The following is a 144,179-nucleotide window of genomic DNA, read 5'->3' as shown; positions in this document are numbered from 1 at the left end:
AGAACGGCGCTAACGTCCAACGTCAACAGACAAGCTAGCTAGTGGCTGCAGGTTAGTGTGTGATACGGGCTTTCCCCTTAATAATATCCCCAGAATACAAAAATCTAAATGGAGCTTATATACTGGGTATACATTAATTACCAAAAGTTAAGACTAAATTTCAATATATACATACACTCCCCGAAAATAATAATGTGTTCCTAGTTTCCATTGTGAATTTTCTGAGTCGTCCCTTTTAAATCGCCATGGTAACGGCCCTCTCAACATCGATTGACCGGGGTTAGAGAAACAATTTATTTTTTATTATTATTATTTTTTATTAACAACAAATCAATACATAAAGCACATGTTAGAGAAACAAAAAGAGCCACAGATCTGGAGATGAACATGACGAGGGTATCAAGCTGATTTTGGATTGGTCCAAAGCGCAGAAATGCCCACTAAATGTTTACCCACCTCCTAACGCCGAAGGAAGAGACACAGCCAAGAGCAGCGCAGTCTAAACTACAAATTAACGTTCTTATTTCATCAACACGGTCAACTACAAAAGTGTGTTAAAGTTGTAATATTGTAGGGAGCAATCTAAACGATTAATTGAATGCGACTCATAATGACATAGAATAAATAATAAAATAAAAAAAACTAGGTTTAGACGTTGATTTAGTAGCACCCTCTCTTGAATTGACCCGTTCTTCACTACATTCTCGAGCAGCGAATGAACGATCTATTAACATTTCATACGAAACGGACGACGTTGTACACAAATTGTGCATCATTTTCGGGCGTCCCGATTTTGGCATCGCGAGTGCTACTTTTAAAACAAGTGGCTGAAATTATACAAAAACCTTCATGTAAAAAAACTCACATCTTTACGATTGACCTATATTGTAACGACCCTGGACTTCGGACTAGAAGGTCGAGGGGTCGAGACATGCTGCCGTCTGTTTCACTACATTATTTACAACTGAAGTTTAAATTAAAAAAAAAAGAAAAATATCAACATGTCTGTCTTGTATGACACCCACCATATAAGTGGGAATCATTACCCATAGAGCAATGCTGCCCAGCATCAGACCTGAACTGATAGGGTTGTCCGTACCTTCCTATGTGGTAACGCATCTGCCACACTGGGATAAAACATAACCAAAATTAAATACTTTGATCAAGCACCCTGGGTGGTGAATAACTCTAAACAGGAAGCCCCACTGTCCCAATAGATCATTGTTGGTGGATGGATACACATCCAGCTGGGGATTTATTACAAAATACCTTCGACAACAATTTGTTGATCCAGTGGTACATAAATGAAAAGTTAAACCAAATTGGACTACTTCTCTGTCAAGTTTTGGTAGAGTATAAAAAAATCAGAATGGATAAAGCCCATTAAAACCACTTAGAATACATTTATAGCCATCCTAACGTCCTGCACAACCGATAAAACATATTTAAAAAGTCTAGTATTCAGAAAAAAAATAAAAAAGTTATATTAAAATGATAAACATTGCGCTATTATGTTGTGGCCATGTCGCCCAAGCCTAATCATACGGATGGGCAGCTGGCGGTGGGTTCTCACCGGGTGGGAGGGGAAGTCCACGGGGGAGGAGATCTCTGGTCTGTAAAGCTTCCTCTTGGACTTCTTGGGTCTGAAGTTCATGGAGGCCCCGCCCTCCTCCGTCTCTGGGGATTTCCCACTCACCAATCCCATTATCTTTTTAGCTGCAAAGAGAAAGAGGGACGTAAGGGCTTTTAAAAAAAGCTGAGCAGCATAGGCCACTAAAAGGGTCAAGCCATTACTGTGGGCCAGAAACAATCCGCCTGGGATTCCAGTCTGTTTCCCTTCTATTGCCAGCTTATTATGGAATTGCCATGCTTGACAAGGACTATGGAGTAGGTAAAAGCACAAAGAGCTCTGGGGCCAGGCGAGGCCAGACAGACTGTAAAAGGACGGATAGAGAGAGAGACTGTGGATGGACAGACTGTGGATGGACAGATAGAGAGACTGGATGGACAGATAGAGAGACTGGATGGACAGATAGAGAGACTGTGGATGGACAGATAGAGAGACTGTGGATGGACAGATAGAGAGACTGTGGATGGACAGATAGAGAGACTGTGGATGGACAGATAGAGAGACTGTGGATGGACAAATGGAGACTGTGGATGGACAGATAGTGGTTTCTGTGGATGGACAGATGAGACTTTGTGGATGACAGATAAGAGAGACTGTGGATGGACAGATAGAGACAGACTGTGGATGGACAGATAGAGAGAGACTGTGGATGGACAGATAGAGAGACAAGACTGTGGATGGACAGATAGAGGAGACTGTGGATGGACAGATAGAGAGAGACTGTGGATGGACAGATAGAGAGAGACTGTGGATGGACAGATAGAGCTGAGACTGTGGATGGACAGATAGAGAGACTGTGGATGGACAGATCCGGAGACTGTGGATGGACAGACTGTGGATGGACAGATAGAGAGACTGGATGGACAGATAGAGAGACTGGATGGACAGATAGAGAGACTGTGGATGGACAGATAGAGAGACTGTGGATGGACAGATAGAGAGACTGTGGATGGACAGATAGAGAGACTGTGGATGGACAGATAGAGAGACTGTGGTACAAATGGTACTTTGGCTCCAGTGTGGTTTCTGTGTTTCTGCCTCTTTGGTCCGATGATGTAATCTAGCTATAGAGTATCCAGCACATTCTGTGCTACCGTTAGTGGCAACTCTTACCCTTGCTTCCGAAAAACGTTGGGGACCTCTGGAGGAAGTCGCCGATCTTCTGCATCGTCCCTTCTTTCCTGCTCCGAAGGCTGGACTGGGAGTCCTGGGGCTTAATGGAGTCCGGGTCTTTACTGCCCCTCGCCGGAGAGGTCTACGAAACCATGAATATAATTAAGTAATGAGGCCAGAGGGTGGTGTGGTATAATGGCCAATATACCACGGCTAAGGACTGTTCTTAGGCACGACACAACGCTGACGCAGCCGTTAGCCGCGGTATACTGGCCATATAAACAAACCAGAGGTGCCTTATTGTTTTTATAAAAACTGGTTACCAACGTAATTAGAGCAGTACAAATAAAATGGTTTTGTCATACCCGTGGTATACACCATGGCTTTCAGCCAATCAGCATACAGGGCTCAAACCAGACAGTTTATAATAATAATAATAATAAGTATGTGTACATCCCTTCAAAACAACCGTTGCTGAATTCGAGCACACAGCCATGCAATCTCCATAGACAAACACTGGCAGGAGAATGGCCCGTAATGAAGAGCTCAGTGACATTCAACGTGGCACGGTCATAGGATGCTACCTTTCCAACGCCAGGGTAGTGGGTTCGATTCCCGGGACCACCCATACGTAGAATGTATGCACACATGACTGTAAGTCGCTTTGGATAAAAGCGTCTGCTAAATGGCATATATTATTATTATTATTATTATTATTATTATTATAAGTCAGTTCGTAAAATGTCTGACCTGCTAGAGCTTCCCCGGTCAATTGTAAGTGCTGTTATTGTGAAGCAGAAAACTTATTTCACATGACCCATCAATTTAGACAAGTGTGTCTGGGTAAGAGTCACTGATCGTCGGGAGCTTCATGAAATTGTTTTCCATGGCCGAGCAGCCGCACACAAGCCTAAGGTCACCATGCGCAATGCCAAGCGTCGGCTGGAGTCGTGTAAAGCTCGCCACCATTGGACTCTGGAAACACGTTCTCTGGTGTGATGAATCCCACTGCACCATCTGGCAGTCCAACAGACGAATCTGGGCTTGGCGGATGCCAGGAGAACGCTACCTGACCCAATGCATAGTGCCAACTGTAAAGTTTGGTGGAGGAGGAATAACAGTCCGGCGCTGTTTTTCATGGTTTCATTGAAGAGAAATCTTAATACTGAAGCATACAATGACATTCAAGACGATTCTGTACTTCCAACTTTGTGGAAGTACAAAACAGTTTGGGGAAGGCTCTTTCCTGTTTCAGCATGACAACGCCCCCCGTGCACAAAGCGAGGTCCATACAGGAACGGTTTGTCAAGATCGATGTGGAAAAACTCGACTGGCCTGCACAGAGACCTGACCTCAACCTCATCGAACACCTTTGGGATGAAATGAAAACGCAGACTGCGAGAACAGAACAGAGCGGCACGTTTTGCTCTTCATTGTAATCAGAGGGCTGATATAAATACTATGCATGCCAGTCTCTCTTGGTTAAGAGTTGAGGAGAGATTGATGACATCACTTCTTTTTTTTTTTTACAAGAAACATGAATGTGTTGAAAATCCCAAATTGTTTGCATAGTCAACTTATTGGTGGCTCCTTTAAAAGTTGTGTCATACTGCGGTACACCCTGCATGCTGCTGCAGCATTCTGTGGCACATTATCTAATTGTCAGACATTTTTTTCTGTTACTGCATGTTATTTCTAGTTTGACCACCAGAGGGCATCTTTGAGAAGCATTTGATAGTATTCTGTATTGGCATTTACCATTAAAATCTTTTTTGTAATAACATAGTATATGGGCTTAATATTATGGTGTTTCTATTCAGAGAAAAACGGATGGAATGGAAAATATGGCGCTGTACAACGTGACAGTAGGCTACAGGATTGGAGGATTCTAAATCGTTTGTCTTCATTTGACAACTTTGTTCCAATATTTCTGTAAATCAGATATTTCTGTGCAGTCTACAATACATAGTGTAGTAAACATGTGAAAGTGCCTAATTCCTTACAGAAGGGAGAGCATATAGCCATATCTGTAATACAGAATGCGGGGGACGCAGGAGACCGGGTTTCAAATCCCCGTTGGGGAGGAAGGAGTACGCTTGTCTTTGTAAATATGCATTTCTTCTTAACTGATTCCATGTGTGTTATTTCATAGTTGTGATGTCTTCACTATTATTCTACAATGTGGAAAATTGTAAAAATCCAGAAAAATCCTGGAATGAGTAGGTGTGTCCAGACTTTTGACTGGGACGGAAAATGACGGTCGGCAGTGCAGTATTGGGCTATTTAGGACGAAGGGAGTAGGCTCTCCTTCTAAATAAGAATTTGTTCTTAACGGATTTGCCTAGTTAAATAAAAAGGTTACCCTAAGAGCATAACATTTCTACACCCTAATTGTCTATTTCTTAATTAATACCCAAATGGAGATGAACTGAATATAAAAACATCATTGATTTATCAAGACCATGTCCCCATGCTCGTCTCAGAGCAGCGCAAAACAGTGCTAAAATAGTTTTTGTTTCTAACTTTTATATGCTCTTTAAATAAATAAAGCCCCACGCCATTTTTAACAGCACGTTACTCAACACTAGTGAGACTCATTTCACCTATGGTAGGCCTACAGTATATCGAAAAATATGCATTTCCCCCCCCAATGACTTGACTCTCCGTCAATAATTACATTTAGAGGATTAGAGGACTATAGTAATATCTAAGGGGCATTTTCCATTAGATATTCTCACAGATCCTAAGGGGCTTTTAAATCTAAATGAATTAAAATCACTTTGTTTAAAAAAAAAGTACCAATATTTTGAAGATTTCGTTTTCGTTTAAACTAGGGTGAGCGAGAAAAAAAAGTTAATTCTTGAACATGGGGTGAGGCATTCTCACTATTTTTTGGGAAATAAAGCCAGTTATTTAGAATTAATTTATATCTGGAGAAACCTAACTTGATTATTTAGCAAAGATAATTTGCTTATATTCAGTCAACACATATCTTAAGAATATATTTGAACATTTTGGTGTCAGAGCAGCACGAAACGTTGCGGAAAGACGTTGCGGCATCTCATCATTAAGACCTTTAGGAAATAATGTGTGGAGGGTGAAAATCCCCAAAACATTCCCTTTAACTCAGAGTATTATTGATATCACCTCCCCTGTCTGATATCTAGACTTTCTCTATGCCACAAAATCTAAAATATTTCAAAAAAGGTAGAAATGTCATGGTTCAGGTAATTAAAATGTACTGGATAATCCCTGTTGTTTCTCCCGATTTAACTTTTGCGTTCACTAATTCTCTGTTTGAGAAAACAATAGGTTTTACCGACGTAGCAGAGCCCACATGGATAGTTAATCATGTAGATAACACGGGTGTTGGAGCACGTAATAATGTCATTTATTTGGAAGCGTTTTCCTGTATGTGGGTGGCAGAAATGTTCACACGTCATCACATTGTTGCATAGTGCACATCCTCTGCCTTTATGCTATCATTTGGAACAGGGTGTAAAAGAGCCTGGCTGATATCTTTCTGTGGCTGGCTGTTCATCTCAGGTCAGCCCCCCCCAACACCAAATGAAGAGCTTCATCCATACATTGTGGAGAATAGCCTCTTCTTAGAAACCTATTGCTGCCTTTTCTAGATACAGTAGTCCTGAAAATTATTTGTTGCACGTTGGGCAGGGGGATTCACACCTAGCTCGGCTATTAATAACAACTCTTCAGTAAATTCTTTAGTAAAGGTTGAATGATCTATTGTTCAGCAAATAGCCCATCCTGCTATGTTTGTGAAAAACTAACAATAAATACCTTTTCACTCTTTCCACATGTTAAATATTCCAATTGATAAAATTGTTTTTTTAGCCACAAAATCATCCCCAACCCCAATTAATACATTTGGACACAATCGCTAAGCATGCTGGACCTCGGGCTAGAATATTGAGGGTTTGAAACGTGCTCGTTTCATTACATTATTATGCCGGTCTCAGAGCAAATAGCCTGGATTGTTACTCTCATCTCGCTGCTCGCTCCTTTCCACACGTCATTCTCTGCCTGAGTGGCTCTCTTGTGGGCGTGCTGGCAGAATGAACTGTTATTTTTATTCTGTGTATATCTATATCTATAGATATAGATATATATCTATCTATATCTATGAATTTCAAAAATCTGCCTTTACTTAAATGATGTTTCTCGTCTATTGCATAGTTCCAATGTGTAAATCACTGATGTCCCAGGAGCAGGAGTGGTAAACACTGTTGAAGTGTATAATGAGTGCGTTTGATAAACCTGGTATTGGATGTGGCTGAAAAAAAAGCCTTGCTAAATAGGAGATTTTCGTAAAATGTACTTTATGACACACAAAAAAAAAAATATATATATATGTACAATCATTTGTCTCCACATTAACTAATATATTCCTCTCAATTATACATGTTTTTGCTTGACTCGTTATTATTTTTAAAAATGTTACCTTTATTTAACTAGGCAAGTCAGTTAAGAACAAATTCTTATTTTCAATGATGGCCTAGGATCCTAACAAAACACCAAGATACCAACAGCCAGCAGGGGATCCTAACAAAACACCAAGATACCAACAGCCAGCGGGGATACTAACAAAACACCAAGATACCAACAGCCAGCGGGGATCCTAACAAAACACCAAGATACCAACAGCCAGCAGGGGATCCTAACAAAACACCAAGATACCAACAGCCAGCAGGGGATCCTAACAAAACACCAAGATACCAACAGCCAGCGGGGATACTAACAAAACACCAAGATACCAACAGCCAGCGGGGATCCTAACAAAACACCAAGATACCAACAGCCAGCGGGGATCCTAACAAAACACCAAGATACCAACAGCCAGCAGGGGATCCTAACAAAACACCAAGATACCAACAGCCAGCGGGGATCCTAACAAAACACCAAGATACCAACAGCCAGCAGGGATCCTAACAAAACACCAAGATACCAACAGCCAGCGGGGATCCTAACAAAACACCAAGATACCAACAGCCAGCAGGGGATCCTAACAAAACACCAAGATACCAACAGCCAGCAGGGGATCCTAACAAAACACCAAGATACCAACAGCCAGCGGGGATCCTAACAAAACACCAAGATACCAACAGCCAATGGGGATCCTAATAAAACACCAACAGCCAATGGGGATCCTAATAAAACACCAACAGCCAATGGGGATCCTAATAAAACACCAACAGCCAATGGGGATCCTAATAAAACACCAAATGTGATGTATGGTTGACCCACAGGAGCCCGAACTCTCAATCTTGGCGTTGCAAGCACCATGCCGATGAATCTTTAGAGATGCCACATAGGCCGTATTTAAAACGAGTTGGGGGGGGGGGCAGTCATTTAAAAAAAAAGTGTCTCCCTCACCTCCTCTTGATGTACAGCCAGTTTAGAATGCATCCGGGTTCTGGTGTTCCTTCGGTTCTCGTTGTTCACCTCATCCTGAGAAACACCAGCACATGTCGGAGAGGGAGAGAGATGAGACAGACCAGGGAGAGAAATTTAAAATGCATATGCTGTGTTTTTTTTTTAAAGCTACCTATGTATGAGCCAAAAACAAAGTCAAATTGAATCTAACATGTAGGCAACAACAAACAGCAGAGGGAGTTTTCCCCTTTCTAATGATCGGGATTAGAGAGGACATATTCATTTCATTTCAGGAATGTATAGATTTCAAAAGATCAATTGAATAAATACAATTAAGAAATGCCAAACATTTCAAGAGTCTCATGCAATAGCAGATGAAATAGGTTAGTAGGTTTCCAATTATTGATGTAGATTAACAAATGCATGGTTCACAGCTCCAGTGAAGGCTATCCGACACAAATCTAGTCAGAATTGTTCAGAAACTCATGGCAAAAGTAAACCCGATCTAAAAAAATAAATAAATGTGTATTCCAAAATAAAAGTATGTTCAATAAGTTAATTGGTAACAACTGTCCAACATTGTATCAGTATTTACAGACGTGAAATCACTGGCCACTTTAATAAAAAAATATTAAAAAGTAAACACTAGTCACTTTAATAAAAAATAAAAAAAAGTAAACACTAGTCACTTTAATTAAAAATAAAAAACACTAGTCACTTTAATAAAAAATAAAAAAGTAAACACTAGTCACTTTAATAAAAAAAAAAAAAGTAAACACTAGTCACTTTAATTAAAAATAAAAAAAGCAAACACTAGTCACTTTAATAATGTTGACATATTTGGTATTAATCATCTCATACGTATAGACACTCTAGCCGACTGAATCTTCGTCTATACCACTCGGACATCGCTCGTCCATATATTATATATATATATTTATTTATATATTCTCAGATTGTGTGTATTGTTAGATATATTACTCCACTGATGGGAGATAGAAATACAAGCATTTTGCGTCACCTGCGATAACAGGTGCTAAATTTGATATAGGTTTCTTTTACATAAAGATATTCAAATCATTGAGTTTGTTTCAAACTATCCACAATCTCTGGAGTTTGTGTTTCTGCATTTTATAAGTTATAAGTCATCAAGAAATCAATAGGGTACGTATTATAGAAATTACCACAAAAGCAGGAAATACCCAGCGCTGAAACACTTGTCATTTTAAAACCATTCCTTCCATATCGTCTCTCAGAGAACTTACATAGTTTTGCCATTTACGCCAACCTAAACATCCCTGAACAAAGTAATACAACAAACAAAATGGAGAAGAATGACGATGGAGTAACATGCATGATCACAAAACATGGAGTGAAGAAGGGTAAAAATGGAAACCCCCCAAGATGGCTGAAATGGTACGATGGGACTGATGAGTACAGACATGGGTCTGACTGGTTTGAATACCTGAGATGAGAGCTCACGTGTTGCTCTCTGTTTAGCCCTACTGTGCCAACCTTTCTTCTTTAGAGAAAAGAGAAGAGGTGTTAGACGTGGTGGGAAACAATAAGAAACCTCTTCTGAAGTAACTGAGGAACACTTGGCAGCGAGGATGAACAACAACATTTACACAAAGACGCGTTTAGGCAGAAATCAACAAGACTTCCATCAGGAAGAAGAATAACCTGAGTCGTCTACACCGAAGGCTCGTTGTGCTTCAGATGCATTCATCCTTAATACTAAAAACCATTACCCTGTTTAGGTGTGTTTGATGTGAACAATATTAAAAACATTTTAAAACAGTCAGAGAGAAAACTGTTCGGTCAATAAAAAGTGTCTGACTAAATAGAGAATGTCGGTAAAGATACAGGTCACCTTCAACATTAAAAAGTGTCTGACTAAATAGAGAATGTCGGTAAAGATACAGGTCACCTTCAACATTAAAAAGTGTCTGACTAAATAGAGAATGTCGGTAAAGATACAGGTCACCTTCAACATTAAAAAGTGTCTGACTAAATAGAGAATGTCGGTAAAGATACAGGTCACCTTCAACATTAAAAAGTGTCTGACTAAATAGAGAATGTCGGTAAAGATACAGGTCACCTTCAACATTAAAATTAACTTAACTAAATTAAGGACACAAAAGTATATTGAAAAGCAGATGCTTCCACACAGGTTCTGGAGTTTATTAAACAATTAACATCCCATCATGCTTAGGGTCATGTTTCAAAATGCCCAGTTGTACATTATTTTGGCTCCCATGGCGAGAAGAGATCTCAGTGATTTATATATTTTAAAAAAGGGGTCTCAAGTCACCAGATCTCAACCCAACTGAGGACTGGGTTTTCTACCACCACCATCATCATCATCATCAAAACACCAAATGATGGAATTCCTCACATCCCTCCAATAGACTTCCAGACGATCTGATAAGGAACACTGAAGTTGTTCTGGCGGCTCGTGGTCGACCAACGGCCTATTAAAAGCTCTATGTTGGGGTTTCCTTTATTTTGGCAGTTATCCGGGTCTGGACTCTCACTGGTCAGGTTTGTCGGGTGCTCCCGCCCGCCCTCCTCAACATGTGTGTGATTTTATTCCCAACAATGGGGAGTCAAATGTGATAAGACAAGGAAAACAGTCTTGTTTTTGTGTCCCCACAAAAAAGGTGAATGAGTCATATAACAGAGGGGCTGAATAACAGAAAACAGGACTAGGAACCTCAGAGTTCCCAGGCGCTCCCCCGCTGGGCTGTGTGAGCTTTAGTTACAATAGTTCCCCTGTTGGTAAGTACAGTCTAAAAAGGCCTACTCAGTGTCATACCAGACTGGGGAAAAATAAAATGGGACTGCTTGGCACTCAGCATTAAGGAGATAGATTGAAGGTAAGACCCTGCAATAGACTAGTGTCCTGTCCAGGGGGTGTACTGAGGAGATATTCTAATGTCCTGTCCAGGGGGTGTACAGAGGAGCTAGACTAGTGTCCTGTCCAGGGGGTGTACTGAGGAGCTAGACTAGTGTCCTGTCCAGGGGGTGTACTGAGGAGCTAGACTAGTGTCCTGTCCAGGGGGTGTACTGAGGAGCTAGACTAGTGTCCTGTCCAGGGGGTGTACTGAGGAGCTAGACTAGTGTCCTGTCCAGGGGGTGTACTGAGGAGCTAGACTAGTGTCCTGTCCAGGGGGTGTACAGAGGAGACAGACTAGTGTCCTGTCCAGGAGGTGTCTTGATACGTCAAGCTGCCTCACTACAGAAACAGGTGATGGGCTCCTGTTCTATGAGCTGTTCTGGATCAAGGCTACAGGTGTAAAGGTAATCTGTCTGTCGACCAAAAGCCTCTGCAGAGGCTGTCATCACTCACTTTCCCCAAGTCCTCAGTTGAATCTCTCCTCGTTTCCTCTCCCAGTTTCATTCTCAAAGCACATTGGAGTAGAAGATAGGAGGTTCCTCCCCTCGAACTTCCTTCACCAAAGCATTTTGAGAGGGAGGTAAGGATGCGAGGAATCAAAGAAATACAATTTATATTCACCCCGAGTCTCACTCTCCTCCCCTCTCAATCATACAACTGGAACAGTCAGCAGGGAAGTCATTAGTGAATTTCTCGAGTCTCTAACTGCAGAGGTTTAAACACCAGAAATACTCCTCCTATATGGAGGCCATACTGCCCCATAGCCTTCACTCACTCCTACGTCACTGCCCCACAGCCTTCACTCACTCCTACATCACAGCCCCATAGCCTTCACTCACTCCTACATCACTGCAGTAGAGACCCATACTGCCCCACAGCCTTCACTCACTCCTACATCACAGCCCCATAGCCTTCACTCACTCCTACATCACTGCAGTAGAGACCCATACTGCCCCACAGCCTTCACTCACTCCTACATCACAGCCCCATAGCCTTCACTCACTCCTACATCACTGCAGTAGAGACCCATACTGCCCCACAGCCTTCACTCACTCCTACATCACTGCCCCATAGCCTTCACTCACTCCTACGTAACTGCAGTAGTGACCCATACTGCCCCACAGCCTTCACTCAATCCTACATCACTGCAGCAGAGACCCATACTGCCCCATAGCCTTCACTCACTCCTAATAATAATAATAATAATAATAAATGCCATTTAGCAGACGCATCACTGCCCCATAGCCTTCACTCACTCCTACATCACTGCCCCATAGCCTTCACTCACTCCTACATCACTGCCCCATAGCCTTCACGCACTCCTACATCACTGCCCCACAGCCTTCACTCACTTCTACATCACTGCCCCATAGCCTTCACTCACTTCTACATCACTGCCCCATAGCCTTCACTCACTCCTACGTCACTGCAGTAGAGACCCATACTGCCCCACAGCCTTCACTCACTCCTACATCACTGCCCCACAGCCTTCACTCACTCCTACGTCACTGCCCCATAGCCTTCACTCACTCCTACATCACTGCCCCACAGCCTTCACTCACTCCTACGTCACTGCAGTAGAGACCCATACTGCCCCACAGCCTTCACTCACTCCTACATCACTGCCCCATAGCCTTCACTCACTCCTACATCACTGCCCCACAGCCTTCACTCACTCCTACATGACTGCCCCACAGCCTTCACTCACTCCTACATCACTGCCCCACAGCCTTCACTGGGTCCTACATCACTGCCCCACAGCCTTCACTCATTCCACGTCACTGCCCCACAGCCTTCACTCACTCCTACATCACTGCCCCACAGCCTTCACTCACTCCTACATCACTGCCCCACAGCCTTCACTCACTCCTACATCACTGCCCCACAGCCTTCACTCACTCCTACATCACTGCCCCATAGCCTTCACTCACTCCTACGTCACTGCCCCACAGCCTTCACTCACTCCTACGTCACTGCCCCATAGCCTTCACTCACTCCTACATCACTGCCCCATAGCCTTCACTCACTCCTACGTCACTGCCCCATAGCCTTCACTCACTCCTACATCACTGCCCCATAGCCTTCACTCACTCCTACATCACTGCCCCACAGCCTTCACTCACTCCTACGTCACTGCAGTAGAGACCCATACTGCCCACAGCCTTCACTCACTCCTACATCACTGCCCCACAGCCTTCACTCACTCCTACATCACTGCCCCATAGCCTTCACTCACTCCTACGTCACTGCCCCACAGCCTTCACTCACTCCTACGTCACTGCCCCACAGCCTTCACTCACTCCTACATGACTGCCCCACAGCCTTCACTCACTCCTACATCACTGCCCCACAGCCTTCACTCACTCCTACATCACTGCCCCACAGCCTTCACTCATTCCTACGTCACTGCCCCACAGCCTTCACTCACTCCTACATCACTGCCCCACAGCCTTCACTCACTCCTACATCACTGCCCCACAGCCTTCACTCACTCCTACATCACTGCCCCATAGCCTTCACTCACTCCTACATCACTGCCCCACAGCCTTCACTCACCTCCTACGTCACTGCCCCATAGCCTTCACTCACTCTACATCACTGCCCCATAGCCTTCACTCACTCCTACGTCACTGCCCCATAGCCTTCACTCACTCCTACATCACTGCCCCATAGCCTTCACTCACTCCTACATCACTGCCCCACAGCCTTCACTCACTCCTACGTCACTGCAGTAGAGACCCATACTGCCCCACAGCCTTCACTCACTCCTACATCACTGCCCCACAGCCTTCACTCACTCCTACGTCACTGCAGTAGAGACCCATACTGCCCCACAGCCTTCACTCACTCCTACATCACTGCCCCACAGCCTTCACTCACTCCTACATCACTGCCCCACAGCCTTCACTCACTCCTACATCACTGCCCCACAGCCTTCACTCACTCCTACATCACTGCCCCACAGCCTTCACTCACTCCTACATCACTGCCCCACAGCCTTCACTCACTCCTACATCACTGCCCCACAGCCTTCACTCACTCCTACGTCACTGCCCCATAGCCTTCACTCACTCCTACGTCACTGCCCCATAGCCTTCACTCACTCCTACGTCACTGCCCCATAGCCTTCACTCACTCCTACATCACTGCCCCATAGCCTTCACTCACTCCTACATCACTGCCCCACAGCCTTCACTCACTCCTACGTCACTGCAGTAGAGACCCATACTGCCCCACAGCCTTCACTCACTCCTACATCACTGCCCCACAGCCTTCACTCACTCCTACGTCACTGCAGTAGAGACCCACTGCCCCACAGCCTTCACTCACTGCTACATCACTGCCCCACAGCCTTCACTCACTCCTACATCACTGCCCCACAGCCTTCACTCACTCCTACATCACTGCCCCACAGCCTTCACTCACTCCTACATCACTGCCCCACAGCCTTCACTCACTCCTACGTCACTGCCCCACAGCCTTCACTCACTCCTACATCACTGCCCCACAGCCTTCACTCACTCCTACATCACTGCCCCACAGCCTTCACTCACTCCTACGTCACTGCCCCATAGCCTTCACTCACTCCTACATCACTGCCCCATAGCCTTCACTCACTCCTACATCACTGCCCCACAGCCTTCACTCACTCCTACATCACTGCCCCATAGCCTTCACTCACTCCTACGTCACTGCAGTAGAGACCCATACTGCCCCATAGCCTTCACTCACTCCTACATCACTGCCCCATAGCCTTCACTCACTCCTACATCACTGCCCCACAGCCTTCACTCACTCCTACATCACTGCCCCACAGCCTTCACTCACTCCTACATCACTGCCCCACAGCCTTCACTCACTCCTACATCACTGCCCCACAGCCTTCACTCACTCCTACGTCACTGCAGTAGAGACCCATACTGCCCCACAGCCTTCACTCGCTCCTACGTCATGGAAACACAAGCTTTTTCCATTTTCAACGCATAACGTAAGACAGGGGCAATAAACTAGTAATTATGTTGAACGACTTTCTCTTAAGTAGAACCTAATTATTAAAAACACTTCATAAAACGGTTCATATGCATATATGAACTACACATTGACACATCCAGCCCAAATGGAGGTTTAAAAAAACAAAACACTTAGTAGTCGCCATAAGTTCCGGAGCATGTCTTTAAGATGACTGACAGGAGAGAGACACGCCCACCACCTGAATGGTAAGATGGACAGGGTCCCACCATGCTACAGGCGTGCTGTGCTGTGGCAGGAGGACCACAGTTGTACCCCAGACTGAACATCCAAGCCCTCGCTGAAAGTTTTTATTTAATTTTTTTAAAAACAGGACAGTTCACCTAAATGACATTGGTTTGCTTACCCTGTAAGCAGTGTATGGACAAGGTGTGGCAGCAACCCATGTTTTGGTTCAGTTACACTGGCACGGTTTGCAAATGCTAACGTTTTAGCATTTGTGGCACAATTCAAGTCATGGGAGCATTAGCATGCTCAAATCCAAACAGCTCTTACTGGGTAAAGGAAACTAAAAATGTCATTCGGTAATTTGGGGGGGGGGGGACTATCCCTTTAACACGGTCTACCTTGTCGATCTCAGAGCTCTTCCTCTTGCGGGTGATTTTGACGTTGATCACGTCCTCTCCCTGGCGTTTCAGGGCCATCCTGTTGGGCTGCAGCGGGCTAAAGGAGATCTCGAGCTCAGGCTTGGGGAAGCGTCTGGTCCTGCCTCCCTCCGTTATGATCTCTGAGGAGTCTAGCACCGACGGGTAGCCCCCAGACCCCTAAAGACAAGGGTACACAGTATGACAGTGAGGGTTGGTTAACCTTCAGGAGCACCTAGTCAGTCGGGTTGACCCTTCAGGAGCGTCTAGTCAGTCGGGTTGACCCTTCAGGAGCGTCTAGTCAGTCGGGTTAACTCTTCAGGAGCGTCTAGTCAGTCGGGTTGACCCTTCAGGAGCGTCTAGTCAGTCGGGTTGACCCTTCAGGAGCGTCTAGTCAGTCGGGTTGACCCTTCAGGAGCGTCTAGTCAGTCGGGTTGACCCTTCAGGAGCGTCTAGTCAGTCGGGTTGACCCTTCAGGAGCGTCTAGTCAGTCGGGTTGACCCTTCAGGAGCGTCTAGTCAGTCGGGTTGACCCTTCAGGAGCGTCTAGTCAGTCGGGTTGACCCTTCACCCTAGTCAGTCGGGTTAACCCTTCAGGAGCGTCTAGTCAGTCGGGTTGACCCTTCAGGAGCGTCTAGTCAGTCGGGTTGACCCTTCAGGAGCGTCTAGTCAGTCGGGTTGACCCTTCAGGAGCGTCTAGTCAGTCGGGTTAACCCTTCAGGAGCGTCTAGTCAGTCGGGTTGACCCTTCAGGAGCGTCTAGTCAGTCGGGTTGACCCTTCAGGAGCGTCTAGTCAGTCGGGTTGACCCTTCAGGAGCGTCTAGTCAGTCGGGTTAACCCTTCAGGAGCGTCTAGTCAGTCGGGTTGACCCTTCAGGAGCGTCTAGTCAGTCGGGTTGACCCTTCAGGAGCGTCTAGTCAGTCGGGTTGACCCTTCAGGAGCGTCTAGTCAGTCGGGGACCCTTGACCCGGGTTGACCCTTCAGGAGCGTCTAGTCAGTCGGGTTGACCCTTCAGGAGCGTCTAGTCAGTCGGGTTGACCCTTCAGGAGCGTCTGACCCTTCAGTCAGTCAGTCGGGTTGACCCTTCAGGAGCGTCTAGTCAGTCGGGTTGACCCTTCAGGAGCGTCTAGTCAGTCGGGTTGACCCTTCAGGAGCGTCTAGTCAGTCGGGTTGACCCTTCAGGAGCGTCTAGTCAGTCGGGTTGACCCTTCAGGAGCGTCTAGTCAGTCGGGTTAACCCTTCAGGAGCGTCTAGTCAGTCGGGTTGACCCTTCAGGAGCGTCTAGTCAGTCGGGTTGACCCTTCAGGAGCGTCTAGTCAGTCGGGTTAACCCTTCAGGAGCGTCTAGTCAGTCGGGTTGACCCTTCAGGAGCGTCTAGTCGTCCGGTTGACCCTTCAGGAGCGTCTAGTCAGTCGGGTTGACCCTTCAGGAGCGTCTAGTCAGTCGGGTTAACCCTTCAGGAGCGTCTAGTCAGTCGGGTTAACATTCAGCATGTTCTGATTCTAAAGCGACACGCGTTGCCAGAAGCCATCTCTACTACAAAAGCATGGAATCATTAAAAAAAATATTTTTTTTAACACTGCTCAAAAAAATAAAGGGAACACTTAAACAACACAATGTAACTCCAAGTCAATCACACTTCTGTGAAATCAAACTGTCCACTTAGGAAGCAACACTGATTGACAATACATTTCACATGCTGTTGTGCAAATTGAATAGACAACAGGTGGAAATTATAGGCAATTAGCAAGACATCCCCAATAAAGGAGTGGTTTTGCAGGTGGGGACCACAGACCACTTCTCAGTTCCCATGCTTCCTGGCTGATGTTTTGGTCACTTTTGAATATTGGCGGTGCTTTCTCTCTAGTGGTAGCATGAGACGGAGTCTACAACCCACACAAGTGGCTCAGGTAGTGCAGCTCATCCAGGATGGCACATCAATGTGAGCTGTGGCAAGAAGGTTTGCTGTGTCTGTCAGCGTAGTGTCCAGAGCATGGAGGCGCTACCAGGAGACAGGCCAGTAGATCAGGAGATGTGGAGGAGGCCGTAGGAGGGCAACAACCCAGCAGCAGGACCGTTACCTCCGCCTTTGTGCAAGGAGGAGCAGGAGGAGCACTGCCAGAGCCCTGCAAAATGACCTCCAGCAGGCCACAAATGTGCATGTGTCTGCTCAAACGGTCAGAAACAGACTCCATGAGGGTGGTAATGAGGGCCCGACGTCCACAGGTGGGGGTTGTGCTTACAGCCCAACACCGTGCAGGACGTTTGGCATTTGCGAGAGAACACCAAGAATGGCAAATTCGCCACTGGCGCCTTGTGCTCTTCACAGATGAAAGCAGGTTCACACTGAGCACATGTGACAGACGTGACAGTCTGGAGAAGCCGAGATGAGATCCTCAGACCCCTTGTCAGACCATATGCTGGTGCGGTTGGCCCTGGGTTCCTTCTAATGCAAGACAATGCTAGACCTCATGTGGCTGGAGTGTGTCAGCAGTTCCTGCAAGAGGAAGGCATTTATGCTATGGACTGGCTCGCCCATTCCCCAGACCTGAATCCAATTGAGAACATCATGTCTCGCTCCATCCACCAACGCCACGTTGCACCACAGACTGTCCAGGAGTTGGCGGATGCTTTAGTCCAGGTCTGGGAGGAGATCCCTCAGGAGACCATCCGCCACCTCACAGGAGCATGCCCAGGCGTTGTAGGGAGGTCATACAGGCAGGCGGAGGCCACACACACTACTGAGCCTTATTTTGACTTGTTTTAAGGACATTACATCAAAGTTGGATCAGCCTGTAGTGTGGTTTTCCACTTTAATTTTGAGTGTGACTCCAAATCCAGACCTCCATGGGTTGATACATTTGATTTCCATTGATCATGTTTGTGAGGTTGTCGTCAACACATTCAACTATGTAAAGAAAAACGTATTTAATAAGAATATTTCATTCATTCAGATCTAGGATGTGTTATTTTAGTGTTCCCTTTATTTCTTTGAGCAGTGTACATTTTTCTCCATCGGAGTGAAAATAGTTCTTAAAAAAAAAAAAAATCACTGCACTCTCCCATGACTAAAAGTAGCTGTGGAACGAGCGATGGACACGCCAAGGCTTTTTTTGGCGAGCCAGATCATTTGGCTCCGGTCACCTAAAAAGAGACGTTAATTTGGCTCCCAAACAGCTCTTCGTTCAGAAGAGTTTATAATTGACACATGAAAAATAGTAGAAATCGCACTTCAAATAATGAGCGTGAATGAGGCCAATATCTTTTAGAACTGAAAAGTCTTTACTCGGAGTGTCTCCTGGCGCGCGGAAGGATTTTAATTTTACCTTTATTTAACTTGGCAAGTCAGTTAAGAACAAATTCTTATTTTCAATGACGGCCTGGGAACAGTGGGTTAACTGCCTGTTCAGGGGGCAGAACGACAGATTTGTACCTTGTCAGCTCGGGGGTTTGAACTTGCAACCTTCCGGTTACTAGTCCAACGCTCTAACCACTAGGCTACCCTGCCGCCCCAGCTACCCTGACGCGCAGAAGGATACCTACATATTGGATTGATTCAATAACTCACATAACCTTGTGTCCATTCGTTAACCTTCACCCCAGCACCATGTCTGGCTGTCTGCTCTGTCTGATACAATGTCCACGATTACCTCCGGAAACCTGACCCAAGGCAACTGCAGCTACTCCCAACCAATCACAAGGCAGACATGACAAAACGTAGCGAGTCGGGGAAAAAAAACCTAAAGGTTTGCAGGCTAAACCTTCGCAGTGGTTTTTAGTGAAGATAATTGATGCAAACTAGACTAAACTTCAGAAATGCACTCCTCAGTGATCTCTTCATCTTGATAACTACCATTCTGGGGGCAACAGGTCGGATAAGGCGATAACAGACTTCCTCTTTGCCAAACTGATGTTCTGTTACGTACAGACAGACGCGTTAAGGCACGGGGAACATTGTTGGGAGGAAACCCACATGTCTAGAGAGACAACGGATTACCTGACTGGTCCTCTGCTCAGTCTTCACTCCATGTACTAATTCACTGTTGTCGTCGTGGAGAGTTCTCTCACTGACTTGGGGAGGGCACTCCTCTGCTTTAGTCTGTGAGAGAGACAGAGTGAGAGGCAGAGAGAGTGAGAGGCAGAGAGAGTGAGAGGCAGAGAGAGTGAGAGGCAGAGTGAGTGAGATCATCCTTTGTATCAACAAGACCAACTTACAAAATATAGGTGGGAGATTAGCATAAATATAACTTTATTCAATGTGTACTGTAGAGAGCTCGCAAGTAAAGTATTTTACACTCTATCCTGTACACGTGACCCATACACTTGTATTTGTCATAAAGGAGACGGCTCTCTCACCAGAGTGCCGGTCTCTCTGGGCTTATGGGAAGGCGAGGATGAGACGTTGCCACTCACCAGAGTGCCGGTCTCTCTGGGCTTATGGGAAGGCGCGGATGAGACGTTGCCACTCACCAGAGTGCCGGTCTCTCTGGGCTTATGGGAAGGCGCGGATGAGACGTTTCCACTTGCCTTGGCTGCAGCCTTCAGTTGTTCCTTCAGCTTCAGGATCTCAGCGTCTCTCTCAGACAGAAGGCTCTGCAGCTCCTCAACCTCCACCTGGCCATGGTGCCTCTGAGGAAGGACGAACACCACCAACACAACCACCCATTAGGATATAATGGACCAATTAACTCGCATCCAGCCTCACGGTACAAAGTTGTGTTCATTTTCGGTACCACAAAACGTAATGGGATGTGAACCGTGCCCCATCCAGAGTTTGAAACAATTCCATTTCAAAATGATAGATAATAAATTAACCTACAGTAACAATACCTTTGTAGAGAGCATTCTCATTGTGCATAAAATCAGTGCCAACTATTTAAAAATAAAAGTAAAGGGTTTTCTAAACAGTGCAAACTCCAAATCACTTCTTCTGTATGCAAAGTTCAAATGGAAAATGAGCAACAACCCTGCAGCCAACCTTAATCGTGCTAATATGTACCATCCCAAATGAGAACATTCTCCGACAGCCCCAACTAACCTAACAGTCCCATCATGTGTGTGCTTGAACTGACCTCTGCTGGCTGAGAGGAGGCGTTGCTGCGGAGACTGGCTATCTGTTCATCCTTGTCTGCGATGTTGGAGAGGAGTTTGGTTAGCTGGACCTCCAGAGCTGTCACCAGGGAGTCCCTCTCTTTCCTCCACTTCACTAGGTCCTGCTCCTTCTCACCGAGCTGGGCCACGAGATCTTCCTACAGGGTCACAGACAGACAAGAGGGGGTTCCTTAGCAGGCGCCGTCTGTTTTGCGGCTGAACTCTTAAGGGCAGGGGTTTTTAAAAACCTCTCCTCGGGGACCCCTAGACGTTTCACCATTTTGTTGTAGCCCACTTGATTCAGATATTTAAGTGATTGATGATTAGTTGACAAGTTGAAATCAGGTGTAAATGAGATGGTTGTGGAATAGTTCAAATACACAGAACGGCTGGGGGGTGGGGGGTCGTCCCCAGAGGAGAGGTTCTAAGGGGTCATTTCTACAGGAAGTTCTATTACCACTTGGGTTTGCTGTTTGGCGTGTCGCTCACGGCCGTCTGCGAACTTCCTCATCTCCTGGTTCCGCTTGTCCTCGGCCTCCTTGGCCTGCCGGATCAGAACCATCTTCTCCTCAAGCCACTTCCTCCTGTCAGCCTGGTGCTTCTCAGTGCACAGCTAGAAACACACACACACACACACACACACACACACACACACACAAATATGCAATAATGATTGATTTCTAACAATGTGCCCCTCAATGACTTTTTACATGACCCTTAAAAACTCCTACTTCTAGTTTGAACGTTGCAGCTAACAATTACCAATTTTTTATTAATGACCAATCTATCTACCAACCAGCCACACTAGCAGACTTATTTCACGTCAAACATCACATTTAGAAGGCTGTAGACTATTTATCCTAATTATCGAGATCAGTAAAGACGTCCTCGATAAGAGGTCTGTTCAGTCGTCACGGTCCTTTTTTTGGTTGTATAATCCCAGACGCTAACACATATGATTACTTGGGGGAAAAACATGTACAAACACGGATTAATCCAATCTAAAAAAAAAAAACAGAAATATGCATTTATCAACTAAATAGTTAGACGTCTACCTTCAAGGTCACTTGAGCCTGAACGGCTTCCTGTTTGGCTAATTTGGCTTCGTCCGATTGGCCGTCTCTCAGGGCCGCAGTGTCTTTTCTATTGTCCTGGTAGCGTAACAGCCCTTTCACTTTCTCCACCTCTGAAAATGATAACAACAAACACTTGAGTACGGTCTGTCACCAAATACTCATTACATTTGTTATTAACGTGGCAATGCTTTCACTGATTACACATAGACTATATCTTGTTTCATTTGTCATCCTGTGAACCCCGTTCATTGCTGCTTGTGTTTGCGGCTATATTTAAATATTATATTGTTATTATTCATTTTTAATATATATATATATATATATATATATATATTTGTTTTGTTAAGTGTATTGACAAGTGTTTAAATGCACTTTAAATAGTGATTTGATAATCCCACCTTCTGTGAGGGCGTCGATCTCTTCCAGTTTAGCCTCCAGCACCTGCTCCTGTTGGGTCTGGGTGTCCTCCTGCTCAGTCAGAGCCAGACGCATGTCCTCGATCAAACGCTCCTTAGCCTGAAGGTCTGAGGAAGCACAATGAACCCCATTAAACCAAGACAGAGACACACAGAGAAGAGCATATGGGAATAGACTACCGTATGTACTGTCAAAACACTACGGCTATGTCACAATACCTGAACTACCGTGTGCAGTCAACACTATGACCGTGTTCTAATACTTGTACTCGTATTCTAAATAGTGGCCATTTTGGTTATGTGGAAATAGGACGTTCTCTAGTATGTGCAATTTTGAAACTTAAAAGTAAATGCTTTAAAAATGCCAGGATGTCAAACTCATTTTTGACTTTCATCTACAGTAATATAATTATCTGGATGCTAATGGAGGAAGAGCACCTTTTCAGATCTACAGTAATATAATTCTCTGGATGCTAATGGATGCTAATGGAGGAAGAGCACCTTTTCAGATCTACAGTAATATAATTCTCTGGATGCTAATGGAGGAAGAGCACCTTTTCAAATCTACAGTAATATAATTCTCTGAATGCTAATGGAGGAAGAGCACCTTTTCAAATCTACAGTAATATAATTCTCTGGATGCTAATGGAGGAAGAGCACCTTTTCAGATCTACAGTAATATAATTCTCTGCTGGATGCTAATTCTCTGGATGCTAATGGAGGAAGAGCACCTAATTTTCAGGTCCACAGTAATATAATTCTCTGAATGCTAATGGAGGAAGAGCACCTTTTCAGATCTACAGTAATATAATTCTCTGGATGCTAATGGAGGAAGAGCACCTTTTCAAATCTACAGTAATATAATTCTCTGAATGCTAATGGAGGAAGAGCACCTTTTCAAATCTACAGTAATATAATTCTCTGAATGCTAATGGAGGAAGAGCACCTTTTCAGATCTACAGTAATATAATTCTCTGGATGCTAATGAGGAAGAGCACCTTTTCAGATCCACGTGTGTCTAATAATCAGAAAAGGGGTGTCTGTACCAAAAACAAACGACAGGAAAACATGCAATTGCGCATTAAATCAGTGTTTCAGATCCCAACTCCAGTAGTCCACAGTAATATAATTCTCAGTACACATTTTATTGTAACCCCAGATACTAATCATCATCAAGCCCTCTGGATGCTAATGGAGGAAGAGTTGAATCAGGCGAGTTTATCCTAATGGAGGAAGAGAGCTACAGTAAAATGTGTGCTGTCTAATAATCAGAAAAGGGGGTCTGTACCAAAAACAAACGACACACTGCATTAAACGCTGAATTCTCAGTACGCGCGAGTAACGCTGAATTCTCAGTATGCGCGAGTAACGCCGAATTCTCAGTATGCGCGAGTAACGCCGAATTCTCAGTATGCGCGAGTAACGCCGAATTCTCAGTATGCGCGAGTAACGCCGAATTCTCAGTATGCGCGAGTAACGCCGAATTCTCAGTATGCGCGAGTAACGCTGAATTCTCAGTATGCGCGAGTAACGCTGAATTCTCAGTATGCGCGAGTAACGCTGAATTCTCAGTATGCGCGAGTAACGCTGAATTCTCAGTATGCGCGAGTAACGCTGAATTCTCAGTATGCGCGAGTAACGCTGAATTCTCAGTATGTGCGAGTAACGCTGAATTCTCAGTATGTACGAGTCTCATATGTTGATATTTGTTGTTAAACGGAATACATTTTTTTAGAACAGTGTGTTCTATAGTGTCTAAAGTGTTCTATAGTGTCTAAAGTGTTCTATAGTGTCTAAAGTGTTCTATAGTGTCTAAAGTGTTCTAGTGTCTAAAGTGTTCTATAGTGTCTAAAGTGTTCTATAGTGTGATTAATACACAGTTTTACTAAGTAGTCGGGGAAGACAGAGTTCAACACACAGACTGATGTATGGAAGACAGACACACAGGGTAGAACAGTACGGAACAATGGGTACCGTTGCAGGCGTTCTGATACAGCTTTAGGTTCTCCTCAGACTTCGAGTCAGCAGAACGTTCCTGGATAGAGGAAGAGCTGGTCAACAACAAGGGTATATATATATATATAATATACATTCTCAGACCTATCTATACATACATACATACATACACACATACATACTCACATACATACATACACACATACATACATACATACATACATACATACATACATACATACATACATACATACATACATACATACATACATACATACATACATACATACATACATACATACATACATACATACATACATACATACATACATACATACATACATACATACATACATACATACATACATACATACATACATACATACATACATACATACATACATACATACATACATACATACATACATACATACATACATACATATACATATATACATATCATATATACATATATATATACATATATATACATATATATATATATATATATATACAGGTCTCTTTGTTAGAATGAAAATTCCCCAGAGAGTACACAACATACAGATTTCAGTTGTTGTATGGTCCGGTCTTTGTTGGCCAAGTCTGCCTGCTGCTGTTTCCTCACTTTCTCCAAGTCCAGCAGTTTCAGTTTGAGAGATTTCTCCAAGACGATCTTGAGTAGGGATAACAAAAAGGGGCACACATGTTATCAAGTCTTCAATAAGTGTTTAATGTGTTATTCACATTGTATTACTAGTGTTTAATATGTTATTGAAATAGTGTAGAATTATTCACCAACTACATTACAAAAGTATGTGGACACTCGTTCAAATGAGTGGATTTTTGCCATTTCAGCCACACTCATTGCTGACAAGTCTATAATTTTTTTTTTTTAATCAAGCACAGACATGCAATCTCCATTGACAAACATTGACAGTAGAATGGCCCCGTACTGAAGAGCTCAGTGACTTTCAACATAGCACCTGTCATAGGACGCCACCTTGCCAACAAGTCAGGTTGTCAAATTTCTGCCCTGCTAGAGCTGCCCCACGGTCAACTGTGTAGGGTTCTGAGAAAAAGGAAATGTACTTATTCATGTCACTGAGGGAGGGGGCTGAGGTTTAGAGGGTCTACACCAGAATGGTTATAGTGTGTGCAATTAAACTTGGAATGTGTTGAGTGCAGTGGATTGATTACATGTGTCAGGCATTGATGAGGGGAGAGAGCCATGTATTAGTGATGGAGGGGGGTAGGTCAGGTCATCTTATCTTAAGGGAGAAATAAAAGTTTATGGCCCGTATCACTTAGTGTCCTGCCTAGCAATAAAGAATGATGTTTGTACAGATGTGAAGGAGGAGACTCAGCCTATGAGGAAGGGTTAAATATCAGTGTGAAAATGTTCTTGTCAATTTGTAAGAACAAATTCTTATTTTCAATGATGGCCTAGGAACAGTGGGTTAACTGCCTTGTTCAGGGGCAAAATGACAGATTTTGTACCTTGTCACCGCTAGGCTACCCTGCTGCCACCTATACGCTCTAACCGCTAGGCTACCCTGCTGCCACCTCTACGCTCTAACCGCTAGGCTACCCTGCTGCCACCTCTACGCTCTAACCGCTAGGCTACCCTGCTGCCACCTCTACGCTCTAACCGCTAGGCTACCCTGCTGCCACCTCTACGCTCTAACCGCTAGGCTACCCTGCTGCCACCTCTACGCTCTAACCGCTAGGCTACCCTGCTGCCACCTCTACGCTCTAACCGCTAGGCTACCCTGCTGCCACCTCTACGCTCTAACCGCTAGGCTACCCTGCTGCCACCTCTACGCTCTAACCGCTAGGCTACCCTGCTGCCACCTCTACGCTCTAACCGCTAGGCTACCCTGTTGCCACAATGAAATATATAAATCTTTTCAGCCTTTACCTCCTTTTGAACTTGCTGGATCTGTTTTTTAGAGTCGGACAGCTTCTCTTTGAGATCAGAAACGTCATCGTCTTTCCTCTCAAGGTCCAGGCTCAAACTCTTCACTTTGTCTGAGTCAAGTTTAATGGTCTCCTTCAATCTGTGGTCACAAACACATGAGATTAATTTAAAAACACCGCTATATTAGAGAGAGGTTTAGCAGTCGGGATGAGCAGGGAAAATAAAGAAATCAAAACAACCCCTAAACCCGGTGCCCTGTACACTTGTAGAGATCTGAGAAGTCATGTGTAATCAATCTTGTACTAGCTGCACCTTGTCCTCTGATAGGCAGTACGGTGACAGTTCCACCTAGCCTACACCAATCATATCCTCTCAGATCTCCACACGTGCATAGGGTTTTTAGAGGATGATTTGGGATTGGCCCTTGGGCCTCCCCACTAGTCAGAGTGAACGATGCCAGCCAGCCCACTAACCTGGTGATGTCCTGGGCTCTCTTCATCAGCTCAGCGTCCTTCTGAGCGATGGCCTCTTCAGCCACGGCCAGCAGCTCCCTCCTCCTCTCCACCTCCCTCCTACGAGCCTCCTGCACCGCAGCGGCCTCCTCATCCTCCCACCTCTCCTGCGCCTCCCTCAGGCTCCTCTGCAGGCCCGACACCTCCGCCTCCTTGTCGATCAGTATCTTCTCCAACTCTGTCACTCTCTCCGTTTGGGACACGGTTACAGCCACCTCCCTCTCTGTTTGGCGGGTGCGCTCCTCTTCCTCCAGATAGGCCATCTTTCCCTTCAAGGTCACAACCTCAACCTCCAGATCAGAGTTTAGTTTCCTCAGCCCCTCAGCAGTCTCTCTCTCAGCTACAGAGTTTTTGCTGTCAACGTGGGCCTCTTCTTTAGCCTCCATTTCCGCCTTAAGCTGCTCCAAGGTCAGTTCCTGTTGGGCCAGTTTCTCTTTAAGCTCATCCAACTCCTGTTCTGAGATCTGCTGTTGGGCCAGTTTCTCTTTAAGCTCATCCAACTCCTGTTCTGAGATCTGCTGTTGGGCCAGTTTCTCTTTCTGCTGTTGGGCCAGTTTCTCTTTCAGCTCCTCCAACTCCTCTTCTGAGATCTGCTGTTGGGCCAGTTTCTCTTTCAGCTCCTCCAACTCCTGTTCTGAGATCTGTTGTTGGGCCAGTTTCTCTTTCAGCTCCCCCAACTCCTGTTCTGAGATCTGCTGTTGGGCCAGTTTCTCTTTCAGCTCCTCCAACTCCTGTTCTGAGATCTGCTGTTGGGCCAGTTTCTCTTTCTGCTGTTGGGCCAGTTTCTCTTTCAGCTCCTCCAACTCCTCTTCTGAGATCTGCTGTTGGGCCAGTTTCTCTTTCAGCTCCTTCAACTCCTGTTCTGAGATCTGCTGTTGGGCCAGTTTCTCTTTCTGCTGTTGGGACAGTTTCTCTTTCAGCTCCTTCAACTCCTGTTCTGAGATCTGCTGTTGGGCCAGTTTCTCTTTCTGCTGTTGGGCCAGTTTCTCTTTCAGCAGGAGCCTCTCCTCCAGGGCCTCTGAGCATTCCCTCTTCAGTTCCGCCATCTTGTCTCTGAGAAGCCTGCTGTCCCTTTGTACTCCCGACGCAGCTTGAGAGGCCACGACTTCCTGCCCTAGGCGTGCTACTTCCTGTTTCAGGGAGTCAATGAGGGCAGCTTTCTCTCTGAGCTCGTGGTCATGCGTGGCCTGTCGGTCCTCGGCAGCTTTTTCTGCTCTGGCTGTCTGCAGACTGACCTCCCTCTCCATTGCCTGCAGCTTCCCAGTTAGATCCTGGGATTCCCCTCGGAGTATGCTCATCTCCCGCTGCAAGTCTCCCTGTTCCTGGAGTAGCCTGGCATTCTCCCTCCACGCCTCCTCCTCCTCCACCACCACCACCGCGGACAGGGCCTCCTCGCCAGCACGCGTCTGCGCCTCCAGCTCAGCTTTCAGCTCATGTTCCTCCATACAGGAGATATTCTTCTCCTGCACTTTCCAGTCACCCTCTCCGTGTGCTAACCGATCAAGCTGCAGAGTCTCTACTAGTTGCGCCACTTCTGAGGATTTCACTTCCTGCTCCCAGCGCAATCTGTCCATCTTCTCCTCTTCCTCTCCACTACCCTCCCCATGGAATCCTAACAAAGAACAGGATATGTGATGAGTCATCTCTAAAAATATATATATAAACAAAAAGGCATTGCAAACAAAGTATATTATAATAGAATCGTCAGCAGTATGGTGGGATGTTAGTTTAATGGGATGCTTAACAGTATATAACTGAATGAATCTGGTGTTGTCATTAAGCTTTAGCCAGTGGAATGGGATTAGGGCTAGAGGTTTGCTAAACAAGCAAACAACTGGACACATTGCAATTTTGGTCAGCAATTGATAAGGAAAAATAAACATTTCTAAGCCCATCTTGGTGAAGATCATTTCTCAGAACATGGGGTCTCTAATGATGCGACACCTCAATAATACCTTCCACAGCTGTTTTTTTTTTAAATGTCCGAGTACAGAAAACCAAATAAAATCATGAATACGACAACCACTTTAAAAAAAACACACAAATGCCAAATAGAAGCATTTATACATAAGGAAGTCTGAGGCAGCATTATTTCTTGAGCGCAGACAGCCGCCTTTTCGAGCGGATGTTTTTCCGACCTCCAGCATTACTCCCCCCACACACACACACAAACGGTGGGAGGGACATCCCGGCAGTGCTCGGAGCCGAACCAATACCTTTCTTTCTAGGGGGCTGTTCCTCCAGGTCCGGCTGGAGGTCCACCAGCCGTTTGCGGCTCTCTGTGCGAGAGCTGCGCTTCTCCCCGCCGGAGCAAGTGCAACTGCTCTTCAGACGCCGGAGCTCATCCTTGATGCTGTCGAATGTCGTCTTCTGACAAGGGAAACCCACAACAACAACAAGTGTTAAAACATCTAGCATGGCCTACTCAAGCTGGAATAAAAATTGGTCACGTTCTGGATATGAGCATTCATTAAAAATAAAAAAAAGTGACATTTGGATGGGAAATTGGCACCAGTGAGCTATTAAATAAAAATGGAAGAGGTATTGTCAAATACAGAGTGTGACAGGGGTACTCAAAATGGGGTCGGCTACGTACCGCAGGTGGTCAGATGTCAAAATAGAATACATCGTTAATGAATACTACTAAGAGATTAAACACAGTTTTGGAAAACATCCGTGAGCTTGCCCAGGCCTGTGTCAACTCTGAGTGACAGGCCTGGGCAGCTCACAGGGATATTGGTATCCACAGTACATTTAAAAAATAAAAAAAAAATAAAAAAAACTCTGCCCCATGACAAAATGTGTCGTATTGCTATATTCTCTCAGATGCCAAGGACATGGGCTTTTAAAATGTTGCTTCCCAGGGTCAGACTTGGTTCGTCCAGCCATGATGCACTGCAAAAAGTCAGAGCAGAACTCATTTGCAATTATGTTCATCACTAACACAAAGAGGCTGCTGCCTACATATAAACTTGAAATCATTGGCCACTTCAATAAATGGATCACGAGTCACTTTAATGTTTACATATCTTGCATTACTCATCTCACATGTAGAGTTAAAGTTGGAAGTTTACATACACTTAGGTTGGAGTCATTAACAGATTTCTTGTTAACAAGCTATAGCTTTGGCAAGTCAGTTAGGACATCTACTCTGTGCATGACACGTAATTTTTCCAACAAATGTTTACACACTATAGATTATTTCACTGTATCACAATTCCAGTAGGTCAGAAGTTTACAAACACTAAGATGACTGTACCATTAACCAGCTTGGAAAATTCCAGAAAATGTCATGGCTTCAGAAGCTTCTGATAAATAATGTCAATTAGCTTGAGTTAATTAGAGGTGTACCTGTGGATGTATTTCAAGGCCAACCTTCAAACTCAGTGCCTCTTTGCTTGACATCATGAGAAAATCAAAAGAAATCAGCCAAGACCCCAGAAAAACATTGTAGACCTCCACAAGTCTGGTTCATCCTTGGGAGCAATTTCAAAATGCCTGAATGTACCACATTCATCTGTACAAACAATAGTACGCAAGTATAAACACCATGGGACCACGCAGCCGTCATACCGCTCAGGAAGGAGACGCATTCTGTCTCCTAGAGATGAACGGACTTTTGTGCGAAAAGTGCAAATCAATCCCAGAACAGAAAAGGACCTTGTGAAGATGCTGGAGGAAACCGGTACAAAAGTATCTATATCCACAGTAAAACGAGTCCCATATCGACATAACCTGAAAGGACGCTCAGCAAGGAAGAAGCCACTGCCCCAAAACCACCTTAAAAAGCCAGACTACGGTTTGCAACTACACATGGGGACAAATATCCTCTGGTCTGATGAAGCAAAAATAGAACTGTTTTCCATAATGACCATCGTTATGTTTGGAGGAAAAAGGGGGAGGCTTGCAAGCCGAAGAACACCATACCAACCGTGAAGCACGGGGGTTGGCAGCATCATGTTGTGGGGGTGCTTTGCTGCAGGAGGACTGGTGCACTTCACAAAATAGATGGCATCATGAGGAAGGGAAATTATGTGGCTATATTAAAGCAACATCTCAAGACATCAGTCAGGAAGTTAAAGCTTGGTCGCAAATGGGTCTTCCAAATGGACAATGACCCCAAGCATACTTCCAAAGTTGTGGCAAAATGGCTTAAGGACAACAAAGTCAAGGTGTTGGAGTGGCCATCACAAAACCCTGACCTCAATCCCATAGATGTGTGGGCAGAACTGAAAGATCATGTGCGAGCAAGGAGGCCTACAAACCTGACTCAGTTACACCAGCTCTGTCAGGAGGAATGGGCCAAAATTCACCCAACTTATTGTGGGAAGCTTGTGGAAGGCTACCTGAAACGTTTGACCCAAGTTAAACAATTTAAAGGCATTGCTACCAAATACTAATTGAGTGTATGTAAACTTCTGACCCACTGGAAATGTGATGAAAGAAATCATTCTCTCTACTATTATTCTAACATTTCACATTCTTAAAATAAAGTGGTGATCCTAACTGACCGAAGACAGGGAGTTTTACTAGGATTAAATGTCAGGAATTGTGAAAAACAGAGTTTAAATGTATTTGGCTACGGTGTATGTAAAACTTCCAACTTCAACTGTACATTACATACCATCTATTGCATCTTGCCTCTGTCGCTCTGCATTGCTCATCCATACATTTATATATTCTTATTCCTTTACTTAGATGTGTGTATTAGGTAGTTGTGGTGGAATTGTTAGATATTACTGCACTGTCGAAACTAGAAGCACAAGAATTGCGCTACACTCGCAATAACATCTGCTAACCACGTGCATGTGACCATTAACATCTGCTAACCATGTGCGTGTGACCATTAACATCTGCTAACCATGTGCATGTGACCATTAACATCTGCTAACCATGTGCATGTGACCAATAACATCTGCTAACCACGTGCATGTGACCAATAACATCTGCAAACCACGTGCATGTGACCAATAACATCTGCTAACCACGTGCATGTGACCAATAACATCTGCTAACCACGTGCATGTGACCATTAACATCTGCTAACCACGTGACCAAGTGACCATTAACATCTGCTAACCACGTGCATGTGACCATTAACATCTGCTAACCACGTGCATGTGACCAATAACATCTGCTAACCACGTGCATGTGACCAATAACATCTGCTAACCATGTGCATGTGACCATTAACATCTGCTAACCACGTGCATGTGACCAATAACATCTGCTAACCATGTGCATGTGACCAATAACATCTGCTAACCACGTGCATGTGACCAATAACATCTGCAAACCACGTGCATGTGACCAATAACATCTGCTAACCACGTGCATGTGACCAATAACATCTGCTAACCACGTGCATGTGACCAATAACATTTGATGTGTTGTGATGAGGGTCGTCCCTGATGAATTTGCTATCACAAAAGCTAACCCCATGTGACCAAAAAAAAGATTTGAGAATCACTAAACTATGGAACAGGCTGATAGCTTGTCATTTAAAATGAACTTACATCCTTGATAGTGTCTTTGACCTGCTGGTCCACGGTGTTCTGAAGCGAGGAAATCATCTCATCCTTCTCATGACACAACTCCACGAGGTCGGAGAACTTCAGCTCCTGAGACTCCAGAGTCTACAAGACAAAACACAAAAAAAGGGTTTGTCATTTAAAATGAACTTACATCCTTGATAGTGTCTTTGACCTCCCAGTGCGAAATCACATCCCAGTGCGGAGAACTTCAGCCCAGTGCAGACTACAAGACCCAGTGCGACTCCCAGTGCGACTCCCAGTGCGACTCCCAGTTAACACAGAACTAAAATGCAGCATCATGTGGTATACGTAGTCTGTCCACGATTGACTAGTTAGAACCAAAAATAAGTCACATTGCTGCAAAATACCCCCATCCAAAATTAAAAAAAATACATTTGCCAGTACCTTTCTAGCCTCGTCAAGATGTTCGTTTGATTGCGGTGCTCGTCTGCAATAATTTTCCAGTTCTGAAAATCAACGGAAGACAACGGACTAATCAACCAGAAGGAAACCCAGCATGTTCCATCACAGACACGGAAAACAATTAAATTAAATCAGGTTAACCGGTCTGCTTCGGTCATTGATGGATAGTGAAAACTGCTGATTAACAGGTTATTGCTGACAGAGTTCTACTGAAAGGTGAATGTGACAGAGTGCTCCAATGTTTCATAATCCCAAAAAAGGGGGTGCGACATCTTGGTTTTTTAACATTACACACCCCATTCAAAATCATCATCATCATCAAGCCTTCGCTTAGTGGACTCCATTGTGTCGTGCTAAAATGAAGCGACCGGCCAGTTGGTTACCATTGGTTTTGACAGGCAGCTGCCCTGAGAGGTTGGAGACGGTGTCACTACTTGGGTGGGCGACCACCAGAAATGTCTTGGCCGTCTCAGCCGCCATCTTTATGCCTGCCAGGTCACTGCACATGGAGTCAAACATGCCTCCCAACGACGAGCTGTCCTTCTACACGAGACAATACACATTTTTTAGTAATCCAGAGCGATTTACAGTACGTACATTCATCTTAAGATAGCTAGGTGAGACCACATGTCATAGTGGGTACGTGATTCCTCAATAGAGTAGTTATCAGTAAAGTCAGTGTCGGGTGGAGGAAGAGACAAGGCTATATACGATGGAGGTTGACACTGCTCGACGGCCAACGTGTCTAGTTTGGCCGTATTACCGTGGCTCGCTCTGCTCTGTCCAGTTCTCCATCGGTTCTTTCCAGCTCCTCTTGACTGGTGTTCTTGTTCACTAGATTCTTCAGGATCTCTAGACGCCTCTCCGCTCTCTCCTCGACAATCTCCTTCTCTTTGGCCAGACGTTCCCTTTAAAAAGACAAAGAAATCAAGTTATTATAGCGACAGCTTGTTCAGTTTTATGCATTTAAAAACATTTACCTTTAAATCCCCCTTACTAAAGCTTTGAGTACCTCAGTTTATAGAAAAGCAATATATAAATCCAAATCTATTATTATTTTAAAAAGCAGCCTTAAAAAAAGTATTAGTTAAAAACTAAACAGGCAGAGAAGAGCTCACTTGTAGTCGGTCTGCATTTCAGAGAAGAGCTCCGAGAACTCCTTGGTGACCTCGTCCCGGATCCGGGATTCCAGAGCCAGGTTTTCAGACCTCTCTTTCTGGAGCTGTTCCCGGAGTTGGAGGAGTTGGCTCTGAAAGGGTTAATTAACAGCCATTAAAATACTTACTTCAAATTTCTCTCTTGTGGACAGACATATATATATATATTTTTTTTTTAAACATTTTATTTTAAATAAAGCATCTGACCAAATTACACAAGACTTTGGTTCTGGGTGAACTTTACATTCATAAAAAAGGGACCAGAGTTTTGACAATGTAACCTGATCAGGCAAAACTCAGGTCTCTTTACGAGACTATTAGTAGGCCTGAATCTTCCTCCAATTTCAGAACAATCCAATCAGGGCCTGGTAATGTAGGTGACTACTAAACAGAGGTTAGTAGTGATGGGGGAACAAATCAATCTGGTTACATAATCGGGATATTATTTTTGACAATATATTGTGTCTTTTTTGACAATGTCGCTATTATTTTTGCTCTTGTTGGCCGTCCCTGCACAAAAAATATTTTTTCCTTCATGGCTTGGTTCTCCACTTTTTAAAAATAGGGAGCCAATTTGTTTTCAGCACTTATTTCCACAACGGATCAAAACTAGTTATCATGACTCTTGTCCCTCTGCAGCAGACATGTGGTGAGCAATATGTTCGGAACGCAAGAGAATAACAGTACCAAATCGCAATACATATTATAATGGCACCGCAGTATGGTGATAATATGGTACGGTGAGGCACCTCAGTATGGTGATAATATGGTATGGTGAGGTCCCTCAGTATGGTGATAATATGGTACGGTGAGGCACCTCAGTATGGTGATAATATGGTATGGTGAGGCCCCTCAGTATGGTGATAATATGGTATGGTGAGGCACCTCAGTATGGTGATAATATGGTATGGTGAGGCCCCTCAGTATGGTGATAATATGGTATGGTGAGGTCCCTCAGTATGGTGATAATATGGTACGGTGAGGCACCTCAGTATGGTGATAATATGGTATGGTGAGGTCCCTCAGTATGGTGATAATATGGTACGGTGAGGTCCCTCAGTATGGTGTTAGGAGGTGTGCTCTAATGAGGTCCCTCACTATGGTGTTATGAGTTGTGCTCTAATGAGGCCCCTCAGTCTGGTGTAATGAGGCCTGGGGTAATGAGATGCCTCAATATGGTGTAATGAGGCTTGGGGTAATGAGGCCTGGGGTAATGAGGCGCCTCAATATGGTGTAATGAGGCCTGGGGTAATGAGATGCCTCAATATGGTGTAATGAGGCCTGGTGTAATGAGGCCTCAATGAGGCCTGGGGTAATGAGGCCTCTAATGAGGTGCCTCACTATGGGGTAATGAGGTGCTCTAATGAGATGCCCCTCAGTCTGGTGTAATGAGGCCTGGGGTAATGAGATGCCTCAATATGGTGTAATGAGGCCTGGGGTAATGAGGCCTGGGGTAATGAGGCCTGGGGTAATGAGATGCCTCAATATGGTGTAATGAGATGCCCTGGGGTAATGAGGCCTGGGGTAATGAGATGCCTCAATATGGGGTAATGAGATGCCCTATGGGTAATGAGGCCTGGGTAATGAGATGCCTCAATATGGGGTAATGAGGCCTGGGGTAATGAGATGCCTCAATATGGTGTAATGAGGCCTGGGGTAATGAGGCCTGGGGTAATGAGGCCTGGTGTAATGAGGCCTGGGGTAATGAGATGCCTCAATATGGGGTAATGAGGCCTGGGGTAATGAGATGCCTCAATATGGTGTAATGAGGCCTGGGGTAATGAGGCCTGGGGTAATGAGATGCCTCAATATGGGGTAATGAGGCCTGAGGTAATGAGGCCTGGGGTAATGAGATGCCTCAATATGGTGTAATGAGGCCTGGGGTAATGAGGCCTGAGGTAATGAGGCCTGGGGTAATGAGATGCCTCAATATGGTGTAATGAGGCCTGGGGTAATGAGATGCCTCAATATGGGGTAATGAGGCCTGGGGTAATGAGATGCCTCAATATGGGGTAATGAGGCCTGGGGTAATGAGATGCCTCAATATGGTGTAATGAGGCCTGGGGTAATGAGGCCTGAGGTAATGAGGCCTGGGGTAATGAGATGCCTCAATATGGTGTAATGAGGCCTGGGGTAATGAGGCCTGGGGTAATGAGGCCTGGGGTAATGAGATGCCTCAATATGGGGTAATGAGGCCTGGGGTAATGAGGCCTGGGGTAATGAGATGCCTCAATATGGTGTAATGAGGCCTGGGGTAATGAGGCCTGGGGTGAGGTAATGAGATCCGTCAATATGGTGTAATGAGGCCCCTCAATATGGTGTAATGAGGCCTGGGGTAATGAGATGCCTCAATATGGTGTAATGAGGCCTGGGGTAATGAGGCCTGGGGTAATGAGATGCCTCAATATGGTGTAATGAGGCCTGGGGTAATGAGGCCTGGGGTAATGAGGCCTGGGGTAATGAGATGCCTCAATATGGTGTAATGAGGCCTGGGGTAATGAGGCCTGGGGTAATGAGGCCTGGGGTAATGAGGCCTCAATGATGGCCTGGGGTAATGAGGCCTGGGGTAATGAGGCCTGGGGTAATGAGGCCTGGGGTAATGAGATCCCTCAATATGGTGTAATGAGGCCTGGGGTAATGAGGCCTGGGGTAATGAGATGCCTCAATATGGTGTAATGAGGCCTGGGGTAATGAGATGCCTCAATATGGTGTAATGAGGCCTGGGGTAATGACATCCCTGGCAACACTCAGCTCTAGTAGCTCGGGGGAGAGCCTTACCTCATAAGCATCTTTATCGATGAGAAACTTGTCATCGTCCACTTCTTGCATGGTCTCCTCAATCACACTGTCCTCTGCCGTGCTCTCCTCTTCCATGTCATCAACATCCTCCTGCACATCCTCCAGACTGGTCTCCCAGCCAACCAGGGAGCTCCTTCTCCGCAGACCCAACAGGTTCTTCCTGTCTGCGTGGTCGACGATCATGGACAGTTCCCGGGCCGACGTCTTGGTGGCGAGATGGGGGACGGTCTTGGATGTCAGCACCACCACCTTCTGAGCCACGGCGGAGAACTTGAGCACGTTGATCGTCTCGTCGTACATGGAGGCACACTGGTTGATGTTGACTACCATGCAGGCTCTGCCCCACCCACAGAAGAAGCCCTGCAGGTAGTGGGTGAGCTTGCTCTCCCTGAAAGGGATGTGCTGTGGTAGCCTAGCAAACAAGAGGCAGGTCAGAAAATAAATTGTATTTATTACGTTTGGACAGGGACGATGTACAACGAAAACACAGTTCTCAGAGCACTGGGAAATGAGTTGAAGACTCAGCTCAAATATTACGTATCCCCCCCCATATTAGGAAGGCGTTCCTAATGTTTTGTAGACTCTATTACATATGTCAAAAAGCAGACAAGGCTCACTTGGATTGCTGGCTTTGGCGTAAGGCGTTGATGCACTTGCCCAGCGTCATCAGCGATGTGTTGATGTTCCCAGCCTCTTTCAAACGCTGCCCTTTATTCTGCGTTTTAGCGCACCGCTCTGACCCAGCCAGGTCACACAGGGACAGCCTGAACAGAAAGACAAAAACAGCCTTGCCTTTAGACACCCACAAGTACTGCACGGGGCTCATAAGATTTTTTACTGTGCGCAAAAAAAAAAATGAATTGAAATATGCATTTCACTTACTCGCTGACAGAGTTAACGCGAGGAATCCGAGCATCTTCAATCCGCAGGATACGAATAGAAAATATGCTGTGGCTGAGCATAGGAACGGAACAGATTTAAAAAATAACATTTTAATAAGAGCTCAGTGGTCAATCTACTCTACTGCGTGAACTTGGCTCACGCAAGTGAGTAACAGCTCAAAGAAACATTCAAATTAATAATTGAAAAAGGAAATGGATGTGATTTAAATGATCATACCTCCGGCTCGAGAGGAGGTTGAGCTTTGTGCTGGCGAAGCTCTGGTTCTTCTTTCCTAGCTTCATCACCTTGTAGGCTTCCTCCGCGTTGTTCACTTGTACCCACTTCAGATCTGAAATTACATGCAGGAACATTTGGTCCTTTGCAACTCAGTTGGTAGAGCATGGTGCTTCTCCAACAGGATTGTGGGTCCGATTCCCAGGATAGATATATAAAGAACTTGTTATACAGCAATATATATATATATAATATATTTTACACCTCCAATGCATCTGTTACCTTTTACAAAGGAGTTGCCTTTGACATCCTGTGATAGCCGCAGGGTGGATCTCTTCAGGGCCCCGATCGGTACGGGCTCCAGCAAGTCGTGAATATTCTCGTTGTAGATTTCACAGAAGGACACCCAGACGGAGAACTTGGTGTGTGCGTCAACAACCAGACTGAAAGAGTCTTCAGTCACAGTCCTTTCAATGTCACTTAGTGCGGACCCTGTCAGAGAAACACGTGGCGGGGTTAGCCTGTTTACAAACCCTCTTGTTGGATAGAGGTCTATTGTGATGACAAACGATGCACCAAACTACCAGAGAGAGAGAGACAGAGAGAGAGAGACAGAGCAACGTGACAATCATGTATAAATGCAAAACATGAACATGCATGGTGATGTAAGACTACATAAATGATGAATCTCCTTGCCTTGCAGGGTTGTCTTGCTTGTCTGGCTGGTGGAGCTTGTCTGGCTGCTGGAGCCTGTCTGGCTGCTGGAGCCTGTCTGGCTGCTGGAGCCTGTCTGGCTGCTGGAGCCTGTCTGGCTGCTGGAGCCTGTCTGGCTGGTGGAGCCTGTCTGGCTGGTGGAGCCTGTCTGGCTGGTGGAGCCTGTCTGGCTGGTGGAGCTTGTCTGGCTGGTGGAGCTTGTCTGGCTGGTGGAGGTTTTTGGGTTATCACTCTATGGGGGAAGAGCAATGATATAATATAAATGATTAAACCCAAAGAAAAACTTGTTAAGTAATGCAATGGCTTAAAACAATATATATAAATAAAAAAATGAATTTGGGTTAATAAACCAACCCTGTACCTCCTTGAGGAGCCTGAAGAAATTTCTCTTGTTAGTGGCCTCTTCACTCTGCTGGTCTTTAGTGAGCCTGATGAACTCTCTGCATCGCTGTGGCTTGATAGTCATCTGGTCGTAAACACGGCCCTCAATGCTGTTGAAGATGACATTCAAAGACCTTGGGAGGATCCCTGCGTTGGTCTCTGGACCTACAAAAAAACACAACAGGTGTTGAAGATTTGTTAAATGTGTGAATCATGTCGTCTTAGTGTGTTTTTATGAGAGTTGGCCATAAAGAGCAAGGGGTTGAAGGGTCAACATGTGATTTGACTATAAAAAGCATTGCATTTCAGTGTCATTTAAACAGTGAATCTGTACAACAGCTAACTCAGGCCAGCCCTTGTGTACAAGTAGGATGTTAGGACAAAACAGCTGCAAGGCAAGAAAAAAAAATATATATAGAAACGTTAGGTGATTCAGTGGGCCTGATAAAACTAGGTTTACTACAGTCAATTTGCCAGCTACGTTATTGTAATAACTATAAATGAACGTGACTAGCTAACTAGTAGTAGTAACGTTAGCTGAGGCAGCTTCAACATAGTCAAGGCAGCTGTTCAAATGGTGATCTGAGGCCTCTTTGAATTGCAGAGGTGCATGTAACTTTTGCTAGCTAGGTTATATTGGCTGCGTTTACACAGACAGCCCAATTCTGATATTTTGGGCAATTATGAATGTACAAGTAGGATGTTAGGACAAAACAGCTGCAAGGCAAGAAAAAAATATATATTTATAGAAAATCAAACCTAGAAATGTGAATGTCTTTCCGGCATTTGTGACTCCATATGTGAAAACAAGAGAATTTCCACCTTCCAAAACATCCTTGACCAGACTTCTCACTGTGCCATCAAACATCTCCCTCTGAGAGGTTTCTGGCCCCAAGACCTGAGGACCAAAATAAATTAACAGCGTTGTTAGAAGATCCATCTTCTGTTTCCTTAAGGATTGTGGTTATATATTTATTTTCTCGTGTGTTGTTGTTCTACCTTGTTAAAATGTGTTTTATACAGAGACACATTAAAATCAACATTACTGAAAATATGTCAGATTTAGTTGGCAGGCAATAAATAAATATATATATAGTCCCTGGATGGCACTGACAGGCCCTGCTGAATGACCTGTGAGAACTGGAACCGTTGAGCTGTCTGAGGGACTGATTTGTCACTAAGCCTTGCTGAGAGGGAAGTCCTTGGAGCCTTGAGGAGCACCTTGTCTGGGGGCTCAATGGAAACGCAGTCCTTGAATTTGTACAGCAAAGGTCAACAAGTCAATGGTCAATTTAAAAAAAAAAAAACTTTTGGTCAACAGTTATTATCCAAAGGCTCATGTTACCTGGCGTGTGTGCTTCTTGTGAAAAAAAAAAAACTATTTCAAACCAGAACAGTGTGTTCAAATTACCTGCGATTCGCCATTTTCTCTTTCAGTGGATGCGAACGGTCGAATGCGGAGGTACACCTGCAAGTGCTCGTTCTCTCCTAGGCACGACTCCTGTGAGTGAACCTCTGATAAAACATCTTTCCTCGGGTCGTCGACGTTCATTTCTCTCTCCTCTGCGTTTTCCAGTGTGCTGTGACAACCCGATTCTATCATCCTGGTGTCATATAATGTGGTTGGGGGACAAAGAAACAGGGTGTTGAGCAAAAACACTGGCTATAAAGTTAGTTAGTTAGTTAGTTACCAACGCACATTAGCAACTCGCTAGCTAACAAATCACCTTCGACATGAATAAACCGTAAGCAGATCACAACACTAAAACAGGCGGAGTAGAACATGTTTTTGTCGGCTTGAACGAAACTATTTGGTAACTACACTGACAGCTAGTTAACGTTGGCTTAACTACTATTGCCACGGCAACACAGCTAACTTGACTAGGTAGCGGTGTTAATATATCTTTTTTTTTTGTTGTAACATAATGAAGATACATGCAAACCGCTAACTTACCCAAATATATTCTAATCATTAGGGTGAGAGGGGAAATGATATTAGGGTTTTTTAATGTCTACTTACGTGACAGATCTTCTTTTTTGTTTCGCAACGAAACTCCGTCTTCTGTTGTCGTCCAAAACTGTCCCGGTCTCATTTTTAAATTCGACCAATCGGGAGACTGATCTCACTGATTTGTTTTTAACCGGAAGTGCTCATAGAAGACGCTGTCAAATATTGATTCTGTTTCAAACAAACATTTGCATCTCGTGATTTTGTGTGATAGCTATGTATTTCTGAATAATATATTATCCATACGCCCACATTCCTATGATTGACTTCAATCTCTGCATCAACACGATATTTTTTTAATATATTTTTTTATTTTTAAGTCAATCTTGAATTGAGATCTAGGAAAGGGAAGGAGAAGAGAAAATACAGTTAGGGAAGGGAGAAAGTGAAGAAGGAAAGGAAACTAGAATAGGAGGAAAGGAAAGGGTGTTGGAACATTTTTGAGCTCGGAGCAAAGGGTAGGGGGGGGGGATAAAAGAAAGGAGGCTAGAAATTAAGATAAGAACACGAGCTAGGAAGGCCAAGTGTTTACGGATGTGAAACGGCTAGCTAGTTAGCGGTGGTGCGCGCTAAATAGCGTTTCAATCGGTTACGTCACTTGCTCTGAGACCTTGAAGTAGTAGTTCCCTTTGCTCTGCAAGAGCCGTGGCTTTTGTGGAGCGATGGGTAACGATGCTTTGTGGGTGACTGCTGGTTTGCGCCCGGGTATGGGCGAGGGACGGTCTAAAGTTATACTGTTACACAAGGATATGAGGAAATGGTTCTAGGAAAGCTAAGGAGAGGAGGAAAGGGAGCTAGGATTATGCAAAGAGAGATTACATGTATGTGGTTCACCAAAGTTAGTGCTTTATGGAATCCTTGGGACGTCGCTAACTAACCCCTAAACCAGCTGGGCTCCAACCCTGTTCTTTGAAACCTACAGGACGGTGGCTCTTCACTCCAACACTCTACTACACCTGATTTTAATAATTAGCTGGTTGATAAGCTGAATCAGGTTAGTTACAACTTTGGAGTGAAAACATGCACGGTAGCTCTCCAGGAACAGGGTTGGAGAGCCCTACCCTAGAGCAGGGGAATTCAACTCTTACCCTACGAGGCCCGGAGCCTGCTGGTTTTCTGTTTTACCTGATAATTCATTGCACCAACCATGTCAAAATCAGTCCCTGATTACTGGGGGGAAAGGAACAAACATAGTGGATCGAGCTCTGAGGTCCAGAGTTAAGTTTGAGCGACTGCCCCTAAAAAGTGACTTTTCATTTAGAAACATTTATTTTAGTGTTAAAATGGGCTTTATGGAATCAATATGGGCGAGAAACATTTATTTTGGTGTTAAAATGGGCTTTATGGAATCAATATGAGCGAGAAACATTTATTTTAGTGTTAAAATGGGCTATATGGAATCAATATGAGCGAGAAACATTTATTTTAGTGTTAAAATGGGCTTTATGGAATCAATATGAGCGAGAAACATTTATTTTAGTGTTAAAATGGGCTATATGGAATCAATATGAACGAGAAACATTTATTTTAGTGTTAAAATGGGCTTTATGGAATCAATATGAGCGAGAAACATTTATTTTAGTGTTAAAATGGGCTTTATGGAATCAATATGAGCGAGAAACATTTATTTTAGTGTTAAAATGGGCTATATGGAATCAATATGAGCGAGAAACATTTATTTTAGTGTTAAAATGGGCTATATGGAATCAATATGAGCGAGAAACATATATTTTAGTGTTAAAATGGGCTTTATGGAATCAATATGAGCGAGAAACATTTATTTTAGTGTTAAAATTGACTATAAAGTGTAAGCATTGTAATTTGTCAAATCAGTCTCATCCTAAACAGACATTGGTGAGATGATAGGAAAAAATTATACATCACAGAATGAAGGGTACCATACACTAACTGTTTACCTTGGGTTTAATCCTGACCACAGAATGAAGGGTACCAGACACTAACTGTTTACCTTGGGTTTAATCCTGACCACAGAATGAAGGGTACCATACACTAACTGTTTACCTTGGGTTTAATCCTGACCACAGAATGAAGGGTACCATACACTAACTGTTTACCTTGGGTTTAATCCTGACCACAGAATGAAGGGTACCATACACTAACTGTTTACCTTGGGTTTAATCCTGACCACAGAATGAAGGGTACCATACACTAACTGTTTACCTTGGGTTTAATCCTGACCACAGAATGAAGGGTACCATACACTAACTGTTTACCCTGGGTTTAATCCTGACCACAGAATGAAGGGTACCATACACTAACTGTTTACCCTGGGTTTAATCCTGACCACAGAATGAAGGGTACCATACACTAACTGTTTACCTTGGGTTTAATCCTGACCACAGAATGAAGGGTACCATACACTAACTGTTTTGGGTTTAATCCTGACCACAGAATGAAGGGTACCATACACTAACTGTTTACCCTGGGTTTAATCCTGACCACAGAATGAAGGGTACCATACACTAACTGTTTACCTTGGGTTTAATCCTGACCACAGAATGAAGGGTACCATACACTAACTGTTTACCCTGGGTTTAATCCTGACCACAGAATGAAGGGTACCATACACTAACTGTTTACCCTGGGTTTAACCTGACCACAGAATGAAGGGTTTAACTGTTTACCTTGGGTTTAATCCTGACCACAGAATGAAGGGTACCAGACACTAACTGTTTACCTTGGGTTTAATCCTGACCACAGAATGAAGGGTACCATACACTAACTGTTTACCCTGGGTTTAATCCTGACCACAGAATGAAGGGTACCATACACGAACTGTTTACCTTGGGTTTAATCCTGACCACAGAATGAAGGGTACCATACACTAACTGTTTACCTTGGGTTTAATCCTGACCACAGAATGAAGGTACCATTAACTGTTTACCTTGGGTTTAATCCTGACCACAGAATGAAGGGTACCATACACTAACTGTTTACCTTGGGTTTAATCCTGACCACAGAATGAAGGGTACCATACACTAACTGTTTACCTTGGGTTTAATCCTGACCACAGAATGAAGGGTACCATACACTAACTGTTTACCTTGGGTTTAATCCTGACCACAGAATGAAGGGTACCATACACTAACTGTTTACCTTGGGTTTAATCCTGACCACAGAATGAAGAGTACCATACACTAACTGTTTACCTTGGGTTTAATCCTGACCACAGAATGAAGGGTACCATACACTAACTGTTTACCTTGGGTTTAATCCTGACCACAGAATGAAGGGTACCATACACTAACTGTTTACCTTGGGTTTAATCCTGACCACAGAATGAAGGGGTTTACCCTGGGTTTAATCCTGACCACAGAATGAAGGGTACCATACACTAACTGTTTACCTTGGGTTTAATCCTGACCACAGAATGAAGGGTACCATACACTAACTGTTTACCCTGGGTTTAACCTGACCACAGAATGAAGGGTTTAACTGTTTACCCTGGGTTTAATCCTGACCACAGAATGAAGGGTACCATACACTAACTGTTTACCCTGGGTTTAATCCTGACCACAGAATGAAGGGTACCATACACTAACTGTTTACCCTGGGTTTAATCCTGACCACAGAATGAAGGGTACCATACACTAACTGTTTACCCTGGGTTTAATCCTGACCACAGAATGAAGGGTACCATACACTAACTGTTTACCCTGGGTTTAATAATAATAATAATATATGCCATTTAGCAGACGCTTTTATCCAAAGCGACTTACAGTCATGTGTGCATACATTCTACGGTTTAATCCTGACCACAGAATGAAGGGTACCATACACTAACTGTTTACCTTGGGTTTAATCCTGACCACAGAATGAAGGGTACCATACACTAACTGTTTACCCTGGGTTTAATCCTGACCACAGAATGAAGAGTACCATACACTAACTGTTTACCTTGGGTTTAATCCTGACCACAGAATGAAGAGTACCATACACTAACTGTTTACCTTGGGTTTAATCCTGACCACAGAATGAAGGGTACCATACACTAACTGTTTACCCTGGGTTTAATCCTGACCACAGAATGAAGGGTACCATACACTAACTGTTTACCTTGGGTTTAATCCTGACCACAGAATGAAGGGTACCATACACTAACTGTTTACCCTGGGTTTAATCCTGACCACAGAATGAAGAGTACCATACACTAACTGTTTACCTTGGGTTTAATCCTGACCACAGAATGAAGGGTACCATACACTAACTGTTTACCCTGGGTTTAATCCTGACCACAGAATGAAGGGTACCATACACTAACTGTTTACCTTGGGTTTAATCCTGACCACAGAATGAAGGGTACCATACATAACTGTTTACCCTGGGTTTAATCCTGACCACAGAATGAAGGGTACCATACACTAACTGTTTACCCTGGGTTTAATCCTGACCACAGAATGAAGGGTACCATACACTAACTGTTTACCTTGGGTTTAATCCTGACCACAGAATGAAGGGTACCATACACTAACTGTTTACCCTGGGTTTAATCCTGACCACAGAATGAAGGGTACCATACACTAACTGTTTACCCTGGGTTTAATCCTGACCACAGAATGAAGGGTACCATACACTAACTGTTTACCTTGGGTTTAATCCTGACCACAGAATGAAGGGTACCATACACTAACTGTTTACCCTGGGTTTAATCCTGACCACAGAATGAAGGGTACCATACACTAACTGTTTACCCTGGGTTTAATCCTGACCACAGAATGAAGGGTACCATACACTAACTGTTTACCCTGGGTTTAATCCTGACCACAGAATGAAGGGTACCATACACTAACTGTTTACCCTGGGTTTAATCCTGACCACAGAATGAAGGGTACCATACACTAACTGTTTACCCTGGGTTTAATCCTGACCACAGAATGAAGGGTACCATACACTAACTGTTTACCTTGGGTTTAATCCTGACCACAGAATGAAGGGTACCATACACTAACTGTTTACCTTGGGTTTAATCCTGACCACAGAATGAAGGGTACCATACACTAACTGTTTACCCTGGGTTTAATCCTGACCACAGAATGAAGGGTACCATACACTAACTGTTTACCTTGGGTTTAATCCTGACCACAGAATGAAGGGTACCATACACTAACTGTTTACCTTGGGTTTAATCCTGACCACAGAATGAAGGGTACCATACACTAACTGTTTACCCTGGGTTTAATCCTGACCACATGGCCACAGCTGGCAGAACCCAAGAAATCATAAATTCAGTGCACAGCTGCATGCAACCAGATCATAATGCCCATCGGACAAACACCAAAGCTCTCAGTATAGTGCTGCAGACCTTTAGATGTTGTACACACCAATTGTCTCATTCAAAACTTTATCTGCAATGTTATATTCCCCTTTGCGCGACTCAAGCGGTTTCCCCTATACAGCTGTTCCATTCTCTGTGTAGCCTGCTGCTACAGGTAACAGCCAAAATAAAGGAAACACCAAGTGAAAGTGTCTTAGAGAGGAGGTTAGAGACCTGGCCGTGTGGTGCTGAAAAGACTGAAAAGATTTGGCATGGGTGCTCAGATCCTCAAAAGGTTCTACAGCTGCACCATCGAGAGCACTGGTTGTATCACTGCCTGGTATGGCAACTGCTCGGCCTCTGACCACAAGGCACTACAGAGGATAGTACGAACGACCCAGTACATCACTGGGGCCAGGCTTCCTGCCATCCAGGACCTCTATACCAGGCGGTGTCAGAGGAAGGCCCTAAAAATGATCAAGACTCAATCCACCCTAGTCATAGACTGTTCTCTCTGCAACCGCACGGCAAGCGGTACCGGAACGCCAAGTCTAGGTCCAAGAGGCTCCTGAAGAGCTTCTACCCCCAAGCCATAAGACTCCTGAACACCTAATCAAATGGCAACCCAGACAACACCGCTGCTACTCTCTGTTGTTATCATCATAGTCACTTTAATAAGTCTACCTGCATGTACATATTACCTCAAATAACCGGTGCACCTGCACATTGACTCTGTACCGGTACACCCCTTGTATATAGTCTCGCTATTGTTATTTTTACTGCTCTTTAATTACTTGTTTAACTTTTATTTCTTATTTTTACCATAATTGTTTTTTTAAACTGCATTGTTGGTTAAGTGTTTGTAAGTAAGCATTTCACTGTGAGGTCTACACCTGTTGTATTCGGCGCATGTGACCAATACAATTTGATTGGATCTTAATTGAGAAAAGTTTCAATACGCTTTAGCATAGATCAGGGGTGTCAAAGTCAAATGGACGGAGGGCCAAATAAAAAATTTAGCTACAAGCCGAGGGCCGGACTGTTCGAATGTTCATTGAAACATTTTTAAATGACGCATATAGTCTAGTGAACCTAATTGAACCTACTGAAAACCTAACAAATATATTCCAATATGATCAGATAAATAAAGCAATATTTTCTTATGGCTCTGTCAGTAATCTTTAATTTTCAACAGACACAAAAGACAAATTTCCTTTATATAAAAATCCCCATAACATGAACATTAAATGAAAGAAACCGGTATTCAAGGCACCATCAGTAGCCTATATTTTCTATTTTAGCAAAAGTGGGCTAAATTTACTTCAAAGAAAAAAACAATAATAGCAATTTTCTATCATCCACTCAACTGAAATATTTTTAAAATATAATTGGATTGAAATACAATAAAATAAAGTGCAAAAATCTATTAATCAAAAACAACACTTTGTTTAAGGAGAAGTAACATGCAGTGAAAACAAATATTAAACTTTAACTTTTAAACTTGAACTGAGTAAAAACTCTAAATATGTGATTGCACAGTAATGTTCACTTGTTTGAGGTTGAGGGTGATACTTGGTGGTGTCCCATCTTTTCCACAAGTTCATCAATGTTCGGGGTAAGGCTCTGAGCTGAGGAAATCCTCAGAATTGAGTGGAGGTGTTCAGCAGTAAGTCGACTTCTGTGTGATGTTTTGTTCAAGTTCACACAGGTATGTGCTGCCAAACATAGACAACGTTTGAGCAGCCTGGATGCGCAGCTGGGGCATTGTGTCGGGGAGGAAACGGGCGAACTCCGCAGCACCCACTGCCGCATATTTTGCCCTCAGTGCATCATTGCATTGGAGGTCAATCAACTCCATTTGGAGGTTTGGTGGTGAGCTTTCCACGTCAACAGCAAATGGGTTACCGAGCAGTTCCAACCTGCTTTTTGTGCTTCAAAGTCAGCAAATCGGCGTCGAAAGTCAGCGGCAAGCATACCTATTTTATCAGCCAACTGTGCGCTCAGGAACGCACTGGTAGAGAGCTTCTCTTTCATGGTCTGGCAGCTGGGAAAGTGGCTCAAATTTTCTTTCCGCATCTCGTCTCCCACAGAGTCAGTTTGGTTTTAAATGCCTTCACTGTACTGTACATATCAGAGATGACACGATCCCGACCCTGCAGCTGCAAGTTCATTGCATTCAGATGACTCGTAATGTCACACAGAAAAGCCATTTCACACAGAAACATTTCGTCTCGGAGTTGTGTTGTGTCTTTCCCTTTGCTGTCCAAGAACAGACAAATCTCCTCACGAAGCTCGAAACATCTTTGAAGCACCTTTCCCTGGCTTAGCCATCGCACCTCTGTGTGATAAGGCAAATCACCATGCTCCGTTTCTAACTCCGTCAGAAATGCCTTGAACTGGCGGTGATTCAAACCTTTGGCTCTGATAAAGTTAACTGTGCGCGTGATGATGCTCATTACATGCTCCATTTTCAAGGCTTTACCGCACAACGCTTCCTGGTGTATGATACAATGATAAGCTGTCAGCTCACCTGTCGCGTTTTCCTCTTGCATCTTTTCCCGTATCTTCGCCACCAGTCCGCTCCTGTGTCCACACATCGCAGGTGCTCCGTCGGTTGTCAAACCCACAAGTTTTTCCCAAGGCAGCTCCATCTCATTTACACATCTTGACACCTCTTCATACAAATCATGCCCCGTAGTTGTGCCATGCATAGGACGTAAAGCCAAAAACTCCTCTGTCACGCTTAGGCTGGAGTCCACTCCGCGGATGAAAATTGACAACTGGGCAATGTCAGAAATGTCGGTGCTCTCATCCACAGCCAAGGAATATGCAATGAAATCTTTTCCCTTTTCACAAGCTGCTCTTTTAGATTGATGGACAACTGGTCTACTCTCTCGGCAATGGTGTTTCTGCTCAGACTCACATTTAAAAAGAGTTGCCTTTTTTCTGGGCAAACTTCGTCACAAACTTTAATCATGCAGTTTTTGATGAAATCCCCTCCGTAAATGGCCGGGCTGATTTAGCGATCTCTTCTGCCAAAATAAAACTGGCCTTGACAGCAGCCTGGCCTTGTGATTTGGCTTTTGAACAGAGCCTGTCGAGATTTGAGGCCTCGTTTTAATTCCTCTGCCTTTTGTAGCCTTTGTTCCATGTCCATATTCTTGTTTTTGTCCGCGTGTTTCGTTTCATAATGTCGTCTCAGATTATACTCTTTCAGTACCGCCACACTTTCTCCACACAGAAGACACACAGGTTTTCCAGCTACCTCCGTGAACAAATACTCCGACTCGCACCTTGTTTGAAACCCCGGTTCTCAGTGTCCACCTTCCGTTTTGCCATTTTTGATGGGTATCTGAAAGTTAATTTTACTGTGATGCTGACAACTGCTGTGCCAATAAATATTGAAATGAAGCAGCCTACTGCTCGGTGCGTCACCGTTGCATTGTGGGAAATGTAGTATTGGTGCGTGTAAAAGATCTGCGGGCTGCCGGCTTGCTGCGGTCTGCGGGCCGGTTCTAATAATAAATCAAGATCATCCCAGGGGCCGTAAAAAACCTTCTCGCGGGCCGGATGTGGCCCGCGGGCCTTGACTCTGACATATGTGGCATAGATTCTACAAGTGTCTGCAACTTCCTGTGTAGAAGCACATCATGCTTTCAATATTGTATCCCTCAGATACCTACGTGCTCGTCATCCTGACCAGGGTCTTGACCTGACTGCAGTTCGGTGTCGTAACTGACTTCAGTGGGTAAATGCTCACCTTAGATGGCCACTGGCACGCTGGAGAAGTGTGCTCTTCTTGGATGAATCCCGGTTTTAACTGTACCGGGCAGATGGCAGACTGTGTGTATGGAGTTGTGTGGGTGAGCGGGTTTGCTGATGTCAACGTTGTGAACAGAGTGCCCCGTGGTGGGGCTAGGGTATGGGCAGGCATAAGCTACGAACAACGAACACAATTGCATTTTATAGTTGGAAATTTGAGTACACAGAGATACTGTGATGTGATCCTGAGGTCCATTGTCGTGCCATTCATCCGCCGCCATCACCTCATGTTTCAGCATGATAATGAACAGCCCCATGTCGCAAGGATCTGTACACAATTCCTGGAAGCTGAACATGTCCCAGTTCTTCCATGGCCTGCATACTCACCAGACATGTCACCCATTGGAAAAAAATATATATATTCTGGATCATCCATGTACGACATGGTGTTCCAGTTTCCCCCAAAGTCCAGCAACTTCACACAACCATTGAAAAGGAGTGGGACAACATTCCACAGTTAACAGCCTGATCAACTTTATGCAATGGAGAAGTCGCACTGCATGAGGCAGTTGACTGAGAACACATTCTCATTTACAGCAACAACCTGGGGAATAGTTACAGGGGAGAGGAGGGGGATGAATGAGCCAATTGTAAACTGGGGATTATTAGGTGACCATGATGGTTTGAGGGCCAGATTGGGAATTTAGCCAGGACACCGGGGTTAACACCCCTACTCTTACAATAAGTGCCATGGGATCTTTAATGACCTCAGAGAGTCAGGACACCCGTTTAACGTCCCATCCAAAAGACAGCACCCTGCCCAGGGTAGTGTCCCCAATCACTACCCTGGGGTATTGGTATATTTTCTAGACCAGAGGATAGAGTGCCTCCTACTGGCCCTCCAACACCACTCCCAGCAGCAGGTCTCCCATCAAGGAACTGACCAGGACCAACCCTGCTTAGCTTCAGAAGCAAGCCAGCAGTGGTATGCAGGGTGGTATGCTGCTGGCTAAATGGTGGTCACACCCGACACTGATTGGTTTTCTGACCCCACACACCTACCATTTTTTTTATGTTGGTATCTCAATCAAATCAAATGTATTTATAAAGCCCCTTTTTACATCAGCTGATGTCACAAAGTGCTGTACAGAAACCCAGCCTAAAACCCCAAACAGCAAGAAATGCAGGTGTAGAAGCATGGTGGCTAGGAAAAACTCCCTACAAAGGCCAGAACCTAGGAAGCAGTGGTGGAACTAGTTTTCTACTTCAGGGGCTCCATAGACCATGACAGAAAATGTGTGTGTAACCCTAACCTGGCATCTAAGGAGCATGAATGAATCCTTTGATTGCTGAATAGAGGTAGAAGTGATAATTCACTGAAACCCGGAGATCTTCAACGTGCCAGATAGTGAGGTCCATAAGGGTTACTTCACCAGAATTCAATGTGAGGTCCATAAGGGTTACTTCACCAGAATTCAATGTGAGGTCCATGAGGGTTACTACACTAGAATTCAATGTGAGGTCCATAAGGGTCACTACACTAGAATTCAATGTGACAGATAGTGAGGTCCATAAGGGTTACTACACTAGAATTCAATGTGAGGTCCATAAGGGTCACTACACTAGAATTCAATGTGACAGATAGTGAGGTCCATAAGGGTTACTACACTAGAATTCAATGTGAGGTCCATAAGGGTTACTACACTAGAATGCAATGTGACAGATAGTGAGGTCCATAAGGGTTACTACACTAGAATTCAATGTGAGGTCCATAAGGGTTACTACACTAGAATTCAATGTGACAGATAGTGAGGTCCATAAGGGTTACTACACTAGAATTCAATGTGAGGTCCATAAGGGTTACTACACTAGAATTCAATGTGACAGATAGTGAGGTCCATAAGGGTTACTACACTAGAATTCAATGTGAGGTCCATAAGGGTTACTACACTAGAATTCAATGTGACAGATAGTGAGGTCCATAAGGGTTACTACACTAGAATTCAATGTGAGGTCCATAAGGGTTACTACACTAGAATGCAATGTGACAGATAGTGAGGTCCATAAGGGTTACTACACTAGAATTCAATGTGACAGATAGTGAGGTCCATAAGGGTTACTACACTAGAATTCAATGTGAGGTCCATAAGGGTTACTACACTAGAATTCAATGTGACAGATAGTGAGGTCCATAAGGGTTACTACACTAGAATTCAATGTGAGGTCCATAAGGATTACTACACTAGAATGCAATGTGACAGATAGTGAGGTCCATAAGGGTTACTACACTAGAATTCAATGTGACAGATAGTGAGGTCCATAAGGGTTACTACACTAGAATTCAATGTGAGGTCCATAAGGGTGTCTCCATAAGAGGTCCAGACTCTAGATCACCTCTCTGCTCATCAGACTCTAGATCACCTCTCTGCTCATCAGACTCTAGATCATCTCTGCGCTATGTTCTGAGTGGAAGTTAATAGCAGCACATCTGCAATTGTTTTAATGTAAATACAGTTTTCCTCCACTTCCTTTTTCCGGTCCTCATTTATGACTTCTACATTGATGAGTTGTTGTCAATAGCCCTTTTATGCTGATTCCAAGCATACATCGTGTCGACAAGCTATTTTGTCAAATCAATTTGCCTAACATTTGATTGATTACGTGATTTGAATGAAACCATTCACCAATTAACTCGTTAATAACCTGGGGCACCACGGAAGAGTTAGTTTATATAGAGCGGCAATCTCCCGAATCCACTCTGTTAAAGATCTGAAGATCTTTTATATCAATAGCAGTCAATCAGTCATTCATTATTCTTTACCTAATATCAGTCTTATCTGAACGTCATAAAATTCTTGGTTATCTGCACGAACCCAGCCTTTACTATGAATCACCCATACACCAAATGGCTCAATTATTTATTTACTAACTAATTAAACAATTGCAGAATATAAAATGCATTACATTATACAATAAATACGGTCCCTAGTGGACTAAACAAAAACAGAGAGGGGGGTGGAATGGGTCTCTATCAGGCATGGGAAGCTATTCTCACATAAATACATATGCCACTAACGATCACTCGTTCTGAGAAAGGTAATGCATTGTATTTACGTGAAGCTTAGCTTCGATAGTTGCGCTGGTGGTGCGAGGCTCTGGTTTGCCCCGTCGAGGTTGCCATTGTCCTTTGTAGATTCTTCCAGGTCGTTGTGGCAGTGAGATGTGTTACATAAATATATGTAAACATTCATATACATAGTTCATATATTATACAGCGCCAAGCCAAACCGCCTGACTCAAGTCATCTACGTACCCCTGCTAAAACCGGAACTAGCTCACACAGCCTGCAATAAAACTATGCCCCTAACACTATCTCCTCAGCTTTGTTGTCTTACGACCCCAGGAAACAAAGACATTCCATCGCATGAACACATACACCCAGCCATAAAAACTGCCCCTCTACCTCACGAACCCCTGACACAAACATCTCCTAGAATAAACAGTCTTCTCCTCTTCTACTGGTCGGGTGCCCAGAACAGAAGACTGCTGTGCACCAATGGGGGCTTCTACTCTGGCTAGAGCGGGTCCGCCTCCAACCCTACGGGACCATTCAGAAGGCGTCACGACAAGACTCTACCTACCTTATTCTATGTATAAAAATGAATGTAACCTTTGTATAAGTTCTCTTTTTCACCTGACTCCTTACCGAGTTATATGAACTAGATCCGTGCACGTAAAACTGCAGGACAACATATCTTTTGACCATTAAAACTGCCTTTTGTTACAACTGAAATCCTGGCCAATGTTGAATGTTTATCATTTTAAACTTGGAAAAGAGTCCCTTAATCTTAGATTTGGGACCACACAGCCACTCAACTGAATAGCAGGCTAATGATTGCTTTGCAGTGCTTGCAGTTAGCCACGGATTCCTTTCAAACCAATCATTGTTGAATTTTTAGATTTCCAACTTGTGACAAGCTCTGTGACATCACTCGCAGATGTGTGTAGATCCATTTGTGCCATTTACCCCCCCCCCCTTTTTTTTCTCCATTGAGTTTAATAACAAAATGACATGCATCATTCAGTTGTGGCTTGTTAGCTCTGACCATGACTTACTCCATGTACGTCTAATAGACCCTTATTCCATATGACGGTGGACTCGGTACAGTATAGTACCACAGTTCAACTTCAAACCATGTTTCATAGAGTATAAAAGCTTTTAAACAACGGCAGCACAAGATAACCTAACTACTGTTAGCCTACTGGCTAACTACAGTGAGTTGGATGAAGCTGCATCTTCAGTAGTCTCTCTCCCTCTCTCTCTCTCTCTCTCTCTCTGTCTCTCTCTCAATCTGTCTCTCTCTCTCTCTCAATCGGTCTCTCTCTCTCTGTCTCTCTCTCTCCTTCCCCCTCTCTCAATCTGTCTCTCTCTCTCCTTCCCTCTCTCTCAATCTGTCTCTCTCTCTCCTTCCCCCTCTCTCAATCTCTCTCTCTCTCTCTCTCTCTCTCTCTCTCTCCTTCCCCCTCTCTCAATCTGTCTCTCTCTCTCCTTCCCCCTCTCTCAATCTGTCTCTCTCTCTCTCAATCGGTCTCTCTCTCTCTGTCTCTCTCTCCTTCCCTCTCTCTCTCTCTCTCCTTCCCCCTCTCTCTCTCTCTCCTTCCCTCTGTCTCTCTCAATCTGTCTCTCTCTCTCTCAATCTGTCTCTCTCTCTCTCAATCTGTCTCTCTCTCTCAATCTGTCTCTCTCTCTATGTCTCTCTCTCTCTCTCTCTCTCAATCTGTCTCTCTCTCAATCTGTCTCTCTCTCTGTCTCTCTCTCTCTGTCTCTCTCTGTCTCTCTCTCTGTCTCTCTCTCTCTCTATGTCTCTCTCTCTCTCTGTCTCTCGCTCTCTCTCTGTCTCTCTCTCAATCGGTCTCCCTCTCTGTCTCTCTCTCTGTCTCTGTCTCTCTCTCTCTCTCTGTCTCTCTCTCTCTGCTTTCTTTGACAGTACATTCTGTCACCACTATAGACCATATCAAGATGTATTGACAACGCATTGATATCTCTTGTAGATCCAGAATGGTGACTATCTGTTATGATTAATGAAGTGTTTCCAACGCAGGTTTACATACAGACGTCTCATTTGTCAAAGTCACTTTTTCTCCAGTTCTATAGTGTTTTCTTAATTTTGTGTCGATTTGATATCATCCAATTCTGGTGTTATATTTTACATGTAGCTTGGTAAACTGCTCAGCGTTCAAAGTTATTTTTGCAAAACAGGAGGATGTGCTGGACTTCAGGTTGATAGTATAGTGAACTGAGCACAGCAGGTAAAATGTTTCAGGCATGTGGGTTTAATGACTTCAACACTTAGTAAATGGCCCTCAAGCTGCAGGTTTAAAGACTTCAACACTTAGTAAATGGCCCTCATGCTGTTTTGTTTAATGATTTCAACACTTAGTAAATGACCCTCAAGCTGCAGGTTTAAAGACTTCAACACTTAGTAAATGGCCCTCATGCTGTTTTGTTTAATGATTTCAACACTTAGTAAATTACCCTCAAGCTGTGGGTTTAATGACTTCAACACTTTGTAAATGGCTCTCGTGCTGCTCCATATGGATAAAGCAGTGCTTCCCAAACTCGGTCCAAGGGGGTGCATGTTTTGGTGTTTGTCTTAAGTGGCGAGTTGCGCAGTGGTCTAAGGCACTGCGGCTCCAAGAGGTATCACTGCATCCCCTGGTTCGAATCCAGGCTGCATCACAGCTGGCCGTGATTGGGAGTCCCATAGGGTGGCAGACATTTGGCCCAGTGTCGTCTGGTTTTGGCAGTCATTGTAAATAAGAAGTTGTTCTTAACCGATTTGCCTAGTTAAATTACATAAAACTACACAGTTGATAAATTATCCAAGCTTGATTATTTGAATCAACTTTGTAGTGCTAGGGCAAGAAACAAAATGTGCAGCCCTTGGGGTCCAGACGACTGAGTTTGGGAAACACTGGATTAGAGGCACATGTGTGAATTCAAGGCTTTTGGATCTCAAGCCTAAACCTCCTGCACCTACTCATTGGGCTGGTGAGTGTTGAGCCAATATCTTCTCTATCTGCAGATCCAGAGGCATCTGGCAGTCGGTCCTCTTTTCTTGGTCAAATTAATTGTGTTAGAAAATTCCCATGACATTCTGATTCATAATGTAGCTTGATTGTGGCCATGGATCCTTTGGGCTGGCCAGCATAGTGCTCACCAAAATTATAATGACAAACACCAAAGCACTACTTTCAGAGGTATACATTTTTGTAACTACTATATCCTATGGGAGCAGCAAGAACATTTTGGATACTGAAGTTGGAAAGGTGTTAAAAAAATAAAAACAAATATGACCTGTTTCCATTCTCACAAGAGATTTACTACAAAATAAAAATACAAAATATACCACATTAGTACCCATTGTTGAAATTAGGAGAGGGATCGGTGTGTTTTACTGAGCCCAACCCAACTGGAAATGGGCTTTAAGCTTCAAGTTCCAAAATGAAGTAATATCAGACTTTCTCTGCATCATTGATCATCAGCTCCCCTGAAAGGTGGTAGGTATACATTAAGAAAAGCAGGCCATTTGTCATACCAATTCATGTAGTATCCTCGCCATTATGCCTTTTCTACATCTGCCTTTCAGTTAGCAGGAAAGGAGTTTTTTTGTGAATTATGCCCACACCAATAAAAAGGCAGATTTTTTTTTATTGTATTGGCTGATGTAACCGGATTAAGTTCACGATGATCTGCTCAGATGCCATACTGTGTCCTCCAGCGGGAAAATTCTGAACCCCCCAATACAGCCTTGACAAGATGAAAGGAAATTGGAATTATCAATAAGCACCTAAATGCTTCCATACACCTCTTCCTCTCTGCCTTAACCATAAATGGAAAACACTATTTTTCGTAGGAGAATTAGGAGAATTTACGCCGCAGGATAGTATAGTTAAAGTAGCAGGTTAGGAGACTGAGGTTAGGGTTAGCGAAAATTCTCTAATAACGTGCTACGAAAATTACTATTCATCGAAGTGGCGTGAAGAAGAAAAAAAATATGTCCCTGTCCCGTAACTCTTTCCCTACGGATTTAAACGTCAACGTAAACAGGCAGACGTCAGAATTGGACGTCGCAACGATGCCACTTTCACGTTTCCGATTCACCACTGCCAGTCTTGGATCAGTGTAAAATGCAGAGGCCACTTTTCGTGACAGCATATAGATAGACAATAAAACCAAGACTGGTCAGGCTCACTGCGGTAAAATAAGAACCGGTCTGTTTCGCTGGACGCGCTTCCTGTCAGGTGGTAACACATAGACACGCCCAATCGGGAAGTCTCCGGAAGTTAGTTAGCTATATCATTTAGCTCCAAACAGTATAATACACTTATACATATTTATTGTCAACGATGGACAAGCTTCGTAGTATGATAGGGGGACGAGAAGACAACGAGGAAGCAGGGCTCACGGCGCAGGTAACACAGCATGTTGTTGTACTTTACCTCGGTTTACATTAGCTTGCTAGCTAGCTAACTTGCTAAATGCGAAACATTGGCTTTGACATATGAGTCGAGCGGTGTATTTCCGTGGACGATATCAAATGCATAATTTTCCTGTTCTTAGTCGCCACGAGTATTTAAACTAACACTATGCCTTGTTATAATTGATACACATTATGTTGAGTGTATGTCGACTGTGCTGAAATAGTTTGGTGACCAGGTAGTAGGAGTAAAGCCGCGCATGCGCCGATGCTGCTCAGGTGAAAACTAGAGTTTTGACCTTGGAGATCCTAATGAATTGTGTGGCTTTGACAACTAATAATGTCTTCTCGTTAATCCTGTGTATTTGTATGCATCCCTGCTCATTTACATGCTTTCATAAGGAGATGGTGGATCAGATGAGGTAAGGTTTGTGTTGGAACACTGGTTTTCGTCCACAAGAAGACCGGCTGTATATCTAATTCATTCACTTAGTGATACACTTAGTTGAAGACGTGCAGACATTGTGTTTATTTCCCCTTACTAGTAATGCACACTTCAAAAACAGTACATTGGTTCAAAAAACAATGCTACTCCGCTGATTTACATTATAACCATGGCTTTCCTTTTTCCTGTCTTGTGTTATCCGATGTCTTGAAACAAATATTGATTAGCGCTGGTGTCATAGAAGTTAACCTACGACCCTTGTTTTTTTTTGTTTTTTTCTACTATGTTGTTTTTGTGTAACTGTGTTTGTGTAATTTTGATGTTTTTGTGTGTACAAAAAGGGGCCTTACTTTTACTAACTTTATCTCCTTTGCCACTGGTCAGCGTGGTAGAGCCATCAGTAGGAAGAGAGGTCTGTGTTTTGGGTCGTTGCCCGTCTTGTCTCGTGACATCCTGCCATTGTTCTCTCCTCAGGTTCTGGATGCCTCGACGCTCAGCTACAGCACCCGGGTGAAGTGGTTCGTCATATGCTTCGCGTCAGGCATCCTGTGCTCCATACTGGTGAGATTTCACCCTATTTCAGTGTTATTGTGAGTCTGTAACGGTGCCCGTTTCCCCTAATATAGTGCACTATTTTTGACCTGGCCTGTATAGACCTATAGATGGGTTGGTTGTTTAGCAACAAAACTGATGCGTTTGTTTAACTAAGCAAATCATTCAAATCAGTCAATGATGGCATAGGAACAGTGGGTCAACTGGTCTAGGAACAGTGGGTCAACTGGTCTAGGAACAGTGGGTCAACTGGTCTAGGAACAGTGGGTCAACTGGTCTAGGAACAGTGGGTCAACTGGTCTAGGAACAGTGGGTCAACTGGTCTAGGAACAGTGGGTCAACTGGTCTAGGAACAGTGGGTCAACTGGTCTAGGAACAGTGGGTCAACTGGTCTAGGAACAGTGGGTTAACTGGTCTAGGAACAGTGGGTTAACTGCCTTGTTCAGGGGCAGAACGACAGATCTTTAACCTTGTCAGCTCAGGGATTCGATCCATCAACCTTCCGTTTACTAGTCCAACGCTCTAACCACCACCTGCCGCCCCCAATTTAAACTATTTCATTTCTAATGTTTTTAATTGAAAACAAAGTTAGACAATGACTACTTACTTGTCTTTAACAAATACATTGTTACAGTAGTTGACTGGCTAGCTAATTTTAGCCATATTAGCTTAGACGTGACATCATTCAAAACAAGACATGGTATCAATAACAAGACGAGCTGGAAGGAGATCACTTATCATTCCCAACATGACAGCTATCTGGCCATCCGGGAACCATAACAACACACACGGCCTTCTGCCGCTTCGGCACGCATCGTTCTGGTGACGACGTCAGCTGACCAGCCAAAATGAGCACCCCCCGTCCCGTCCATATAATCGCATAAATTGTAATCTAAAAGGCCAAACTGATCAGAGATCAATACTACTCTGAGACAGTTTTACAGGACCTCCTGGCCTGTCTGTCTGAACCATGCCGGTAGTTTCATGAGTTTGTGTGTTGTTGACTTTTTTTTTTTTTTTTTTAGTAAAGCAACTTTGTTCTAGAAAATACTTAGTATTGTTTCACTCTCTGTTGTAAAGTTTGGTTGCACACCCCCCCCTTCCCTTGCAATGCCCACGGCTGTTTCTGTCCACAAAGCACTTTCTTATCAGATTTTCTTCCTCGTGCACACTACAGTATTCTCCTTCTGTCATCCACCTCAACAAACAAGTATCTGTCCACAGCATGATACCAGTGATGACTGTACTCTACAGTAAACCACATCATCATACCAGTGATGACTGTACTCTACAGTAAACCACATCATCATACCAGTGATGACTGTACTCTACAGTAAACCACATCATCATACCAGTGATGACTGTACTCTACAGTAAACCACATCATGATACCAGTGATGACTGTACTCTACAGTAAACCACAGCATGATACCAGTGATGACTGTACTCTACAGTAAACCACAGCATGATACCAGTGATGACTGTACTCTACAGTAAACCACATCATGATACCAGTGATGACTGTACTCTACAGTAAACCACAGCATGATACCAGTGATGACTGTACTCTACAGTAAACCACATCATGATACCAGTGATGACTGTACTCTACAGTAAACCACATCATGATACCAGTGATGACTGTACTCTACAGTAAACCACAGCATGATACCAGTGATGACTGTACTCTACAGTAAACCACAGCATGATACCAGTGATGACTGTACTCTACAGTAAACCACAGCATGATACCAGTGATGACTGTACAGTAAACCACATCATGATACCAGTGATGACAGCCTACAGTAAACCACATCATGATACCAGTGATGACAGTACTCCAGTCTCATCATACCAGTGATGACTGTTACAGTAAACCACAGCATGATACCAGTGATGACTGTACCTACAGTAAACCACATCATGATACCAGTGATGACAGTTACAGTAAACCACATCATGATACCAGTGATGACTGTACAGTAAACCACATCATGATACCAGTGGTGACTGTACCTACAGTAAACCACATCATGATACCAGTGATGACTGTACTCTACAGTAAACCACATCATCATACCAGTGATGACTGTACTCTACAGTAAACCACATCATCATACCAGTGATGACTGGCTCTACAGTAAACCACATCATGATACCAGTGATGACTGTACTTACAGTAAACCACAGCATGATACCAGTGATGACTGTCTACAGTAAACCACAGCATGATACCAGTGATGACTGTACTCTACAGTAAACCACATCATGATACCAGTGATGACAGCCTACAGTAAACCACATCATGATACCAGTGATGACAGTTACAGTAAACCACATCATCATACCAGTGATGACTGTTAGTAAACCACAGCATGATACCAGTGATGACTGTACTCTACAGTAAACCACATCATGATACCAGTGATGACAGTACTCTACAGTAAACCACATCATGATACCAGTGATGACTGTCTAAACCCATCATGTTGGTGACTGGTAAACCACATCATGATACCAGTGATGACTGTCTACAGTAAACCACATCATGATACCAGTGATGACTGTACCTCTGTAAACCACAGCATGATACCAGTGATGACTGTACTCTACAGTAAACCACATCATGATACCAGTGATGACTGTACTCTACAGTAAACCACATCATGATACCAGTGATGACTGTACTCTACAGTAAACCACATCATCATACCAGTGATGACTGTACTCTACAGTAAACCACATCATGATACCAGTGACTGTACTCTACAGTAAACCACAGCAGTGTCCTCTATCAAGCCATAAGGTTATGGGCTGGCTTGTCTACAGAACAGTTGTCTCCTCTGTTAGTGTGGTTATGGGCCTGTCTACAGAACAGTTGTCTCCTCTGTTAGTGTGGTTATGGGCTGGCCTGTCTACAGAACAGTTGTCTCCTCTGTTAGTGTGGTTATGGGCTGGCCTACAGAAGGAGTGTACTGATAACAACTCTGGAGACTGATTATTCACACGGTGTTAACAACACTGGTAACAGCCATTCATAACAGAGGCTATATAAATATATATATATATTTCCCTCTCGTTCATCATCGGTTCTACTAGTTCAGGAATGTGTCTAACATGAATCATGTATTTGTATTCACCATTAGTCTTTCATTAGGAGATGGATCAGATCAGGTTGGTGTTAACCACCATGGGTTAATTCCACAAGAACAGAGCCTTTATCTAATAGCCTGCAGCAGGGCTCTCTAACCCTGTTCCTGGAGAGTTACCCTCCTGGAGGTTTATATCAGGGCTCTCTAACCCTGTTCCTGTAGAGTTACCCTCCTGGAGGTTTATATCAGGGCTCTCTAACCCTGTTCCTGTAGAGTTACCCTCCTGGAGGTTTATATCAGGGCTCTCTAACCCTGTTCCTGTAGAGTTACCCTCCTGGAGGTTTATATCAGGGCTCTCTAACCCTGTTCCTGTAGAGTTACCCTCCTGGAGGTTTATATCAGGGCTCTCTAACCCTGTTCCTGGAGAGTTACCCTCCTGTAGGTTTATATCAGGGCTCTCCAACCCTGTTCCTGGAGAGTTACCCTCCTGTGGGTTTACATCAGGGCTCTCCAACCCTGTTCCTGTAGAGTTACCCTCCTGTAGGTTTATATCAGGGCTCTCCAACCCTGTTCCTGGAGAGTTACCCTCCTGGAGGTTTATATCAGGGCTCTCTAACCCTGTTCCTGTAGAGTTACCCTCCTGTAGGTTTATATCAGGGCTCTCCAACCCTGTTCCTGGAGAGTTACCCTCCTGTAGGTTTATATCAGGGCTCTCCAACCCTGTTCCTGGAGAGTTACCCTCCTGTGGGTTTACATCAGGGCTCTACAACCCTGTTCCTGGAGAGTTACCCTCCTGTGGGTTTACATCAGGGCTCTCTAACCCTGTTCCTGTAGAGGTACCCTCCTGTAGGTTTACATCAGGGCTCTCCAACCCTGTTCCTGTAGAGTTACCCTCCTGTGGGTTTACATCAGGGCTCTCTAACCCTGTTCCTGTAGAGTTACCCTCCTGTAGGTTTACATCAGGGCTCTCCAACCCTGTTACTGGAGAGTTACCCTCCTGGAGGTTTACATCAGGGCTCTCTAACCCTGTTCCTGTAGAGTTACCCTCCTGTAGGTTTACATCAGGGCTCTCCAACCCTGTTCCTGGAGAGTTACCCTCCTGTGGGTTTACATCAGGGCTCTCTAACCCTGTTCCTGTAGAGTTACCCTCCTGTAGGTTTACATCAGGGCTCTCCAACCCTGTTCCTGGAGAGTTACCCTCCTGTGGGTTTACATCAGGGCTCTCCAACCCTGTTCCTGGAGAGTTACCCTCCTGTGGGTTTACATCAGGGCTCTCTAACCCTGTTCCTGTAGAGTTACCCTCCTGTGGGTTTACATCAGGGCTCTCTAACCCTGTTCCTGGAGAGTTACCCTCCTGTGGGTTTACATCAGGGCTCTCCAACCCTGTTCCTGTAGAGTTACCCTCCTGTGGGTTTACATCAGGGCTCTCCAACCCTGTTCCTGTAGAGTTACCCTCCTGGAGGTTTATATCAGGGCTCTCTAACCCTGTTCCTGTAGAGTTACCCTCCTGTGGGTTTACATCAGGGCTCTCCAACCCTGTTCCTGTAGAGTTACCCTCCTGTGGGTTTACATCAGGGCTCTCCAACCCTGTTCCTGTAGAGTTACCCTCCTGTGGGTTTACATCAGGGCTCTCCAACCCTGTTACTGGAGAGTTACCCTCCTGTGGGTTTACATCAGGGCTCTCCAACCCTGTTCCTGTAGAGTTACCCTCCTGTGGGTTTACATCAGGGCTCTCCAACCCTGTTACTGGAGAGTTACCCTCCTGTGGGTTTACATCAGGGCTCTCTAACCCTGTTCCTGTAGAGTTACCCTCCTGTGGGTTTACATCAGGGCTCTCCAACCCTGTTACTGGAGAGTTACCCTCCTGTGGGTTTACATCAGGGCTCTCCAACCCTGTTACTGGAGAGTTACCCTCCTGTGGGTTTACATCAGGGCTCTCCAACCCTGTTCCTGGAGAGTTACCCTCCTGTGGGTTTACATCAGGGCTCTCCAACCCTGTTACTGGAGAGTTACCCTCCTGTAGGTTTACATCAGGGCTCTCCAACCCTGTTACTGGAGAGTTACCCTCCTGGGGGTTTATATCAGGGCTCTCCAACCCTGTTACTGGAGAGTTACCCTCCTGTGGGTTTACATCAGGGCTCTCCAACCCTGTTACTGGAGAGTTACCCTCCTGTGGGTTTACATCAGGGCTCTCCAACCCTGTTCCTGTAGAGTTACCCTCCTGTGGGTTTACATCAGGGCTCTCCAACCCTGTTCCTGTAGAGTTACCCTCCTGTGGGTTTACATCAGGGCTCTCCAACCCTGTTACTGGAGAGTTACCCTCCTGTGGGTTTACATCAGGGCTCTCCAACCCTGTTACTGGAGAGTTACCCTCCTGTGGGTTTACATCAGGGCTCTCCAACCCTGTTACTGGAGAGTTACCCTCCTGTGGGTTTACATCAGGGCTCTCCAACCCTGTTCCTGTAGAGTTACCCTCCTGTGGGTTTACATCAGGGCTCTCCAACCCTGTTCCTGGAGAGTTACCCTCCTGTGGGTTTACATCAGGGCTCTCTAACCCTGTTCCTGTAGAGTTACCCTCCTGTGGGTTTACATCAGGGCTCTCCAACCCTGTTCCTGGAGAGTTACCTCCTGTGGGTTTACATCAGGGCTCTCCAACCCTGTTCCTGGAGAGTTACCCTCCTGTAGGTTAACATCAGGGCTCTCCAACCCTGTTCCTGGAGAGTTACCCTCCTGTAGGTTTACATCAGGGCTCTCTAACCCTGTTCCTGTAGAGTTACCCTCCTGTAGGTTTACATCAGGGCTCTCCAACCCTGTTCCTGTAGAGTTACCCTCCTGGAGGTTTACATCAGGGCTCTCCAACCCTGTTCCTGTAGAGTTACCCTCCTGGAGGTTTACATCAGGGCTCTCCAACCCTGTTCCTGTAGAGTTACCCTCCTGTGGGTTTACATCAGGGCTCTCCAACCCTGTTCCTGTAGAGTTACCCTCCTGGAGGTTTACATCAGGGCTCTCCAACCCTGTTCCTGTAGAGTTACCCTCCTGGAGGTTTACATCAGGGCTCTCCAACCCTGTTCCTGGAGAGTTACCCTCCTGGGGGTTTACATCAGGGCTCTCCAACCCTGTTCCTGTAGAGTTACCCTCCTGTGGGTTTACATCAGGGCTCTCCAACCCTGTTCCTGTAGAGTTACCCTCCTGTGGGTTTACATCAGGGCTCTCCAACCCTGTTCCTGGAGAGTTACCCTCCTGTGGGTTTACATCAGGGCTCTCCAACCCTGTTCCTGGAGAGTTACCCTCCTGGAGGTTTACATCAGGGCTCTCCAACCCTGTTCCTGTAGAGTTACCCTCCTGTGGGTTTACATCAGGGCTCTCCAACCCTGTTCCTGGAGAGTTACCCTCCTGTGGGTTTACATCAGGGCTCTCCAACCCTGTTCCTGTAGAGTTACCCTCCTGGAGGTTTATATCAGGGCTCTCCAACCCTGTTACTGGAGAGTTACCCTCCTGTAGGTTTACATCAGGGCTCTCCAACCCTGTTCCTGTAGAGTTACCCTCCTGTGGGTTTACATCAGGGCTCTCCAACCCTGTTCCTGTAGATTTACCCTCCTGTGGGTTTACATCAGGGCTCTCCATCCCTGTTACTGGAGATTTACCCTCCTGTGGGTTTACATCAGGGCTCTCCAACCCTGTTCCTGTAGAGTTACCCTCCTGTGGGTTTACATCAGGGCTCTCCAACCCTGTTCCTGTAGAGTTACCCTCCTGTGGGTTTACATCAGGGCTCTCCAACCCTGTTCCTGTAGATTTACCCTCCTGTGGGTTTACATCAGGGCTCTCCATCCCTGTTACTGGAGATTTACCCTCCTGTGGGTTTACATCAGGGCTCTCCAACCCTGTTCCTGTAGAGTTACCCTCCTGTGGGTTTACATCAGGGCTCTCCAACCCTGTTCCTGTAGATTTACCCTCCTGTGGGTTTACATCAGGGCTCTCCATCCCTGTTACTGGAGAGTTACCCTCCTGGAGGTTTACAGCAGGGCTCTCCAACCCTGTTACTGGAGAGTTACCCTCCTGTGGGTTTACATCAGGGCTCTCCAACCCTGTTCCTGGAGAGTTACCCTCCTGTGGGTTTACATCAGGGCTCTCCAACCCTGTTCCTGGAGAGTTACCCTCCTGTGGGTTTACATCAGGGCTCTCCAACCCTGTTACTGGAGAGTTACCCTCCTGTGGGTTTACATCAGGGCTCTCCAACCCTGTTCCTGTAGAGTTACCCTCCTGTGGGTTTACATCAGGGCTCTCCAACCCTGTTCCTGGAGAGTTACCCTCCTGTGGGTTTACATCAGGGCTCTCTAACCCTGTTCCTGTAGAGTTACCCTCCTGTGGGTTTACATCAGGGCTCTCCAACCCTGTTACTGGAGAGTTACCCTCCTGTGGGTTTACATCAGGGCTCTCCATCCCTGTTACTGGAGAGTTACCCTCCTGGAGGTTTACAGCAGGGCTCTCCAACCCTGTTACTGGAGAGTTACCCTCCTGTGGGTTTACATCAGGGCTCTCCAACCCTGTTCCTGGAGAGTTACCCTCCTGTGGGTTTACATCAGGGCTCTCTAACCCTGTTCCTGTAGAGTTACCCTCCTGTAGGTTTATATCAGGGCTCTCCAACCCTGTTCCTGGAGAGTTACCCTCCTGTGGGTTTATATCAGGGCTCTCCAACCCTGTTCCTGGAGAGTTACCCTCCTGTGGGTTTACATCAGGGCTCTCCAACCCTGTTCCTGGAGAGTTACCCTCCTGTGGGTTTACATCAGGGCTCTCTAACCCTGTTCCTGTAGAGTTACCCTCCTGTGGGTTTACATCAGGGCTCTCCAACCCTGTTACTGGAGAGTTACCCTCCTGTGGGTTTACATCAGGGCTCTCCAACCCTGTTCCTGTAGAGTTACCCTCCTGTGGGTTTACATCAGGGCTCTCCAACCCTGTTACTGGAGAGTTACCCTCCTGGAGGTTTACATCAGGGCTCTCTAACCCTGTTCCTGTAGAGTTACCCTCCTGTAGGTTTACATCAGGGCTCTCCAACCCTGTTACTGGAGAGTTACCCTCCTGGAGGTTTACATCAGGGCTCTCTAACCCTGTTCCTGTAGAGTTACCCTCCTGTAGGTTTACATCAGGGCTCTCCAACCCTGTTCCTGTAGAGTTACCCTCCTGTGGGTTTACATCAGGGCTCTCCAACCCTGTTACTGGAGAGTTACCCTCCTGGAGGTTTATATCAGGGCTCTCCAACCCTGTTCCTGGAGAGTTACCCTCCTGGAGGTTTATATCAGGGCTCTCCAACCCTGTTACTGGAGAGTTACCCTCCTGGAGGTTTACATCAGGGCTCTCCAACCCTGTTACTGGAGAGTTACCCTCCTGGAGGTTTATATCAGGGCTCTCCAACCCTGTTACTGGAGAGTTACCCTCCTGTGGGTTTACATCAGGCTCTCCAACCCTGTTACTGGAGAGTTGCCCTCCTGTGGGTTTACATCAGGCTCTCCAACCCTGTTCCTGTAGAGTTACCCTCCTGTAGGTTTACATCAGGGCTCTCCAACCCTGTTCCTGGAGAGTTACCCTCCTGTGGGTTTACATCAGGGCTCTCCAACCCTGTTACTGTAGAGGAACCCTCCTGTGGGTTTACATCAGGGCTCTCCAACCCTGTTACTGGAGAGTTACCCTCCTGTGGGTTTACATCAGGGCTCTCCAACCCTGTTCCTGTAGAGTTACCCTCCTGTGGGTTTACATCAGGGCTCTCCAACCCTGTTCCTGTAGAGTTACCCTCCTGTGGGTTTACATCAGGGCTCTCCAACCCTGTTACTGGAGAGTTACCCTCCTGTGGGTTTACATCAGGGCTCTCCAACCCTGTTCCTGTAGAGTTACCCTCCTGGAGGTTTACATCAGGGCTCTCCAACCCTGTTCCTGGAGAGTTACCCTCCTGGAGGTTTATATCAGGGCTCTCCAACCCTGTTCCTGTAGAGTTACCCTCCTGGAGGTTTACATCAGGGCTCTCCAACCCTGTTACTGTAGAGTTACCCTCCTGGAGGTTTACATCAGGGCTCTCCAACCCTGTTCCTACAGGAGGGTCCCTCTCCAGGAACAGGGTTGGAGAGCCCTGGACTATATGATCAACTTAAAAAAAAAAAAAAGCTAAATGAGTCAAAGATCCTGTTTTTGTGAACCAGCATGTCCATGTGTAGAAAGTGATATGGTGTTTCACCACTAGGTGGCGATCATGTAACATTGTACGTGTAACATTTCAGGGAACCATTTTCCTTGGGCCCACAGATCGTTCTTGTTCAAAATAAACAACAAAAGCAATACAAATATTATATTTTTAAATGATTAGACTTACCCGATATTTACCAATTAGCCTAATTCCAGGTAACATTGATCTAGCGTACCTCTTCTCTTGTCTTCCAGGAGTTTTGTTAGCCGATCAGACTGCTCATTCAAACTGATGGTAGGATGATGCCTAGGTGGACATAGTAATCATTTCATTTTTGTGTGTTTTAACAAGGGCACTGCACTGCTGTTCTTACCCAACGGCACCAAGCTGTTTGCTGTGTTCTACACACTAGGTAACCTTGCTGCACTCTCCAGGTGAGTCTAGTCACTCATTTTGTTTATGGTCTGTTACCAATACCGTTGTTACTGCCAGAGCTAGCGACAAAGCTATTTCCAGTACAAGAAATTCAGGAATTAAGCTAAATGCATACTTATTTCATACTTTTTTTTACATTTTTTAAAATGACATTACACTTCAATTGTAATTTATTGTGAGGTTATTTCACTGTAAGTTCCCTCCTATCCATTTAACTGGACTTTGGATGGACTTGGACCCAGACACATGGAGTTGTTGGTGTTTTCTAACACCTGTGTGTCGATGTGAATGGTAAATACCACTCCGCAAACGTGATTGATGGGGAGCCTAACCTTTTTTCTTGTCCACACTTTACAAATGACCTACCAATTATTGATCTCCTGTCCCCGTCACTCAGCTTGGAGTGTATTCAGTAGCAGTCCGTAAAGTAGCTGCCAAAGTCTCATTTCAGTTCATGGTCGAGGGCTGATCCAAGTCACGGATTTTAGAATTAGAATTCTGTCCCTGTTCTAGAATTAGACTTCTGTCCCTGTTCTAGAATTAGACTTCTGTCCCTGTTCTAGAATTAGACTTCTGTCCCTGTTCTAGAATTAGACTTCTGTCCCTGTTCTAGAATTAGACTTCTGTCCCTGTTCTAGAATTAGACTTCTGTCCCTGTTCTAGAATTAGACTTCTGTCCCTGTTCTAGCGGTTCTATTTCTATGTTTCAGGTGTCAGTAAGACCACTTGGTTTGTCTGTCATACTATGCTATACTATACTATGTTTTAAATGTTGAGACAGAACAGACGCATGGTGGACGGGTTCCCCATTGAGCTTGGTGTAGTAGTCCTGTGTGGTTCAGTAGGTAAGACACTAACAAACACCAAGGTCATAGGTTCATTTCCCACAGGGATCACACACACACACACACACACACACCATTTTTTTTGTCCCCATGCACTCACTGTACTGTAAGTAAGTAGCTTTGTACACAATGTACAGCCGTCTAGGATTCATTGTGGTATAGGGTTTCTATGGTTCAGGACATTTTTGCACAGTTCAGTAATGTCTTTTGATTGAATTCCTGATGATGGAACAGGTCTGTTGGGTTTAGTTCTCTATCTAAGAATCAAGAGAGGGTTGAGAGCTGCCAGATAAATGTATTACACATGACTCTCTCCAAGATTCGAGTATGTATGTAATGTATGTAATGTGTGTGTGTGTGTGTGTGTGTGTGTGTGTATATATATGACTCTGAAAATGGGACCCAATGCCTTGCTTGGCACTCAGCATAAAGGAGATTGATTGGGGATAAGGCCCTACGACAGGCTAGCGTCATGTCCAGGGGGGGGTGTAATTGTACATCAGGAGATGGGCTCCTGCCCCCTATGGGCCGTTCTGGCTCAGACAAGGCTAACTTGTCAAATGCTGACTTACTATAATACTGAACAAAAATATAAACTCAACATGCAACAATTTCAAAGATTTTACTGGGTTAGTTCACTGGTAAGGAAATCAGTCCATTTTTAAATAAATTCATTAAATCAAATCCAATTTTGTCACATGCACCAAATACAGCAGTGATGTGACATGCTTACTTTCAAGCTCTTAAACCAACAATGCAGTTAAGAAAATATTTACTAAATAAAGTAAAAAATGAATGAACAGTTACCCCCTCTGGGCAGCTCCCTTGTGGCGCAGTGGTCTATGACACTGCATCTTAATGCAGTCCCTGGTTCGAATCCAGGCTGCATCACATTCGGCCGTGATTGGTAGTCCCATAGGGCGCCTGGGGCCAGCGATTGGCCCAGCGTCATCCGGGTTTGGCCGGGGTAGGCCGTCATTGTAAATAAGAATTTGTTTTTGATTGACTTGCCAAGTTGGTCCTAGACTTGGCGCTCCGGTACCACATGCCGTGTGGTAGCAGGTTGACTGGAGTCTCTGACAATTGTTTTGGGCCTTAAAGGACACCGCCTGGTCTTGGATGTCAGGAAGTTAGGCCCCAGTGATGTACAGGGCCGTAAGCAGTACACGCCTTACGGTTGGATGCCGAGCAGTTGCCATACCAGGCGGCGATGCAACCGGTCAGGATGCTCTCGATGGTGCAGCTGTAGAACTTTTTGAAGATCTGTCAGTCTCCTGGGGGGGGTGTTGTCGTGCCTTCTTCACGACTGTCTTTGTGTGTTTGGACCATTAATAGTTTGTTGGTGATGTGGACACCAAGCAACTTGAAGCTCTCAACCTGCTCTACTCAAGCCCTGTCGATTGAGAATGGGAGTGTGTTCAGTCCTCCTTTTCCTGTAGTCTGTGATCTGCTCCTTTGTCTTGCTCACGTTGAGGGGGAGGTTGTTGTCCTGGCACCACACGGCCAGGTCTCTGACCACCTCCTTATTGGCCGTCTCATCGTTGTCGGTGATCAGGCCTACCACCGTTGATGTCAGCAAACTTAATGATGGTGTTGGGAGTCATGTTTGGCCACGCAGTCGTGGGTGAACAGGGAGTACAGGAAGAGACTAAGCATGTACCCCTGAGGGGCCCCCATGTTGAGGATTAGCGTGATAGATGTGTTGTTGCCTACCCTTAACACCTGGGGGCCGGCCCATCAGGAAGTCCAGGATCCAGTTGCAGGGGGAGGTGTTTAGTCCCAGAGTCATTAGCTTAGTGATGAGCTTTGAGGGCACTATAGTGTTGATCGCTGAGCTGTAGGTAATGAACAGCTTTGAGATTTGCGTCATCTGTGGATCTGTTGGGGCGATATGCAAATTGGAGTGGGTCTAGAGTTTCCAGGATGATGCTGTTGATGTGTGCCATGACCAGCCTTTCAAAGCACTAAATGGCTACCGACGTGAGTGCTACAGGGCGGTAGTCATTTAGGCAGGTTACGTTTGCTTCCGTGGGCACAGGGACTATGGTGGTCTGCTTGAAACATGTAGGTATTACAGACTCGGTCAGGGAGAGGTTGAAAATTTCAGCGTAGCCATGGGTGGGCCTTAGATGGCATAGGACCACCCACTTGGCAGCCAGGCACACCCACTGGGGAGCCAAGCCCAGCCAATCAGAATGAAAATGTCAGCTGCATGCTTGCCTCGAAGCGAGCATAAAAAGCATTTAGCCCGTCTGGTTGGCTCTCTTCACTGGGCAGCTCGCGGCTGGGTTTCCTTTTGTAGTCCGCAATCATTTTCAAGGCCTGCCACATCCGACGAGCGTCAGAGCTGGTGTAGTAGGATTCCATCTTAGTCCTGCATTGATGATTTTCTTGTTTGATGGTTTGTCTGAGGGCGTGATTTCTTATAAGCATCCGGATTAGTGTCCCGCTCCTTAAAAGCGGCAGCTCTAGCCTTGAGCTCAGTGTTTATGTTGCCTATAATCAATGGCTTCTGGTTGGGATATGTACGTAAGGTCACTGTGGGGACAACGTCGTCAGCACACTTATTGATGAAGCCGATGACTGAGGTTGTGTACTCCTCTATGCCATTTGATGAATCCCAGAACATATTCCAGTCTGTGCTGCAAAACACTCCTGTAGTGTCTGAGTCATCTGACCACTTCCGTATTGAGCGAGACACTGGTACTTCCTGCTTTAGTTTTTGCTTGCAATCAGGAATTAGTAGGTTAGAATTATGGTCAGATTTGCCAAATGGAAGGAGAGCTTTGTTCGCGTCTCTGTGTGTGGAGTAAATGTGGTCTAGAGTTGTTTTTCCTCTGGTTGCACATTTAACATTCTGGTAGAAATTAGGTAAAACGGATTTTAAGTTTGCCTCCATTAAAGTCCCTGGCCACTAGGAGCGCCACCTCTGGATGAGCATTTTATTATTTGCTTATGGCCTTATACAGCTCATTGAGTTTGGTCTTAGTGCCAGCATGGGTTTGTGGTGGTAACTAGACCTCCACGAATAATATTGATAGTCTTGGTAGATCGTGTGGTCTACATCTTATCATGAGGTACCCTCTCTCTTTAAGTTTTAGGCCCTAATCTATGGATTTTACATGACTGGCAGGGGTGTAGCCATGGGTGGGCCTTAGATGGCATAGGACCACCCACTTGGCAGCCAGGCACACCCACTGGGGAGCCAAGCCCAGCCAATCAGAATGAGTTTTTCCTCACAAAAGGGCTCTATTACAGACAGAAATATTCGTCAGGACATTCCTGCAGTCAGCATGCCAATTGCATGCTCCCTCAACTTGAGACATCTGTGGTATTGTGTTGTTGTGACAAAACTGCACATTTTAGTGGCCTTTTTTGTGTGTCCCCAGCACAATGTGCACCTATGTAATGATAATGCTGGTTAATCAGCTTATTGATATGCCACACTTGTCAGGTGGGTGGATTGTCTTGGCAAAGGAGAAATGCTCACAAAACAGGGATGTAAACAAAGTTGTGCTCAACAGTTGAGAGAAATAAGCTTTTTGTGATTCAACTCATGAAACATGAGACCAACACTTCTCGCCTGATTCCTCCCCTCTCTCTTTATTTTTTCCCCCTCCTTATTTGGGAGTGTTTCCATGCCCGTATGTTTCTACTTGCTGAAATGAATTTGATTGGTTATCACAGACAGGTGTCGCGTCGTCACAACCTTGTGTGGCTGTCTTTTGACACGCTATCATTTTCCTACCGGACGGTGAACTGTGACATCTCTTTGTGTCGTCCCACAGCGAAAGAAAGAAACTGCTTCAGTGTGTCCTAACTCCTGGTTACTGTTCTGAACCACAAACAGTAGTGTCATGTTTACACTGGGCCTTTTCCCCCAAATGGCACCTTATTCCCTATGTAGTGCACTACTTTTGACTAGGGCCTATTGTACACTACGTAGGGAATAGTGTGCCATTTGTAATGCAGACAAGGGCTTTTGTCCACACAGTAACATGAAGTGCTCAGACCGTCATATTTCAATTTGAGGTCGTATATTCAGGTAGGCAGGTGTATAAGTAACCATGCGTTTCATGTTGCATAATCTATACCAAGGCCCACCAGCAGGTCCCTATAAAACCATTATACAAATACATGTGTCGTGTCTTTGGCATCATTAAACTGAAGACCTATTTTTCAAATAAATTCTCTGTAATTATTATTATGTGATTTAAACAAACTTAATCATGCAAACTGTAATTAACTAGGAAGTCGGGCCACCAAGGAAAATATTCAGATTACAAAGTTATAATTTTCCTAATATAACTTTCAGATATTTTAATATCTGATCAATTAGTCTTCTAATTAATGAATAATTCTTTGCCTCACGTTAGTCTCATTCCAAACGGCGTAAATTGTTGGTTTATCTGCACGAACCCAGTCTTCACTATGAGTCATCCATACATTAATTGTCTTAAACCATTTATTTACTAAGTAATTCACAAGGAAATGATAGCGGCGTTTCCCTAGTGGGCTAAACCGGTATCGCGGCTTGGTGGACAAAAGGGAAGTGGGGGTCAACTGAGATGAGACACTACAAAGATGACAACTATAGATGAGATGAGACACTACAAAGATGACAACTATAGATGAGATGAGACACTACAAAGATGACAACTATAGATGAGATGAGACACTACAAAGATGACAACTATAGATGAGATGAGACACTACAAAGATGACAACTATAGATGAGATGAGACACTACAAAGATGACAACTATAGATGAGATGAGACACTACAAAGATGACAACTATAGATGAGATGAGACACTACAAAGATGACAACTATAGATGAGATGAGACACTACAAAGATGACAACTATAGATGAGATGAGACACTACAAAGATGACAACTATAGATGAGATGAGACACTACAAAGATGACAACTATAGATGAGATGAGACACTACAAAGATGACAACTATAGATGAGATGAGACACTACAAAGATGACAACTATAGATGAGATGAGACACTACAAAGATGACAACTATAGATGAGATGAGACACTACAAAGATGACAACTATAGATGAGATGAGACACTACAAAGATGACAACTATAGATGAGATGAGACACAAAGATACAAAGATGACAACTATAGATGAGATGAGACACTACAAAGATGACAACTATAGATGAGATGAGACACTACAAAGATGACAACTATAGATGAGATGAGACACTACAAAGATGACAACTATAGATGAGATGAGACACTACAAAGATGACAACTATAGATGAGATGAGACACTACAAAGATGACAACTATAGATGAGATGAGACACTACAAAGATGACAACTATAGATGAGATGAGACACTACAAAGATGACAACTATAGATGAGATGAGACACTACAAAGATGACAACTATAGATGAGATGAGACACTACAAAGATGACAACTATAGATGAGATGAGACACTACAAAGATGACAACTATAGATGAGATGAGACACTACAAAGATGACAACTATAGATGAGATGAGACACTACAAAGATGACAACTATAGATGAGATGAGACACTACAAAGATGACAACTATAGATGAGATGAGACACTACAAAGATGACAACTATAGATGAGATGAGACACTACAAAGATGACAACTATAGATGAGATGAGACACTACAAAGATGACAACTATAGATGAGATGAGACACTACAAAGATGACAACTATAGATGAGATGAGACACTACAAAGATGACAACTATAGATGAGATGAGACACTACAAAGATGACAACTATAGATGAGATGAGACGCTACAAAGATGACAACTATAGATGAGATGAGACGCTACAAAGATGACAACTATAGATGAGATGAGACGCTACAAAGATGACAACTATAGATGAGATGAGACGCTACAAAGATGACAACTATAGATGAGATGAGACGCTACAAAGATGACAACTATAGATGAGATGAGACACTACAAAGATGACAACTATAGATGAGATGAGACACTACGAAGTTTCCTTCATTTAACAGTTTAAAATCACATTAAATAATTTTGCATAGTTTCATCTTTACTCATTCATTTTATACAACAATTAGATGCAAGCCTCACAACTGAGACTCTTGTATAAACAGGGTTATGGTAATGTGGCTGTATTGTGTCTCATGAGTTTCACAAAATTGTACCAAACGGACCAGTTCGTAGCTGGCTACTTCAACGACCTTTTATACACTCTCCAGAACATGAATATTGTTCAGTTCTCAAGTTCTGTGAGGTTCCTTCCTCTATGAAAACTCATTCTCTCTCTCTCTATACTGTCTGGCCATGAGGAAGAATCTCCTCCAGGAATGTATGACCTGCCTAACAGAGCCTGGTGTCGGGGGAAGAGGGAGATGGTGCAGAGAGAGGGGGAGGGTGCTCGCTGTACCCAAAACAGGGCAACATCATGACACATGTATACAGTTGAAGTCAGAAGTTTACATACACCTTAGCCAAATACATTTAAACTCAGTTTTTCACAATTCCTGACGTTTAATCCTAGTAAAGATTCCCTGTCTTAGGTCAGTTAGGATCACCACTTTATTTTAAGTAATTTAAATATCAGAATAATAGTAGAGAACGATTTATTTATTTCGTCACATTCCCAGTGGGTCAGACATTTCCATGCACTCAATTAGTATTTGGTAGCATTGCCTTTTAAATTGATTAACGCGGGTCAAATGTTTCAGGTAGCCTTCCACAAGCTTCCCTCAATAAGTTGGTTGAATTTTGGCCCATTCCTCCTGACAGAGCGGGTGTAACTGAGTCAGGTTTGTAGGCCTCCTTGTACTCACACGTTTTTTCAGTTCTGCCCACAAATTTTCTATGGGATTGAGGTCAGGGCTTTGTGATGGCCACTCCAATACCTTGACTTTGTTGTCCTTAAGCCATGTTGCCACAACTTTGGAAGTATGCTTGGGGTCATTGTCCATTTGGAAGAGCCATTTGCGACCAAGCTTTAACTTCCTGACTGATGTCTTGAGATGTTGCTTCAATATATCCACATAATTTTCTGCCTCATGATGCCATTTATTTTGTGAAGTGCACCAGTCCCTCCTGCAGCAAAGCACCCCCACAACATGATGCTGTCACCCCCATGCTTCACGGTTGGGATGGTGTTCTTTGGCTTGCAAGCCTCCCCCTTTTTTCTCCAAACATAACGATGGTCATTATGGCCAAACAGTTCTATTTTTGTTTCATCAGACCAGAGGACATTTCTCCAAAAATAACTATCTTTGTCCTCCTGTGCAGTTGCAAACCGTAGTCTGGCTTTTTAAGGCGGTTTTGGAGCAGCGGCTTCTTCCTTGCTGAGCGGCCTTTCAGGTTGTGTCAATATAGGACTCGTTTTACAGTCGATATAGATACTTTTGTACCTGTTTCCTCCAGCATCTTCACAAGGTATTTTACTGTTGTTCTGGGATTGATTTGCACTTTTCACACAAAAGTACGTTCAACTTATTATATAATGCCACAGAAAATCTGTTCACATTTGAAATTAGAAGGCGTTATTTGTGCTGGTCTGTTTTATCTTTGTCAAGGTCTCTCATATCAATTTTAATATCGGCAACAACCGATAACATTTTTAAATTTCCCCAGGCTCTTTTATTCGGTATATAGTCTTCTTTCCAACTTTATAAATCATAGAAATTCAAATCCATGTGACATTATTTCTACGATTTTAAAAATACATTTAAAAAACCCCGGTGTGTGTTCCCTTCGTGTGTCTACAGCACCTGTTTCCTGATGGGACCTCTGAAGCAGCTGAAGAGAATGTTTGAGCCCACCAGACTGATAGCCACCTGTGTTATGCTGGTAACTACCTACTGTACTCTAGTGTCCTAGTCAGCTGGTAACTACATACTGAACTCTAGTGTCCTAGTCAGCTGGTAACTACATACTGTACTCTAGTGTCCTAGTCAGCTGGTAACTAACTACCTACTGTACTCTAGTGTCCTAGATAATTAAATAATATTACATAACTGAACTCTAGTGTCCTAGTCAACTGGTAACTACATACTGAACTCTAGTGTCCTAGTCAGCTGGTAACTACATACAAAACTCTAGTGTCCTAGTCAACTGGTCAACTACATACTGAACTCTAGTGTCCTAGTCAGCTGGTAACTACATCACTGAATCAGTGTCCTAGTCAACTGGTAACTACATACTGTACTCTAGTGTCCTAGTGGCTGGTAACTACATACTGTACTCTAGTGTCCTAGGCTGGTAACTAACTACCTACTGTACTCTAGTGTCCTAGTCAGCTGGTAACTACATACTGAACTTAGTGTCCTGTGTCACTGGTAAACATACTGTACTCTAGTGTCCTAGTCAGCTGGTATTGCATACTGTACTCTAGTGTCCTAGTCAACTGGTAACTACATACTGAACTCTAGTGTCCTAGTCAACTGGTAACTACATACTGTACTCTAGTGTCCTAGTCAACTGGTAACTACATACTGAACTCTAGTGTCCTAGTCAGCTGGTAACTACATACTGTACTCTAGTGTCCTAGTCAGCTGGTAACTAACTACCTACTGTACTCTAGTGTCCTAGTCAGCTGGTAACTACATACTGAACTCTAGTGTCCTAGTCAACTAATGTAAATTAAACAACCAAGATAATTAAATACATTATATTAATAATAATATTATGTATCGTAAACGATTAGACTTTATTTGCCATGGTAAAAATACAAAACACAAGTGTAATGTCCTAGTCAACTAAAGTAAGTTAAACAACCACACATCATAATCATTGCAAGTATGGTATATAACTGAGGGATGTGGCTGGATCGATGTTGCTAAGCACTAGGCATTTCTTAAGTTAGTCTATATATGTCAAAAATGAATTGATAAACATTGTTGTTGTGTCATTTAAAATAATGTGTCTGTTAAATATTACATTGCATCTTTTTTTTGGGGGGGGGGGGCGTTTTCACTAAAGAGGATTCGATCTTTTTAAAGTTAATCTGTCTTTAGGGCACAAAGCTGAGTGGTAATCTGAAGTAAATCCCTCCACAGAAGATTAATCAGATAATTCATTAATTTAATCAATATTTTTAAAAGTAGTTTTAATTGATTTTCTTCTCTTTCTGCCTCCAGCTCTGTCTCATTTTGACACTTTGTGCAGTTTTCTGGGTAAGTATCTGAAAGCCTCTGAAACAGTAGCCTACATCGTGACCTTATGGCAGCGTTTCCCAAACTCATTTTTAGGGGTCCCCACTGGGGGGCAGAAATGTATGTGTGTATGTGTGTATGTGTGTATGTGTGTATGTGTGTATGTGTGTGTGTGTGTGTGTGTGTGTATATTTGTTGTTGCCGTAGCACTACACAGCTGATCCAAATCAAATTGTATTTGTTACATACACGCGGTTAACAGATGTTAATGCAGCGTAGTGTAGCGGAATGCTTGTAAATTAAAGCTTGACAATGAATTGATTTATTTAAATCCTCTGTGTAGTACTACCCCCCCCCCAAACTACCCCCTTGGGAACCCCAGAACTGAGTTGGCGGGGGACACACTGGCCTAATGCGCTATAACAAATTTACAACACCGCTGTCTGAGAATAGACTTGACGTTCTCTCTGTTCTCTGTAGTGGGGAAAGAAGGGTTTGGCCATCATCTTCTGCATTCTACAGTTCTTGGCTATGACATGGTAAGTAACACTCCACGTACAGTGCAATTTAGGCCTTGATCCAATCCGTGTATGTCGTCTCAATCGGACGTTACGAATTGCAGATGTATATCTGTTGCTCGTGTTACTATCCTTCTACCTTCCTAAAATACCTCCTATTTTGTGACGACTGATGAGTCCTCTCCTTCAGTGTCAAACTAGGCTTGAAACAGTGTTGACAGTCATTGATCTACAAGTCATTTTGCCTAACTTAACAGCCACCGGGAATATCAGTCATGTTGAATGCCTAACTAACAGCCCCAGGGAATATCAGTCATGTTGAATGCCTAACTAACAGCCCCAGGGAATATCAGTCATGTTGAATGCCTAACTAACAGCCCCAGGGAATATCAGTCATGTTGAATGCCTAACTAACAGCCCCAGGGAATATCAGTCATGTTGAATGCCTAACTAACAGCCCCAGGGAATATCAGTCATGTTGAATGCCTAACTAACAGCCCCAGGGAATATCAGTCATGTTGAATGCCTAACTAACAGCCCCAGGGAATATCAGTCATGTTGAATGCCTAACTAACAGCCCCAGGGAATATCAGTCATGTTGAATGCCTAACTAACAGCCCCAGGGAATATCAGTCATGTTGCCTGCCTAATAACAGCCCCAGGGAATATCAGTCATGTTGCCTGCCTAACTAACAGCCCCAGGGAATATCAGTCATGTTGCCTGCCTAACTAACAGCCCCAGGGAATATCAGTCATGTTGCCTGCCTAACTAGGGACAGTTCCCCATTGGGGGAATATCAGTCATTTTGAATGCCTAACTAACAGCCCCAGGGAATATCAGTCATGTTGAATGCCCTAACTAACAGCCCCAGGGAATATCAGTCATGTTGAATGCCTAACTAACAGCCCCGGGAATATCAGTCATGTTGAATGCCTAACTAACAGCCCCAGGGATTATCAGTCATGTTGCCTAACTAACAGCCCCAGGGAATATCAGTCATGTTGAATGCCTAACTAACAGCCCCAGGGATTATCAGTCATTTTGCTAACTAACAGCCCCAGGGATTATCAGTCATGTTGAATGCCTAACTAACAGCCCCAGGGAATATCAGTCATGTTGCATGAACTAACAGCCCCAGGGAATATCAGTCATGTTGAATGCCTAACTAACAGCCCCAGGGAGTATCAGTCATGTTCCTAACTAACAGCCCCAGGGAATATCAGTCATGTTGAATGCCTAACTAACAGCCCCAGGGATTATCAGTCATTTTGCCTAACTAACAGCCCCAGGGATTATCAGTCATGTTGAATGCCTAACTGGTCATCAGCCCCAGGGAATATCAGTCATGTTGTCTGCTAACTGAACAGCCCCAGGGAATATCAGTCATGTTGAATGCCTAACTAGGACAGCCCCAGGGGTATCAGTCATGTTGAATGCCTAACTAACAGACAGGGATTATCAGTCATGTTGCCTAACTAACAGCCCCAGGGAATATCAGTCATGTTGCCTAACTAACAGGTGGAGGGAATATCAGTCATGTTGAATGCCTAACTAACAGCCCCAGGGATTATCAGTCATGTTGCCTAACTATACAGCCCCAGGGAATATCAGTCATGTTGAATGACTAGTCTTGAACAGCCCCAGGGATTATCAGTCATTTTGCCTAACTAACAGCACCAGGGATTATCAGTCATGTTGAATGCCTAACTAACAGCCCCAGGGAGTATCAGTCATGTTGAATGCCTAACTAACAGCCCCAGGGATTATCAGTCATGTTGAATGCCTAACTAACAGCCCCAGGGAATATCAGTCATGTTGAATGCCTAACTAACAGCCCCAGGGAATATCAGTCATGTTGAATGCCTAACTAACAGCCCCAGGGAATATCAGTCATGTTGAATGCCTAACTAACAGCCCCAGGGAATATCAGTCATGTTGAATGCCTAACTAACAGCCCCAGGGAATATCAGTCATGTTGAATGCCTAACTAACAGCCCCAGGGAATATCAGTCATGTTGAATGCCTAACTAACAGCCCCAGGGAATATCAGTCATGTTGAATGCCTAACTAACAGCCCCAGGGAATATCAGTCATGTTGAATGCCTAACTAACAGCCCCAGGGAATATCAGTCATGTTGAATGCCTAACTAACAGCCCCAGGGAATATCAGTCATGTTGAATGCCTAACTAACAGCCCCAGGGATTATCAGGAGCCTCGTGACAGTCTGTAGATGTGCCCAGCTTTGCGCGCTGACCAACACGAGCTAGGCACCCTGATCTTCGCACTGATCTGCGCTTGACATTCAGCAGCATTCAAATTCTACAATGGCTTACGTGATATTAGGCTTTATTAGTTGGGTGACAACCTATGTAATTTGCTATGTTTAAAAAAAAAACTTTTATTTTATTTTTTATTTTTTCAAACTATGCACTGTTGAAAATAGTGTTTTACTGGAATTAAAGTAAGCAAACGGAGACTAATACTAATCTGGCTATAACCTGCCTGCTGAAAGAGGGCTTACAATATATATTTTTGTTTGTTCACCAGCATCAGCAATGGTTTTGCTTTAAAACAATCCGTGTATATGGTCATTTGAAATAAACAGGCTTTGACTCGATCACTTCATAACGAGGAAGAACTTCTGCGAGACTCACTGTATGGCCAAAGTGGGAAGCGTTTTTATGGATGTACTGACAAAGATGCTTGTCTCTACGCCCTAACAATGGCAGTCGTTGTGCACAAAGCGGCACAGAGGGCTCTCAACAATCCTTCTCTTTGGGTTGGTGGATACATCTCATTTATTTGAATATTTAAAAAAAGTAAAAAAATATTCGTTGAGGATTGTCGACATCATCAACCACCTGTATTCAATGGAGCGAGATGCTTTACCTATACCCATGAATACCTCTAACCATGAATATCTATACCCATGAATACCTCTAACCATGAATATCTATACCCATGAATACCTCTAACCATGAATATCTATACCCATGACTACCTCTACCCATGAATACCTCTACCCATGAATACCTCTACCCATGAATACCTCTAACCATGAATATCTATACCCATGAATACCTCTAACCATGAATATCTATACCCATGAATACCTCTACCCATGAATACCTCTACCCATGAATACCTCTACCCATGAATACCTCTACCCATGAATACCTCTACCCATGAATACCTCTACCCATGAATACCTCTACCCATGAATACCTCTACCCATGAATACCTCTACCCATGAATACCTCTACCCATGAATATCTATGGCCATCTCGAGACAAATCCAAAATCCAGTTTTTGTTCAAGTTGACCGGGGTGTCATGTGTCCTACTCATAATAACATAAGCATTCAGAATCTTCGATTTATAAACCTCACGTAGAAAATAAGCCACTCCTCTTTTTTCATTTTTTTTTGGGGGGACCAGATTGGACACTCATTGACCTCGTATATAAAAACTATTGGCTTGGTGAGCAAAAGAAACAACCCCACCTGCTGGGGAAGACTTCGCTACTCTTCCTCTCTGTTAAAAATGGTCAAAACCATTCGATTCTGAGATGGGGATTAATGTGCTTCATTTTAAGAAGTTATTTGGCCGGCTTTAGTTGTGATACAAACCTTATCAAAACATACAGGCATATGGACTAGGCTACATGAGGTGTGCGTCTATGATTTACCATACTGGACACAAGCTGGGCATCATTCACAGGTGATAATATTTCATTACACAAATGACAGGCTACTATTGTCACCAATCAGACTATTCTTGATTTTAATGTTGTCTTTGAATTTTTATAATTTATTATAACCAGTCCAAGGGCACAACGGCCACAAAAGGCATGGCTCTTTTGTTTTGGGGGGTTACGGCCACATAAAGGGGATGCTGCCTTAGTACATTTGCATGATATCATAACATCACCACACACCTGTATTCTACTGCCCCGGATACCACCTGGCTGCCCCGGATACCACCTGGCTGCCCCGGATACCACCTGGCTGCCCCGGATACCACCTGGCTGCCCCGGATACCACCTGACTGTTTGGAGTTGAGCTCAACCACTACAAAGTAGAACACCAGCTGTTACTATCTTATTTCTCTAACTCGGCCTACATCCTACAGTTTCATAGACGGTTTTACGTACAATTTGGTGATGGGGATAGATGGACAGAGCTCTTATACTTCATTAGATGTATGGTCTTCTCAATACTACTCTGATTAGGATGTTGTTGTGTAGTCTCTCAGCTGGACACTCACTGTGTTGTATAGTCTGTCAGCTGGACAGACACTCACTGTGTTGTATAGTCTGTCAGCTGGACAGACACTCACTGTGTTGTATAGTCTGTCAGCTGGACAGACACTCACTGTGTTGTATAGTCTGTCAGCTGGACAGACACTCACTGTGTTGTATAGTCTGTCAGCTGGACAGACACTCACTGTGTTGTATAGTCTGTCAGCTGGACAGACACTCACTGTGTTGTATAGTCTCTCAGCTGGACAGACACTCACTGTGAGACCCCTAAGACAGCGCTACAGGGAGACAGGACGGACAGCTGATCATCCTCGCAGTGGCAGACCATGTGTAACGACACCTGCACAGGATTGGTACAACCGAACATCACATCTGTGGGACAGGTACAGGATGGCAACAACAACTGCCTGAGTTACACCAGGAACGCACAATCCCTCCATCAGTGCTCAGGCTGTCTGCAATAGGCTGAGAGAGGCTGGACTGAGGGCTGGTAGACCTGTTGTAAGGCAGGTCCTCACCAGACATCACCGGCAACAACGTCGCCTATGGGCACAAACCCACCGTCGCTGGACCAGACAGGACTGGCAAAAAGTGCTCTTCACTGACGAGCCGCGGTTTTGTCTCACCAGGGGTGGTGATCGGATTCGCGTTTATGGTCGATGGAATAAGCGTTACACCGAAGCCTGTACTCTGGAGTGGGATTGATTTGGAGGTGGAGGGTCCGTCATGGTCTGGGGCGGTGTGTCACAGCATCATCGGGCTGAGCTTGTTGTCATTGCAGGCAATCTCAACGCTCCACGTTACAGGGAAGACGCCCTCCTCCCTCATGTGGTACCCTTCCTGCAGGCTCATCCTGACATGACCCTCCAGCATGACAATGCCACCAGCCATACTGCTCATTCAGTGTTCTGCCATGGCCAGCGAAGAGCCCGGATCTCAATCCCATTGAGCACATCTGGGACCTGTTGGATGTGAGGGCTAGGGCCATTCCCCCCCCAGAAATGTCCGGGAACTTGCAGGTGCCTTGGTGGAAGAGTGGGGTAACATCTCACAGCAAGAACTGTCAAATCTGGTGCAGTCCATGAGGAGGAGATGCACTGCAGTACTTAATGCAGCTGGTGGCCACACCAGATACTGACTGTTACTTTTGATTTTGACCCCCCTTTGTTCAGGGACAAAAAAATCCAAATAACGTCACAGATCTTTGTTGTAAAGGGTTTAAACACTGTTTCCCAGGCTTGTTCAATGAACCATAAACAATGAATGAACATGCACCTGTGGAACGGTCGTTAAGACACTAACATCTTACATAGTTTAACCACTGTTAGTCACATGTCTGTGGAACTTGTCTGTTGTTGACTCTTCTGTTCATACAAATATTTACACGTGTTAAATTTGCTGAAAATAAACGCAGTTGACAGTGAGAGGACGTGTCTTTTTGTTTTTGCTGAGTTTATATTGACTCCACCTATTTTATCTATGTCACGGGAAAGACTCCCGTTTATGGAAGATTCATTTTCTAACATTTTCATGCCGATTTCTTTTTTTAAATTTTATTTATTTATTTATTTTTAAATTCCTCTCGTCATGCTTCACAACATAATCTGTATAATACTGATCACACCTCTGGATAAATGTAGCGATGCCGTTGACATGGATTATTACAGACTAACTCAATCGGTTTGACCAGATTGACTTGCTGGTCTCGGGAGCAGCAGCACGTTGTTAAATCTTTATGTTATCCTACCTCAGGTATCCTCACTTGCACTCCATGAGCCTAGGTTACCTAGGTTACCTGATACTATACCTGTATAGGTTACCTAGGTTACCTGATACTATACCTGTATAGGTTACCTGATACTATATCTGTATATTATAATATAGGTTACCTGATACTATATCTGTATATTATAATATAGGTTACCTGATACTATATCTGTATATTATAATATAGGTTACCTGATACTATATCTGTACAATATATAGGTTACCTCATACTATACCTGTATATTATAATATAGGTTACCTGATACTATACCTGTATAGGTTACCTGATACTATGTCTGTATATTATAATATAGGTTACCTGATAATGTACCTGTATAATATAGGTTACCTCATACTATACCTGTATATTATAATATAGGTTACCTGATACTGTACCTGTATATTATAATATAGGTTACCTGATAATGTACCTGTATAATATAGGTTACCTGATACTATACCTGTATAGGTTACCTGATACTATATCTGTATAATATATAGGTTACCTCATACTATACCTGTATATTATAATATAGGTTACCTGATACTATACCTGTATAGGTTACCTGATACATTACATTTACATTACATTTAAGTCATTTAGCAGACGCTCTTATCCAGAGCGACTTACAAATTGGTGCATACACCTTATGACATCCAGTGATACTATATCTGTATATTATAATATAGGTTACCTGATAATGTACCTGTATAATATAATATAGGTTACCTGATAATGTACCTGTATATTATCATATAGGTTACCTGATAATGTACCTGTATATTATAATATAGGTTACCTGATACTGTACCTGTATATTATAATATAGGTTACCTGATACTATACCTGTATATTATAATATAGGTTACCTGATACTATACCTGTATATTATAATATAGGTTACCTGATACTATACCTGTATATTATGATATAGGTTACCTGATACTATACCTGTATATTATAATATAGGTTACCTGATAATGTACCTGTATATTATAATATAGGCTACCTGATACTGTACCTGTATATTATAATATAGGCTACCTGATACTGTACCTGTATATTATAATATAGGCTATCTGATACTGTACCTGTATATTATAATATAGGTTACCTGATAATGTACCTGTATATTATAATATAGGCTACCTGATACTATACCTGTATATTATAATATAGGTTACCTGATACTGTACCTGTATAATATAGGTTACCTGATACTGTACCTGTGTAATATAGGTTACCTGATACTGTACCTGTATAATATAGGCTACCTGATAATGTACCTGTATAATATAGGCTACCTGATAATGTACCTGTATAATATAGGCTACCTGACAATGTACCTGTATAATATAGGCTACCTGATAATGTACCTGTATAATATAGGCTACCTGATAATGTACCTGTATAATATAGGTTACCTGATACTGTACCTGTATAATATAGGTTACCTGATACTGTACCTGTATAATATAGGTTACCTGATACTGTACCTGTATAATATAGGTTACATGATACTGTACCTGTATAATATAGGCTACCTGATAATGTACCTGAGGCTACCTGTACCTGTATAATATAGGCTACCTGATAATGTACCTGTATAATATAGGCTACCTGATAATGTACCTGTATAATATAGGCTACCTGATAATGTACCTGTATAATATAGGCTACCTGATAATGTACCTGTATAATATAGGCACCTGATAATGTACCTGTATAATATAGGGATAATGTACCTGTATAATATAGGCTACCTGATAATGTACCTGTATAATATAGGCTACCTGATACTGTACCTGTATAATATAGGTTACCTGATACTGTACCTGTATAATATAGGTTACCTGATACTGTACCTGTATAATATAGGTTACCTGATACTGTACCTGTATAATATAGGTTACCTGATACTGTACCTGTATAATATAGGTTACCTGATACTGTACCTGTATAATATAGGTTACATGATACTGTACCTGTATAATATACCATGATACTGCACCTGTATAATATAGGTTACCTGATACTGCACCTGTATAATATAGGTTACCTGATACTGTACCTGTATAATATAGGTTACCTGATACTGTACCTGTATAATATAGGTTACCTGATACTGTACCTGTATAATATAGGTTACCTGATACTGTACCTGTATAATATAGGTTACCTGATACTGTACCTGTATAATATAGGTTACCTGATACTGTACCTGTATAATATAGGTTACCTGATACTGCACCTGTATAATATAGGTTACCTGATACTGCACCTGTATAATATAGGTTACCTGATACTGCACCTGTATAATATAGGTTACCTGATACTGCACCTGTATAATATAGGTTACCTGATACTGTACCTGTATAATATAGGTTACCTGATACTGTACCTGTATAATATAGGTTACCTGATACTGTACCTGTATAATATAGGTTACCTGATACTGTACCTGTATAATATAGGTTACCTGATACTGTACCTGTATAATATAGGTTACCTGATACTGTACCTGTATAATATAGGTTACCTGATATACCTGTATAATATAGGTTACCTGATACTGCACCTGTATAATATAGGTTACCTGATACTGCACCTGTATAATATAGGTTACCTGATACTGCACCTGTATAATAGGTTACCTGATACTGCACCTGTATAATATAGGTTACCTGATACTGCACCTGTATAATATAGGTTACCTGATACTGCACCTGTATAATATAGGTTACCTGATACTGCACCTGTATAATATAGGTTACCTGATACTGCACCTGTATAATATAGGTTACCTGATACTGCACCTGTATAATATAGGTTACCTGATACTGCACCTGTATAATATAGGTTACCTGATACTGCACCTGTATAATATAGGTTACCTGATACTGCACCTGTATAATATAGGTTACCTGATACTGCACCTGTTTTTATAGGTTACCTGATACTGCACCTGTATAATATAGGTTACCTGATACTGCACCTGTATAATATAGGTTACCTGATTTGCACCTGTATAATATAGGTTACCTGATACTGCACCTGTATAATATAGGTTACCTGATACTGCACCTGTATAATAATATAGGTTACCTGATACTGCACCTGTATAATATAGGTTACCTGATACTGCACCTGTATAATATAGGTTACCTGATACTGCACCTGTATAATATAGGTTACCTGATACTGCACCTGTATAATATAGGTTACCTGATACTGCACCTGTATAATATAGGTTACCTGATACTGCACCTGTATAATATAGGTTACCTGATACTGCACCTGTATAATATAGGTTACCTGATACTGCACCTGTATAATATAGGTTACCTGATACTGCACCTGTATAATATAGGTTACCTGATACTGCACCTGTATAATATAGGTTACCTGATACTGTACCTGTATAATATAGGTTACCTGATACTGTACTATACTTGGATGGTTCACCTGTATGGTGTTTATACTCAGTCTGTTTTTCTTGTTTTCTCTTTCAGGTACAGCATCTCTTACATTCCATTTGCCAGGTAAGAGGATTATGTTTCAAACTACAGTACATTAACCCTTTTGTGGATCCAGTTAGTCTAACTAACTTAATGAGTCTAACCAACTTAACCTAGTGAGGTATAACCAACTTAACCTAGTGAGGTATAACCAACTTAACCTAGTGAGGTATAACCAACCTAACCTAGTGAGGTATAACCAACCTAACCTAGTGAGGTATAACCAACCTAACCTAGTGAGGTATAACCAACCTAACCTAGTGAGGTATAACCAACCTAACCTAGTGAGGTATAACCAACTTAACCTAGTGAGGTATAACCAACTTAACCTAGTGAGGTATAACCAACCTAACCTAGTGAGGTATAACCAACCTAACCTAGTGAGGTATAACCAACTTAACCTAGTGAGGTATAACCAACTTAACCTAGTGAGGTATAACCAACCTAACCTAGTGAGGTATAACCAACCTAACCTAGTGAGGTATAACCAACTTAACCTAGTGAGGTATAACCAACTTAACCTAGTGAGGTATAACCAACTTAACCTAGTGAGGTATAACCAACTTAACCTAGTGAGGTATAACCAACTTAACCTAGTGAGGTATAACCAACTTAACCTAGTGAGGTATAACCAACTTAACCTAGTGAGGTATAACCAACTTAACCTAGTGAGGTATAACCAACTTAACCTAGTGAGGTATAACCAACTTAACCTAGTGAGGTATAACCAACTTAACCTAGTGAGGTATAACCAACTTAACCTAGTGAGGTATAACCAACTTAACCTAGTGAGGTATAACCAACTTAACCTAGTGAGGTATAACCAACTTAACCTAGTGAGGTATAACCAACTTAACCTAGTGAGGTATAACCAACCTAACCTAGTGAGGTATAACCAACCTAACCTAGTGAGGTATAACCAACCTAACCTAGTGAGGTATAACCAACCTAACCTAGTGAGGTATAACCAACCTAACCTAGTGAGGTATAACCAACTTAACCTAGTGAGGTATAACCAACTTAACCTAGTGAGGTATAACCAACTTAACCTAGTGAGGTATAACCAACTTAACCTAGTGAGGTATAACCAACTTAACCTAGTGAGGTATAACCAACTTAACCTAGTGAGGTATAACCAATTTAACCTAGTGAGGTATAACCAATTTAACCTAGTGAGGTATAACCAACTTTACCTAGTGAGGTATAACCAACTTAACCCAGTGAGGTATAACCAACTTAACCTAGTGAGGTCTAACCAACTTAACCCAGTGAGGTATAACCAACCTAACCCAGTGAGGTATAACCAACCTAACCAGTGAGGTCTAACCAACTTTACCTAGTGAGGTCTAACCAACTTTACCTAGTGAGGTCTAACCAAGTTTACCTAGTGAGGTCTAACCAACTTTACCTAGTGAGTATATAACTTTACCTAACTTTACCTAGTGAGGTATAACCAACTTTACCTAGTGAGGTATAACCAACTTTACCTAGTGAGGTATAACCAACTTTACCTAGTGAGGTATAACCAACCTAACCTAGTGAGGTATAACCAACTTAACCTAGTGAGGTATAACCAACTTAACCTAGTGAGGTATAACCAACTTAACCTAGTGAGGTATAACCAACTTAACCTAGTGAGGTATAACCAACAACCTGGTGAGGCATAACCAACAACCTAGTGAGGCATAACCAACTTAACCTAGTGAGGCATAACCAACTTAACCTAGTGAGGCATAACCAACAACCAGTGAGGCATAACCCACCACAACCTAGTGAGGCATAAACACTTAACCTAGTGAGGCATAACCCACCTAGTGAGGCTTAACCAACTTAACCTAGTGAGGCATAACCAACTTAACCTAGTGAGGCATAACCAACTTTACCTAGTGAGGCATAACCAACTTTACCTAGTGAGGCCTAACCAACTTTACCTAGTGAGGCATAACCAACTTTACCTAGTGAGGCCTAACCAAAAGTATCTGGTGTGATTTGGGAATAGGGCCTTGACTGCCACCACCCCGTGCCCTATGGGCTAGGTTTGGATCAATGGGGGAGTTGTAATGCCATGACTTCGCCTACAAGTGTGATTGGAGATTTCTATTGGAGAAGCAGTTTAAGCCCCAGGAACACACACAACACACACCACACACAACACCACACAACACACACCACACACACACACACACACCACACAACACACACACACACACACCAGGAATAACACCACACACAACACACCACACCACAATCTCACCACACACACAGATTTATAGAGCCATGGACAAAATGGCACACACACCACACACACACCACACACACACCACACACCACACACACAACACAACACCACCACCCTCTCCAAATCACCACACCACACCACACCACACACACCACACACACACCACACCACACCACACCACACCACACCACACACACACACACACCACACACACCACACCACCACAACCACACCACACACCACCACAATGCACCACACCACACCACACCACACAACACACCACACCACACCACACACACATGTTTTTATTTACTTCTAAACACCCCGCTGTTTGGTTCCACCATATGTTGCTTAATCCCCTCTAGGAGGTGTCCCAAATGGAAGTCTATTCTCTACATCGTGCACTACTTTAGACTAGTAACCCCATGGGCCTGCTTATGGGCCCTGGTCAAAAGTAGTGCACTATATAGGGAATAGGGTGCCATTTTCGAACACAGCCCCAAAGCCCTAACCCCGACGGAGCTCACCATACAGAGCCATGGAAATGGCAGCTCACCCACCCCGCCCTCTCCAAATCAAATGTTATTTGTCAGGTGTAGACCTTACTGTGAAATGACTTACTTACAAGCCTTTAATTAACCAACAATGCAGTTCAAGAAATATAGTTTGCAAAATATTTAATAAATAAAGTAATTAAAATAAATATGTAATCAGAAAGTGACACAAGAAAATGACAAAATAATAATAAGACTATATACAGGGGGTACCGGTACCGAGTCATTGTGCTGGGGTACCGAGTCATTGTGCTGGGGTACCGAGTCATTGTGCTGGGGTACCGAGTCATTGTGCTGGGGTACCGAGTCATTGTGCTGGGGTACCGAGTCATTGTGCTGGGGTACCGAGTCATTGTGCTGGGGTACCGGTCATTGTGCTGGGGTGAGTCATTGTGCTGGGGTACCGAGTCATTGTGCTGGGGTACCGAGTCATTGTGCTGGGGTACCGAGTCATTGTGCTGGGGTACCGGTACAGGTTAGTTGAGGTAATTTGTAAAGTGACTCTGCGTAGATGATAAACAGCGAGCCGTGTAAAAACAAAAGAAGGGGGTCAGTGTAAATAGTCAAGGTGGCCAGCTATTGGTTTGTTCTCACCCACCCTCCCTTCAGCTATTGGTTTGTTCTCACCTTCCCACCCTTCAGCTATTGGTTTGTTCTCACCTTCCCACCCTTCAGCTATTGGTTTGTTCTCACCTTCCCTTCAGCTATTGGTTTGTTCTCACCCTCCCTTCAGCTATTGGTTTGTTCTCACCTTCCCACCCTTCAGCTATTGGTTTGTTCTCACCTTCCCTTCAGCTATTGGTTTGTTCTCACCCTCCCTTCAGCTATTGGTTTGTTCTCACCCTCCCTTCAGCTATTGGTTTGTAATCACCCTCCCTTCAGCTATTGGTTTGTTCTCACCCTCCCTTCAGCTATTGGTTTGTTCTCACCCTCCCTTCAGCTATTGGTTTGTTCTCACCCACCCTCCCTTCAGCTATTGGTTTGTTCTCACTCACCCTCCCTTCAGCTATTGGTTTGTTCTCACCCTCCCTTCAGCTATTGGTTTGTTCTCACCCTCCCTTCAGCTATTGGTTTGTTCTCACCTTCCCACCCTTCAGCTATTGGTTTGTTCTCACCTTCCCACCCTTCAGCTATTGGTTTGTTCTCACCTTCCCACCCTTCAGCTATTGGTTTGTTCTCACCTTCCCACCCTTCAGCTATTGGTTTGTTCTCACCCTCCCTTCAGCTATTGGTTTGTTCTCACCTTCCCTTCAGCTATTGGTTTGTTCTCACCTTCCCACCCTTCAGCTATTGGTTTGTTCTCACCTTCCCACCCTTCAGCTATTGGTTTGTTCTCACCTTCCCACCCTTCAGCTATTGGTTTGTTCTCACCCTCCCACCCTTCAGCTATTGGTTTGTTCTCACCTTCCCACCCTTCAGCTATTGGTTTGTTCTCACCTTCCCACCCTTCAGCTATTGGTTTGTTCTCACCTTCCCACCCTTCAGCTATTGGTTTGTTCTCACCTTCCCACCCTTCAGCTATTGGTTTGTTCTCACCTTCCCACCCTTCAGCTATTGGTTTGTTCTCACCTTCCCACCCTTCAGCTATTGGTTTGTTCTCACCTTCCCTTCAGCTATTGGTTTGTTCTCACCTTCCCACCCTTCAGCTATTGGTTTGTTCTCACCTTCCCACCCTTCAGCTATTGGTTTGTTCTCACCTCCCTCCCTTCAGCTATTGGTTTGTTCTCACCTTCCCACCCTTCAGCTATTGGTTTGTTCTCACCTTCCCTTCAGCTATTGGTTTGTTCTCACCTTCCCTCCCTTCAGCTATTGGTTTGTTCTCACCTTCCCTCCCTTCAGCTATTGGTTTGTTCTCACCCTCCCTTCAGCTATTGGTTTGTTCTCACCTTCCCACCCTTCAGCTATTGGTTTGTTCTCACCTTCCCACCCTTCAGCTATTGGTTTGTTCTCACCTTCCCACCCTTCAGCTATTGGTTTGTTCTCACCCACCCACCCTTCAGCTATTGGTTTGTTCTCACCCACCCACCCTTCAGCTATTGGTTTGTTCTCACCTTCCCACCCTTCAGCTATTGGTTTGTTCTCACCTTCCCACCCTTCAGCTATTGGTTTGTTCTCACCTTCCCACCCTTCAGCTATTGGTTTGTTCTCACCTTCCCACCCTTCAGCTATTGGTTTGTTCTCACCTTCCCACCCTTCAGCTATTGGTTTGTTCTCACCCACCCACCCTTCAGCTATTGGTTTGTTCTCACCCACCCTCCCTTCAGCTATTGGTTTGTTCTCACCTTCCCACCCTTCTGCTATTGGTTTGTTCTCACCTTCCCACCCTTCAGCTATTGGTTTGTTCTCACCTTCCCACCCTTCAGCTATTGGTTTGTTCTCACCCTCCCTCCCTTCAGCTATTGGTTTGTTCTCACCCACCCACCCTTCAGCTATTGGTTTGTTCTCACCCACCCTCCCTTCAGCTATTGGTTTGTTCTCACCTTCCCACCCTTCAGCTATTGGTTTGTTCTCACCTTCCCACCCTTCAGCTATTGGTTTGTTCTCACCTTCCCACCCTTCAGCTATTGGTTTGTTCTCACCTTCCCACCCTTCAGCTATTGGTTTGTTCTCACCTTCCCACCCTTCAGCTATTGGTTTGTTCTCACCTTCCCACCCTTCAGCTATTGGTTTGTTCTCACCTTCCCACCCTTCAGCTATTGGTTTGTTCTCACCTTCCCACCCTTCAGCTATTGGTTTGTTCTCACCTTCCCACCCTTCAGCTATTGGTTTGTTCTCACCCACCCTCCCACCCTTCAGCTATTGGTTTGTTCTCACCCACCCTCCCACCCTTCAGCTATTGGTTTGTTCTCACCCACCCTCCCACCCTTCAGCTATTGGTTTGTTCTCACCCACCCTCCCACCCTTCAGCTATTGGTTTGTTCTCACCCACCCTCCCACCCTTCAGCTATTGGTTTGTTCTCACCCACCCTCCCACCCTTCAGCTATTGGTTTGTTCTCACCCACCCTCCCACCCTTCAGCTATTGGTTTGTTCTCACCCACCCTCCCACCCTTCAGCTATTGGTTTGTTCTCACCCACCCTCCCAACCTTCAGCTATTGGTTTGTTCTCACCCACCCTCCCACCCTTCAGCTATTGGTTTGTTCTCACCCACCCTCCCACCCTTCAGCTATTGGTTTGTTCTCACCCACCCTCCCACCCTTCAGCTATTGGTTTGTTCTCACCCACCCTCCCACCCTTCAGCTATTGGTTTGTTCTCACCCACCCTCCCACCCTTCAGCTATTGGTTTGTTCTCACCCACCCTCCCACCCTTCAGCTATTGGTTTGTTCTCACCCACCCTCCCACCCTTCAGCTATTGGTTTGTTCTCACCCTCCCACCCTTCAGCTATTGGTTTGTTCTCACCTTCCCACCCTTCAGCTATTGGTTTGTTCTCACCTTCCCTGCCCCAGGCTTCCAGTTTTTGAAAACTTGCTAATATGTTTCTTTGTTGTTGTGTAGTATTCATGTTATTATCAGTGATAACCTCTGATTGACCGCCCTGCAAGTTGGCTTTTGGGGGATTGTTGTGGTGATTTCTGTCTTGGATTCCCTCTCTCTTAAGTTCTGGGAGGATTAAACACATGCAATCTGAGCCGACCCCCCCCCAATCCTCAACCCGAAAGGCTTGGCTTGTTCAGCCCAGCTGTTACTGAGTCAGGGATTTCTCTCCCTTTAGTGTTTTTCACTTTAGTGGGATTTCTCTCCCTCTAAAAATGGGTCATAAAATCAGCTCAAATGGGTCTCCTCCTGCATTCATCACTGCACGACACAATGGTGATGTGAAATATTCCCATATAGAAGAGTAACAGCGTCTACATCTGATCTGCCTGTCTCTCCTCCCCCACCCCATACCTCGACCCTGCTGACAGACGCCCTACGGGTGTAAACGTTTTAAACGAATTGTTAACGTTTAAAATAATAATTTAAACCCGAAGAAGGTTTAAATAAATATAACATTTTTACAAAATTTGAATCACAGTGTAGTTATCACAAAATGACCACTAATCGGTTCCAATCAACGTAAAGTGAAAGATACAAACTGAACAAGTGCTTTAAAGTTAGTAGAAGGAGATGTGCATCTTTTGAAATCATTCGTCGTGGCTACAAAACGCTCCTTACGTCGTCGTCATGGCTACAAAACGCTCCTTACGTCGTCGTCATGGCTAGAAAGAGCTCCTCACGTCGTCGTCATGGCTAGAAAGAGCTCCTCACGTCGTCGTCATGGCTAGAAAGAGCTCCTCACGTCGTCGTCATGGCTAGAAAGAGCTCCTCACGTCGTCGTCATGGCTAGAAAGAGCTCCTCACGTCGTCGTCATGGCTAGAAAGAGCTCCTCACGTCGTCGTCATGGCTAGAAAGAGCTCCTCACGTCGTCGTCATGGCTAGAAAGAGCTCCTCACGTCGTCGTCATGGCTAGAAAGAGCTCCTCACGTCGTCGTCATGGCTAGAAAGAGCTCCTCACGTCGTCGTCATGGCTAGAAAGAGCTCCTCACGTCGTCGTCATGGCTAGAAAGAGCTCCTCACGTCGTCGTCATGGCTAGAAAGAGCTCCTCACGTCGTCGTCATGGCTAGAAAGAGCTCCTCACGTCGTCGTCATGGCTAGAAAGAGCTCCTCACGTCGTCGTCATGGCTAGAAAGAGCTCCTCACGTCGTCGTCATGGCTAGAAAGAGCTCCTCACGTCTTGGTCATTGAAAGGAAACTAAAAGCTGATTTACCTAACTCAGTAGCGACCAAAGGGATTTCCAGAGTTATCCATCCCTGAGACCGGGTGTGGTAACTCCTATATCTAAGGTTTAGTAATGATGTTAGGCACAGTGGAGATATTTGTAAAAGGGCTTAATAAATGAAAACACAGCAATGTATCAACCTACGTGACATCAGAGGGCCCACCAACTTTCTGGTAGAGAATGCGGTGATGACATCACAGAGTGCCCACCAACTTTCTGGTAGAGAATGCGGTGATGACATCACAGAGTGCCCACCAACATTCTGGTGGTCGGTGATTGAAAGGAAATTCTGGTAGAAAGCGGTGATTTACACTAACCCAGTAGCATTCTGGTAGAGAATGGATGATGACAGAGTTATCCATCCCTGAGACCGGGTGAGTAATGCGGTGATGACATCTAAGGTTTGGTAATGATGTTGACATCACAGTGGACCAACATTCTGTAAAAGGGCTGATGAATAAATGAAAACACAGCATTCTGTATCAATGTGGTGATGACATCAGAGGGCCCACCAACATTCTGGTAGAGAATGCGGTGATGACATCACAGAGTGCCCACCAACATTCTGGTAGAGAATGCGGTGATGACATCACAGAGGGCCCACCAACATTCTGGTAGAGAATGCGGTGATGACATCACAGAGGGCCCACCAACATTCTGGTAGAGAATGCGGTGATGACATCACAGAGTGCCCACCAACATTCTGGTAGAGAATGCGGTGATGACATCACAGAGGGCCCACCAACATTCTGGTAGAGAATGCGGTGATGACATCACAGAGGGCCCACCAACATTCTGGTAGAGAATGCGGTGATGACATCACAGAGGGCCCACCAACATTCTGGTAGAGAATGCGGTGATGACATCACAGAGGGCCCACCAACATTCTGGTAGAGAATGCGGTGATGACCCTGACTCCTACAGAAGTACCTCTCCTCTCCTCTCCACTCCAGTCACTCTACAGTCACTATGGTCCGTCACGCTAACTTTGGTGTTGATATGTGTTCGTCACATCATCATCACTCCCCAGACTACTGTAGACCAGACTGAGGACAACACTCCCAGACTACTGTAGACCAAGCTGAGGACGTCACTCCCAGACTACTGTAGACCAAGCTGAGGACGTCACTCCCAGACTACTGTAGACCAAGCTGAGGACGTCACTCCCAGACTACTGTAGACCAGGCTGAGGACATCACTCCCAGACTACTGTAGACCAGGCTGAGGACATCACTCCCAGACTACTGTAGACCAGGCTGAGGACAACACTCCCAGACTACTGTAGACCAGACTGAGGACATCACTCCCAGACTACTGTAGACCAGACTGAGGACAACACTCCCAGACTACTGTAGACCAGACTGAGGACATCACTCCCAGACTACTGTAGACCAGACTGAGGACAACACTCCCAGACTACTGTAGACCAGGCTGAGGACATCACTCCCCCAGACTACTGTAGACCAAGCTGAGGACATCACTCCCCCAGACTACTGTAGACCAGGCTGAGGACATCACTCCCCCAGACTACTGTAGACCAGGCTGAGGACATCACTCCCCCAGACTACTGTAGACCAAGCTGAGAACATCACTCCCCCAGACTACTGTAGACCAGACTGAGGACAACACTCCCCCAGACTACTGTAGAACAAGCTGAGGACATCACTCAACCCAGACTACTGTAGACTTGGCTGAGGACAACACTCCCCAGACTACTGTAGACCAGGCTGAGGACGTCACTCCCAGACTACTGTAGACCAGACTGAGGACATCACTCCCCCAGACTACTGTAGACCAAGCTATTCCTTCAATGTGTTTTACTCTGTTGATACTATATATAGGCCATCTCGCTCTCCCAGTTCTCCCCAGTCCCTGGTTGAACCTGTATCTGCTCTCCCCAGTCCCTGGTTGAACCTGTATCTGCTCTCCCCAGTCCCTGGTTGAACCTGTATCTGCTCTCTCCAGTCCCTGGTTGAACCTGTATCTGCTCTCCCCCAGTCCCTGGTTGAACCTGTATCTGCTCTCCCCCAGTCTCTGGTTGAACCTGTATCTGCTCTCCCCCAGTCTCTGGTTGAACCTGTATCTGCTCTCCCCCAGTCCCTGGTTGAACCTGTATCTGCTCTCCCCCAGTCCCTGGTTGAACCTGTATCTGCTCTCCCCCAGTCCCTGGTTGAACCTGTATCTGCTCTCCCCCAGTCCCTGGTTGAACCTGTATCTGTTCTCCCCAGTCCCTGGTTGAACCTGTATCTGCTCTCCCCCAGTCCCTGGTTGAACCTGTATCTGCTCTCCCCCAGTCCCTGGTTGAACCTGTATCTGCCCAGTCCCTGGTTGAACCTGTATCTGCTCTCCCCCAGTCCCTGGTTGAACCTGTATCTGCTCTCCCCAGTCCCTGGTTGAACCTGTATCTGCTCTCCCCCAGTCCCTGGTTGAACCTGTATCTGCTCTCCCCAGTCCCTGGTTGAACCTGTATCTGCTCTTTCTAAATGACAGCTCAGGGAACTATTAATGTGTCCTAAACGGCACCCTCTTCCCTAATATAGTGCACTACTTTTCACCAAGGCCCATAGGGCTCTGGTCAAAGTTAGTGCACTTTGTAGGGAATAGGGTGCCCTTTGAGACGTACCTTATCTGGGGTTTCCTAGAATAGACTTGCACCGGGGTGTCATCATTTCAATTATAATTTATTTATGCGGTGTGTTTTAGGAAGCCGGTTGTTAAAATAGCAGTCTGTGGCCTCCAGTGTAGAGCCAATAAAGATAGAGGAAAGGTTGTGTGTGTGTGTGTGTGTGTGTGTGTGTGTGTGTGTGTGTGTGTGTGTGTGTGTGCCTTTATGTGAAGTGGGTGAGCTCACTCCAAGTCAGAGAAGCAGGAGAGTCACCAGTCTTTTCCACCAACCCCCCTCGTACTTCCTCTCTCTGTCCCCTCCCTCCATCCCGCCCTCTTTTAACCCTTTACTGGTTCAGCTTCACAGCTCCATCAGTAGGTGACGAGGGTGGCAGCCAAGGAAAGTCTGCCTAGCAACACATGGATAGATAGAGAGAGAGAGAGCGGTTGACGGAGAGAAAGAAAGAATGAGGGGGAAGCGGAAGAGAGAGTATTAAGATGGAAGACTGACCTTGTGTTGCTGTTGCTGTGGTAACTTCTGGTTGCCATGCATCATTCCAATACCTGGAGTGTGGAAAAGGGGAGGGGCATCACTGAACATGTGCTGCTTTCCCGCCAAAACGTAATTAAATATGCGTGAGCCACACCTATAACAAAAAAATAAAAAATGCAATCACAATACTGTAAAGTACCTTTCAGGTGATATACTGTAATTGTTATCAAGAAAAGGTAAAATGTCTGTGGTGGGTACCAAAAATAATTTGAAATACTAGATAGAACGAGAGAAATAGCTGGGTTATCCACTTGCTTTCCTCATTCTTTTTTAAAGTTTTTGTTCTTCTGATTTTCAGATAAATAAAGCCTACTGGATTGTTCATGCTTAACACCCTTCATGAAGTCTGTGGTTTATCACCGATTCTCCTAACAATTCTGTTGTCCCTTCTTCTCCAGGGACGCCGTCATGAAGGTCTTCACTAGCTGTCTGAGTTAGGAGAACAGACGTGGGTTCAAACACTATTTGAGATCAGTTTAGCTGGGCTTGATTGAGCATGCCTGGCGTGACGGAACCAATAGAAAATTGCGTAACTGCAAACCACACCCACTTAACACTCCAGGAAAGCTAGAGCAATTTGTCTAGGTATTTGAAAGATTTCGAATTGTATTTAAACCCAGGTCTAATGTTTCCAGGCTTGTCCGCGTTTTCATGTGAAGACAAGTATGCAGAGTGGATATGTGTCAAATATTTTGTTTTTGAAAATGTTTTTCCTTTTTATTTTCTAATATATATTTTCATTACTGTTTCATACTATGAATCATTAATATTTCCAATAATTGTATAACGGGTATCTGAAACCAAAGTGTATTCATATTATGCTTACCAGGTTTGGGGTCAGTTCCATTCGAAATGTATTTAATTCAGGAAGTTGACTAAAATTCTAATTCTATTGTTCTCATTGAGAAGCATTGATATTTCAGTTTACTTCTTGAGTTGAAATGGAATTGAACCTGCTTGATGCTTGTCTGCAAAATCTCATACTTTTACACTCATTCTGTCTGTCGTTTTTAAGTGCTTCCGGTGAAAGTGAGAGATGAAATTAAAATATCCATGAAGACAGGGTTGGGTTCAATTAGAATTGAAGGCAGTCTGTTCCAGAAGTTATTTAAATTTCAAAAGAAAAAAAATATATATATATATATAACAACTCTTGAAATAAATAGCTTTTATTGTTGTTAATGGAAAAGTCATTCAAATAGATTACATTTGTTCAATTATTGAATTGGAATTTTAGTTTTTCTGCTTTTAAATTTGAATTGACACCAACCCTGCAAAAAAAATATAAAATGTCTTATCTTGTTCTTTCAGTTAAAGCCTATAGACATTTTCAATGTGATGCCTGTAAATCTGAAAATACAACTCAATGCCTTGACCTTTCTGCTTTTGGATTTTGTCCAATGAAAATCAGACTTGCTGAGACTTTACAAGAATGGGAATTTTCATTTTAAAACTGCGCTCCTTTCAGTAAACTAACTGCGTTCGCCCTCAAATGTTGGCGACATGCTTATCATTTTCTAGGAGCAGAGGCGTGTGTGCGTGTGTGCGTGTGTGCGTGCGTGCGTGCGTGCGTGTGTGAGAGAGAGAATTTCCTAAAATGCAGAAGCAGACACACATCTCTGTGCATGTGCGAGCATGCTTATGTAAGGGATTCCTTGAAACATAATTGAATCTCCTTACCCCACGTGTCTAAGTCAGTGATGTGGAAGTAATATGGCTGACAGCCAGTCACAGTGAGTTATGTTACTAAATTAATAAACTACAGTACCCCACCATGCCCTGCCTGGGGAGACAGACAGACATCACACCACGTTAAACCCAGATCCCTGCCTGGGGAGACAGACAGACATCACACCACATTAAACCCAGATCTCTGCCTGGGGGAGACAGACGATCACACATTAAACCCAGATCTCTGCCTGGGGGAGACAGACAATCACACCACGTTAAACCCAGATCCCTGCCTGGGGAGACAGACATCACACCACATTAAACCCAGATCCCTGCCTGGGGGAGACAGACATCACACCACATTAAACCCAGATCCCTGCCTAGTGAGACAGACATCACACCACATTAAACCCAGATCCCTGCCTGGGGAGACAGACATCACACCACATTAAACCCAGATCCCTGCCTGGGGAGACAGACATCACACCACATTAAACCCAGATCCCTGCCTAGGGAGACAGACATCACACCACATTAAACCCAGATCCCTGCCTAGTGAGACAGACATCACACCACATTAAACCCAGATCCCTGCCTAGGGAGACAGACATCACACCACATTAAACCCAGATCCCTGCCTAGGGAGACAGACGATCACACCACATTAAACCCAGATCCCTGCCTAGGGAGACAGACATCACACCACATTAAACCCAGATCTCTGTCTGGGGAGACAGACATCACACCACATTAAACCCAGATCTCTGCCTGGGGAGACAGACAGACATCACACCACATTAAACCCAGATCTCTGCCTAGGGAGACAGACGATCACACCACGTTAAACCCAGATCCCTGCCTGGGGAGACAGACAGACATCACACCACATTAAACCCAGATCCCTGCCTAGGGAGACAGACGATCACACCACGTTAAACCCAGATCCCTGCCTGGGGGAGACAGACAGACATCACACCACATTAAACCCAGATCTCTGCCTGGGAGACAGACAGACATCACACCACATTAAACCCAGATCTCTGCCTGGGGAGACAGACATCACACCACATTAAACCCAGATCTCTGCCTGGGGAGACAGACATCACACCACATTAAACCCAGATCCCTGCCTGGGGAGACAGATGATCACACCACGTTAAACCCAGATCCCTGCCTAGGGAGACAGACGATCACACCACATTAAACCCAGATCCCTGCCTGGGGAGACAGACATCACACCACATTAAACCCAGATCTCTGCCTGGGGAGACAGACATCACACCACATTAAACCCAGATCCCTGCCTGGGGAGACAGACATCACACCACGTTAAACCCAGATCTCTGCCTGGGGAGACAGACAGACATCACACCACATTAAACCCAGATCCCTGCCTGGGGAGACAGACGATCACACCACATTAAACCCAGATCCCTGCCTGGGGAGACAGACACACGATCACACCACGTTAAACCCAGATCCCTGCCTGGGGAGACAGACGATCACACCACATTAAACCCAGATCTCTGCCTGGGGGAGACAGACATCACACCACATTAAACCCAGATCCCTGCCTGGGGAGACAGACAGACATCACACCACATTAAACCCAGATCCCTGCCTGGGGAGACAGACATCACACCACATTAAACCCAGATCTCTGCCTGGGGAGACAGACATCACACCACATTAAACCCAGATCCCTGCCTGGGGGAGACAGACAGACATCACACCACATTAAACCCAGATCTCTGCCTGGGGGAGACAGACATCACACCACATTAAACCCAGATCCCTGCCTGGGGAGACAGACAGACATCACACCACATTAAACCCAGATCTCTGCCTGGGAGACAGACAGACATCACACCACATTAAACCCAGATCCCTGCCTGGGGAGACAGACATCACACCACATTAAACCCAGATCTCTGCCTGGGGAGACAGACAGACATCACACCACATTAAACCCAGATCCCTGCCTGGGGGAGACAGACATCACACCACATTAAACCCAGATCCCTGCCTGGGGAGACAGACATCACACCACATTAAACCCAGATCCCTGCCTGGGGAGACAGACATCACACCACGTTAAACCCAGATCTCTGCCTAGGGAGACAGACGATCACACCACATTAAACCCAGATCTCTGCCTGGGGAGACAGACGATCACACCACATTAAACCCAGATCTCTGCCTGGGGAGACAGACAGACATCACACCACATTAAACCCAGATCCCTGCCTGGGAGACAGACGATCACACCACATTAAACCCAGATCTCTGCCTGGGGAGACAGACGATCACACCACATTAAACCCAGATCTCTGCCTGGGGAGACAGACATCACACCACATTAAACCCAGATCTCTGCCTGGGGAGACAGACAGACATCACACCACATTAAACCCAGATCCCTGCCTGGGGAGATAGACGATCACACCACATTAAACCCAGATCTCTGCCTGGGGGAGATAGACGATCACACCACATTAAACCCAGATCTCTGCCTGGGGGAGACAGACATCACACCACATTAAACCCAGATCCCTGCCTGGGGAGATAGACGATCACACCACATTAAACCCAGATCTCTGCCTGGGGAGACAGACGATCACACCACATTAAACCCAGATCTCTGCCTGGGGAGACAGACATCACACCACATTAAACCCAGATCTCTGCCTGGGGAGACAGACAGACATCACACCACATTAAACCCAGATCTCTGCCTGGGGAGACAGACATCACACCACATTAAACCCAGATCCCTGCCTGGGGAGACAGACAGACATCACACCACATTAAACCCAGATCCCTGCCTGGGGAGACAGAGATCAGTTAAACCCAGATGCCACACAGACAATCACACCACGTTAAACCCAGATCCCTGCCTGGGGGAGACAGACATCACACCACATTAAACCCAGATCCCTGCCTGGGGGAGACAGACATCACACCACATTAAACCCAGATCCCTGCCTGGGGAGACAGACATCACACCACATTAAACCCAGATCCCTGCCTAGGGAGACAGACGATCACACCACATTAAACCCAGATCCCTGCCTAGTGAGACAGACATCACACCACATTAAACCCAGATCCCTGCCTAGGGAGACAGACATCACACCACATTAAACCCAGATCCCTGCCTAGGGAGACAGACGATCACACCACATTAAACCCAGATCCCTGCCTAGGAGACAGACATCACACCACATTAAACCCAGATCTCTGTCTGGGGAGACAGACATCACACCACATTAAACCCAGATCTCTGCCTGGGGAGACAGACAGACATCACACCACATTAAACCCAGATCTCTGCCTAGGGAGACAGAGATCACACCACGTTAAACCCAGATCCCTGCCTAGGGAGACAGACGATCACACCACGTTAAACCCAGATCCCTGCCTGGGGAGACAGACAGACATCACACCACATTAAACCCAGATCCCTGCCTAGGGAGACAGACGATCACACCACGTTAAACCCAGATCCCTGCCTAGGGAGACAGACGATCACACCACATTAAACCCAGATCCCTGCCTGGGGAGACAGACAGACATCACACCACATTAAACCCAGATCTCTGCCTGGGAGACAGACAGACATCACACCACATTAAACCCAGATCTCTGCCTGGGGGAGACAGACATCACACCACATTAAACCCAGATCTCTGCCTGGGGAGACAGACATCACACCACATTAAACCCAGATCCCTGCCTGGGGAGACAGACGATCACACCACGTTAAACCCAGATCCCTGCCTGGGAGACAGACGATCACACCACATTAAACCCAGATCCCTGCCTGGGGGAGACAGACATCACACCACATTAAACCCAGATCTCTGCCTGGGGAGACAGACATCACACCACATTAAACCCAGATCCCTGCCTGGGGGAGACAGACATCACACCACATTAAACCCAGATCTCTGCCTGGGGAGACAGACAGACATCACACCACATTAAACCCAGATCCCTGCCTAGGGAGACAGACGATCACACCACATTAAACCCAGATCCCTGCCTGGGGGATACAGACACACGATCACACCACGTTAAACCCAGATCCCTGCCTGGGGAGACAGACGATCACACCACATTAAACCCAGATCTCTGCCTGGGGGAGACAGACGATCACACATTAAACCCAGATCCCTGCCTGGGGAGACAGACAGACATCACACCACATTAAACCCAGATCCCTGCCTGGGGAGACAGACATCACACCACATTAAACCCAGATCTCTGCCTGGGGAGACAGACATCACACCACATTAAACCCAGATCTCTGCCTGGGGAGACAGACAGACATCACACCACATTAAACCCAGATCCCTGCCTGGGGAGACAGACATCACACCACATTAAACCCAGATCCCTGCCTGGGGAGACAGACATCACACCACATTAAACCCAGATCTCTGCCTGGGGAGACAGACAGACATCACACCACATTAAACCCAGATCCCTGCCTGGGGAGACAGACATCACACCACATTAAACCCAGATCTCTGCCTGGGAGACAGACAGACATCACACCCACATTAAACCCAGATCCCTGCCTGGGGAGACAGACATCACACCACATTAAACCCAGATCCCTGCCTGGGGAGACAGACATCACACCACATTAAACCCAGATCCCTGCCTGGGGGAGACAGACATCACACCACGTTAAACCCAGATCTCTGCCTAGGGAGACAGACGATCACACCACATTAAACCCAGATCTCTGCCTGGGGAGACAGACGATCACACCACATTAAACCCAGATCTCTGCCTGGGGAGACAGACAGACATCACACCACATTAAACCCAGATCCCTGCCTGGGAGACAGACGATCACACCACATTAAACCCAGATCTCTGCCTGGGGGAGACAGACGATCACACCACATTAAACCCAGATCTCTGCCTGGGGGAGACAGACATCACACCACATTAAACCCAGATCTCTGCCTGGGGGAGACAGACAGACATCACACCACATTAAACCCAGATCCCTGCCTGGGGGAGATAGACGATCACACCACATTAAACCCAGATCTCTGCCTGGGGGAGATAGACGATCACACCACATTAAACCCAGATCTCTGCCTGGGGGGGAGATAGACGATCACACCACATTAAACCCAGATCTCTGCCTGGGGAGACAGACATCACACCACATTAAACCCAGATCCCTGCCTGGGGGAGATAGACGATCACACCACATTAAACCCAGATCTCTGCCTGGGGAGACAGACGATCACACCACATTAAACCCAGATCTCTGCCTGGGGGAGACAGACATCACACCACATTAAACCCAGATCTCTGCCTGGGGAGACAGACAGACATCACACCACATTAAACCCAGATCTCTGCCTGGGGAGACAGACATCACACCACATTAAACCCAGATCCCTGCCTGGGGAGACAGACAGACGATCACACCACATTAAACCCAGATCCCTGCCTGGGGAGACAGACATCACACCACATTAAACCCAGATCTCTGCCTGGGGAGACAGACATCACACCACATTAAACCCAGATCTCTGCCTGGGGGACAGACAGACATCACACCACATTAAACCCAGATCTCTGCCTGGGGAGACAGACGATCACACCACATTAAACCCAGATCTCTGCCTGGGGGAGACACACCACATTAAACCCAGATCTCTGCCTGGGGGAGATAGACGATCACACCACATTAAACCCAGATCCCTGCCTGGGGAGACAGACAGACATCACACCACATTAAACCCAGATCTCTGCCTGGGGAGACAGACGATCACACCACATTAAACCCAGATCCCTGCCTGGGGAGACAGACAGACGATCACACCACATTAAACCCAGATCCCTGCCTGGGGAGACAGACAGACGATCACACCACATTAAACCCAGATCCCTGCCTGGGGAGACAGACGATCACACCACATTAAACCCAGATCTCTGCCTGGGGAGACAGACGATCACACCACATTAAACCCAGATCCCTGCCTGGGGGAGACAGACAGACATCACACCACATTAAACCCAGATCTCTGCCTGGGGAGACAGACATCACACCACATTAAACCCAGATCTCTGCCTCCACATTAAACCCAGATCTCTGCCTGGGGAGACAGACGATCACACCACATTAAACCCAGATCCCTGCCTGGGGAGACAGACAGACGATCACACCACATTAAACCCAGATCCCTGCCTGGGGAGACAGACATCACACCACATTAAACCCAGATCCCTGCCTGGGGAGACAGACATCACACCACATTAAACCCAGATCTCTGCCTGGGGGAGACAGACAGACATCACACCACATTAAACCCAGATCCCTGCCTGGGGAGACAGACAGACATCACACCACATTAAACCCAGATCCCTGCCTGGGGAGACAGACAGACATCACACCACATTAAACCCAGATCCCTGCCTGGGGAGACAGACAGACATCACACCACATTAAACCCAGATCTCTGCCTGGGGAGACAGACATCACACCACATTAAACCCAGATCCCTGCCTGGGGAGACAGACAGACATCACACCACATTAAACCCAGATCTCTGCCTGGGGAGACAGACGATCACACCACATTAAACCCAGATCCCTGCCTGGGGGAGACAGACGATCACACCACATTAAACCCAGATCTCTGCCTGGGGGAGACAGACATCACACCACATTAAACCCAGATCCCTGCCTGGGGAGACAGACATCACACCACATTAAACCCAGATCCCTGCCTGGGGAGACAGACACCACACCACGTTAAACCCAGATCCCTGCCTGGGGAGACAGACGATCACACCACATTAAACCCAGATCCCTGCCTGGGGAGACAGACATCACACCACATTAAACCCAGATCTCTGCCTGGGGAGACAGACATCACACCACATTAAACCCAGATCCCTGCCTGGGGAGACAGACAGACATCACACCACATTAAACCCAGATCTCTGCCTGGGGAGACAGACGATCACACCACATTAAACCCAGATCCCTGCCTGGGGAGACAGACAGACATCACACCACATTAAACCCAGATCCCTGCCTGGGGAGACAGACATCACACCACATTAAACCCAGATCTCTGCCTGGGGAGACAGACGATCACACCACATTAAACCCAGATCCCTGCCTGGGGAGACAGACAGACATCACACCACATTAAACCCAGATCCCTGCCTGGGGAGACAGACATCACACCACGTTAAACCCAGATCTCTGTCATCACACCACGTTAAACCCAGGGGGGGAGACAGACATCACACCACATTGGGGAGACAGACAGACATCAAACCCAGATCTCTGCCTGGGGAGACAGACATCACACCACATTAAACCCAGATCCCTGCCTGGGGAGACAGACAGACATCACACCACATTAAACCCAGATCTCTGCCTGGGGAGACAGACAGACATCACACCACATTAAACCCAGATCCCTGCCTGGGGAGACAGACAGACATCACACCACATTAAACCCAGATCTCTGCCTGGGAGAGACAGACGATCACTCTTCCCTTTTCTCAGCCAAAGACAACGAAGAGAAAGGAGCTACTGTACCAGTAGGTTGTGTTCATTAGGGCACACTATAGCAAATAAAAATGTTTTAAAATGTTTTGCAATGAGGAAAAATCTACAGTTCTTATTGGACATAACCCTGTAATCCCTCTCTATTTCAGTCCGTTTTCTTATATTTGGTGCTCCCTGAACATGACTCAGATCTGCACGTGTGCAGTTAGTGACATACAAAATGTCCCCTCTTACCCCTCAAAGCCCAATTGCCTGTAAATGAGCTCTCTTTGTTTCTCTAATTGAGATGCAGTTGATTCCTTCTGGCTCATTCTGCTTCTTGTTATCTAGGCATTACCTACTAACATACTATACTACAGCATGACATTTTTAATATTAGCCTGGTCCCAGATCTGTTTGTGTTGTCTACACAACTTCTATGGTCATTGTCACAATTAGCGTATTTAGCTAATGAAATCAAATAAAATTGTATTGGTCGGAATACACATATTTAGCAGATGTTATTGCGGGTGTAGTGAAATGCTTGTGTTCCTCGTTCCAACAGTTCAGTAATATCTTACAATACACACATCTAAAAAGTAAAATTGTGGAATTGAGAAATATAAATATTTGGATGAGCAATGTGTGTGTGGCTGGGATGGGATGTATAGACTAAACTCAGTAAACAAAAGGCCCTTTTTCAGCACCCTGTCTTTCAAATATAGTTTGTAAAAATCTAAATAACTTCACAGATCTTCATTGTAAAGGGTTTAAAAACTGTTTCCCATGCTTGTTCAATGAACCATAAACAATGAATGAACATGCACTTGTGGATCGGTCGTTAAGACACTAACAGCTTACAGATGGTAGGCAATTAAGGTCACAGTTATGAAAACTTAGTACACTAAAGAGGCACTGCACAGGATTGGTACATCTGAACTGAGACCCCTAAGACAGCGCTACAGGGAGACAGGACGGACAGCTGATCGTCCTCACAGTGGCAGACCACGTGTAACAAAACCTGCACAGGATCGGTACATCGGAACATCACACCTGCGGGACAGGTACAGGATGGCAACAACAACTGCCCGAGTTACACCAGGAACGCACAATCCCTCCATCAGTGCTCAAACTGTCCGCAATAGGCTGAGAGAGGCTGGACTGATGGCTTGTAGGCCTGTTGTAAGGCAGGTCCTCACCAGACAGCACAATCCCTCCATCAGTGCTCAGACTGTCCGCAATAGGCTGAGAGAGTCTGGACTGAGGGCTGGTAGACCTGTTGTAAGGCAGGTCCTCACCAGACATCACCGGCAACAACGTCGCCTATGGGCACAAACCCACCATTGCTGGACCAGACAGGACTGGCAGAAAGTGCTCTTCGCTGACGAGTCACGGTTTTGTCTCACCAGGGGTGATGGTCGGATTTACGTTTATTGTCGAAGGAATGAGCATTACACCGAGGCCTGTACTCTGGAGCGGGATCGAGGTGGAGGGTCCGTCATGGTCTGGGGCGGTACGTGTCACAGCATCATCTGACTGAGCTTGTTGTCATTGCAGGCAATCTCCTCCCTCATGTGGTACCCTTCCTGCAGGCTCATCCTGACATGACCCTCCAGCATGACAATGCCACCAGCCATACTGCTCGTTCTGTGCGTGATTTCCTACAGACAGGACTGTCAGTATTCTGCCAGCGAAGAGATGGAAATACTTATTTTCCACCATAATTTGCAAATAAATTCATAAAAAATCCCACAGTGTGATTTTCTGGATTTTCTTTTCTCATTTTGTCTGTCATAGTTGAAGTGTACCTATGATGAAAATTACAGGCCTCTCTCATCTTTTTAAGTGGGAGAACATGCACAATTGGTGGCTGACTAAATACTTTTTTTGCCCCACTGTAGGTATTCCTCTTGTCCAGATGGGATGGGGCAGTGTGCAGTGCGATGGCGATTGCGTCATTCGTGGACCTATTGGGACGGTATACAAATTGCGGTGGGTTGGGTAAGGTGGCGGTGATGTGATCCTTAAGGAACAGAAGTGAAGCTATAATCATTTAGTTCAGTTACACTGCATTACCAAACGTATGTGGACACCTGCTCGTCGAACATCTCATTCTAAAATCATGGGTATTAATATGGAGTTGGTCCCCCCTTTGCTGCTATAACATCCTCCACTCTTCTGGGAAGGCTTTCCACTAGATGTTGGAACATTGCTGCTATAACAGCCTCCACTCTTCTGGAAAGGCTTTCCACTAGATGTTGGAACATTGCTGCTATAACAGCCTCCACTCTTCTGGGAAGGCTTTCCACTAGATGTTGGAACATTGCTGCTATAACATCCTCCACTCTTCTGGGAAGGCTTTCCACTAGATGTTGGAACATTGCTGCTATAACATCCTCCACTCTTCTGGGAAGGCTTTCCACTAGATGTTGGAACATTGCTGCTTTAACAGCCTCCACTCTTCTGGGAAGGCTTTCCACTAGATGTTGGAACATTGTTGCTATAACAGCCTCCACTCTTCTGGGAAGGCTTTCCACTAGATGTTGGAACATTGCTGCTTTAACAGCCTCCGCTCTTCTGGGAAGGCTTTCCACTAGATGTTGGAACATTGCTGCTTTAACAGCCTCCACTCTTCTGGGAAGGCTTTCCACTAGATGTTGGAACATTGCTGCTTTAACAGCCTCCACTCTTCTGGGAAGGCTTTCCACTAGATGTTAGAACATTGTTGCAGGGATTTGCTTCCATTCAGTCACGAGCATTAGAGATTGGGCACTGATGTTGGGCGATTAGGCTTGGCTCGCAATCGGTGTTCCAATTCATCCCAAAGGTGTTAGATGGGGTTAAGGTCAGGGCTCTGTGCAGTCCAGTCAAGTTCTTCCACACCAAACTTAACAAACCATTTCTGTATTGACCTCGCTTTGTGTACGGAGGCATTGTCATGCTGAAACAGGAAAGGGCCTTCCCCAAACTGTTGCCACAAAGTTGGAAGCACAGAATCGTCTAGAATGTTATTGTACTCAGTGGTCCCTTAGTTCACTGGAACTAAGGGACCAGGTCTGAACCATGAAAAACAGCCCCAGACCATTATTCCTCCTCCACCAAACTTTACAGTTGGAACTACACATTTGTAGTGTAGTATGCATTCAGGCAGGTAGCGTTCGTTTGGCATCCACCAAACCCAGATTCATCCGTCGGACTGCCAGATGCTGCGCATGGTGATCTTAGGCTTGTGTGCGGCTGCTTCGCCATGGAAACCCATTTCATGAAGCTCCCTACGAACAGTTCTTGTTGCTGACGTTGCTTCCAGAGGCAGTTTGGAACTCGGTAGTGAGGGTTGCAACCGAGGACAGACAATTTTTTTTACTCGTTACGCACATCAGCACTCGGCGGTCCCGTTCTCTGAGCTTGTGTGGCCTACCACTTCAAGTGCTGAGCCGTTGTTGCTCCTAGACATTTCCACTTCACAATAACATCACTTACAGTTGAGCCGGGGGCAGCTCTAGCAGGGAAGAAAGTCACTGAGCTCTTCAGTACGGGTCATTCCACTGCCAATGTTTGTTTATGGAGATTGCATGGCTGTTTGCTCGATTTTTATACACCTGTCAGCAACGGGTGTGGCTGAAATTGCCGAATCCACTGATTTGAAGGGATGTCCACATACTTGTGTGTATGTATGTATGTATATACATATATGTGTATATATAGATAGATATAGATATATATATATATAGTGTAGTGTGTGTATATATATATAGGGAGACTGTTTTAGTGCCAAAAATAAGAAGTTAAATACATGTTTTTTTAAATTATATATATATATATATGTCTTATATCTCTCAGATCAATGATAGCCACTTCAGAACAAACTTCCTTTTGATTTTTTAAGGGGGGACTATCTGTTGTCCTATGCATGTATATGGGCTAATAGCATTCAATACTGTTTTAATATATTTGGTTTACTCTTCAATGGGTCTTAAAATTCTAAATTAAATAGCTAAATGATATGACCATCTTAAAACAATTACATATAGCTTAGTAGACAGGGCTTAGACTTTTATGGGTTATTAAATATAGGGGATACAATATATAGTTTAGATACATTTTGTGTCTAAGATGGTGCAGATAGACATGACCGCCTTGTTTCAGGCTCCTAAGCAACTTTGCACACGCATTTCGCTACAACCGCAATAACATCTGCGAAACATGTGTATGCGACCAATACAATTTTATTGTACTTAAATACAGTGTTTATAGAGACGCTTGACATAACAATGTCCATGGAGCATTGATAACGTGCTATTTCATTTGACCTCTAAATGTCTTTCATCCTTTTTATTGGATGAACTGAATTTCCTGTTCAAGAATTAACAAAAATGTGACCATTCTTCCACTGGTATTCCAATTAGGGGTGACCTCGTCCCTATTTTAACAGTCCCCCCATAAACAAAACTACTATAGCCCTATAAATACGTCTACGTTAGGTGTAAGCCTAACATGTCATTGGTCCGTTTTTCTCTTTATACATTGAACGGGAACAGGCTACCGTTACATCTGAACGACTGTATCGATGACATCACTATCATAGATGCAGCCGCAGGAGCTGTTTTTATACGGTCTTTGTTTAGCCGCGTGCTGCTGCTCTCCGGTCTCACCACGGCCACGCCTCCCACCGACGAGCTGTATAAATTCCAGACAACAGGCAGCTTTTCGCCTTCACGCCAGTTGAATTACAGAACGGACTACAGCAAAGGTGCTTCTAATGATCTAGAGACATATAATATTTGGGGGGGAATCAGATAATGCAATTAGAATACAGTATATTTATTAACAGTCTACGAGTTTATTCTTATTTCGTCTATTAAAAGGCGACGTTGCTGTTGTCTTCGGATCATTTAAATCGCAATAATGCCTTTTCCACCGATAAATCTCCAACGAATCTCTTCTCCTGGCAGAGAGCTGTTCAGGAAAAAGAAACAGACGGAGGAAAAAGACTCGGAGAAGGAAAAGATGTCGAGGTCTTGGACTACAGCCAATCTGAGGAATTTGGGGCGAAAACCCCAGCAACAGAAATGCAAACTCCCGATTCAGGAGACAGCCAGATGTTCTTTAGACCTTCTAACTTTACCCAAACAATCTCAGGACTCGTGCAAGAGCGTTCCGCGTTCCACTTCGGTGGAAGCCACCACGCACCCGGACAGGAGTAAGCAGTCCTCGCGGAGTTCCGTGGGAAAGGACGAGGCAGGAGAAGGAAGAGAGATTAAATTCTCTCTGAGCCTCACACCGGAGGCTATTCTCGTTATTCAAAAGCGCAGTTTAGAAAAACAGATACTAGCCAAACAGCAGAAGTGTTGTGCGTCCGTGGACTTTCGGCACAGGCGAGTCTTTCCATCCAAACGGACTCAAGGTGGTTCCAAAAGCTCGACCATTCCCGTCGCCAATCTGCAACACGCAAAGGACATTACATCCATAGTAAAAATCTCTTTACTAAACGATCAATATAAATACGATGACGTGGAATATGAAGAAGAAGATGGAAATGTGGATGAGACGGTGGTGAGGAAATGCAAAGAATGGCTGAAAGGAGTTGAAAGCGCCTCTGCTTTTGTAAAAGTGGACAAAATATCTGCCCTTCCGCACCTAAAAAGCTGCTGACTACCGCTTGTGATATTATAGGACTTGTAATATGATGTGATATGGAAAGCTATGAACATTACACATTGTCGCCTACACAAAGAACATGGATCAATTTTGTAGCCTGTCCACCGACACTGCTCACCGTTACGCACGGCGAACACTTTCCACACCAATAGGAATGCTGTTTTTTACGAGTCTATTTCTAATGGCAGAATTGAATACCCTTTTAATGTTGACACGGGCAGAAACCTGTGTTCTCTTCTTTTGCACGTGTTTTTTTATTTTATTTTATTGATGCGGTTTTATTCGTTGGTTGGGTGGTTAGGGGATCTGACGGAATGGAATGAGGTGCCTGTATGAGCGGCCTGTGATCCATGGACCCAGTTCCTTTGTGTCCAAGAACAATAGCTGTCAACTGCGACGACAGGGTTACTTTGTGCATTTTCTTTTTGGGTGAATAAATGACCGTTTTTTGTTTATTTTACCCTCTCAGAAGAGGCAAATGTTTTTTTTTTTTTTGTTGCATTGTCTGGAAAAGTAAAGTAAAACATGTTTTAATGGTGGATCAGATTTGTACAGTATTTATTATGAGGGACAGGGGTTATGTTTGTATCCACTCAAATGTTTCCTTCCACTTGGATATTTCTTATGCAATCTACATTCACTACGAATAAACATTTGATTTATTTCATTAGTATAGAAATGACCTCTGACAGTTATGTGATTCAGAAACACAATACAAAATCAAAATAAATCTAATTGTATTTTATATGTCACATGCTTGGAATACAACAGGTGTAGGTAGACCTTACAGTGAAAATGCTTACTTACAAGCCCTTAACCAACAGTGCAGTTTTAGGAAAAATAAGTGTCGTATTTAAAATAAGTATTTACTCAAATAAACTGAAGTTAAAAAAATATGATAAAAATAGAATAATAACTAATAATTAAAGAGCAACAATAAAATAACAATAATGAGGCTATATACAGGGGGTACCGGTACAGAGTCAATGTGGAGGCTATATACAGGGGGTACCGGTACAGAGTCAATGTGGAGGCTATATACAGGGGGTACCGGTACAGAGTCAATGTGGAGGCTATATACAGGGTGTACCGGTACAGAGTCAATGTGGAGGCTATATACAGGGGGTACCAGTACAGAGTCAATGTGGAGGCTATATACAGGGGGTACCGGTACAGAGTCAATGTGGAGGCTATATACAGGGGGTACCGGTACAGAGTCAATGTGGAGGCTATATACAGGGGGTACCGGTACAGAGTCAATGTGGAGGCTATATACAGGGGGTACCGGTACAGAGTCAATGTGGAGGCTATATACAGGGGTACCGGTACAGAGTCAATGTGGAGGCTATACACAGGGGGTACCGGTTCAGAGTCAATGTGGAGGCTATATACAGGGGTACCGGTACAGAGTCAATGTGGAGGCTATATACAGGGGGTACCGGTACAGAGTCAATGTGGAGGCTATATACAGGGGGTACCGGTACAGAGTCAATGTGGAGGCTATATACAGGGGGTACCGGTACAGAGTCAATGTGGAGGCTATATACAGGGGTACCAGTACAGAGTCAATGTGGAGGCTATATACAGGGGGTACCGGTACAGAGTCAATGTGGAGGCTATATACAGGGGGTACCGGTACAGAGTCAATGTGGAGGCTATATACAGGGGGTACCGGTACAGAGTCAATGTGGAGGCTATATACAGGGGGTACCGGTACAGAGTCAATGTGGAGGCTATATACAGGGGGTACCGGTACAGAGTCAATGTGGAGGCTATATACAGGGGGTACCGGTACAGAGTCAATGTGGAGGCTATATACAGGGGGTACCGGTACAGAGTCAATGTGGAGGCTATATACAGGGGTACCGGTACAGAGTCAATGTGGAGGCTATATACAGGGGGTACCGGTACAGAGTCAATGTGGAGGCTATATACAGGGGGTACGGTACAGAGTCAATGTGGAGGCTATATACAGGGGGTACCGGTACAGAGTCAATGTGGAGGCTATATACAGGGGGTACCAGTACAGAGTCAATGTGGAGACTATATACAGGGGGTACCGGTACAGAGTCAATGTGGAGGCTATATACAGGGGGTACCAGTACAGAGTCAATGTGGAGACTATATACAGGGGGTACCGGTACAGAGTCAATGTGGAGGCTATATACAGGGGGTACTGGTACAGAGTCAATGTGGAGGCTATATACAGGGGGTACCAGTACAGAGTCAATGTGGAGGGGCACAGGCTAGTTGAGGTAATATGTACATGTAGGTAGAGTTAAAGTGACTATGCATAGATGATGTTACCTTACATATTAACATGTTACCACACATATTAACATGTTACATTACATATTAACATGTTACCTTACATATTAACATGTTACCATACATATTAACATGTTACCTTACATATTAACATGTTACCTTACATATTAACATGTTACCTTACATATTAACATGTTACCTTACATATTAACATGTTACCATACATATGAACATGTTACCTTACATACTAACATGCTACCTTACATATTAACATGTTACCATACATATCAACATGTTACCTTACATATGAAAAATTTCTGTCAAAAACGCAGAACGTATTTAAAAAAAAACAGACATACCCCTCCTCATCTTCACGATAACTTTGTCAACATGACTTGAACATTATTATTGACCATCTAATGTTATACCTATGAGCTTAGCTATGAGCTATGAGTTATGAGCTTAGCTATGAGCTATGAGCTATGAGCTATGAGCTTAGCTATGAGCTATGAGCTATGAGCTATGAGCTATGAGCTTAGCTATGAGCTATGAGCTATGAGCTTAGCTATGAGCTTAGCTATGAGCTATGAGCTATGAGCTATGAGCTTAGCTATGAGCTATGAGCTATGAGCTATGATCGATGAGCTATGAGCTATGAGCTATGAGCTTAGCTTCCTCAACATGCCTACTGGTCACACCCTGTATGTACGACTCTGGTTTAGGTCTTATAGAATGTTTTGAACCAAATAAAATGTTTTTAGTTGTAGATGTATTTAAGTTTATTATTGATCATCCGTTCTGACACTGACTGTAACATCCTTTAGAACGTCAGTGATGTCACTGGCCTCGGAGGCTGACATGTAGAGCGTGGAATCATCTTCATACACGGTCATTGTAGCTTCATGTAAGACCAGTGAACAAATCATTGAAACAGTCATGGAAATGATTGACTTTATTGAAAGTCACTTTTGTTATAAATGACCCATAAACATCAATGAACGACGGAGATGAATTGTGTTTTCCGCCCATGATATCATGGAGTACGGTTACATACACACAATAATACAACGATTGTGATTCGTCAGATTAATATTGTAGTTCAATTTAAACGTTTACGTGCTTTGCAAGAAGACCGATTTTTCCCTAATAAATCCTGTTTCCATGGAAACATCTGAAATCAAGCTGCCTGATGGGACTTTGATAAATGCAGAAAATCACCATTCAAACAGGAGGTTTTAACCATGGCAACCATGTTATTTTTGTGAAAGCTATTTCATTCTGAGTTTAGACATACAGTAATAAAGTTTGTATGTGAAAACAATTTTTTAAGATTAATTATTTCAGTTTTTCCCAAATAATTTCACTCCTGCAAAATATGGAAGCTTGCACTATTCGTGCTAGCACATGCGCTGTCACGGTTTTCTTCCTCCTCTTCCTCTGAAGAGGTGAAACAGGGAAGGGACCAATACGCAGCGTGGTAAGTGTCCGTGGTTTTAATAGGAAACCTCAAACATGAACACAACTACAAAACAAGAACAGTGAAAACCAAAACAGCCCTATCTGGTGCAGTAAACACAAAGACAGGAAACAATCACCCACAAAATACCCAAAGAACATGGCTGCCTAAATATGGCTCCCAATCAGAGACAACGATAAAAACCTGCCTCTGACTGAGAACCAATCCAGGCAACCATAGACTTACCTAGAATACTACACTGAACACAACCCCATTAATCTACAATAAACCACTAGACAAGACAAAACACATAAATCACCCCTCGTCACACCCTGGCCGAAACCAAAATAATAAAGAAAACAAACATAACTAAGGCCAGGGTGTGACAATGCGCAGATGAAATACTGAGTTCTAACTCGTTTACATGTCCTAATAATTTGAAAGATTGAAAAGCAGGTGTTTTATGTCGGCCTATGTTTACTTCGACTTTATTGCCGATTTAAGATAAGCAGAGAAAGGTGTTTACATGTCTAATGCCATCTATGCCTACTTTTACATTTAAATGTATGTATTTATTTCACCTTTATTTAACCAGGTAGGCTAGTTGAGAACAAGTTCTCATTTGCAACTGCGACCTGGACAAGATAAAGCAAAGCAGTGTGAACAGACAACAACACAGTTACACATGGAATAAACAAAATGTACAGTCAATAACACAGTAGAACAAAAGAAAACAAAAAGTCTATATACAGTGAGTGCAAGTGAGGTAAGATAAGGGAGTTAATGCAATAAATAGGCCATGGTGGCAAAGTAATTACAATATAGCAATTAAACACTGGAATGGTAGATGTGCAGAAGATGAATGTGCAGGTAGAGATACTGGGGTGCAAAGGAGCAAGATAAATAAATACAGTATGGGGATGAAGTAGTTGGATGGGCTGTTTACAGATGGGCTATGTACAGGTGCAGTGATCTGTGAGGTGCTCTGACAGCTGGTGCTTAAAGTTAGTGAGGGAGATATGAGTCTCCAGCTTCAGTGATTTTTGCAGTTCGTTCAAATCATAGGCAGCAGAGAACTGGAAGGAAAGGCGACCAAACGAGGAATTGGCTTTAGGGGTGACCAGTGAGATATACCTGCTGGAGCGCGTGCTACGAGTGGGTGCCGCTATGGTGACCAGTGAGATATACCTGCTGGAGCGCGTGCTACGAGTGGGTGCCGCTATGGTGACCAGTGAGCTGAGATAAGGCGGGGCTTTACCTAGCAGAGACTTGTAGATAACCTGTAGCCAGTGGGTTTGGCGACGAGTATGAAGCGAGGGCCAACCAACAAGAGCGTACAGGTCGCAATGGTGGGTAGTATATGGGGCTTTGGTGACAAAACGGATTGCACTGCATCCAATTTGTTGACTAGAGTGTTGGAGAAATGTAATCAGTTTAATATCAAATTATTAGTGTGCACATAAATGTACTAATTTAATGTATAAAACAATTATTATAATAATCTACTCCAGTCTTTTCCCATTGTGTTTTATGTCATTTATCATGGTTTGGTAATATAATTTATTTACATTTTTGGTTAAGTTTAGTCACAAAATATTTCAATTTACAGTATGTCAACATCCTGCTTTTGGATTCACTTCCTTTTCTTCTTCTTCTTTATTTTTTTTACATCTTCAACAAAAACAGTCCTGAATTTTTATTTATTTTGTTTGACTTTTAAGCTCAACCTTTGGCACTTTTTGGCAGTCCTTGTTATTGCCACAATGTTATGGTCACTACAGCCAATGAGAACTGCTGCTGCTTTGGAACACATCTCTGCAGCATTAGTGAAGATATGATCAATACAACCTAATTGGTTGATGGATATAACCTGGGTCATTGATATGCTTCTAGTAGTCACAGTTAGAAGCTTCCCCTCGAAAGGACAGCTAGTTGCTAACCAATCAATGTTTAGGTCACCCAGGAAATAGATCTCGCTGTTAAACAAGCATTTTGCACACATATTATCCAAATACTGACTATAGCAGCACCCCAAAGGAGTTCATCTAAGTGAGTTTCAGAGATAGCCTGTGTGTGTGTGTATAGTGTATATATGTGTTTTTCATTAACCTTATTTCTATGGACTATTCTTAGCCCCTGTCCTGGGTAGCCTGTGTGTGTGTGTGTGTGTGTGTGTATATATATGTGTTATCTGATGTTAACAAGCTTCATGAACCTTATTTCTAAGGCCACATATATTAATATGAGCTTATTCTTAGCCCCTGTCCTGGGTCAAAGGTCAAGAACGACAAGACTCAGGTGTCATTGAAAGCTTAGGTATCACAGAGTGACTTGTATATCCTACTTTGAGTCATTTGGGCTCTAATTAAATATCAGTCAATATATATATATGCCATTTAGCAGACGCTTTTATCCAAAGCGACTTACAGTCATGTGTGCATACATTCTACGTATGGGTGGTCCCAGGGATCGAACCCACTACCCTGGCGTTACAAGCGCCATGCTCTACCAACTGAGCTACAGAAGGACCAATCAATCAAATGTATTTATAAAGCCCTTTTTTACATCAACCGATGTCACAAAGTGTTGTACAGAAACCCAGCCTAAAACCCCCAAACAGCAAGCAATGCAGGTGTAGAAGAAGATAAGATTCAAAGGCTGCGTTTGCACAAGCTGTCCAATTATGATGATTTCCACTAAATTGGTATTTTGACCAATCACATCCGATTATTATACATCAGATCTTTTTCAGAGTTGATCTGATTGGTCAAGAGACCAATTAAGTGAAAAAGATATCTGAATTTGGCTGACTGTGTAAAAGCCTTTACTAGACTGAGCGTTAATCAGAGTTGTCAGAGAGCTTTCGTTGCACAGCACCTCGCTGTCAAACTGCCAAACCATTACTGTACAGTACATGCAATAATGCTATTAGGCCTATAAAGCCATTGATTCAGTCAATATGTAGCTTACAAAGGCTTTTAGTGTCAATCAACATGTTTTCAGCCGAACAAAATGTATTTTAATGCTATCATATCGGATACATCACCCCATTATTGACATTAAGCCATCGGACCAAAATCATGTAGCTGATGATGTTGTAGAACTGGTCGGATGGCGAGAGAGAGGATTTGTGTGGGCCTGCTGTTGGCAAGAGAGAAGGGCCACTCAGGAGGAGCTTGTTGAATATGGCCTATTGAGTAGGGTCATGGCTAGACGGAATACAGTTTGTGTCAAAGCGAGTCGCGTTGGGGAGAATGTTTGCACTTTAGCTAACCCTAACCCTTTTCCTAACCGTAATATAATTATAAACCTGCTGCGTAAATTCTCATAACCTGCTACATTAATTCTCATAACCTGCTACATTAATTCTCATAACCTGCTACATTAATTCTCATAACCTGCTACATTAATTCTCATAACCTGCTACATTAATTCTCATAACCTGCTACATTAATTCTCATAACCTGCTACATTAATTCTCATAACCTGCTGTGTAAATTCTCATAACCTGCTACATTAATTCTCATAATCTGCTACATTAATTCTCATAACCTGCTACATTAATTCTCATAACCTGCTACATTAATTCTCATAACCTGCTACATTAATTCTCATAACCTGCTACATTAATTCTCATAACCTGCTACATTAATTCTCATAACCTGCTGTGTAAATTCTCATAACCTGCTACATTCATTCTCATAACCTGCTGTGTAAATTCTCATAACCTGCTACATTCATTCTCATAACCTGCTGTGTAAATTATCATAACCTGCTACATTAATTCTCATAACCTGCTACATTAATTCTCATAACCTGCTACATTAATTCTCATAACCTGCTACATTAATTCTCATAACCTGCTACATTAATTCTCATAACCTGCTACATTAATTCTCATAACCTGCTACATTAATTCTCATAACCTGCTACATTAATTCTCATAACCTGCTACATAAATTCTCATAACCTGCTACATTAATTCTCATAATCTGCTACATTAATTCTCATAACCTGCTGTGTAAATTCTCATAACCTGCTACATTCATTCTCATAACCTGCTGTGTAAATTATCATAACCTGCTACATTAATTCTCATAACCTGCTACATTAATTCTCATAACCTGCTACATTCATTCTCATAACCTGCTACATTCATTCTCATAACCTGCTGTGTAAATTATCATAACCTGCTACATTAATTCTCATAACCTGCTACATTAATTCTCATAATCTGCTACATTAATTCTCATAACCTGCTGTGTAAATTCTCATAACCTGCTACATTCATTCTCATAACCTGCTGTGTAAATTATCATAACCTGCTACATTAATTCTCATAACCTGCTACATTAATTCTCATAACCTGCTACATTCATTCTCATAACCTGCTACATTCATTCTCATAACCTGCTGTGTAAATTATCATAACCTGCTACATTCATTCTCATAACCTGCTACATTAATTCTCATAACCTGCTACATTCATTCTCATAACCTGCTGTGTAAATTCTCATAACCTGCTACATTAATTCTCATAACCTGCTACATTAATTCTCATAACCTGCTACATTAATTCTCATAACCTGCTGTGTAAATTCTCATAACGTGCTACATTCATTCTCATAACCTGCTGTGTAAATTCTCATAACCTGCTACATTAATTCTCATAACCTGCTACATTAATTCTCATAACCTGCTACATTAATTCTCATAACCTGCTGTGTAAATTCTCATAACCTGCTACATTCATTCTCATAACCTGCTACATTAATTCTCATAACCTGCTACATTAATTCTCATAACCTGCTACATTCATTCTCATAACCTGCTACATTAATTCTCATAACCTGCTACATTAATTCTCATAACCTGCTACATTCATTCTCATAACCTGCTACATTAATTCTCATAACCTGCTACATTCATTCTCATAACCTGCTGTGTAAATTCTCATAACCTGCTACATTAATTCTCATAACCTGCTACATTCATTCTCATAACCTGCTGTGTAAATTCTCATAACCTGCTGTGTAAATTCTCATAACCTGCTACATTCATTCTCATAACCTGCTGTGTAAATTCTCATAACCTGCTACATTAATTCTCATAACCTGCTGTGTAAATTATCATAACCTGCTACATTAATTCTCATAACCTGCTACATTCATTCTCATAACCTGCTGTGTAAATTCTCATAACCTGCTACATTCATTCTCATAACCTGCTGTGTAAATTATCATAACCTGCTACATTAATTCTCATAACCTGCTACATTAATTCTCATAACCTGCTGTGTGAATTCTCATAACCTGCTACATTCATTCTCATAACCTGCTGTGTAAATTATCATAACCTGCTACATTAATTCTCATAACCTGCTACATTAATTCTCATAACCTGCTGTGTAAATTCTCATAACGTGCTACATTCATTCTCATAACCTGCTACATTAATTCTCATAACCTGCTACATTAATTCTCATAACCTGCTACATTAATTCTCATAACCTGCTACATTCATTCTCATAACCTGCTACATTAATTCTCATAACCTGCTACATTCATTCTCATAACCTGCTACATTAATTCTCATAACCTGCTACATTCATTCTCATAACCTGCTGTGTAAATTCTCATAACCTGCTACATTAATTCTCATAACCTGCTACATTAATTCTCATAACCTGCTACATTCATTCTCATAACCTTCTGTGTAAATTCTCATAACCTGCTGTGTAAATTCTCATAACCTGCTACATTCATTCTCATAACCTGCTGTGTAAATTCTCATAACCTGCTACATTAATTCTCATAACCTGCTGTGTAAATTATCATAACCTGCTACATTAATTCTCATAACCTGCTACATTCATTCTCATAACCTGCTGTGTAAATTCTCATAACCTGCTACATTCATTCTCATAACCTGCTGTGTAAATTATCATAACCTGCTACATTAATTCTCATAACCTGCTACATTAATTCTCATAACCTGCTGTGTGAATTCTCATAACCTGCTACATTCATTCTCATAACCTGCTGTGTAAATTATCATAACCTGCTACATTAATTCTCATAATCTGCTACATTAATTCTCATAACCTGCTGTGTAAATTCTCATAATCTGCTACATTAATTCTCATAACCTGCTGTGTAAATTATCATAACCTGCTACATTCATTTACATAACCTACTACATTAATTCTCATAATCTGCTACATTAATTCTCATAACCTGCTGTGTAAATTCTCATAATCTGCTACATTAATTCTCATAACCTGCTACATTAATTCTCATAACCTGGTGTGTAAATTCTCATAACCTGCTACATTAATTCTCATAACCTGCTGTGTAAATTCTCATAACCTGCTACATTCATTCTCATAACCTGCTACATTAATTCTCATAATCTGCTACATTAATTCTCATAACCTGCTGTGTAAATTCTCATAACCTGCTGTGTAAATTCTCATAATCTGCTACATTAATTCTCATAACCTGCTACATTAATTCTCATAACCTGCTGTGTAAATTCTCATAACCTGCTACATTAATTCTCATAACCTGCTACATTAATTCTCATAACCTGCTACATTAATTCTCATAACCTGCTACATTAATTCTCATAACCTGCTACATTAATTCTCATAATCTGCTACATTAATTCTCATAACCTGCTACATTAATTCTCATAACCTGCTACATTAATTCTCATAACCTGCTACATTCATTCTCATAACCTGCTGTGTAAATTCTCATAACCTGCTGTGTAAATTCTCATAATCTGCTACATTAATTCTCATAACCTGCTGTGTGAATTCTCATAACCTGCTACATTCATTCTCATAACCTGCTGTGTAAATTATCATAACCTGCTACATTAATTCTCATAATCTGCTACATTAATTCTCATAACCTGCTGTGTAAATTCTCATAATCTGCTACATTAATTCTCATAACCTGCTGTGTAAATTATCATAACCTGCTACATTCATTCTCATAACCTACTACATTAATTCTCATAATCTGCTACATTAATTCTCATAACCTGCTGTGTAAATTCTCATAATCTGCTACATTAATTCTCATAACCTGCTACATTAATTCTCATAACCTGCTGTGTAATTTCTCATAACCTGCTACATTAATTCTCATAACCTGCTGTGTAAATTCTCATAACCTGCTACATTCATTCTCATAACCTGCTACATTAATTCTCATAATCTGCTACATTAATTCTCATAACCTGCTGTGTAAATTCTCATAACCTGCTGTGTAAATTCTCATAATCTGCTACATTAATTCTCATAACCTGCTACATTAATTCTCATAACCTGCTGTGTAAATTCTCATAACCTGCTACATTAATTCTCATAACCTGCTACATTAATTCTCATAACCTGCTGTGTAAATTCTCATAACCTGCTACATTAATTCTCATAACCTGCTACATTAATTCTCATAATCTGCTACATGAATTCTCATAACCTGCTACATTAATTCTCATAACCTGCTACATTAATTCTCATAACCTGCTACATTCATTCTCATAACCTGCTGTGTAAATTCTCATAACCTGCTGTGTAAATTCTCATAATCTGCTACATTAATTCTCATAACCTGCTGTGTGAATTCTCATAACCTGCTACATTCATTCTCATAACCTGCTGTGTAAATTATCATAACCTGCTACATTAATTCTCATAATCTGCTACATTAATTCTCATAACCTGCTGTGTAAATTCTCATAATCTGCTACATTAATTCTCATAACCTGCTGTGTAAATTCTCATAACCTGCTACATTCATTCTCATAAACTACTACATTAATTCTCATAATCTGCTACATTAATTCTCATAACCTGCTACATTAATTCTCATAACCTGCTGTGTAAATTCTCATAACCTGCTACATTAATTCTCATAACCTGCTGTGTAAATTCTCATAACCTGCTACATTCATTCTCATAACCTGCTACATTAATTCTCATAATCTGCTACATTAATTCTCATAACCTGCTGTGTAAATTCTCATAACCTGCTGTGTAAATTCTCATAATCTGCTACATTAATTCTCATAACCTGCTACATTAATTCTCATAACCTGCTGTGTAAATTCTCATAACCTGCTACATTAATTCTCATAACCTGCTGTGTTAATTCTCATAACCTGCTGTGTAAATTCTCATAACCTGCTACATTAATTCTCATAACCTGCTACATTAATTCTCATAATCTGCTACATTAATTCTCATAACCTGCTACATTAATTCTCATAACCTGCTACATTAATTCTCATAACCTGCTACATTCATTCTCATAACCTGCTGTGTAAATTCTCATAACCTGCTGTGTAAATTCTCATAATCTGCTACATTAATTCTCATCATCTGCTACATTAATACTCCTCGCCTGCTACATTAATTCTCATCATCTGCTACATTAATACTCCTCGCCTGCTACAAAAAGTGTCTTCTGACAGTAGCTGTATACCATCTAGTCAAAACAATTGAGTAGGGTCTATTGGTGTCATGGCAACTACTCTTTAAACATAGACATTAAACAGACCAGTTAACCTCTGTTGTTGCTATTAGGACAGTTCTGTAATGTCACACTGAATGCTGATTCAGGATAATATAATCGCCAAAGGCATTTCTTCATATGTTTACCACTCTGATTTGTTAAATTCCTGAGAGAGAAAGTATGTTTTCCGTACATTGTTTTTAGACTGTAATATCTGCTAATGTCAAAAATAAATACAAATAAATGCCCATCCTGCCTCAAGAAGTAGCCTTGAGGCTGATTAGATAATAGAATACGAATAGGGCAGGTAGAATTGAAGAAGTCATTATGCAAATTAACATCAATAGACCTCCGTGGGCGTGGCTGAGCCTGGCTACCCAGACTCCTTGCTCCTGCCAAACGCTAAGCCACGCCCACGGATGTTTGTTTCTTCTCCGCAACGAGTCTGGATCGGAATACCTGCCCCGACCCTTCACCGAATGAGAACAGGCACGACTCCGACACCATCATCAAGTTTGCCGATGACACAACCGTGGTAAACTTGATCACCGACAACGATGAGACCTGGCCGTGTGGTGCCAGGACAACAACCTCTCCCTCAACGATGAGACAGCCTACAGGAATGAGGTCATAGACCTGGCCGTGTGGTGCCAGGACAACAACCTCTCCCTCAACGATGAGACAGCCTATAGGGAGGAGGTCATAGACCTGGCCGTGTGGTGCCAGGACAACAACCTCTCCTCAACGATGAGACAGCCTACAGGGAGGAGGTCAGAGACCTGGCCGTGTGGTGCCAGGACAACAACCTCTCCTCAACGATGAGACAGCCTATAGGCAGGAGGTCAGAGACCTGGCAGTGTGGTGCCAGGACAACAACCTCTCCCTCAACGATGAGACAGCCTATAAGGAGGAGGTCTCAATGGTGCACCCCTGTATATAGCCTCCACATTGACTCTGTACCAGTACCCCTGTATATAGCCTCCACATTGACTCTGTACCAGTACCCCTGTATATAGCCTCCACATTGACTCTGTACTGGTATCCCCTGTATATAGCCTCCACATTGACTCTGTACCGGTACCCCCTGTATATAGCCTCCACATTGACTCTGTACTGGTATCCCTGTATATAGCCTCCACATTGACTCTGTACTGGTACCCCTGTATATAGCCTCCACATTGACTCTGTACTGGTACCCCTGTATATAGCCTCCACATTGACTCTGTACCGGTACCCCTGTATATAGCCTCCACATTGACTCTGTACCGGTACCCCTGTATATAGCCTCCACATTGACTCTGTACTGGTATCCCCTGTATATAGCCTCCACATTGACTCTGTACCGGTACCCCTGTATATAGCCTCCACATTGGCTCTGTACCGGTACCCCTGTATATAGCCTCCACATTGACTCTGTACCGGTACCCCCTGTATATAGCCTCCACATTGACTCTGTACCGGTACCCCTGTATATAGCCTCCACATTGACTCTGTACCGGTAGCCCCTGTATATAGCCTCCACATTGACTCTGTACCGATACCCCTGTATATAGTCTCCACATTGACTATGTACCGATACCCCCTGTATATAGCCTCCACATTGACTCTGTACCGGTACCCCTGTATATAGCCTCCACATTGACTCTGTACCGGTACCCCTGTATATAGCCTCCACATTGACTCTGTACCGGCACCCCCTTGTATATAGCCTCCACATTGACTCTGTACCGATACCCCCTGTATATAGTCTCCACATTGACTCTGTACCGATACCCCCTGTATATAGCCTCCACATTGACTCTGTACCGGTACCCCCTGTATATAGCCTCCACATTGACTCTGTACCGGTACACCCTGTATATAGCCTCCACATTGACTCTGTACCGGTACCCCTGTATATAGCCTCCACATTGACTCTGTACCGGTACCCCTGTATATAGCCTCCACATTGACTCTGTATCGGTACCCCCTGTATATAGCCTCCACATTGACTCTGTACCGGTACCCCTGTATATAGCCCCCACATTGACTCTGTACCGGTACCCCCTGTATATAGCCTCCACATTGACTCTGTACCGGTGCCCTGTATATAGCCTCCACATTGACTCTGTACCAGTACCCCCTGTATATAGCCTGTTATTTTACTGCTGCAGTTGAATTATTTGTTACATTTACATTTACATTTAAGTCATTTGTTACTTTAATTACATTTTTCTACTTTTTTTTTTTCTACTTTTTTTGTTGATTTTCTCTTAACTTCTTAAATCATTGTTAAGGGTTTGTAAGTAAGCAATTCACTGTAAGGTCTGGAATGGAAGTAATTTATCAGATATGGCGTCATGGCTAGCAGAGTGTCCTGTCTGTACCAAGCCAGCTGTGTGTGTGTGTGTGTGTGTGTGTGTGTGTGTGTGTGTGTGTGTGTGTGTGTGTGCACGCTTGTGTACCAAGCCTTAGATTTCTCTCTATTGTACTGTACAGTATCTGCAATGACATGATGCTGCCAGTCCGGTACAGAGGAACAAATGGCACCCTATTCCCTATGAAGCACACTTCTCTTGACCAGGCCCATAGGGCATTGGGCAATAGTAATGAACTATAGAGGGAACAGGGTGACATTTAGCATGACATCAGGGTTCTAACTGTAGCCCCATTGTGAAATCTCAATCATGGTATTGTTTACCATGCCCCGCACTCTCCTCCCTCCCCGCCTCTCCTCCCCTCCCCCCGCACCTCTCTGCCTCTCTCCTCCCTCCCCGCCTCTCTCCCCTCCCCTCCTGCCTCTCTCCTCCCCTCCCGCCTCTCTCCTCCCCTCCTCTCTCCTCCTCCTCCCCGCCTCTCTCCTCCCCTCCCTGCCTCTCCTCCCCTCCCCGCACCTCTCCTCCCTCCCCTCCCCGCACCTCTCCTCCCCTCCCCGCCTCCCTCCCCTTCCTGCCTCCTCTCCTCCCCTCCCCGCACCTCTCCTCCCCTCCCCGCCTCTCTCCTCCCCTCCCTGCCTCTCTCCTCCCTCCCCGCACCTCTCCTCCCCTCCCCGCCTCTCTCCTCCCCTCCCTGCCTCTCTCCTCCTCCCCCGCACCTCTCCTCCCCTCCCCCCCCGCACCTCTCCTCCCCTCCCCGCCTCTCTCTCCCCTTCCTGCCTCTCTCCTCCCCTCCCCCGCACCTCTCCTCCTCCCCGCACCTCTCCTCCCCTCACCTCTCCCCCCCTCACCTCACCTCCTCCCCGCACCTCCCCGCCTCTCTCTGCCTCTTCCCGCACCTCTCTGCCTCTCACCTCCCCTCACCTCACCTCACCTCACCTCACCTCACTCACCTCCCCTCACCTCACCTCCCCTCCCCGCACCTCCCCCGCTCTCTGCCTCTTCCCGCACCTCCCCGCCTCTCTGCCTCTTCCCGCCCTCCCCACACCTCTCTCTGCCTCTTCCCGCACCCTCTGCCTCTCACCTCCCCTCCCGCCTCTCTCTTCCCGCCCTCCCCACACCTCTCTGCCTCCCCCGCACCTCTCCGCCTCCCCCCCGCACCTCTCCGCCTCTTCCCTGCCCCCTCCCCGCCTCTATTCAGTAACAGTGAGTAGTAATGTGGGGTATTCAGTAACAGTCAGTAGTAATGTGGGGTATTCAGTAACAGTCAGTAGTAATGTGGGGTATTCAGTAACAGTCAGTAGTAATGTGGGGTATTCAGTAACAGTCAGTAGTAATGTGGGGTATTCAGTAACAGTCAGTAGTAATGTGGGGTATTCAGTAACAGCCAGTAGTAATGTGATGTATTCAGTAACAGTCAGTAGTAACGTGGGGTATTCAGTAACAGCCAGTAGTAATGTGATGTATTCAGTAACAGTCAGTAGTAATGTGGGGTATTAAGTAGTAATGTGGGGTATCAAGTAACAGCCAGTAGTAACGTGGGGTATTCAGTAACAGTCAGTAGTAACGTGGGGTATTCAGTAACAGCCAGTAGTAATGTGATGTATTCAGTAACAGTCAGTAGTAATGTGGGGTATTAAGTAGTAATGTGGGGTATCAAGTAACAGCCAGTAGTAACGTGGGGTATTCAGTAACAGTCAGTAGTAATGTGGGGTATTCAGTAACAGTCAGTAGTAATGTGGGGTATTCAGTAACAGTCAGTAGTAATGTGGGGTATTCAGTAACAGCCAGTAGTAATGTGGGGTAAGACCCTCACAAACTTCTACAAATGCACCATTGAGAGCATCCTGTGGTGAGGTCAGCCCAACGCATCATCGGGGGAACACTGCCTGCCCTCCAGGACATCTACATCACCCAGTGTCACAGGAAGGCCAAGAAGATCATTAAGGACCTGTTCAACCTCTACCACCTAGAAGATCATCAAGGACCTCAGTCCCCGAGCCACAGCCTTTTCACCCCGCTACCATCTAGAAGATCATCAAGGACCTTAGCCCCCCGAGCCACAGCCTGTTCAACCTGCCACCATCTAGAAGATCATCAAGGACCTCAGCCACCCAAGTCACAGCCTTTCCCCCCCGCTAACATCTAGAAGGCAGAGACATTACAGCTGCATCAAATTTGGAACATAGAGACTAAAAAACAGCTTCTATCTCAAGGTCATCAGACTGTTAAATAGTCACCACCAGCCGGCCTCCGCCCAGTACCCTGCCCTGAACCTTAGTGACTGTCACTAGCCTCCACCCCAGTACCCTGCCCTGAACCTTAGTGACTGTCACTAGCCTCCACCCCAGTACCCTGCCCTGAACCTTAGTGACTGTCACTAGCCTCCACCCCAGTACCCTGCCCTGAACCTTAGTGACTGTCACTAGCCTCCACCCCAGTACCCTGCCCTGAACCTTAGTGACTGTTACTAGCCTCCACCCCAGTACCCTGCCCTGAACCTTAGTGACTGTTACTCGCCTCCGCCCCAGTACCCTGCCCTGAACCTTAGTGACTGTTACTAGCCTCCGCCCCAGTAACCTGCCCTGAACCTTAGTCACTGTTACTAGCCTCCGCCCAGTACCCTGCCCTGAACCTTAGTCACTGTTACTAGCCTCCGCCCCAGTACCCTGCCCTGAACCTTAGTGACTGTCACTAGCCTCCACCCCAGTACCCTGCCCTGAACCTTAGTGACTGTTACTAGCCTCCGCCCCAGTACCCTGCCCTGAACCTTAGTGACTGTTACTAGCCTCCACCCCAGTACCCTGCCCTGAACCTTAGTGACTGTTACTAGCCGGCTACCACCCAGTACTCTACCCTGAACCTTAGTGACTGTTACTAGCCTCCACCCCAGTACCCTGCCCTGAACCTTAGTGACTGTTACTAGCCGGCTACCACCCAGTACCCTGCCCTGAACCTTAGTGACTGTTACTAGCCTCCGCCCCAGTACCCTGCCCTGAACCTTAGTGACTGTTACTAGCCTCCCCCCCAGTACCCTGCCCTGAACCTTAGTGACTGTTACTAGCCTCCGCCCCAGTACCCTGCCCTGAACCTTAGTGACTGTTACTAGCCTCCACCCCAGTACCCTGCCCTGAACCTTAGTGACTGTTACTAGCCGGCTACCACCCAGTACTCTACCCTGCACCTTAGAGACTCCTGCCCTATGTAAATAGACATGGAATCACTGGCTACTTTAATCACGTTTACATACTGTTTTACCTACTTCATATGTATATACTGTATTCTAGTTCATCCTATATAACTACTGCTGTCCACTTCATATGTATATACTGTATTCTAGTTCATCCTATATAACTACTGTTGTCCACTTCATATGTATATACTGTATTATAGTTCATCCTATATAACTACTGTTGTCCACTTCATATATATATACTGTATTCTAGTCATGGTTCATCCTATATAACTACTGTTGTCCACTTCATATGTATATACTGTATTCTAGTCATGGTCCATCCTATATAACTACTGCTGTCCACTTCATATGTATATACTGTATTCTAGTTCATCCTATATAACTACTGCTGTCCACTTCATATGTATATACTGTATTCTAGTCATGGTTCATCCTATATAATTACTGTTGTCCACTTCATATGTATATACTGTATTCTAGTCATGGTTCATCCTGCTGTCCACTTCATATGTATATACTGTATTCTAGTTCATCCTATATAACGACTGCTGTCCACTTCATATATACTGTATTCTAGTCATGGTTCATCCTGTTGTCCACTTCATATGTATATACTGTATTCTAGTTCACCCCCTCAGAGGCTGAGACAGGAGGGGACAGGAGACACTGTGGCCCCATCCGAGGACACCCCCGGACAGGGCCAAACAGGAAGGATATAACCCCACCCACTTTGCCAAAGCACAGCCCCCACACCACTAGAGGGATATCTTCAACCACCAACTTACCATCCTGAGACAAGGCTGAGTATAGCCCACAAAGATCTCCGCCACGGCACAGCCCAAGTGGGGGGGGCAACCCAGACAGGCCGACCACAACAGTGAATCAACCCACCCAGGTGACGCACCCCCCAGGGACGGCACGAGAGAGCCCCAGTAAGCCAGTGACTCAGCCCCTGTAATAGGGTTAGAGGCAGAGAATCCCAGTGGAAAGAGGGGAACCGGCCAGGCAGAGACAGCAAGGGCGGTTCGTTGCTCCAGAGCCTTTCCGTTCACCCTCCCACTCCTGGGCCAGACTACACTCAATCATATGACCCACTGAAGAGATGAGTCTTCAGTAAAGACTTAAAGGTTGAGACCGAGTTTGCTTCTCTGACATGGGTAGGCAGACCGTTCCATAAAAAATGGAGCTCTATAGGAGAAAGCCCTGCCTCCAGCTGTTTGCTTAGACATTCTAGGGACAATTAGGAGGCCTGCGTCTTGTGACCGTAGCGCACGTGTAGGTATGTACGGCAGGACCAAATCAGAGAGATAGGTAGGAGCAAGCCCATGTAATGCTTTGTAGGTTAGCAGTAAAACCTTAAAATCAGCCCTTGCTTTGACAGGAAGCCAGTGTAGAGAGGCTAGCACTGGAGTAATATGATCAAATTTTTTGGTTCTAGTCAGGATTCTAGCAGCCGTATTTAGCACTAACTGAAGTTTATTTAGTGCTTTATCCGGGGAGCCGGAAAGTAGAGCATTGCAGTAGTCTAACCTAGAAGTGACAAAAGCATGGATTAATTTTTCTGCATCATTTTTGGACAGAAAGTTTCTGATTTTTGCAATATTACGTAGATGGAAAAAAGCTGTCCTCGAAATGGTCTTGATATGTTCTTCAAAAGAGAGATCAGGGTCCAGAGTAACGCCGAGGTCCTTCACAGTTTTATTTGAGACGACTGTACAACCATTAAGATTAATTGTCAGATTCAACAGAAGATCTCTTTGTTTCTTGGGACCTAGAACAAGCATCTCTGTTTTGTCCGAGTTTAATAGTAGAAAGTTTGCAGCCATCCACTTCCTTATGTCTGAAACACATGCTTCTAACGAGGGCAATTTTGGGGCTTCACCATGTTTCATTGAAATGTACAGCTGTGTGTCATCCGCATAGCAGTGAAAGTTAACATTATGTTTTCGAATAACATCCCCAAGAGGTAAAATGTATAGTGAAAACAATAGTGGTCCTAAAACGGAACCTTGAGGAACACCGAAATTTACAGTTGATTTGTCAGAGGACAAACCATTCACAGAGACAAACTGATATCTTTCCGACAGATAAGATCTGAACCAGGCCAGAACATGTCCGTGTAGACCAATTTGGGTTTCCAATCTCTCCAAAAGAATGTGGTGATCGATGGTATCAAAAGCAGCACTAAGGTCTAGGAGCACGAGGACAGATGCAGAGCCTCGGTCCGATGCCATTAAAATGTCATTTACCACCTTCACAAGTGCCGTCTCAGTGCTATGATGGGGTCTAAAACCAGACTGAAGCATTTCGTATACATTGTTTGTCTTCAGGAAAGCAGTGAGTTGCTGCGCAACAGCCTTCTTTAAAATTTTTGAGAGGAATGGAAGATTCGATATAGGCCGATAGTTTTTTATATTTTCTGGGTCAAGGTTTGGCTTTTTCAAGAGAGGCTTTATTACTGCCACTTTTAGTGAGTTTGGTACACATCCAGTGGATAGAGAGCCATTTATTATGTTCAACATAGGAGGGCCAAGCACAGGAAGCAGCTCTTTCAGTAGTTTAGTTGGAATAGGGTCCAGTATGCAGCTTGAAGGCCCCTCAGAAGGCTGTTATGTGGTAGAACAATACCCCCTCAGAAGGCTGTTATGTGGTAGAACACTGTATATAGCCTCCACATTGACTCTGTACCGGTACCCCCTGTATATATCCTCCACATTGACTCTGTACCGGTACCCCCTGTATATAGCCCCCACATTGACTCTGTACCGGTACCCCCTGTATATAGCCTCCACATTGACTCTGTACCGGTACCCCCTGTATATAGCCTCCATATCGACTCTGTACCGGTACCCCCTGTATATAGCCCCCACATTGACTCTGTACCGGTACCCCCTGTATATAGCCCCCACATTGACTCTGTACCGGTACCCCCTGTATATAGCCTCCACATTGACTCTGTACCGGTACCCCCTGTATATAGCCTCCATATCGACTCTGTACCGGTACCCCCTGTATATAGCCCCCACATTGACTCTGTACCGGTACCCCCTGTATATAGCCTCCACATTGACTCTGTACCGGTACCCCCTGTATATAGCCTCCATATCGACTCTGTACCGGTACCCCCTGTATATAGCCTCCACATTGACTCTGTACCGGTACCCCCTGTATATATCCTCCACATTGACTCTGTACCGGTACCCCTGTATATAGCCTCCACATTGACTCTGTACCGGTACCCCCTGTATATAGCCTCCACATTGACTCTGTACCGGTACCTCCTGTATATAGCCTCCACATTGACTCTGTACCGGTACCCCCTGTATATAGCCTCCATATCGACTCTGTACCGGTACCCCCTGTATATAGCCTCCACATTGACTCTGTACTGGTACCCCCTGTATATAGCCTCCACATTGACTCTGTACCGGTACCCCCTGTATATAGTCTCCACATTGACTCTGTACCGGTACCTCCTGTATATAGCCTCCACATTGACTCTGTACTGGTACCCCCTGTATATAGCCTCCACATTGACTCTGTACCGTAATACCCTGTATATAGCCTCCACATTGACTCTGTACCGTAATACCCTGTATATAGCCTCCACATTGACTCTGTACCGTAATACCCTGTATATAGCCTCCACATTGACTCTGTACCGTAATACCCTGTATATAGCCTCCAAATTGACTCTGTACCGTAATACCCTGTATATAGCCTCCACATTGACTCTGTACCGTAATACCCTGTATATAGTCTCACTACTGTTATTTTACTGCTGCTCTTTAATTATTTGTTACTTTTTTTCCCCAATTTTTACTTGTCTGTTTTTTACTTAACACTTTTTTTCTTAACTTCTTCAATGCACTGTTGGTTAAGGCCCATGTGACAAATAACATTTGATTTGATTTGATTACTAAATATGTCCATTGTCTTTGTGTCCATACTGATGCCCTAAATAAACCAGGCGTTTGGGACAGACAACCGTATGTATGGAATGTTTATGACGTGCTTTATGTCTGTCTCTGTGAATGTCTGTATGCTGACATGCCATATGCCTGTCTTTTGACTTGTTGATAGGCAGAATTGATTTTTTTAAACAGACAGTCCCCAGTCCCCCTTGTTTCCAGCCAACCTCTGTGTGTTTTGACTTGAGACAGACAGTCCCCAGTCCCCCTTGTTTCCAGCCAACCTCTGTGTGTTTTGACTTGAGACAGACAGTCCCCAGTCCCCCTTGTTTCCAGCCAACCTCTGTGTGTTTTGACTTGAGACAGACAGTCCCCAGTCCCCCTTGTTTCCAGCCAACCTCTGTGTGTTTGGACTTGAGACAGACAGTCCCCAGTCCCCCTTGTTTCCAGCCAACCTCTGTGTGTTTTGACTTGAGACAGACAGTCCCCAGTCCCCCTTGTTTCCAGCCAACCTCTGTGTGTTTTGACTTGAGACAGACAGTCCCCAGTCCCCCTTGTTTACAGCCAACCTCTGTGTGTTTTGACTTGAGACAGACAGTCCCCAGTCCCCCTTGTTTCCAGCCAACCTCTGTGTGTTTTGACTTGAGACAGACAGTCCCCAGTCCCCCTTGTTTCCAGCCAACCTCTGTGTGTTTTGACTTGAGACAGACAGTCCCCAGTCCCCCTTGTTTCCAGCCAACCTCTGTGTGTTTTGACTTGAGACAGACAGTCCCCAGTCCCCCTTGTTTCCAGCCAACCTCTGTGTGTTTTGACTTGAGACAGACAGTCCCCAGTCCACCTTGTTTCCAGCCAACCTCTGTGTGTTTTGACTTGAGACAGACAGTCCCCAGTCCCCCTTGTTTCCAGCCAACCTCTGTGTGTTTTGACTTGAGACAGACAGTCCCCAGTCCCCCTTGTTTCAGCCAACCTCTGTGTGTTTTGACTTGAGACAGACAGTCCCCAGTCCCCCTTGTTTCCAGCCAACCTCTGTGTGTTTTGACTTGAGACAGACAGTCCCCAGTCCCCCTTGTTTCCAGCCAACCTCTGTGTGTTTTGACTTGAGACAGACAGTCCCCAGTCCCCTTGTTTCCAGCCAACCTCTGTGTGTTTTGACTTGAGACAGACAGTCCCCAGTCCCCCTTGTTTCCAGCCAACCTCTGTGTGTTTTGACTTGAGACAGACAGTCCCCAGTCCACCTTGTTTCCAGCCAACCTCTGTGTGTTTTGACTTGAGACAGACAGTCCCCAGTCCACCTTGTTTCCAGCCAACCTCTGTGTGTTTTTGACTTGAGACAGACAGTCCCCAGTCCCCCTTGTTTCCAGCCAACCTCTGTGTGTTTTGACTTGAGACAGACAGTCCCCAGTCCCCCTTGTTTCCAGCCAACCTCTGTGTGTTTTGACTTGAGACAGACAGTCCCCAGTCCCCCTTGTTTCCAGCCAACCTCTGTGTGTTTTGACTTGAGACAGACAGTCCCCAGTCCACCTTGTTTCCAGCCAACCTCTGTGTGTTTTGACTTGAGACAGACAGTCCCCAGTCCCCTTGTTTCCAGCCAACCTCTGTGTGTTTTGACTTGAGACAGACAGTCCCCAGTCCCCCTTGTTTCCAGCCAACCTCTGTGTGTTTTGACTTGAGACAGACAGTCCCCAGTCCCCCTTGTTTCCAGCCAACCTCTGTGTGTTTTGACTTGAGACAGACAGTCCCCAGTCCCCCTTGTTTCCAGCCAACCTCTGTGTGTTTTGACTTGAGACAGACAGTCCCCAGTCCCCCTTGTTTCCAGCCAACCTCTGTGTGTTTTGACTTGAGACAGACAGTCCCCAGTCCCCCTTGTTTCCAGCCAACCTCTGTGTGTTTTGACTTGAGACAGACAGTCCCCAGTCCCCCTTGTTTCCAGCCAACCTCTGTGTGTTTTGACTTGAGACAGACAGTCCCCAGTCCACCTTGTTTCCAGCCAACCTCTGTGTGTTTTGACTTGAGACAGACAGTCCCCAGTCCCCCTTGTTTCCAGCCAACCTCTGTGTGTTTTGACTTGAGACAGACAGTCCCCAGTCCCCCTTGTTTCCAGCCAACCTCTGTGTGTTTTGACTTGAGACAGACAGTCCCCAGTCCCCCTTGTTTCCAGCCAACCTCTGTGTGTTTTGACTTGAGACAGACAGTCCCCAGTCCCCCTTGTTTCCAGCCAACCTCTGTGTGTTTTGACTTGAGACAGACAGTCCCCAGTCCCCCTTGTTTCCAGCCAACCTCTGTGTGTTTTGACTTGAGACAGACAGTCCCCAGTCCCCCTTGTTTCCAGCCAACCTCTGTGTGTTTTGACTTGAGACAGACAGTCCCCAGTCCCCCTTGTTTCCAGCCAACCTCTGTGTGTTTTGACTTGAGACAGACAGTCCCCAGTCCCCTTGTTTCCAGCCAACCTCTGTGTGTTTTGACTTGAGACCGACAGTCCCCAGTCCACCTTGTTTCCAGCCAACCTCTGTGTGTTTTGACTTGAGACAGACAGTCCCCAGTCCCCCTTGTTTCCAGCCAACCTCTGTGTGTTTTGACTTGAGACAGACAGTCCCCAGTCCACCTTGTTTCCAGCCAACCTCTGTGTGTTTTGACTTGAGACAGACAGTCCCCAGTCCCCCTTGTTTCCAGCCAACCTCTGTGTGTTTTGACTTGAGACAGACAGTCCCCAGTCCCCCTTGTTTCCAGCCAACCTCTGTGTGTTTTGACTTGAGACAGACAGTCCCCAGTCCCCCTTGTTTCCAGCCAACCTCTGTGTGTTTTGACTTGAGACAGACAGTCCCCAGTCCCCCTTGTTTCCAGCCAACCTCTGTGTGTTTTGACTTGAGACAGACAGTCCCCAGTCCCCCTTGTTTCCAGCCAACCTCTGTGTGTTTTGACTTGAGACAGACAGTCCCCAGTCCCCCTTGTTTCCAGCCAACCTCTGTGTGTTTTGACTTGAGACAGACAGTCCCCAGTCCACCTTGTTTCCAGCCAACCTCTGTGTGTTTTGACTTGAGACAGACAGTCCCCAGTCCCCCTTGTTTCCAGCCAACATCTGTGTGTTTTGACTTGAGACAGACAGTCCCCAGTCCCCCTTGTTTCCAGCCAACATCTGTGTGTTTTGACTTGAGACAGACAGTCCCCAGTCCCCCTTGTTTCCAGCCAACATCTGTGTGTTTTGACTTGAGACAGACAGTCCCCAGTCCACCTTGTTTCCAGCCAACCTCTGTGTGTTTTGACTTGAGACAGACAGTCCCCAGTCCCCCTTGTTTCCAGCCAACCTCTGTGTGTTTTGACTTGAGACAGACAGTCCCCAGTCCCCCTTGTTTCCAGCCAACCTCTGTGTGTTTTGACTTGAGACAGACAGTCCCCAGTCCCCCTTGTTTCCAGCCAACCTCTGTGTGTTTTGACTTGAGACAGACAGTCCCCAGTCCCCCTTGTTTCCAGCCAACCTCTGTGTGTTTTGACTTGAGACAGACAGTCCCCAGTCCCCCTTGTTTCCAGCCAACCTCTGTGTGTTTTGACTTGAGACAGACAGTCCCCAGTCCCCCTTGTTTCCAGCCAACCTCTGTGTGTTTTGACTTGAGACAGACAGTCCCCAGTCCACCTTGTTTCCAGCCAACCTCTGTGTGTTTTGACTTGAGACAGACAGTCCCCAGTCCCCCTTGTTTCCAGCCAACATCTGTGTGTTTTGACTTGAGACAGACAGTCCCCAGTCCCCCTTGTTTCCAGCCAACATCTGTGTGTTTTGACTTGAGACAGACAGTCCCCAGTCCCCCTTGTTTCCAGCCAACATCTGTGTGTTTTGACTTGAGACAGACAGTCCCCAGTCCCCCTTGTTTCCAGCCAACCTCTGTGTGTTTTGACTTGAGACAGACAGTCCCCAGTCCACCTTGTTTCCAGCCAACCTCTGTGTGTTTTGACTTGAGACAGACAGTCCCCAGTCCACCTTGTTTCCAGCCAACATCTGTGTGTTTTGACTTGAGACAGACAGTCCCCAGTCCCCCTTGTTTCCAGCCAACATCTGTGTCTTTTGACTTGAGACAGACAGTCCCCAGTCCCCCTTGTTTCCAGCCAACATCTCTGTGTTTTGACTTGAGACAGACAGTCCCCAGTCCCCCTTGTTTCCAGCCAACCTCTGTGTGTTTTGACTTGAGACAGACAGTCCCCAGTCCCCCTTGTTTCCAGCCAACCTCTGTGTGTTTTGACTAGAGACAGACAGTCCCCAGTCCCCCTTGTTTCCAGCTAACCTCTGTGTGTTTTGACTTGAGACAGACAGTCCCCAGTCCCCCTTGTTTCCAGCCAACCTCTGTGTGTTTTGACTTGAGACAGACAGTCCCCAGTCCCCCTTGTTTCCAGCCAACCTCTGTGTGTTTTGACTTGAGACAGACAGTCCCCAGTCCACCTTGTTTCCAGCCAACCTCTGTGTGTTTTGACTTGAGACAGACAGTCCCCAGTCCCCCTTGTTTCCAGCCAACATCTGTGTGTTTTGACTTGAGACAGACAGTCCCCAGTCCCCCTTGTTTCCAGCCAATATCTGTGTGTTTTGACTTGAGACAGACAGTCCCCAGTCCCCCTTGTTTCCAGCCAACATCTGTGTGTTTTGACTTGAGACAGACAGTCCCCAGTCCCCCTTGTTTCCAGCCAACCTCTGTGTGTTTTGACTTGAGACAGACAGTCCCCAGTCCCCCTTGTTTCCAGCCAACATCTGTGTGTTTTGACTTGAGACAGACAGTCCCCAGTCCCCCTTGTTTCCAGCCAACCTCTGTGTGTTTTGACTTGAGACAGACAGTCCCCAGTCCCCCTTGTTTCCAGCCAACCTCTGTGTGTTTTGACTCTTTGACAGGCAGAGAATGCAGACAGGCCTCAGCAGCAGCATTGGAGGAAGAAGCTGAGTCAGACCCAGAGCAGAGAAACTGGCACTGGGCCTGTGAGTTCTGGTAGTGACCCAGAAAGCATCAGTCATCAGGCCCTGCCTGATCAGGTTGGTGGTGCCCCAAGAACTACAGCCTCTGTGTTATACCACCGATATGCCAAACATGCAGATACATCAATAAATAAATGTGTTGCTATGACACCAACACGATCGATGATGTAACAATCAACATGTTAATGTTACACACACATACTTACAAAGTAAGAGTGTGAAAATTCAACCTTGGTAAAGCTGTTCTCTTGCTTTCGATACTTTCATTCAGTATGACACTCTGGTAGGTGTGAGAACTCCTGTCATACCAGACAGTCACCAGCAGGGGGAAGTGTCAGGCTACTAATTAGTCTACCAGGGCTTTCCCCCATTTTCCTGGAGAGCTACCGTCCTCTCGGTTTTAACTCCAACCCTGTTCCTGGAGAGCTACCGTCCTCTCGGTTTTAACTCCAACCCTGTTCCTGGAGAGCTACCGTCCTGTCGGTTTTAACTCCAATCCTGTTCCTGGAGAGATACCGTCCTGTCGGTTTTAACTCCAACCCTGTTCCTGGAGAGATACCGTCCTGTCGGTTTTAACTCCAACCCTGTTCCTGGAGAGATACCCTCCTGTAGGTTTTACACTCCAATCCTGTTCCTGGAGAGATACCCTCCTGTAGGTTTTAACTCCAACCCTGTTCCCGTAGAGATACCCTCCTGTAGGTTTTAACTCCAACCCTGTTCCTGTAGAGATACCCTCCTGTAGGTTTTAACTCCAACCCTGTTCCTGGAGAGATACCCTCCTGTAGGTTTTAACTCCAACCCTGTTCCTGTAGAGATACCCTCCTGTAGGTTTTAACTCCAACCCTGTTCCTGTAGAGATACCCTCCTATAGGTTTTAACTCCAACCCTGTTCCTGGAGAGATACCGTCCTGTAGATTTTCACTCCGATCCTAACCCAGCAAACCTGAGTCAAATAATTAGCTGGTTGATAAGATGAACCAGGTTAGTTACAACTGGGGTTGGAGCAAAATCCCTACAGGAGGGTCCCTCTCCAGGAACAGAGATGGAAAGCCCTGATGTAAACCTACAGGAAGGAATCTCTCCAGTAACAGAGATGGAAAGCCCTGATGTAAACCTACAGGAAGGAATCTCTCCAGTAACAGAGATGGAAAGCCCTGATGTAAACCTACAGGAAGGAATCTCTCCAGTAACAGAGATGGAAAGCCCTGATGTAAACCTACAGGAGGGAATCTCTCCAGTAACAGAGATGGAAAGCCCTGATGTAAACCTACAGGAGGGAATCTCTCCAGCAACAGAGATGGAAAGCCCTGATGTAAACCTACAGGAAGGAATCTCTCCAGTAACAGAGATGGAAAGCCCTGATGTAAACCTACAGGAAGGAATCTCTCCAGTAACAGAGATGGAAAGCCCACATATCTGTTTTTGTAGGAACCAGACTGGTTGGATGATGATCTACAGTCGTAAAGCTTTGTTTAGTTTTCACCTGACTTTGGGGTGTTCTCCTCGATACAGGCCTTGGTTCATTGTCCTAGTGAAGAGAGAGAGAGAGAGGGCCTTGGGTCATTGTCCTAGTGAAGAGAGAGAGGGCCTTGGGTCATTGTCCTAGTGGAGAGAGAGAGGGCCTTGGGTCATTGTCCTAGTGGAGAGAGAGAGGGCCTTGGTTGATTGTCCTAGTGGAGAGAGAGAGGGCCTTGGGTCATTGTCCTAGTGGAGAGAGAGAGAGGGCCTTGGTTCATTGTCCTAGTGGAGAGAGAGAGGGCCTTGGGTCATTGTCCTAGTGGAGAGAGAGAGGGCCTTGGTTCATTGTTCTAGTGAGAGAGAGAGAGGGCCTTGGTTCATTGTCCTAGTGGAGAGAGAGAGGGCCTTGGGTCATTGTCCTAGTGAAGAGAGAGAGGGCCTTGGTTCATTGTCCTAGTGGAGAGAGAGAGAGGGCTTTGGGTCATTGTCCTAGTGGAGAGAGAGAGGGCCTTGGTTGATTGTCCTAGAGGAGAGAGAGAGAGGGCCTTGGTTCATTGTCCTAGTGGAGAGAGAGAGGGCCTTGGTTCATTGTCCTAGTGGAGAGAGAGAGGGCCTTGGTTCATTGTCCTAGTGAGAGAGAGAGAGGGCCTTGGTTGATTGTCCTAGTGAAGAGAGAGAGAGGGCCTTGGTTGATTGTCCTAGAGGAGAGAGAGAGGGCCTTGGTTGATTGTCCTAGTGGGAGAGAGAGAGAGGGCCTTGGTTGATTGTCCTAGTGAAGAGAGAGAGAGGGCCTTGGTTGATTGTCCTAGAGGAGAGAGAGAGGGCCTTGGGTCATTGTCCTAGTGAAGAGAGAGAGGGCCTTGGTTGATTGTCCTAGTGAAGAGAGAGAGAGGGCCTTGGGTCATTGTCCTAGTGAAGAGAGAGTGGGCCTTGGTTGATTGTCCTAGAGGAGAGACCTACCTATATGTCAATACAATGACCCCTCCCCCTCCCCCTTCCTGCCCCTCAACATCCCCCAAACGTCTCCTCCTTCCACACCAAATCGTCTGAGCCCAAATACACAACCCTGTCCCTGAGAATCGACGCCTCAATCAACCCTGCCGCCACACACACACGCCTCGCCACCAGGCTTCTACAGAACCTCTCCCAAAGTGAAACGCATATCATTTACATAATTAGACCTGCAATTAAATAACAACTTACACTCTTAGAAAAATAGGTGCTATCTTTAACCTAAACAGGTTCTTCAGCTGTCCAGGGGAGAAGCCTTTGAAGAACCCTTTTCGTTACAGATAGACCGCTATTTGGGTTCCATGTAGAACCCTTTCCCCAAATGGTTCTACATGGAACCCAAAACTCAAAAAAAAAAAAATGGTTATACATTTTGGCCGGCCAAAGAAACCTTTTGGAACTCTTTTTTTTCTAAGAGTCAGGACAGGGTCTTTATCTAGAGGGGTTATAGTGTCATAACAGCTGGACAGGGTCTTTATCTAGAGGGGTTATAGTGTCATAACAGCTGGACAGGGTCTTTATCTAGAGGAGTTATAGTGTCCTAACAGCTGGACAGGGTCTTTATCTAGAGGGGTTAGTTATAGTGTCTAACAGCTGGACAGGGTCTTTATCTAGAGGGGTTATAGTGTCATAACAGCTGGACAGGGTCTTTATCTAGAGGGGTTATAGTGTCCTAACAGCTGGACAGGGTCTTTATCTAGAGGGGTTATAGTGTCATAACAGCTGGACAGAGTCTTTATCTAGAGGGGTTATAGTGTCCTAACAGCTGGACAGAGTCTTTATCTAGAGGGTTATACTGTCATAACAGCTGGACAGGGTCTTTATCTAGAGGGGTTATAGTGTCCTAACAGCTGGACAGGGTCTTTATCTAGAGGGTTATAGTGTCATAACAGCTGGACAGGGTCTTTATCTAGAGGGGTTCTAGTGTCCTAACAGCTGGACAGGGTCTTTATCTAGAGGGTTAGTTATAGTGTCCTAACAGCTGGACAGGGTCTTTATCTAGAGGGGTTATAGTGTCATAACAGCTGGACAGGGTCTTTATCTAGAGGGGTTATAGTGTCATAACAGCTGGACAGGGTCTTTATCTAGAGGGGTTAGTTATAGTGTCCTAACAGCTGGACAGGGTCTATATCTAGAGGGGTTATAGTGTCCTAACAGCTGGACAGGGTCTTTATCTAGAGGGGTTATAGTGTCATAACAGCTGGACAGGGTCTTTATCTAGAGGGGTTATAGTGTCATAACAGCTGGACAGGGTCTTTATCTAGAGGGGTTATAGTGTCCTAACAGCTGGACAGGGTCTTTATCTAGAGGGTTATAGTGTCATAACAGCTGGACAGGGTCTTTATCTAGAGGGGTTATAGTGTCCTAACAGCTGGACAGGGTCTTTATCTAGAGGGGTTATAGTGTCATAACAGCTGGACAGGGTCTTTATCTAGAGGGG

The 144,179-nt window shown here is 44.6% G+C and overlaps 2 protein-coding genes and 4 long non-coding RNA genes across 11 annotated transcripts in view; 1 reads left to right on the top strand and 5 right to left on the bottom strand.

Annotated features, from left to right (window-relative positions):
- LOC118402692 (kinesin-like protein KIF20B) overlaps nt 1-40,891 on the bottom strand; it is a 44,551-nt gene extending 3,660 nt beyond the window's left edge. The window contains exons 1-32 of one of the 6 annotated variants that reach the window (XM_035800861.2): nt 40,762-40,891; nt 40,153-40,345; nt 39,873-39,992; nt 39,501-39,639; nt 38,722-38,906; nt 38,343-38,592; nt 37,929-38,138; nt 37,650-37,761; nt 37,413-37,484; nt 37,148-37,294; nt 36,510-36,942; nt 33,693-33,823; nt 33,338-33,482; nt 32,958-33,117; nt 32,557-32,618; nt 32,134-32,253; nt 28,834-28,987; nt 26,579-28,229; nt 26,106-26,244; nt 24,750-24,860; nt 24,206-24,266; nt 22,214-22,339; nt 21,795-21,925; nt 21,197-21,352; nt 20,721-20,897; nt 20,005-20,277; nt 19,646-19,747; nt 15,632-15,829; nt 9,603-9,659; nt 8,138-8,212; nt 2,744-2,885; nt 1,574-1,716 (exon numbers count right to left, since the gene is read on the bottom strand). In XM_035800861.2, coding sequence (XP_035656754.2) covers nt 1,574-1,716; nt 2,744-2,885; nt 8,138-8,212; nt 9,603-9,659; nt 15,632-15,829; nt 19,646-19,747; nt 20,005-20,277; nt 20,721-20,897; nt 21,197-21,352; nt 21,795-21,925; nt 22,214-22,339; nt 24,206-24,266; nt 24,750-24,860; nt 26,106-26,244; nt 26,579-28,229; nt 28,834-28,987; nt 32,134-32,253; nt 32,557-32,618; nt 32,958-33,117; nt 33,338-33,482; nt 33,693-33,823; nt 36,510-36,942; nt 37,148-37,294; nt 37,413-37,484; nt 37,650-37,761; nt 37,929-38,138; nt 38,343-38,592; nt 38,722-38,906; nt 39,501-39,639; nt 39,873-39,992; nt 40,153-40,344 — 6,174 coding nt within the window. In that variant the 5' untranslated portion in view covers nt 40,345; nt 40,762-40,891. Of the gene's footprint in view, nt 1-1,573; nt 1,717-2,743; nt 2,886-8,137; nt 8,213-9,602; nt 9,660-15,631; nt 15,830-19,645; nt 19,748-20,004; nt 20,278-20,720; nt 20,898-21,196; nt 21,353-21,794; nt 21,926-22,213; nt 22,340-24,205; nt 24,267-24,749; nt 24,861-26,105; nt 26,245-26,578; nt 28,230-28,833; nt 28,988-32,133; nt 32,254-32,556; nt 32,619-32,957; nt 33,118-33,337; nt 33,483-33,692; nt 33,824-36,509; nt 36,943-37,147; nt 37,295-37,412; nt 37,485-37,649; nt 37,762-37,928; nt 38,139-38,342; nt 38,593-38,721; nt 38,907-39,500; nt 39,640-39,872; nt 39,993-40,152; nt 40,346-40,468; nt 40,488-40,761 lie in introns of those variants that run through there. The other 5 variants (XM_035800864.2, XM_035800866.2, XM_035800868.2 and 2 more) reach the window with 5 other exon arrangements.
- Nucleotides 22,388-23,261, bottom strand: LOC127911333 (uncharacterized). The gene is made up of 3 exons (XR_008077869.1): nt 23,019-23,261; nt 22,839-22,891; nt 22,388-22,785 (listed from the first exon to the last, which is right to left on the bottom strand). It is a non-coding gene; the product is annotated as an uncharacterized LOC127911333 (long non-coding RNA).
- A 16,105-nt stretch (nt 40,892-56,996) lies between the features above and the next one.
- Nucleotides 56,997-100,121, top strand: LOC118402613 (vesicle transport protein SFT2A-like). Its single transcript, XM_052477548.1, has 8 exons — nt 56,997-57,262; nt 58,187-58,273; nt 67,880-67,962; nt 76,580-76,661; nt 77,951-77,986; nt 78,446-78,504; nt 88,026-88,055; nt 99,145-100,121. The coding sequence occupies exons 1-8, from the start codon at nt 57,197-57,199 to the stop codon at nt 99,182-99,184; spliced, it is 483 nt and encodes a 160-aa protein (XP_052333508.1). The 5' UTR covers nt 56,997-57,196; the 3' UTR covers nt 99,185-100,121.
- LOC127911334 (uncharacterized) lies at nt 81,306-82,249 on the bottom strand. Its single transcript, XR_008077870.1, has 3 exons — nt 81,599-82,249; nt 81,503-81,566; nt 81,306-81,374 (listed from the first exon to the last, which is right to left on the bottom strand). It is a non-coding gene; the product is annotated as an uncharacterized LOC127911334 (long non-coding RNA).
- LOC127911331 (uncharacterized) lies at nt 85,502-86,488 on the bottom strand. The gene is made up of 4 exons (XR_008077867.1): nt 86,259-86,488; nt 86,104-86,205; nt 85,605-85,847; nt 85,502-85,569 (listed from the first exon to the last, which is right to left on the bottom strand). It is a non-coding gene; the product is annotated as an uncharacterized LOC127911331 (long non-coding RNA).
- On the bottom strand, nt 96,779-98,205 carry LOC127911332 (uncharacterized). Its single transcript, XR_008077868.1, has 3 exons — nt 97,831-98,205; nt 97,667-97,798; nt 96,779-97,600 (listed from the first exon to the last, which is right to left on the bottom strand). It is a non-coding gene; the product is annotated as an uncharacterized LOC127911332 (long non-coding RNA).
- Nucleotides 100,122-144,179: the final 44,058 nt, after the last annotated feature.

This window comes from Oncorhynchus keta, chromosome 24 (assembly GCF_023373465.1).
Source record: "Oncorhynchus keta strain PuntledgeMale-10-30-2019 chromosome 24, Oket_V2, whole genome shotgun sequence".
NCBI classification, from domain to species: domain Eukaryota; kingdom Metazoa; phylum Chordata; class Actinopteri; order Salmoniformes; family Salmonidae; genus Oncorhynchus; species Oncorhynchus keta.
This window is presented reverse-complemented; position numbering and strand designations above follow the sequence as displayed.

Excerpts from the sequence above, each read along its gene's own strand:
- LOC118402613 (XM_052477548.1), top strand. The coding sequence starts at position 57,197 with ATGGACAAGCTTCGTAGTATGATAGGGGGACGAGAAGACAACGAGGAA. Across the intron at positions 57,263-58,186 it reads AAGCAGGGCTCACGGCGCAG|GTTCTGGATGCCTCGACGCT; the intron begins GTAACACAGCAT and ends TTCTCTCCTCAG. Across the intron at positions 58,274-67,879 it reads GCATCCTGTGCTCCATACTG|GGCACTGCACTGCTGTTCTT; the intron begins GTGAGATTTCAC and ends TGTTTTAACAAG.